At 44.2% G+C, this 110,245-nt stretch overlaps 1 protein-coding gene across 1 annotated transcript; it reads left to right on the top strand.

Moving 5' to 3' along the window:
* The first annotated feature begins 7,135 nt into the window (after positions 1-7,135).
* LOC122398211 (protein Tob1-like) lies at positions 7,136-103,946 on the top strand. Its single transcript, XM_043397900.1, has 4 exons — positions 7,136-7,615; positions 27,195-27,248; positions 93,567-94,490; positions 95,033-103,946. Exons 3-4 carry the CDS (start codon positions 93,760-93,762, stop codon positions 95,661-95,663), a joined length of 1,362 nt encoding a protein of 453 aa, XP_043253835.1. The 5' UTR covers positions 7,136-7,615; positions 27,195-27,248; positions 93,567-93,759; the 3' UTR covers positions 95,664-103,946.
* Positions 103,947-110,245: the final 6,299 nt, after the last annotated feature.

Raw genomic sequence — 110,245 nt, forward strand, 5'->3', positions numbered from 1 at the left:
TGAGCAGGGTTACCGTGGATTAATCGAAGAAACTTTAAACCGTAGACATATATTATATCGTGGATCCGACCAAACTGGCTTTTAACGGTCGATGCCAAATTTCTAACCATGAAGAACGACCACAAAGCGATTCCTGGGAGGCGTTGTCGCGAAACGATTCGCGTAGCGTCGAACGATCGGAATTAATTTCGGAGCTAACGGAAATTGCTGGTGCTCGTGGGCGCGCTTGCTCGCAGGCTCAGGATTAATTGCCGCGACAGGGACTATGGAACCGTATGGAACCCGTTAATATGCCGTTATGAAATATCTCGTTAGTATATACGTGTGCACGATGCCTTGTGACGATATTACGCCCACGCCAACGAGCAGAAACTCCTTGGGCGCTTTTTCTGGCTCGGCATTCAACGTTGAACGTGACCGAAACACGAATATTTCCCGCGGAGAAAGTTATCGTGACCCAGCGACATTAATTTCTCCTCTTAATCCTTTCAAGATTATTAAAAATGTATGTTCATCGAATATCGAGTTCGAACAGTCTTTCGCGAAACTACGAATTCGTTTTATCGAGGGAAGAACGCGACGCTTTAACGAGGAGGCGTTGTAAAAATTCGATGTTTGTTTCCCGTTTCTCGCCAGATGGAAGAACGGACGAAGAATCGTGAAATCGGTCGCGAAAACAAGTTTTGGTTTCGTCGAAACGTGAAAAGTGAATTATTTCGAGCGGGGCGCGATTTGCATTTTCGGCCGTCGGCTTCCTGGAAATTTCGTTCGCCGGATGCCCCGGCCTTTCACCCGCGCTGACCCCGATTGTCGTGCGTGCAACGAGGGAGAACAGGAAATAAGAAAGAAGACAGAGAAGCATCCGCGTGAATCACGATCGAGCAGGAAACGGTTATCGATTCGAGCGCGGACGAGAGCCGGAACGATTCCACTTTCATTCCCGTTTCATCTCGCTGCTCTCCACGGCAGCTTTGTCCGTTTCGTTTCGTGAATTTCGATCAATGTCAAGTCACGAGGAAGGACATTGGAAGGGCGGAAAAGATGTCGCGAGCAAGGATCGATTAAATCTTCACGGGAACCGTAATCGAAAATATTTCTTTCTCCTAATATACTCGTTAATTTTTTATTGAAAGATAACAGGAACGATTTAAAATTCCTTATTGTTTTGTTATGGGTTATTTTAAATAAATAATTCAGGGCGAGTCGCGTGAGCTCTTAGAAGCTGTTGTCTTGGGAACCATTTTCTTTTAATATCGTAAGGGTCGGTGGGCCCTTTTACGCTACGCATGGGTTACTGGTCGAAGGGGAGACACGCCTTTCCCCCACCACAAAAATTAATACGAGATTTAAAAAGGAGGATGTACAATCAATTCCTGAAAGAAAACTTAACATATGATTTAATGTAATTTTTCAAACGTGTACTATTTCATTTTGTTTAAATTTGTTCGTACAATGGCCACGAAAAAGAATAGATTTGTTTTAAGAATTGTAACGTGTCGGACATGTTCTTGTGCAGCAAGGGATTAATATACTTTCACGAAGAGGATCCAAAGCATGGAAACGTCGATGTTACAAAATTCTCGATTATAAAAAGGGATTTTAAAAATGTCTAAATCGAAGATGATCGAACGAGAATGGAAAGTTAACCAAAAAGTTGGCAAGCGGTTACGCCCGGTGAAAACGTTTATTTTCCATCTGGTGACCGGGCCCGCATAATCCCGAATGAATTTTATCGATTCCAGTTTGACGGTAGAGGTGGTAGACGGAGGGGGAGGTCAGGTCAGATGGCTGCATCGTCGAACGCCAATACGATTGCTCTCGAATGTGCACTCGTCGCCATGACGGGTACGAGTTTCGAAACTCCGCGGCTGGAGACCGCTTATCGGGACCAGTAAAGGAGTCCTGGTGAATCCTAACAGCGTAGGAAACAACGAGGTAGGAAATCGAGCCGGGATGAGTCCTGGCTCCGGAAGCGACCGACTCCGGCCGCTCGGAGGGAGGAACTTATATCTTCCTGCGAAGATCGCGCGCCAGGATGCTCGAGTATGTAAACGTATGTACAACTGTGCATACAAATTTCGCGGAGTCGTAGCGAGAAGCCATTAAGAGAGATAAATAATACGTTTGTTTGCACGTCGAAAAGATTCTTTCGCCCGTGAAACTGATTTCAAAACTATCGGGCTCGAGATATGCTGGTAAAATATTGACCGGAAAGATAAGCACTCTCGAGACGAAAATCACGGGTACGTTATCGTCCAATTTCCGATGACCTCAGACGTCAAGGAACGGTTCCGTCGGACGACTTTCCGGTTTCAAAATTTTTTGAATAATTCACGAGCCCGTTTCAAATAATGGAACTTCTTTGTTGGTGTTACGCGGGCGAAACGATCGCCGATAGAGATTTTTCTTTCGCGCGAAATAGAGAAATGCGATGGCGGTCATCCATGGGGGTCTATTACCGCCACGAAGGCGAATAATTGCGTTAGGAGACGTCCGGCATGCTGGAATCCGTGTCACCGCGTATCGATCAAATCCTCCAAAGGGGGGAAATTTCGGGAATTAACTCGGACCCTGTACGAGCGAGCGATTTATGCGCCGTGTACCCGGCAGATGAGAATTAAATACACGCTCCCGCGATAAGGAGTTTATTCACCGCGGCGATTAATATTCAACGAACGTCGGAGCAGTCTGCGACGAGCTGTAAGCGGCACGCGGATCGGTTTATTCAATACCGTCTTAATCGCCACGTGCTGGTTACGATAAAAATAGAAAACAAATGGAACTTTGGGAAACCAAGCTGTCCATCAACTCGGATGATTTTTCTTCACGGTAGGGTGAGAAGGCCGTTAGAAACCAAGTCATTCTAAACAGTATCCAAAGGAGAATTACGCAAGAAGGCGCCTCTACCTTACTGTGATAAGCTACAACACCCTCGAACACATATTGCTCTCTTGTACAGAATACGAAACCTCTCGAATCCAGGCAAAACTTTCAAATTCGCTAAAAGAAGCTCTTAATAAAAAAATTCATCCATACCAACAAACCACTCTACTTTAACTCAAACAAAGTTTCTCACGAAATAGATGGTAAATACTCCAAGCAAGCTTATCTTTTTTCTTAATTTTTCGCTTATGTGTTTTGTTTTATCATTTTAAAGAAATAAATTACAAAAAAGATTTACATTTAGGATGGAAATTGGTATTTCGTGCAACAGTTTTATCGCCTCGTGTATCGCGAAACGAGGGGCACGATAAATCGCAGACACCTGTTCAGCATACGATTAACGAAGTACATCGTGAATTTTCACGGGCGTTAGTCCTCTTATTGCTCACGCGAGATCATGCAGGTTTACGTAACTCGTATGCACACGAGCCAAGCGTGTTTCAATTAAATTGCGCGTTCCATTGGCGACGCTCTCGGCGTGTCCGTGAACGAGCGCCGCGACGATCACGTGAGCGTCGTACGCACCTGCCGCACGATCCTGCCGGAACTGTAAACGAGACACCGGAAACCACCTAAGACGTTCCATTCGAGCCATTCGGTAACCTAAGCGTTCCTCGAGTGGCCTGAACGTTGATATCCTGGAGGTTAACGTATCCTCGTTACGAGCTCGCTTTCGACGCGAAATTTATCGGGACAAACCTGGAAACATCTTAATAATACAATTCGTGACCTGGGAATCCTCTTCTCACGTGATCTGTCACATCTTTGCTTGGAGAATGGGTACAGTAGATGTCGAAACGATTCTATCATTTAAATATTCTTTACTTGGCATCTCCTTGTAATTATTCACAGTCAGTCTCGTACTTCATATCATTAAATTTTGTATTTCGACATAATAAATACTGAACTCGAGGACTATACTAGAATTAACCCCTCAACGTCAGACTCAGTTATCGTATCGCAACTGCGAAAAGCTACAATTTTATTACCAGTTCTATTTTTTGAGTCGATCAGCTGACAGAGTAACACGAGCACGAGAAACTTAAATCAACAGTAAACGTCACACACGGTGCGTCATGAGACACCTGCTGAAGGCAGTTGTACGTCAACAATTATTCAGAAGCACGTGGTTCATACGTGAAAACATTTAACACTGTCGACATGTATGGTTCCATAAAATTTTGCCTGGAAACTATTTTGAACTTCTCGATCATTCATATTTAGAGAAACGCGTTTTCCTTTCATACCGTATTTCTATATAGAGGCATTCGCATTTGAATATCGTAGCTTCAAAGATGCATATATGCATGACGTGTTAACAGTGTCAAGTATCGATTCCGTGTTCGAAAGAAAACGAAAATTGTATAACAATGGTATAATAGAAAAACATATTTCGATCTAATAAACTCAAGCTTATTTGTAAAAGAATTCCGTCCGTATTGAACAAATACCTCATACCAAAAGCAACAGAGTAATTATCATCTGCTGGTAAACAAGTCTAAAGTTGTCACGATCGTTACGACATTATCTGCGTGCAGTCCACAAAGGGGCTCGCGCGTGTTTGCCCGCAATATTTTAAATGTTTGAACCAACAAACCACCGCCTCTAATCGTTCAACTCCTAACGAGATGTCCTCCTTGCGCGAACGAGAGATCGATTTTCCTTGTTCCTGCGTTCGCTGGCGATTCGTCCAGGAATCGCTTCGACGAAATCTGGGACCACCCATCTTCGTTAACCCCGATCGATCGTACAAAAACCGATCGGGTAACCCTCGAGCAACAAAAATCTGATCATCGTCGAGGCTCCACTCCGGAGAACAAGTGGGTGTCCTACATTCGCGCAATCCCTAATTAAACCGTGCCTAATTATAGAATTATAGACACCGGCTGGATGCTCGTTGTCGATACACGGAAGCCAGGAATCAATCCTATTCGGCTCGAAACTGTTCCACGTCGATCGGAGAAACGCATCCAAGGACAGTGTCCAAACCTTGACCCACGATTTCGAAATTTATTAGTGTCGAGGCAAATTATGCCAGTCGAAACGTCGCTTGTGGGTGTTGTTGAGCTTTTGTGTGATTTAGGATCGGCGATTGACATTTCTCTAGAAAGAGGAAAATCGAAAATAAAGCCAGATAGGAATTTCGAAATCGGGATTTCGAGGGAGGACCCGGAACGTTTCAAGCTTTGGCTCGTTCCATATAATTCCGAAATGTCAAAGTTCGCTACAACGCGAATCGATATTCCGGGCGGTCTCGCAGGATGCGATTTCTGGCCGCGACCGCGGACGATCGTTTGACCTTCGACGAGGATCCTCCAGGTTTCCTCGAGGCGAACACTGATTTCTCGCCACGCCCAGCACGCGTGGGCCGTTCCGACCTCTCCGGCGAAATGGTAAAGGGCGCGTGCAGAATGGAGAACCATCCGGCAACGGGAGGAAATCAATTACGTGCCTTTAAATCCCACGTCGAGCAACTTCCTATCGATCTTGTTCCCCCCTCCGCGACAGAAATGTCTCCGTACGGGGGATTCGCTTATGGAAATCCTGATGCATTTTACCGTGGAATAGGATATATCCGCCACTCAGCGCGGAGTAATTTTTTATTTCAAACAGCGTTTTCCTCCCTTCCTTTTCACCGATAGCACCGTGCACGGTGAAACTCAATAAGAGGTATCGGTTTTATCGATTTCGCCTTGGAATTAATTTAATTCCAGAGTCGCGTTTATTCTTAATAACAAAAGAAACAGAGCTCGGAGAACGCAGACTTTGAACTAGCCTACGGTATAAATAGTTCCAACGCAAGGCGTGTCAAACTCATTTTGGCACGAGGGCCAATTTACACTTTACTACCATGTCACGGTCCACGGATGCATAATTGTTCCTGCAGTCGGAAATAAAACCTATTCTTCTGTTAAAACTGAAAATACTGTTGGAATTATTTGTATCAAATCGCTCGTGGATGGGGTTCGAGGTATAAATGAATTATTTACAGGTGTTTTTTAAAACAGTAACGTTTATTATATGACAAAAACTTCACCCAAACACACGGTAAATTCTCATACGATTCTCTCTCTTTCTCCCTCACAAAATCCACGAAAATTCTCTCACTACTCGCTCAATACGGTGTATAGTAGTATTAATGTTAAAATACAAATATATTAAAAGTAAAATGAATTAATTTCTACAGATGTCATTGAATAAAGTCATCCCTTGGCGGCGTAATTCTGCCGTCGCCGGGAAATCTAATCGACAAGGAAAACCCGCGATCGTCAAAGGGTCTTTCACAGGTTTTGAAGAGGGGACATCCGTTCGCCGTGAAGCTATTTTATCTCTTGCGGAACGATCTCGTAAATCCGCGGTCCAAGTGAACTAAGCTACAAAGCCGGTTGCCGTGGTAGGAGGACCGGCAAAGGGTCAACGCATTCCGTCCTTTGGAGGCGTGCCGTTTCAAAGAAAACCACGCAGCCGAGGTTGAGCGGCGCGCGAGGGAACGTAACGGCCCCGATCTTGGCTGGCTGACAAGGACGAGGTCGCGAGCGCGGCCTAATCGCTACGGCGATGTTCTCGTAGCCGGCGCGGGTCTCTGCAAAAGGGGGTTGCATGCAGCTGCAGAGTGCAGGCGCACCCCCGGGCCGCGGGTTATATAGAACACGCGAGGCAGGAAGCGGGACGGGGCGATCGGACGAGGAGAGAGAATGCACGCGACGGGAAGTAGAAGGAGGCGAGCGGAGAAACGGAAAGAAAGAGAAGGAACGGGGAACGACGGAGAGAGAGTGTAAAAGAGTGGGTGGTTACTGGTGCCGGGTCGCGAAACGGGCCGCGGAGAGGGTCGGAGTGTAGCGAGGATTCGCTTCCGTGTCCCAGTAGCACTAATGACCGCCATCCCCTCCCCTCCTTTCGTTCATTCGCCCCACCATCGCGCCCTTGCGATCTCCCCTCCAGCTGGTACGCCCCCACCCGCTCGAACTCTTCCCCTTCTTCTCCCCTCCAAGCACGGCCGTACATCCAGGATGACTCGAGTTACGTCACAGCGCCTAGAGCGTGTTGCCCCCTCTCTCCTGATCGTTCCACGCTATCCTGCCCTCCTCCTTCGCCCGCGATCGCTGTCCTTCTCGCTCTCGTTCCCCCTCCACGGTGGCCCGTTGTATCCAGGAGCGGTGTATACACACGTTACGAGCGTTCTATATATCTTTCCACTATACCGGCCAGCACTCGGCGAGACCGAGGGGAACCCGGCAGTCTCCGCTGGTACACCAAGCTGCGTGTTACCCGTTCCTCGCTCGCTATCACGTTCTCGACCGTAATCAGCGTCGACGCGCGTCTCCGATCTGACAGACCGAGTCGCGGCGGCACGTCGTCGTCGAACAACACGCCCGCGCACCCTGGACGCTGGTCACCACACACCCACCACCGTCCACGCTGCCTCTGTACACGCATACACGATCACGCTATCACACCGGGACGGACACGCGTAACACGTAACACGTAACACGTAACACAGGGACACGGGATTTTGGATAAGAGAAAAGGGGACGGTGCGGGGGTGTCTCGTCGCGAGCAGTGAATCCGCGATCGCGGGTCGCCCGAGTGAGAAGGAATCGGGACGGGACGCGTGTTTCCAGGTGCAACGGTCTCCGTTTCGTCCCACCGCATCCAGGAGTAACACGTGCAGGTGTGTATCCGAACGCGCGCACGTGCACGGTGCGCGCCCACGCGCGTCGCCTACGTTTCCCGTGTATGTGTGTGCTCGATTCAGGATCGATTCGGAGGATCGTACCCGGGTTAGGTAGACAGCAGGTTAGTGTTCACCGGTGCATAATTCGGAGTTGGATAAAACGGAGTGCGTCCTCTTTAAAGTCGAGCGAGTCACGCGACTGTCGAGATGCTCGTTGCGTAAGCGCTGGGCGTGCAACATAGTGACGAGTTTTGGTGACCGGGGCTGCTGGAATATCGAGGGTCGCTCGACGAGGACCCAGTGAAAGTTGGAGTGATACATTGGCGAGTATGTTCGCCGGGAGTTAGTTCTGGAGCGGGTCCAGGTCCCGATCGGTCCGGACGTCACGCGTCACGAACATGTGGCGTAAGTCACGGACGACGGGATCGAGAGAGGGACGAGTTCCTCGTGGCGGACACTCAGGACGGTATTCTCTGCGTTAATTGTGGTTTGTTGCGACGCGTGTGATACCGGGCCTTCTAAGGTGTCCCCGTTCCTTCTTTGTTTATTGATGCAACATGGTTACGCGCAGATTTGGGATTAATTGGGTTAACTGGCGGGTCACGAGTCTTGGGGACCTCGTGATTTCTTTCTTCCTCCGTTCCACATATCATAGAATGATCTTGAGTTGATTTTGCATGGATCGGAATTCCTAGGGAATGTCTCGTTGTTGGTCAAGTTCTTGTGCCACGTAAAGATTAATAGCGTCGTTGCCACGAACACGCGTTTTACGATCGAAAAGACGGATTACTTTGACACTTTGACTGCCACGTCACCCATACATGGGTGACAGAACTTTTAACAGTGAAAGTAAATTAATTCTCAAGTTGAAATGTTAAAGAAAATAAATTTTAATAGGCTTCGTAAATTTTATCAAAGTTGTGAAAGTAACTATTACGAGTTTTATGTAGTTTACAATTGTCTAGAATCGAAGTTTTTTTCTCGTAAACAATTTCACGGGTTTAGACTGGCAGTCAACGTGTTAATACTGTAAACATTACTCAGGGGGCAGAAAATATATGAACTCCGTCTCCAAGCCTTGAAATACAAGCCTGCGAAAGACTTTTTGCGATACTTGCTGTTTTTAGGCGAGAACAAAAGATAGTTAAGTCCGTGGAAATGGATGTTCTTGGTATAATTATGGTTGACTCATAGGATACATTGTCGCGTCCCTGGCCCTTATAACTCGATCGACGATAACTGCAGCGCGTTTGTAGTGGTATGGACAAGTTTGTTCGGAGCTAGTGCACGCGTGAGATTCCTCCTGCGAGAAGTTCCGAAGTAGGCGACGATAAGGAAACGCGAATGTTCGAAAGCGGAGAGGTACACGGCGATACCTGAAATATTCACGATAAGGCGCTTTGTATATGATACCGGGCGATGTATCGACAGAGTTTGGAGGCGTAGCTGATAACACCGTCGCTTACTTGCACCTTGGATTAACGCGTGCATGTTGGGAACACGATAAACGTTCGACGATTCGATTGATTTTAAGACACCCTAAAAACTTGAAAATATGCAAATATGTGGCAATAGTGTCTTCCGAAATATTCAAGACTTTCAAATCTATTTACGAAGACAATTCTGAAACGGCTTGAGTACTAAAACATTTGCAAACACGACCAAGTTCCCTCATTGACAATGAGATTAACTGATTAGAGATCGTACCCAACAGTTTCTGATTCAGGTCGAATAAACATCGTTCTGAAGTGTAACCGATAGATTTCACGAGAAATCCAATTTAGTTTGTCCCTTACCACTTGTCTCTGTTTATACAATTATTAGAGCACTAAAGTTTACACCGTTTACCCGATAAACGTCTCTTATCGACACCATAAATTGTCTCGTTTCTCCCGCGAACGCGACGCAGTCGGCAAAAGTATAAAATATCGCAAGATTTACAGCGTCCCAGGGTTGTTTATCCGCGTAAGGTTGGACATTTTTCGTCCGACAGGATTTTTAGCGAGACGCGTGCACTTTGCCCTTTCGCGTTAAACGCCTCGTAAATATTGACTTACGGTCGAGTAGGCGCGAAGATCGAATCGTCACTTGTGCTTTACGAGCGCGTCCGTTGACAGCTGTAATTTGTATCGCGAACAGTTTACATTGTTCGCGAGCAAACCGTTCCTGGGTGTCTGCATAACCGCGCGGCTCTAAATCAATGCGCGTCGCGTAACTTTATCGATAAAAGGGCATATGTATCACGTCGCACAATAGTTTCATCTGCACGATTGTGCCGCGTCCATATTTTCTATTATTCCCCGAGCATCGGGTGTCAAAGCGTCGAAAGCTCGCGCCAGGCTTCGAATTGTCAAGACTCCGGTTCCAATGATATCTAATTTAATCGCGATCTTCGAAACTCTTAGATCACTGTACGATCCGTTGATTACTTCTCTCGTAAGATCAAATGCGTTTCGGTGTAGAGTTTGAGTGATCTTCGATATCAAATTATAATATTCTAAAAGGTTATCACGTAAAATAGAATCCAAGCGTTTCAGTTTCTGACATTTCACTAAAATCAACGGCGGACGTAGCCAGAATATTTTGTAATTTTGAAACACTATGCTATTTTGAAAACTTGTCAACACTGCGGATTGCAAGCTTCGAATAGTATTCTGTTCCAAAAGTCGCGAGACAGAGACCGATTTTTTGCAGTCTTGCCGTCGAGGGGAAACGTCATCGTTGGCGCCAACGGTTTCGCTCGCGCGAACGAAATTTGGCATTCGTCGCGGCGAACGATTCTGCGCCGAAGGTTCCCCAGGTCGGGCCGTTCGTCGACAGGTGTTGTAACTGGCCCAGATTCCGGTTCGTTTACCAATAGACGGTCTCGCTTAAATATATCGCGCGCGCTCTCGACAGCTGCGCGCCGATTTCGCAAACGGTGGAACCGCGGAATCCTTGCGAATCGATATCGTCGGATCGGTTCGCGATCGAACCCGTCGATAGCCGAAACTAGCCCCCGTTACGAAACGAAAGGAAAGTCGATCTTTGTTTACGCGCGATCCTACAATGCAATCTCGATATCTGATCCGCCGCTGATCGACAATTAAGTTTGCAAAACGCTCGCGAACGTTGCACCGTCGACTTCTGTCTTTCGTCCATAAATCCTAGTACGAGTATTGAGTTGTAACGTACGAAACGTCGATGCAAATACGCCTCGACTTTCAGACACTCGTCCATAGGATGATACAATATTGGGTAATTTTTATAATCGAGTAATATAAAAATTTCAAACCACTGCGTTCGATTTACAAACGGGTTTCGAAGTTCGCGATTAATTGGAACGCGTGAATTATCGCGCGGAGTATGAGTTCGAGCTGTTTTAATTCGTCGCGTTTTTCCGCGCTGGTTCCCGTGCGTTTAGCGCTCTTTTGCCGGATTCGGCATACCAAAAGCCGCGGAATGTCGCCCGGCGCGCGAAGAATGAACGTTTGAACCCGCCTCGTCCAATTATGCGCCCAGCGTCGCGCGCTCTCTTTTTCCAAACGCGAATCGCGACGTCTTCTGTGAAAATATTTTTTGTTTATGCCACTCCGTGCGCCAGGAATTCTGAAAGCTGTCTACCGAAATCCCCGGAGACTAATACACGTCGGTTTCAATTTATTTACTGGTCTTTGATAGAATTTTTCGACAGAAGAAAAAAGTGTTTTAATATTAACAGTTTTTTTACATAATTATCGTAACATCGTATCGTATTTGTTTGCATCACAATAGTATTGTTTCTTTCGAGGATAACGCGTGTTCCGCGTCCAAGTGTAATAGTCACTTTTATCGTTGTTATGATTGCGAGCGAGCAGGATTATGCAATGTAAGATTCACTGCTGATACATTATCGTAATTATTGCGTTGTTCGTAATCCTCCCAGGTAGTAAACTGAATACCGTCTGCGTCATGTAATAATACTGTAACACGCTTCTCTTCTGCTGCTGTAATTACGAGTAACCCGATAATCAACTAGAAAGTTGTTATTTACTATCCGTTCTGCGTTACTAATTACGTGACATTTTATGCCGCTTACTCTGCTTATTTCTTCACGGCTCGACATTACCACTTTTAATCAACGGCGTAATTGTTATTGCTACAATTAATTTCAGTTTCGCTCGGCGGTTTGCCCGATTTAAAATTACACGTGGAGGTTTTAATATTCAGAGAATTACCTGCGTGCCCAACCTACATTTTTCTGTAATATAATTCTGACGATCGATGCGATAAAATTACCAAAAGCGGTATAGACACTCGCGAAAAAAATATTCTGCGACGATCGTGCGTGAGGTAACTGCCGATTGTAGGAAACGAAGCATGAAAGAAAGTGGAAAATGTTTCGAAAAGTCCATACTCGCATAATCGGACAAGTTCTATCGCTGTACGTAGAAAGTGGGATATATGAGCAACGCCGACACGTTTGTTTAAATATGCTAATAGACAGTAATTGAATATAGATACTTCGAAGAAAATGTCAGATTAAATCTCTCGTCTCTGGGGGAGCAGTTCAGGTTTTGAGTTGACATCTGACTTCGCAGGATATTTTCTATTAAATGCCTCCATCGATTCCACGCGCGTTTAAACACTTTTCTACGCTCGAGAAGTAAATAAATCACGTTACCATGTAAGACAAACCACATTCTAATCGAAACGCAGCTCTATGGAAATTCTTTTCTTCCACCGTACGAGGAAGCTTACGAAATTCGTAAGGTCCCGATTAATAGTCAGTAACGATAGAGAAGTGAAACGTACGTAATCGAAAACGTTTCCCGAGACGTCAGGCGTCGGATTATTCGACTTGGTTAAATTTGACGTACGCGTTTCTTCCGTGTACGATGACCACGGTGAGGAACAACGAGGAGGAACCGAGCGTCTCGTCGGAGAGGCTGTTTCCTCAATTACGTGACTGTTCCTTTTTACGATCGCGAGAGGATCGGATCACGTAACCGAGCGCTTCCATCATTATCGTCCCTGTAAACGGCGTAAGTTGTACCACGTAGCGCGATTAACTCGTCCCCGGTTGAAATTTGCATGCGTTTCTGTAACGTTTTTCCCTTATACCTCGGATAATAACGGCCATTAGCGGCGTTAATTATCAGCCTTATCGTGAAATTTATCTCTTCAAGGTAGCCCGCGCCACGGTGTCCATTACCAGGGGATATTACCGTGACCATCATACGCGAGGCATTATTCCACCCGGCTCGCTCGTTTATGAATTAGGGTTGCAAAGGGTTTGCTCCAAGGTGGCGCGGACAAGCTGCTCGGAGGAATTATTTCGTCGAGTATTTATTATATCGTTCTTAAAAAATCCCAGAGCCGCGAAATCCATCGTCGAAGCCAGAAAGTCGAGTTTCTCGTTTCTTGGCAATTCCTCGTCGCGTAATTTAATTTAGCGAACTCGACTAAACGCAAGGTCCCGAACGGAGCGAGTCATAGTTTTTGGACCCCGTTCAATCAGAGTTCAGTTTCGCCCGGCGATAAAGTGCATCGTGTACGAAATTATTCCTATCGAATGTCAACAACGATCCAGGAACCCGGTAAATTGGTTTCTTTGACGCTTGTTGCGCGCTCGGTGTTCCTCTTCCCCCTTTCTTCCGCCATTGACAATGCGGGCTTCACTTTTGACGCGAGTAACGGCATCGACAGCCGGAACGGCTCGCATTATGTAATCGCGTTTTAAAAGCCATTCGAGTAGGCAATTAAGCAATGTTTGTCGTGCAATTATACGAAACGAGCTGTTTTCGATCCATTGGCGTGTGACTCGAATGCGCGAACGAATATAACGTTATCGGGCGAACGAAGCATTAAGGATTCATGGCGAAAATGGAAACGGATAGCCGTGACAGGGTGGAAATAAAATTTTCGAGATATACGAGAGACGTCGTTATTCGGGATTAACGGTGGACGCTTTGTTAAATAAACGTCGATTGGTACGGAATAATTTGGATACTGCGGTTTTCAGAAGAATTATCTGCATGATGCGCTCTCGTCGAGCACACTGTTTCTTACTCAAACAAATTACCACGATCGTTTCTCTTTGCGTTACATCGAATTTCCAGAATAATAGTACATTGGCTGGCATGAAATATCGTATTCGTTCGTTTGTGTTTAAAACGAGTTGGTCCTGCAATTAAAAAGCCATTCGTCGTACAATTATGACCAGCAAGTCTATAGATCACGATAATTGTAATAGTTTGTAAAATAGGATAGTATTCAAAATTGTAAAATATCACTTCTCGTGTTACCATTTTACACGAGTCTCCTGCCTTAAGAAAAAGGAATTATTTCTGTGGAGGAATTCGTAGAAAAATGGCGGCCAGGTGTACGGTAAAAATGCACGACGAGGGGTAACAAAGTCGAAGGAATCACGGGCATCGAAAGTGGAGCAATAGTCGAGGGTTTTCGGGGACGAGACGAGAGCGCTCTGTGCGACAATCGATCGGCGACCTAATCGATTCGATACTCCCACGCCCGTTCCAATCAGTGGCCGCACGAGTTACACAAGAACCCCGCGATTGGTCGATGCTCGGTCGTGCGCTTCGTTTTCGTTTCGGCATCATCTATCGCATTTTCCGGCAAGCTATAATTTTCGAGCACGTTTAGAGCCCCGGGTACGCCGATACCTGCGCGAATTTATGGCCCGATACTTCGCGTCGACCGCACGAAACTCTCCGCGGTCTTCCATGCTTGTTAATTTCAGAGGCTGTAAATTAATAGAACCTACGCGGGGATACAGAGAGATCCCCGATATTAAAGATTCAGAGATTCATGCACCTTGCATAATCCTGGAAGATAGAGGTCACAGTTAACTGAACGTGATGAAAAAAAATTTTCTACGCGTCTCAAAGGTCGATCTGTTCGAAAAAGATTTTCTGACAGCAACAGTGTAACTCCATGCTTGTCCAATTAATCGATTAGCAATTTTTCTGTCCCCGAGAGGCGGCTGAGGCATCGCCACGTCGTAAACTCGGTCTTTGAAGGTTTCAATGGGCCCCGTCCGAGGGGAAAATTAATTAAATTCTAACCGCTGAACCCCGTCGCCCCGGAAATTTCACCGGAAAGAAAACGACGACGGCAGGCGTTTCAAGATCCTCGAAACGCGATATTCGAAAGTCGATGGACGCGCGTGCGATTGACGCCTCGCTGAAAGACTCGACGCGGACTTGGTACGCGGAATGAACAGTCCGCCATAATGGGACAGGTCGACGCTAATAGCCGCGATGGGTATTATTGGTCAATGCCGGGTAGAAGTTAACGGGGACCTGTGACGCCGGTGACAGACGCAGCTGCCGCGATAGGAGGCTGCGATTATTAATTACACACGGTATCGGGGCGATACGAATTTTCGCGGTCGGTCGATACTTTAACGGGACGCGGCGAGGTCGAGTCTCGGGACCAAGAATACCGCCAGCAGCCACCAAACAGGACCAAAGATATTCTCGAACGCGAAAAATAGCGCCCCGTCCTAGTGTGCCCAATATTTTTTCAATGTGACATATGACTTAGTTTAAAATACTAAAAAAACTTTTTTATTAACACGTTGATCGTTGGAATTTGACAACTGCGGAAGTGCAGTTATTTATTAACATTTTAGAGTAGCAAAACAATTTGTACTATATTCCTGTAACTAGTTTTCTGCGCATTTTGAATTGTGATTTATTGGAACTCGCATTGACATGTATATTTACTACTCGACAGCTTTACATTAAGATTCCATTAATCAGTGATTATTAATATTCCGTTACAAAATGCCGGATGTTCTTTCCGATGGAAGGCCGACTGTCCGTCGTCCAAGGGTTAAACTACGATTTTACAAGAATCACTCTTTACGTGCCATCCAAAGATTAGCACACTAAACATATTAAAATTTATCCATATACCAATAATGAAACGCATTTACATCTACTAAGTCTTCTGTAATTTTGTCATTTTTGTGAATTTTACTTTTATATTTTAGTAATATTTCACAGTTCCCCCCTTAACTTGCCTGTCGAAGTAGTGTATTTTAAGAACAACCTCGCAGTTATAATTGGGATTAGACGAGAATAGACCTGTTCGGGGCCTATTATAGTTTGGTAAGAAAAATCGCGATTTGCCAGCAATCAGTAGAGCTTCGATCGACGGGAGGAATCTCGATCACGCTACGGCGGAAAGGCCGACAACCGATCGATGAACGAAATTAAACCGAGAACGAAGTTCGCCTTTCAACCGCGTCATCGATCTCTTCGCGGCGCGGCGCCGTTATTGAAGCCGTACCTCTCCGCAGCGCCTCATGCTAATGAGGTTAGTATATCATAACGTCTGAAGAACGAGTGCAGGCCGGAGATAAGTCCTTTATTTATACAAGGAGTTAGCATGGCCTCGGTGCACGCGCGTACACTTGCCATGGAGAATGCGCTATTATTCAATGGAGGTACACGTATACAGGTCGCAATAAATTCTGGACGGTAATGCGTATACTTCGCCGTCGGAAGTAAATCTTCGAGAGGGTACGCCCCCTCTCGCCTGCATCGAACTGCGTTCTCGAAACGGGGTGGTTTTTGAACCGACGGGGAACGAAGAAGTTTAACAACCCTTCGCTCCGGAGAGCCAATTTATTTCCAAAGTCGCAGGTGACTGCATAATTTTTTCTATATGCGAAACAACCCTTCGCGAAGTCTCAATTTTTAAATTAAAATTGTTAAACTTCAGGGAAGCAAGTTATATAATTTCACTTCCAAGAGACTGATCGCTAATTTTGATTACAAGTTGCATTGAAAATCCCGTGAAAGAGTGCAAGTTACCGAAACAATGAATCATCAATGGGGGAACGTTCAATACGGCTCGTTATCGAAAAATAATTAACCAATCTTGTTGCAGCGAAATTACACACTCGAGGAATGCGTAACGAGAGTTTCAAACTTCCTGTCGCGATTACTTAGCTCCAAGTTTTCAACAATTTTTCAAGGATGAATACAAGTATCGCTCGACTCATTTACGAGGTTCTTTTCCCTTTCTGTCGATTCAAACTTCTTTTTTTAAATTTTGTTTTAAATGTGGCACAGAAATTTGCCAACTAGAATAGCAGAGTATCGTCAGAATCTAAATATTCCCTGTCGACAGAATCAGACTTTCCCGTTCGAATGAAAATAGAATCGCTGTTTTTCTTTTCGTTGCAACAACACGCATGCCTGGCGGCATCAGCGCTCATTAGAAATACAATAAGGTCGACTCTATCGTCGACCTCGAACTCTACAACAATGCTAGAGTCAGTGGTTCGAAAAAAATTCAGGAAAGACGACCCGTAGGGTTTCGTCGACGACGGCGAGTTGCGATTTCGATACGAAATATAAAAAGAAGTCCTTCGCGAACCTTCGCGGTTGAAATAGGTCGAGTGTCGGGAGCGAGAAAAAAATAGGAATATCGATATATCGAGCCGGCAAAAAGAAAGACGGGAAAAAGTGGTCGTACATGTTTTCATCTTGTCGAGCGTTTTATTTTTTTTTTTCTTTTTCTTGCCCGTTCCTTGGAGCGTTTCACGCTTGTTTTTCCTCGACCGGAACGAGTTTCGAGAGATTGGTACGTTCGCAGCGTGTTCGTGGCACCGTCGAGTGCGTATGAATGAACGGACGCAGTATGTGTGTCGGCCGTAGCTTTCAATTCGTGCAAGTGAACTTGGTAGTACGCGCTGTCTGACCGTGGCTGTCGTAATCTACTTAGCTTGTATTATTCTCCGCTCTGAAAGCTTCGTGTTATCCGTACGATCGGGAAGTCTACTAGAGAAGTTCGCGTTGATTCTTTTTTCCCCCCCCGTAAATGTATAAACTGGTCAAACTTGTTTTAGGCTGAATGAAACGTAAACTGAATCAACGCCCGAGGAATTTATGAATCACGAACGATACAATTTGAAATTGCATATTACCTCTGAATGAGTCCAACGTGAATTATTAATTCTCACGTGTCCAGAGTAAATATATATTTAACATTTTTTTGATGAAATGTTCGAGGTATGAAGATACTCGAACTGTTTTACAGACTGCAGGGTTTTCGAGCGATAGCCATCAACGTGTCCCATTATGATTAATCAAAGCGATACGTCGCTAATCGACGCGATCATAAATCATTAATGCTGTAATTAAAAGGTGAACCTGCCTTTCCATCCATCGTGTTCAGCACGCTAATGAGCGATGTCTTCGTATATCATTAATTCGCTATGCATTTGCATCGTGCTGTACGAAACGTATGGTATCCGTTTTGTATATATTTTCAGCGTCGCTTTGCCAGTATTTGTATTGCAAATTGCGATCATGGAAAAATAGCAACAGCAAAGTATTCGATTTAATCACTATGAGATATTTACGATCGAGAATAATTTTACTCGTTATTTTAAGTATCCGTCCAGTTAGAAATTTTGTTCACGAGATTGACACTTTAACGAGAGTAAAAGGAATAGTGGACGAGGACAAATCGGGGGAAATTTTTCAATGGGCGTAACCGCGTATTTGGAAAACGAATGTCGTGGAAGACAAATAATCCGTTGTCGAGAGAAACTGACGGAAAATATGCGGTAGAGGGGAAACCTAGCGAGTGTACTAATCTACCGCACGCGGAATTAATGTTACCTCCACTGTAATAGTAATCCTCGACGGAGGCTTCCCCTGTAACACATATGTTACCGTGACGTACACTTGGAGCGTTCCTTGTGTAAATAAGTAGCTGGAACACGTTGGCCCATTACGTGATACGTGTATATACAGAAAGGTCTATCGTTGCAAGTTTCGCGGTGAACTTTGCCCCTTCAGACACCGCGGGAAACGAGGTCAGTATTTGGAGCGGCGCTACGACGACGAAATTGATCGCGACGGAAAGGAAACATTAACGAACGAATAAAACGAGTAAAACAATTATCCGTTGGTCACTTTTTCACCGCTGAAAGTGGAAAGCTCTTTTCCATTTATTTTACGATAAAATATCGAAGCAAACTTTTCGCTACTTTTACTGTCGTTAAATATTTAGAAAATGGAATGGGAATTGCATTCTTTAGACTGCTTTAAACGTTCCGATACGTGTAAATGTTGGATGAACAATACTCTGAATCTTTGATATTTAGTAGAGTCTCTTAATTACTATGCTTCTTCTGTGCTCGAATGCAATCCACAGTCGGTTTTACCGTCGGGTCCAGAGCTCGGTTGAAATTATTACTCGTCTGATCAAACACTTACTCGTACCACTTGTCGGAGACGCCAGACGAGGAAATCCAATCCACTTTCACCATTTTTAAACCGCATCGAATGTTTAATCCTCCATACTCCCGGTGTGACTTTGAGCAAATCTATATTTTCAAAGTGTAATTTCACATTTCCATCGCTGTAAATAAAATTCACCCTTATTAATATTTTTTCCAAAAGTCAGAGATCATTGTGGTCACATATTCCTAATTAACGGCGAATGATCTTCCCATAGTCGATTCTCAAGAACATCTTTGATTCGTTGGGAATGAAAAAAGAGGGTTTAAAACTTTGTTCTCCGGGTATAATCCTCGCGCAGGAAAGGAGCTCCGCTCCTGGCGCCGGTTCTCGAGTTTTCCTATGTTTATCAATGCCCCGAAGCTGCAGTAATAAACTAAATTTGAGACGGAAAACGTTTCACGAGCAATTTCCACCCTCGAGGACCCTTTGGCTATTTTTACCGGGGAACGTTCGCCGAGACGTCCACGGGCGTCGTGATCTCCTGGCTGTTCAAGGGAGCTTGGAATAAGGAAGATTACGTAAAACGAATGGGAATTCCCTCCCGTGGGAATTAAAAGCGTCCCAGGAACTTTGGCTGAAAATTCAGTAAATTGCTCCAGCCGCGTGCGAACGGGGGAGACTCGGAGAAGGTCGCCGACGGAATTAAGACGCTTGAAACGCGCCGGATTACACGCTGCCAGGATGACGAAAATTCCGCTGCTACTTTTCAGCCTAACGTTCGCGGGTGTGTGTCTGCGTCAGTGATTCTCAACCACCGTGAAGCGAGCGTGCCTTTAATAATCCGAGCAATTCTTATTTTGTCACGTGAGATGTCACGAGATTCCAGGAAACGAATTTTTGATAACAAAGTCAGTGGAAATATTTTCTGTAAATTTATCTCGAGCATTTGCACGTTCAATGCACGATTTAAAATGTGTTTTGCAGTTGGACGAATAGATGTTTAGGTACGTGGATGTTGTGATTGTTCGAATTCGGTTTTATTTAAATTGTTGAATTAAAAAGGTTAAAAAACCGGGGTTTACGTGCACGCGTCTGCAGGGTCTTTCGGATGGCGCCACCAGCTGCGAGCTACGGGCGGGTCCACACTAGGTCACGGGTCGATTTTCACGACGTAACGTTCCAATTCGCGCCTGATATTGATCTGAGCTTTTCCGCCCACGTTACAAACCGCCTTCCGACCTGGCTTGGTCCGCGTCTTTGCGGGGAAGGGTTGAAAACGATGCTCCAAAGGCTCCCGTGGAATTCGGGGAGGGTTAGAAATCGAAATCTGGCAGGATTTCAGGATACGCTGATTGCTTCGCGGTTTCGTGTATTCCCGGTGACGCGAAAAGAACCACGAAACGATTCTCCAGTTCGCCTCCACCGGTGTGCTACTTTTTAAAATCTCGCGACGGTTTTTCATTGCCAAATCCAGCCATTTTGAGTTTCTGCGCGCACGGTGAACTGATAAATAATTCATGCTCGTCCGTAATATATTACCGTTTCGAAAGGAATTAGAAATTCCCATTGGTATTATTTTTGTCGTCTTCGTTGCAACGCGGTAAAACGGAAGTAGAATTCACGCTACTAAAGTATTAATATTAATGAAGTTGTGGACTAACAAGCCTGCCGCGTAGAGGCGTGCTCAGTGTTTCCATTAGAGTGTTCGGGTTGTGTTTGCGGAGAAATGGTGAATTACGCGAAAAATAAATAACGCCGCTATCCCGCGGAAAATCCGGGGGAAGAATTATTGCACTCGTGGAACAAGGCTCAACAAATACGGAAACAAGGAGCACTAATTTGTCGAAACTCGAGCTTTCTCGTTTCGAGACCGGGCGAGATAACATTTCCGTGCGTTAATAAGTAAGCAGGGGCGATAAATTTATTTATCCGGAATATTTTCGCTATTTCTAAACGGTGCCACGTTGTTTACAAAGCTCGTACGATGTCAAAGGGCACACTATGTGGTAGTGATCGACCGATATAATATCAGCGATATAGATCGGTGGTAGTTTCTTTACGAGTTATAGGGGTGATTTCAGGGTCACCTAATAAAAGCTGTTACGTTGTTCATAAATTCATCGATAGAAAAATCGCCTGCTGAGATCGTCATTGGGGAAAACAAAGAAACTTTACGACGATGTTAAAATTCTCCCGATACACAAGTTTCTAAACATACAGTGGCTTTTCGCAACGATTCCTCCCGCTCGTGAGAATCCATTTTTACGTTCTACTAAACATCACAAAGTATGGTCGACGCCAAATATACTGTTTCGATACAGAGCCATCGTTACGATTGCCTTTATTTTAACTCCGAAGCGGAAATTCCAGCACAATAAACGAATTAAATAGTTTTCCCACCAATTTCCACGGTATATACCGGCAGCTTTGTAATTCGTAGGGCAGTTGAATATGCTTTGAAGCTCCCATTTGCGCCGCATTCTAGCGGGCACTTTGTACAACCCTATTTAACCTTTCTGTACGGCTGTCCTTGTTTATTCACCGCGGTATTACTGTTCCTTTTGAGGCTAACTACTGGCTACCAGTACCGACGATACGACTATTCTTGTACAATGTACGAAAAATCAGACGCTAATGCACGCAAAGCTTATAACTAGCTCAAGACCCTCTTACGGAGAATTAGTCCTTTGATACAAAACGCTGACATCTTCCTCGCCCGAAGAACTTAAACTGCAAGTCACTCTTCGTTATCCGCGACTTGTTTTCGTACTTTAAGCACCCTTTATAGTCCCAACTCGCGGACAGCTTCGATCCACTCCCCGCCACGAATCGTCGGTGCAATTAATCAAAACCACTGACGCTACTTTGCCAGTCACTTCGCAAGTTTCGAAACGATCCTCGCGCCTTTCAGACGAATCTTCGCCAAAGTCTCCAGCTAATCCCCAGATAACGATACATCCGGGGGATTATCGGTTATCGTGCCCCCACTTTCGAGCTACAGTTCTTCGATTCCCGCCAGCCACCCTCCCCGCCCGGAAATTGCAAACGAACCGTGGAATAAACGGCGTTATCGCGGGCAGATTACGCCCTGGATGCGAAATACTTGGGAAGTTTAACCGGCTGAAATTTCGCGCGGCCTCCGACTCTCGGCGAAGATAAATCCTCGGGATGTATGCGTGCACCTACATGCACGTAAGTGACGCGTACCACCCCCGTCCGCCTTGTCTCTCTCTCTCTCTCTCTTCAGTCGGTCGATCAATTGCGCGCGAAGTAGAAGTTCGCCCGACTCCGGTGGTTAAAGTTACCTACCCTCCTCAGTCACGCCCAGGGTTCGACGACCTCGCGTGTGCCGCGATCCAAAATTACTGACGATGGAAAGCGCAGCCGTGGCGGCGGCGCACGAAATATTTCTCTGCCGTACGCCGTTGCGACAAGCGTTAAATTCGTGTCGATCGATCATCCAGGGTCGGCCCGCGTTAAAATAGCACGCCACCTCTTTTTCGCCTACGTCACCGACGGTGTCCTTGAGATACAAACCAGCCACCCTCACGGAGCGTCGCGCCACCCCGAGCGCGGCGATCCTTACGCGCGCCGCCCGATTTCTCGATCGTCGACGGAGGTGGGACGCGATAAAGATCCGCCAGCGACTCGGCTCGAGCTTAAAATGGCGTCACGAAACGCGAACGGAGCACTGCTCCTCGGTCCACGGCGGGTTGAAAGCGTCGGAGACGTGGTCGAAATTCAAGATTTCGTCGGATCTTTCTAAAATTTGTTGATCCAGGGTCTTTGAGGTTGCTGATATCGAATTTGAAATCAAAAATTGCAAATTCAAAGTTGCGATATCAGGGAAGCATTTTGATGGGAGATTCTGGAGGCCAAAATAAGTTGAAAATCCAGAATACTAATTTGTTGATGTAGTTCTCACCACAGACGAGGTATACGAATAGGTCGTACACCTTATGAACTTTCGTGGCCCAAAGAAATCGAAAATCGACAGGGCGTAGATGCTGAAATTTTTCGGCAAAATTAAAAAATTACGAATCGTTTTAAAAAAATTATTTTTAGCTGGGGGACTCAATTCCAATCACTTTTTATCATTATACATACCCCCGAATTCCTACGCACTTTCGAGAAAAAAATTAATGACTGAAAATATGATGTCTGACCATACCGTTGATATACTTCACTGAAATTTCATGCAAATCTTTAAAACGCTATAACTTCTGAACGGATTGGAGGATTTTAATGTTTCAAACGGCAAACGACGCGTATTTTGGTGAAGAATATGTAGAAATTTTAAAAATATTCGAAAAGTTGATCCTTAACCCCGTAAAGTAAGGAAAACCCCATAAAAGTGGTCCAATTTTCAAACGGCCATAACTCCTATAATAGTGAATATATTTCAATGTAATTTTTTTCTGAAGTAGAGCTCATGGTTACCTACCAAAAAGTACTAGACAAAATTTCCGTAGCGTGTCAAACAAATTTATTAAAAATGAGAAGCGAATTCTTAAGAAAAATCGTTCGGCGAAAAAAAAAAATTTTTAATCGTTCTGGAAAAATTATTTTCGGTTGCGAGGGTCCATTACAGTCAGTTTTGGTGAATAGACACACCCTCGAAATCCTACCCACTTCCGAGAAAAAAATTCGATAAAGTGCGAAATTTTTCGACAAAATTAAAAAATTTCAAATCGTTTCGGAAAAATTATATTCGGTTGCGGGGGTCAATTATAATCATTTTTGGGGAATACATATACCCTCGAAATCTTACGCAGTTTCGAGAAAAAAAATTTTTCCCGAAAATATAATCTGAGATTAGTAAGTACATTTGTTTTACATAACATAACGTAACATATTTCTTTAACATTTCTATAAAATTCTTGTATAGTCGTACAAAAGTCATATAAAACATACAAAAATGCAAAAGTACAAAAACATGCTGTGTATACTGTTACATGGAAGTCAGTAAGACGTATGTCTCAATTTATTACGCAAAATAAAATCCGTCGTTGTGATTAGGAGTAACAGGCGAGAACACCGAGGAGAAGATCGCAAAATATGGCGTTGTCACGAGGCAAAAAAGCAAAGAGATATCTTGTGTCTTCTGGACACGTGTAATTGTATCTCGTTATCCTCGTTACGCAGGTATTTTCCAGGGACGAGATAATTCGACTTCCCCGTTTAACGAGATAGCCACCCTCGTCCCCAACACTTTTTTCCCCCCCGTTTTCCCCCCCTCGCGGAAGCATGCATGCAAAAATCGCGACACGTTACTCGCCCGTTTTTTTCTCGTTCGCTTCTCCCCGTTCCTCTTCTGCGGAAAAAAGTCGGTCGTCGAGAGCGAATGTTTTCGGCGATCAATACTACCCTCTCGGTTTCTTTCTCGCCCCACCCCCCCCCCCGGCGGTCACGCGCTCCCTCTTAACGTTCGAAAGAATCCGGCGAACAGAGGCGCGCCTCTCGTCGTCGAACTGTGAAAATGGGCCTTAATTCGGACCACTCGACCGGCCACAGCCTGGAAACGCTTCGTAGGCGCTCCCTTGAAACTTTCGAAACTGTTCGCGCCATTAGGCGAAATTAGGGGCACTTGAAGACGACCCTCGAATTGGACTGTCTTAATAAATCTTTAAAGTCTTAAGATTCTTAAGGAACGCTTCGAGGCGTCAAAACTTGCACGATTGCTCGAACAAGCGTCCAAAATTACGCGGACGTTGTAACTTCTTGCTCCCGTAAGGATTTAAAGCAGAAATACTGACGGTATTAAAATTAAAAAAAAAACACTTATTAATCGAAATTAGCTTTTAAGATGGTAAGAGCAAGCACATGAAATTTTAATATAACTCTTCCGTAATAATTTCTAGGAATAAGTATTTTAAACGTGGAAATAGACAAATATGATTTCATACTTCGTAGTTCTTAATATTAGATTATTTCGCAATTCTTTGTGTATTTAACTATGCGAATTTTCGGACTAACGTAAGCATACATAAATATAGTCGTACTTATAGCCGCTGTTTTATAGTCAGATTTCCACCAATCGTCGACTTCGAACGATACAGTGAATATTTTTCATTTCACATTTAATTAGATAGCTCTGCTTTTTGTTTGTCAAACTTACAAATTTTTCTATTCGCGAGGACGTTCGAAATAATTTTCGCAAGCCCCTGTATCGTCGTGTTTCTTTCATCCTAGTTCCGAGTATTGTTCTCTGCAGGTCGTAACGCAACGTCGAACAGTTTAGGAATTTTACGTGCAATAAGGCTGGCCCCTGTATCGAGAATCTCATTTTCCTAGGCGGGTGCTTTGCGCGAGTATTAAACCGAGGCTCCGGCAAACACGTATTGACAGCCGCGTCACAATTTCAAACAATGCTCAGACGCGACGAGCGGAACGAGAATTTTCATGGTTTATTGGAAATTAGAGCGAGGTCTTCCGCTTTCTCGGAAATGTTCATTTTTATACGGGAGAAGGTCATTCGGTTCTGACAAAGGAAGACGATTTTTCCCATCTATTCTTCGCCCTGACATTTTTCGCTCCAAATTTCACCTATCGAGCAGCGTCTAATTTTCTCTATCGATATTTAAATTTATTTATACATAAGATTCATGATTCCATTGCAAATTCCCTTGCATCAGTTCTATCGCCGATAAAAAAACATTTGAAACGCGAATCGAAATCGGATCTACTTTGTCGCAAGGTAGCAATTATTCACAGGAAACAGCCGCGTGGAAACGCGCTTGAGAGCGTCGAGCTTTGCATCGGGAATCATCTTTCTCTCGTTAAAATCTTAAAAGCCTCGGTTGCTCGTATCTCGATCCGGTCGAGAATGGACGGGCGTACGAATTCGCGTCCATTAATCTGCGGCGGGGCGTTCGCGTGTCGCGATTCCGCGTAACACGATCCCGTCCAGCAATTACTCCCAATATTTCGGTCCGCGGCATTGCGTCCCATACGTGGCTCCGTAATTGGTGACAGCCGACGAGTCCGTCTTCCGAGAACTTTTATTACCGGCCGCGCGCGGCTATTTCTGATCCAGCGCATCGCCGCGTCGCGATTGCGTTTCGACGTCGATGCGCGTCCGCGGCCGTTTCGCTTTTTTCCTGCACGGTTACGGAACGGGTCGGTTTAAAAATTGAATCGGGACGGGTTGAGTCACGCGCGAAACTCGAACGAACCGCGAACCTCGCTGTTTACGGACCTCGCGGTAACCGAGAACTTCCGGTCCCCGAATTGCGAAGCCCATTTACACGAGAAAAGAGACTTTACGGTATTTTCAGTATTGATAAATATTTGATATAGGCTCTGAACGATGGAAAATATATATTTTCTGCTTGAGAGTATAGAAAATTTTAAAAAGTTATTATAAGTTTAAATAATTCTAAGCTTTAGAGTGTTGAGGAACGTTGAGAATAATTTAGTCGTGACGAAACGCGGAAGCGCGCTGGGAAAATATTCTTGACTACCTGGCTGTCCAACGGGGTCAATCGTTCCACGGCCACCCGACATAAACATTCATGACCGACATACGCGAAACTCGCGAGTAATCGTTCGAACTTTGACCCGTGAACTTCGCTAATAACACGTAGCGGTCGGGCTCCATTAGTTCAGGGTCGGCGTCGCTCGCATATTTCCGTCATTTTTTTTACCCGATGCTACGCGAATCGACGCTAAACGGTGCTCGGAACCGTTCGTTAAAACGATCACGCTGCGATAAACTGTAATTGAAATCGCTTAAGACCTTTATCGCGGACAGTACTGTTACGCGAACTCGAACGAATCGAAGAAGAAATCTTTCTAATCGATTAGAGGAAGCCGCTGGTTATCGCGAATTTTACGTTTCCGTTCTCCAGGCTAACAATATTAATTGGAAAATATTTATTCTACAATTTTCGTTTCTCAAATGTGGTTCTTTGCTTCCGGTAAAGTCGTGGCTCGTGTCTGTCGCAGGTTGCCTCGTGAAAGTGAAGCAATCGTAGTAAAAAGCCGCTGTGGTTTCACGCTAATTATTATTTATTCGACGATCCACGACAGCCGCGACGAATAAATTTCGCGCTCCTCTGAATCGCCATCGATGTCAACCGTTTTGTGAAAGTTTTCTACTTTCTCTGGGAATTTTAATATTTCCAAAACGCACGAGGCATCCATCAATCCAATCTCCTATATTGTTTCCAATATAAACGATTCGTCTCGGAAATAAAAATGGCGCGCGATAATGTATTCTCGATCGGGCGTGCCGCGATCCGATTCCCAGTTACGTCAACGATTTCAATATTAATGCTCGCTTATGCAACTCGGCTCGCGTAAGAAAAGGACTTAATCGCGATTCGCGCGCCGCGAAATATGTACGCACGGAGACTAACGAAGAACATTTTTCTCTCTGTTTTCAGAACGGACATCGAGCAACGCGACGCCGGCGATCAACCACGGCGAGACCACGCAAGGTAACGTTGCTTTCGCCTTGTTTTTGCGACACTTGTTCGTATAATCGCGGATTTTTTACAGCCGCGTATACCGTGGGTCGACGTTTCGTTGAATAATTTAACGACGCGATAAATCGGCGTCGTTAAAGGAGATTCATAACAGTAGGACGTCCGGAGGATCCGCGACACAAAGGCCGAAACAAGTTTCGGTTCGCCCTGTTACATCATAATTCCGCGACGTAATACGCGCGTAACGCTGACTCACTTCCGGTCGTTTTAGCTTAATATTCCGCTTCTGGCGCGCGCCTTTCGTCCACTCGGCCGCGTCGTACATTTATAATGCGCTCCGTAAATATTCGGGGACCACGTTTGGGTTGAAAGAAACTATCGATTCGACAAGAAGAATATTTTTATTTTCCCTCAGAATTCATTTTCCCTGATTTAATAAACCGTCGACGACTCGAAATCGATCTTATCGACGCGCATCTCGAGTAACGTGTTCGCGCGATACGCGCGATAAATCACGCGTATAATTAACGAAACGTTTTCTAGCGTCGATAAAGCGATGACCAGTAGTAGTTAATAATCGTCCCTTGCTTTCGCGTACACGATCAACCAAGACGTATGCCCCTTTGGAATGATAAATCAAACCGCCTCTGCATTTCTTCCGATGACAAATGCGAATGTTGTTCTCGCCATTACGCAGGAAATATTGAGCAACAAATAAAACTTTTACCGGCTGCGTGGTAAAGGTCGACCGTTAATCAACGGACGAAGGTTCACTGACGAAATTTCTCGTAATAACGTGTGGAAATTGAAATCCAAGCGTGAAATCGAATTCACGTCGTATAATTAAATTAAGACGCATAGACATTGAAAAGTGTAATGTATAGTTAAAGATTCAGGTGGATGGAATTTAAAGCTTTACATAGATAAATTGTTTTCGTAGCGTGTACTGTTTAAAATGCTTTCAAGTTGCTTGTATACAGGGTGAGGCATTTTAAACAGGTCACCTGAATAACTCGCTTGTTTTTGAAGATAGGAGAAAATGCATTAGACCAAACTTATTTGGTATCGGGGGGCTCATAATCTGGTATTACCAATTTTTTTGTAGGTGGAGGCGTCAAGGAGATATGAAGGTCAACTTTGTTTTTTTAAATGGAACAGTATATTTTATTACTTACATTCTGATAGAGTGTTTCAAGGCGAATACAATGACCTATTATTAAGGTCATTCAAGGTCACCCAAAGTCAACTGCAATAGAAAATAAATTGTGTCAAAGCACTCTTCGAACACTTGGATACTTTGATACTGCTATTACAAGTGTTCAAAATGGCGACCTTGAACATGGATACATAGTCTAAATCGTTGCAATACTGATGACACTGCCTGGCAAATTTCATTTGTATCTATTACAGAGCAAGCTCTTCTTATACGTTCTTGCATGTCAAGTTTGGTAGTTGGTTTTTCGCGGTACACTTCTGCCTTTAATTTTCCCCACAAATAAAAATCGAGAGGTGTCAGGTCTGGGGATCGTGCCGGCCATTTGTTACTTCCTGATCGACCTACCCAAGAATCTCCAAATTTTCTATTTAGAAATTCTGTAACATTGCGTGCTGAATGAGCAGGGCATCCGTCTTGCTGGAACCACATGGATTGTCGTATGTCCAGTGAAGTGTCTTCTAACAATTCTGGCAAAACGTCTTCTAAGATTCTCAGGTACTTACTACTATTTAGCGTGCCATCAATAAAATATGGACCAATTATTTTATTATGAAGAAGACCGCACCAGACGTTTACAGACCAAGGTCTCTGTTTGTCGACTTCTCTCAACCATCGTGGATTATCTACCGACCAGTAGTGCATGTTGTGACGGTTAATTGCTCCATGGTTTGTAAATGTGGCCTCATCGGTAAATAACAATTTACTCAAGAACATTTCATCGTCTTGTAGTTTTTGTAAGCCCCATTCACAAAATTGTAAACGTTTTGTATAATCATTTTCAGTTAATTGTTGATGAAGTGATATGTGGAACGGATGAAATTTGTTAATGTGTAATATTCGTAAAATACTTCGTTGACTGATGCCACTTTCGCGTTCCAGTTGTCTTGTACTAACATGTGGATCTTGTATTACAGCTGCTACAATATTTATCGAGTTTCCATCATCAGTTGCTCGTTTGGCAAGATTACGTGTTTTGTTATCCACAGTTCCAGTTTCTTGGAACTTTTTTATAATGTTTGTAAAGACAGAAAGTGAAGGTCTATTATTACGATCGGGAAATCTTTCACTATACACACGTACCGCTTCCCTCATAATTCTATGACATTCACCATAAATAAGAACCATTTCTACTTTCTCTGCTATCGTGTAACGCATTTTAGAAAACTAAACACTTAGACTGAATAAATGTTACGAAGCTGTGCTCTAGTCGGTAGTAAAATTACCAATAATGTTTGAGGATACGGATAAGCGTACAATGTGATTGAATGTTTGTTTATCTTTTGTGACCCGTGTCACGCAATACACACACGTGATACACAAGTATTCGAAATGTACTCTGACACAATTTATTTTCTATTGCAGTTGACTTTGGGTGACCTTGAATGACCTTAATAATAGGTCATTGTATTCGCCTTGAAACACTCTATCAGAATGTAAGTAATAAAATATACTGTTCCATTTAAAAAAACAAAGTTGACCTTCATATCTCCTTGACGCCTCCACCTACAAAAAAATTGGTAATACCAGATTATGAGCCCCCCGATACCAAATAAGTTTGGTCTAATGCATTTTCTCCTATCTTCAAAAACAAGCGAGTTATTCAGGTGACCTGTTTAAAATGCCTCACCCTGTATAATACATAGGTGAGAAGAGTAAAAATGATCGATATGGGGCAGATGTCAGTTGTTTGTTTTTATAAGCTGGTTGATTTTAAATAAATTATTTATCTAATGTCATTGATTTTAAACGTGAATCGAATTATATTTTGTGGATTATTACCAGAAATTTAGTGAACCTACATTTCGAAAACAGAAAACTTTCGATCGAGAATAAGTAACTTCCATAAACATAACGTGTAACGATGCGTAATAAATACACACGCGTTATGAATTTTGCTCGAAGCAGTAACTGGCTAAATAATAATTACAGAAGGCAGTGCGTGTATCTTAATTTGCATTTTCCAAATCAGGCAAGCAAGTGCCCGATGACTTATGGTCGGCAGTTAGCACGCTGGAAGTAGATGTGCTTGTAAGTGATTGGTAGAGTCTGCATTCACGTGAGTCTGACAAGCGGAGCGATGTGGCGGCGTATAACCAACTAATAACGTGTGACTGGTTCGACTGGGAATACTAAATCATGACACCTTGTGTACATAATATAGCATAAGAAGACGACTGAATCTCAACAGATTGAAATTTACAAGCGCCGAGGAGTTATATATAGTCGAACGCTCTACGAGTAGTCTCCGGTTTGCAAATCTCTTTTTGTAGATTTTCTTTCGATCCTTTCAGAATATTATTATTATTATTGGCCTGTAACGTGCATCTAAATTATTTACGTGGAGAAAGATTCAGCGTAATCTGGATTAGGCCATTGGCATCTGCAGGGTACATCGCTTCTCGAGATCTCTGATTTTCGTGTTTGCGTTTATTGTTCTGAGATTGTTGGAAAACAGCCCGCTCTAAATGTTGGGATCACCCGTGTCGGGATTAGCCGCGTGACACACACAACTGTCTACGAGTTCCAATTTATGATTCTCGCAGGTGTAGAAATATCATATAGGATCACTCTAAATACCGAGGCTTTGTCTCTGACCTGACGTTACAAAAAATTCAATCTTGAAACGGGGACTATATTTTACGACACAAATTCGTGGTTGCGTATCTTGCTATTTGATATCTGTTAACACATTACGATACCAGAAAAATTAATTCTCAAGTTAAGACGTCGAGGAAAATAAATAAACTGAAAGAAACTGTAGGTTACATAGCTTATAATGTTCCAAAATAAAAATTTTACTTTTGCAGTAATTTAGTTCATTTGAGTAATTTCTATATAAATATTCCGTTCAGTGAAATTGACAAATCTATTATTGGAGATTTGTATTTGGACGGAAATTTTCGGTTTTATCCGGTGTTGGGGCATTTGGCTAAGTAACGTTCGTTCGAATCTAAATCGATTCGATTCCGCAGGGGCGTCTCTCGCCCGTATTTCGCGACGTTCCGCAATTTATCTAGCCACAATTTTCTTGGTCGAGTCGCGTCTTCCGGACGGGCAGCCCGAGAATTTTCCAATTTCCTCGGTCGCGCAATAAAGGGTAACGCGTGCCAGCTCCTCCGCTGGCATCGCGAGCGCCGCGAGGCTGATTTATCGTCGCATCGCGAGGACGTTAAGGGTCCGTTCGCGGCGTTGTTAAAATTTAAATCAACAGAGCGTGTGTCGTAACGACGACCAGCGCGAGCATTCATGGGTACATCGAGAAGAACGGCCTTGCTACATTATTAGATACGACATTAAGCGTGCAACAAAGCGGCGCGCGTACCGGTCGATCGCTTTCGAAGCGCGCGATCGCGAACGCGCTGCCAGATGTTGCTTTATTTGCGTCTTCGGGGATCGATCGATCGCCCTCAACGACCAAAACAACTCCGTTCTTACAACGCTTTCATCGTCGTTTTGCAAAATGGAAAACGCAACCCCCGGAGAACGTTATAAATAGAAACGCGAGAATACATATTTCTTACAAAAAATTTTTTCTACGCAATTTCTCCACTGAAACATTCACGAATTATACTTCTTTGGTTTTGAAGCAAAAGATATGTACTTAATGTCTCGATCTCGGTACTGAATCTTCGACAAAGCAATCTTACCAAAGAAGACTCGAATTAAGAATCAAACCGTACACTAAATACTTGTATTATGAATTTAGAAAACTTTTTAATTTGATAAAATTGTTTCGAGGGTCCAGTGGAGTTGTAACATTTGACCGCGTCTGAATCGTAGCGTTCTGTACCGCCAGATTCGCGTCGGAATATACGCCATCCGAACATTTTTGCTCCACGGGCTTTAGATGGAAGTGAAAAATACGGTCTGGAGCCAGGCCAATGCGACTATTCCCAGAGCAAGTGGCATAAATAGCGTTGTTGTGGTGAACGGGTGCTGGGTCGTCCTCTTCGCGAAACAGGAGGACGATTTCCGCGGAAAGAAAAACACGCGATACGCTCGTCGCGTTGCCAGACGGGTTTTCCTGGACATTCGATCCGACTTCGTCGAAAATATCGAATGGTTACGCGATTAAAATCGCTTGTATCGCGTGGACGCGTTCGATATCGGACAGGAAACATTCGACAGCTGGAAAATAGGGCTGACAATTCTTGCAATAATCGAGGTAACCGAGAGGGAACCTATTTACCTTTGTCAGATAATTATCGACGATCTATGGTGAATTCGAATTTAACTTCACTGGGAGTTTCTGAGACTATCAAGATTGTTAAATATTCGAGGGTACGGAGATACTAAAAGTAGCTTCATTAAACCTCGTTAGTGAAATAAATTTCCGAAACGCGAAAAGACCCCCTTTCAGGTGACATACGTATTTACAAGCTTCTCGATACTAAACGAAGGACAGTCGACAACCTGTTCTCCCCCGATTTTAACCTACTTTAGCAGAAGGGTAGATTATAGATCTCCGTTCCTACGTGTAAAATATTAGGTATACTGTCTCGATAACGTATGAGATATAGGTAATTAAAGTAACATGTTCTTGTGAATATCAACATCTGTCATCGGAGTAGTGCAGATGGTACAAATCGGCTCCTCTATCACTGATAAACACTTATTTTTTCGTGTACATTAATTAATGATTCATATTGAGAGTCTATGCAGCCCTCGACCGTAAATGTTCAAACACTATTACAGTATTGTTGCTATATAATATGCTGAACATTTCGAAACGAAAATACCGCCTGGCTATTTGCTTTCGAAACATCCTCAAAATATTGATATTTGGGGCAAACAGTGAAATACAACTCGTACAAACATATGTTCCAGTTGAATTATACCCATTATCGTCAATAATTCTTTCAAAAAATTTACACTTACTCGTAAATTAAAAAGTCAATTTTACATAATTTTTCGAGTAGTCACCTGTACGATTTTGTTCATCAGACGTGTGTTATACGTACAATGGTGCAACATATTTTTATAATTAATTCGTAGAAGGTTCTGCACACATATAATAATACTAATGAGACAGCTTATAAGGAGTCGTCCAAGCGAACGAGGGGGCAGATATAATGGCTAGTTTGCGAACGAATCTGAAATTTGTGTTGGTAGTTCGCGATGCACGATTTGTTTGTGCGGATGAAGGCCCATTCACACCGAGGCGGCCGGTCACTCGGTCGGCCGTGGTATTCCTGGGGTGACACACGACGCGCACCTTCGCTCCGATGGAGATGAGGCCTTTCTATTTATAAATGTGGGTCGACGTGGCTGCGCAGCCGGCTTGTTTGGTCGTTATTACGAGTCCGCGCGGAAACGGGAGTCCTCGGGTTAGCTGCACCGCGGGAGGGTGACAGATTAATTGAGATCTCTGGATCGGTAATTGGCCCGACGCCTGAAATAGGTCGATCGTCCCGCTCGGAGATTGTATCGCCCCTGCCTCTTTCCTGTTTTCGTCTCCTCGACAAGATTCGCGTCCATGGAATCGAGTTTTCAGCCTCGAAACTTCTAAAACGAAACCTCCTCCTACGAAACAGGATAGAGCATCGGTTGGAAGAAACGCAATTGGGAACGCTCGTTTTTAGATACCCCGGGGGTGAGGAGGAAGCCATTTTCTCAGACAAATTAGAAACTTTCAAAACTTCGTATGTTCACTTTGTCACGACTCAAATAAATGTAGATTGTTAGATTTTAAATTGCACATTAGGGTGCACGGTACAGGTTGTTCTAAATCGATTAGAACTAATATTTTCGTAAATTGAGCCAAATTCTATCTGGATCAGACAAAGATAGGAGCTCTAGGAAAATCACAAACACACTTTGAATTTCATATTAATAATCGTTGTGGAGATCCTCGAGCACAAAACTTTCAAATTCGCTAAAAGATGCTTCTAATAATACCGAAAATCTGAAGAATATCTTCAAATTCATCCACAGCAACAAAACCACTGTACGAATCTATTTAATCACCGACAAATAATAATCTATATAATTCTATATAAGAAATAACATCAACGAGTAGTGTCCTCCTTTTTATTCGAATATTATTCATCCCGAAAATGATATATCGCGAGCACATTAGCATCGAATTCGATCCCACGCTCGAGTCAACGTGATCGCGCCAGATAAACAGAGTCGGTTGGAGGGGATGGCCTAGTTTCATCTGTCCGGGGCGAAACGGTTCCCTTCGATCGAGACACACCGCGTAGAGTACGTGGAACAATTATTGGAACGAGCACCGTAACCGTACTCCAGACTTCGCGGTCCAAATTAAGCAGCGCCTGAAGGCCAGCGAGAAAAGCTTAGCGCCTGGCAAATCGTTTTACGACTGGCAACATTATTTAAAGAATCGTCCGCGGTCCGGCTTGCATAAGAACGTTTCCGTAAGCTGTTGAAGTGAGTCACGCGACGGAGATTCGTCGGATACGAGGAAAACGTACGGTCCTGCAGGAAAGCTGTGTGTTTTCGTGCCGGCGATGAGACGGCGCGGAACGGAATGCGTATTCGTGACATTTGAAGGGGTGTCTTAAATTAAAACGATGGCAGAGCGAGCTGGGCTGGCAGACCGAGCGAAAGAACGCGGCGATTGCCACATTGACTTTTTGGCAGTGGACGTTACCCCGGCGGTTTTCTCCCCTCCCTCTCCTCCTCCTCTCCATTTCTTTTCCACCTATACAATATGGCGCGATTAACCAATCGTCCATCGACGACTCGAGCACGGATTTCTTTCTGTGCCGGTATTTTCGGCCCCGGCGACCCACCGTGGACCAGAATCGGTCCGCGACGGGACCAAAATAATTGTCTGATTCCGGCAGGAACCGCTCCACCGATGCCTAAAGACGTTGCAAACTCTGATAATTCGTAAACGATAGTCAAAACATCGGAGATTAATACTGTCTTCGTGAACGAGTCTATTAACAAGTTGATAGGAGTATTATAATTAATCGAAAACACGAATCTTCAGAATAACCTCTGATTTTAATAACCACGAGTTTCGAGCTTGAAGGTTCGGAATAAAATTATTGTGGAAATTAAATGACGATTTATTATATCACACGACAAGTAATGACAGTAACTGTTACTCGTACCAGGTCAGACGTTTCTCATTCTACTTACATAGTATCATGTTTTATGTCTTCGTAGTATAATGAATTTTATGGGTGGAAGATTTTGTACTGCGACTGTTAGTGGTGTTTCGAATATAGCCGAGGGAGTTTCTGAAAAGCATGCGATCGATTTCGTCGTCCCGCGAATGAATTCCGGCCGATTGTTTGTCGGCGTCGCGACGACGATCGCCGATTCGGGACACGAAACCGTCGTCGGTCGTTCGTTCGAATTTTTACGAGCGCGTCGCGTCTCTTTTCGAGCATAAAAACTTGCACGCGTGCTTCTTATCTGCTGCACGAATTCACTTTAAGTGGCTCAAGGACCGCACGCTGGGAAAATTGTGCCTAACCGTTGTGTCAGTGTCAGTTACTTACGAACAAAATAATCGAGTTTCTCCATTAGCGTCGACTTTTCAATTTTTGCTTCGATAACTGTCGATGTAATGAGATATATTGTAAATAGAATTGGAATCAATTCTAGAGTTTGATATCGTTAATTTATTATTGTGACTGTTTCGAAAGACTCAACCTTCCATATTTAGGGAGTAAGGAAATCGAATCGATCAACGTAAATAGGAGATTTTGGTATAACTAAAATAAATGTGTTTGTAAATCGAGTGCGTTTATTACAGTAGGTAAATAAGGATAGTTCGACTAATTCTTCATCGGGCAGTCTGACTACAGCTGGTACTATTCCACTGCGTTTAGCGCCCCGTTATATCATCGGTTGCTCGGCAATATTTCAGCGAATCCAAAAGCGCAATAAGCACGAGAATCTCTGAAAATTTCAACATCGATGTTTTGGCAATTCTGTTATAAAAAATCTCGCGTTCGCTGTTTCGAACCTTCGCGGTCATGTTAAAGTGGTAGGGTCGATCTCAGTGAAATAACCGATGGAAATTTGTCGTTCCATTCGACCAGCCACTTCGCGTTACAAATGTACAAAATATTAATAAAACAGATTCCTAATTATATTTTTCTTGCATTCGAAAGAAGGAGTAATTTTATAGTGTACAAAAAGCATCAGTAAGAATTGCAATAAAAAGACTGCTGAGTCTCGTGCAGAAGCGATAGTTTGACTTATGCAGAGAGCGTTAATCAAATTTGAGCGTCGAGTCTGCGTTTGCAATTACCATTAAACGTGTACACTCTGTTCTGTAGACTCCATCTAACTTCTTCTGAATTTTTTCCATTCCCGGGAAGACCACACTGAAAGAAAGCAAATATACTGCTCCTGGAAATGGCCCAAAATCCAAGAGTAAAGACGCAAATGATAAAAATTGAATAAAAACCAACGAATTGAATATCGTTTGCGGGCGACTCTTTAGAATTTTCGAACACTGTGCGTCAGTTCATAGAGGAGACAGCTCGGAACGTAACATTGCAAATTATGCTGTCGTTACGTCGGCGATGATTACGCTGTTGCGTTAAATAATGGGCCTGTTGCTGCCACATTCCACTCCAAGGTCACTGAAATGCAAGTCCCCGGACCCTTCCGTAATTGAGGATCACCAAGCGGACTAATTCTGTGTCGCAGGTCACGGTGCCGTAAAACGCCATACTCGCGGCACCCGACGATCGATCGCGTCAGTTGATACTCGAATCGCGATCATTCTTGCGAGCCTCTTAACATTCTTTCGCCGCGATGCACAGACGAAGAATTTCAATCGTCTCCATTACCTCGAGTACAAGTTAATACGATAATCACGAGATAAACAATTTATTGAAAATTCAGTAGTCCGACAATTTCACTACGAAATCTATTTCTCGACATTTTCGGGAGAAAAATGTTAAAATTATAATTTTAATCATCAATCGTCGGAAAGTTGAAGTCTCGATAGTTTTGTTTTTACAGCGGACGCGGAGAGATTCATAAAAGCGAATGCACGATCAATGACACCGGCAGGTGCAAGAAGTCGCGAAAGTTTAATCTCGGCCGGGATGCGAAATAAATCGTTTTATCGCGAGGAGAACGGAATGGAAACGGTTCTGCCTCTCAATAAGAATTCGCTAATCAATTAAAGCAGGAATCGCTGACATTCGGGCGCGGCGCAGCGCGAAAAATCATATCCAATTAATTCCCGCGATCGTGCCTATCGGCTCGTTCTCGTTTATCGTTCATCGACAGTCGGGGATTGACTGGAGATTTCCACGAGCTGGAATATTCTCCCGATTTTCTCGGTTATTTTAGCGTATAGATTTCGATATCGAATGGATACCCCGAAGGGCAATATACGACTAAAAATACTTCATGATTCCACGTCTATGAAATAATTGCAAATATCAAACGACCGGGGATCGAAGTAGAATAATCCAGAATTCCGGAAACGTTCAGAGAATTGATCGAAATATATTTGCACAGCTTTCTGGATCCGATACTTTTGCAAAATATCGCTTCAAACGACGTTGATTGCTATCGATTCGATCGGCCAGAACATTCTCACCTAACTGACCCACTAATAAAGTGGCCTTGTGCGTTGCGCGCAATATTTTATCGCTCGAAGGCCGATCGATCGTTGATCGATCGCCGCCAGGGTTAGACAGGATATTACAGAAACGAGGAACGAGACAAACGCATCGTCGCGGTTCTAACAAATGCGCATAAAAATTTATGGTTTCTCCTCATTACCGCAGGAAACGAGCCGAACGATACTTCTGTCGTACCAGTTTCCTTTATTAGCCGTTTGGTTTTTGTCGGAGGTTTTAACGCGGTGGAAGTTGGCTTTGAATTTCCTGCAATATCTGTATAATTTGTCTTCCTGGAGCGTTCTATATGTATAAATTGTATCGTTGAAGAAATAAAACATTGACCATGTTTCGTCATGAAAAAACGTGTTCCAGGGTCTGCATGCCCATTAACGTTCTAAAAGTTTCTCTTCCTTAGAGAGAGATTATACAATGCACGAATTATTAAACGCGAGAACAAAATGGGTCAAACCATCCATTAATTTAAGCGTAGGATTCATCGAGGCAAACTTAAATTATTATTAAATAATTACTTGCATTATGAAAAACATTTCGAATTAAAATTATTTACGTGTCATCGTCGAGCATCGAAAGGTTTCCTCAATACTCATGTTCGATTTCTAGATAAACATAATTCATCATAGACACAAATTTTCCTTCTTAATGTTACGACCTGTTCTATAGATAGGATACTGGCAGCTAGAAGTATCTAATAATATCGGGACATTTAAATAGAATACAGAATAGAACAACAAACAACAGTGCTATAAGATTCTATAAATACCACCCTCGGTGCAAAATCAAACAAGAATAAAATAGAAATAGAACGAAATATTTCCGACTGGAAAAATCGTGTAAATTACACTCCGTGTGGGTCTCGGTTTCAAGGTTTCAGGTTTTAAATAAACGCTAGAAGACATCTCTAAACGTTTCTATTATACTCGTAGCGTCTGAATAACAACCATGGGCCTTGACCGCACAAAATTTCAAACTGCTTTCACCCAATACTGTCCCGACATGACATTTCGAATCGCTGAATATTCACGGGTTGCAACGTTGGATATTACGAACAACACCTAACAGTTAAATTTAGATTAAACGAGGGAATGTATGTGGTTACGACACGAGGATTTCGTTTTATTCGTTAACCACGAGATTCGACGAAAATACATCGATTAACGTCGCGGGCGAGACCGAGCGTCTCCAAGTTAAAGAATTATTCCGGTGAATTATTCAAAATCGTCGTGGACGTTACGTAAAGGATCGTGTAATAGGTTTCTCTGCGATCGTTGAACGAGAGCGCGGAGCGTGGATTGCTTTCTGATAAGTACGTGCGAATCGATAATCGTATTCCCGTTCCATTGTTCGATCGTGTGTACAACTGTTCATACCGCTCGGTGGCATTGAGAGCGACATAAATTCGAAAAATTAAATTTCACGCGAGATAAGCGTTTTAATATTTGCATGTTCAAACAACGGCGTATCGATCGTGATATTCGGTTCGATCAACCGTCGTCTAAAGCGTGAAGTTAATAAAAATAACGATACATCGTCTTACGCGTGTAATCTTTATTTCTGCAATAAAACGAACATCAATTCTACGATCCCAAGAAATGATCTACGCTTTTTGTTTCGATAGAATGTTAGATATGTAAATATTACGAGGACTTATGTAACCGAGCAACCAAAAGAAACTTAATTTTACAACCAAGATTGATCTTTCGTGTCAGCTTTTTTAAACACGTAATTCCTCGGTCGTTCCAAGCATCTTTGTACATCTGTGTACCGTTGACAAACTATTGCAGCGAAATCTCGCGCGTGTTTTCGATCGATTAAACTTTGCAACTGTGTTTACGAAGAAGCCACATTGTCGAGTACTCCGGTAATTAATCCGTCGATTGATCACTATCGCGAGGGAAGGCATCCTATTTCTCTTCACTCATTACCGAGTTCGAAGAATTAACAAAGACAATCAGGACTTCGAAAGCCACGGCTCGTTACGTAAACCAAATATTAAAATCAATAACGTCGATCGTGGTTCCGAGAAGCCATTTATCGTTTCTGTTCGAAGCTTACGATCGACAGTGGTCGTTTAAATAAAATTATACAAAAACAGCTGAAGTGGAATTCAATTTTAAATATATCACTAGTTTGGTAACTGTATGATTACGCCTATCGACGGGCAATTATAGCAATCACGCTACGCAGTGTGCAGTTAACGGTTTACACGTTTCAAGAAATCACGTGAAGGCACTCGGTTAGCGCGGAATTCCGTGGTCAGGGTTAACGAAACTGACGCAAACGTCGACGGCCATTACGAATTCAATTAGTGCTCGGCATTTCCACGCTAGCTGACGGAAATTTTCGATTCACTGGCCATTCACGTGTTTCTTCGCGATATTCACGACTCGAGCGCAGCCAAACGAGCGTTTCATTGCGGGCTCGCGATCGTTCCGTTGAGCAATCGCTGGAGTGGACCTAGCCGGTCATGATCGAGCTTCGTAAACCGTGGAACCTCTCGCGATCTTTGCCAAGGTCGCGGAGATCGATGCACCGGATCGATTTATAGCGCGTGCGCTCGATTTGTCGTCGAACCGTATTTTTGCAGTGAAAACCAACGACGACCACGAAAAGTATATTACAGCCAGACACGTGCTGTCTGTTGATAAATAGATGGCGTGAGAGAGTGGAGATTGACCTTTTGTCGGGATCATAATGATACTTGATTAATGCTCTAACGAAACAGAAACATGTCATTCTTGATAACTGCTGGTTGAATGTAACGCTGTAGCTACCACGTACGATTTTTCTTCGGTCGAATATTCGAGCGCTTCGATGATTTAAATATTTGGTGGATGGAAATTTTAAATAAAAATTCGAACGACGGTAGACAATTTCAAATTTCAGTCTTTATATTTTTCCTGTAATTGCGACACGCGATTACGCAGTTACCGAAATCAATTTCACGTGCCATCGTGGGCTTCCGTGTTGCATAAACTTGTTTGTTACTCGTTACGAAACACCACGTGTTTGTAAATACGCCGAAAGCGTTGATTTTTTTTCGTGCCCAGTAGCCTCGATCGAGAACAAACAAAGTTTTTCCATCGTTACGGCGAGGAATTTGTTTATTTATCCGTAGCCGCCTTTTATCCGATTTAAATGGGTCAGAGCGTTTCCCGAAGTAAACCGATTGGAAGATTTTGTATAATTCCCCTTGATAACCCTTATCAATACCAAATTATTGTAGCTTTTGCTGCTCTCGGTTAGACTTTATTTCGTAACTCGTCAAAACGATGCTCTTATCGTACGAGTGTAGCCGTAGAAATATTATGAAACTCTACTCGGAACTCTATGTATCGATTTCATAATAGAGTAGATTAAAATAATAAGCAATTGTAGGTTTGTTTGCTCGTTGATATCACGATCAAATTAATTCAAAAACTGATTTTTCAATTCGAAATATAATTTTTTCCTGCATGAATTTATTACCCTACATTGCATAAGCTACTTCCATCGATGTTAAAGAGCTATTTGCTCCGATTGGTCAACAGAAAATATTTGATTCAGTGTTTTGTATATATTTATTTCCATTTAGTATATCCGTAGTAATTACGTGATAACAGATGCATAACATGGATTTATGTTCCTTTTCTGTTTCCAGTTAGTTATTTATTTCGAGAAATATGATTGAAAAAATACACGAAACGTGTCTCGAATCGATCCATTTCCGTGGTACAAATAAAGAAATCATTATCAACGAGTTGGCCATAATTCTACATAGATAAGGAAGACATGTCTGAGATCACTAAAATTCCGACCCAAAAATAATCTTTCTTGAATCATCGCCCGAAACTAGACCCGATTATCGCGTTTATCGCGTAGGATGCCACGCGGCTGTCGAACGATAAATTCTTTGAGATTTAATGGACGAATTCGATCCGATTGTCGCGATACGCGCGACACGATCGCGAAACGATCTTAATTGACATTCGCCTCCGTAAAATTCACAATGTTGTTCAGAATGTGCCGAAGTATTAGCGATTCGTTACGCAACCGACATGCGACTGGAAGACAAAGGATGAAATTATATAACGCAATTAACGAAAGAGAAGCCGAATCGTGATCGAATGCGTCAACATCCGATGGACGGTGTAAACAATTGCAAAATGCGTCGCGACGATGATGTTTAACATGGGAAACACGTTTCCAGGCCGATTACGGCAAGGTATTTGTCGAAAGGTGTTCTACTCCGTATCGAAAGACTTCTGAAAATGAAATATACCTCGAAAAACTTTTCATCGAGGAAGAAAAATGACGAGCGTCTGAACAAACGTTAGATAGCCTATTTGCTCGACTTTATTTGGCAATATGAGCAATCTTTTTGGCCGTAGTTTTCTCAAGGTGTCTCTGATAAGAAGAAAAAATACTTGAAACACTTCCTTGATGAATCACAGAAACAATTACTAAAAAGAAAACCAAAGAAGACGGAATTCGAGAGGAATATAACAAGCAGGTTATAGTAGTAAATTCAAACAATGAAAAATGAATACAGAATGATCCAATACAGTGTTTTTCTAAATACGGAACACCCAATGCAAGTTGATATATTTTTCTTCCATCGATTTAAATTTGAAATTTTCCTTTTGGTTTTCCACAAAATTTCGAAACTACTGCTCTGTGGTCTCGACAGTTTATGAATGGCTGGACTGATTCCCGCCCGAGGCACGCCCAATACGCACGTGCGTGTGTCTCTTAGCGAGCCAAAGCTGTTATCGAAACTACGCGCGTCCACGGTGCAACGTCGACATTGCATTTAACATCATGGCATTGCGCTGTACTTGGCCGAGCCGCGCAATCGCTCTCTTGTGTAATCGCTACGGATGGCTCCGAGCGTATCGCAAATACCATAGAAACCAACGAAATTCGCGAAAAATAATCACATTAATTTTGGAAACTTTCGAAACGAGTTTCCTTTCCAAAGAAAATTTGTTCGAACTATATTCAATCGTGAATCAATAAATCATCAATTTTAAATTCTTTTTCACGTATTTAATGTAATACTACTTTAATACGTAAATCTAGAAATTCGTATCTAGGAGTGGACCACCCAAATGCAATCGTAGCGTCGAAATTTCATTGGTAAACACGCTTTTACCAAGTTTTTCCCCGTTTCGGTGGAGGACGCCTCCCCTTCTGGCGGCCATATTGATTGGAGTAACGTTGCGTGCAGAAACGGTTCCGTTGTTTCATCCAGCGACCAGGAAATCGCGTGTGCCACCGTAACACGAGCGCAGTCTGTAAATATCGCCGATTGTAGGTGGTAAACACGACCGTGAGGCCGCGGGAATGATACGCGGATTTTTTGCAACGAGCGCCGAACGCGTTACGAAAGGTTTTGATAAGACGCGCGGCGTGCATTTTGTGCAACGGGCACGGTGACATTTCGAGAAGTTCAAGATCGCGATTGTCGAAAAGAAAAAAAAGATATTCCCTTTCGATGTTACGATGAAATATTACACGTTGTTAGGTTGTGGATACATTATGCAAATTATGATTCTCTAACGAGTAGGAGGTTGCAAGAATTCGCGTTTTGCAACACCTTCGCATGTGAGATCGGGATACATAGCGCTACGAGTATCTGCGACGGCGCGTTTGAAATTCCATTCGCGTTTCAACCCACGTACTGGACTTTCCGTTTACGCCAGTCGATATTTTCACTATTAAAAGGCATGCATCGTTTGAGATATTCGTTGGAAAAATGATTAGATAAGGAAGAAGGATAATATATCGTCTTGTAAACGATTACTTTCCACGCTTAACCTTCTTTGGATTGATCAGAGTCTAATTGATCAGAGATAATAGAAGACAAACTAAACTTTTTGTTCATTTGTTTCTGTTCATTCTCTTGTTAGATAATGTTTTACGAGCAACGCTTACTGTGCACGAAATGTTAGAAACACGAAACGATACTTAATAATATCACGGTCGTAAATTAATTTTCATTGCGACCAGTTCCGCTGGCTGAATTAAAATTCAAACCGGGTTCGTTGGATCAATAATTCGGTCGGTAAGGACCGACTCTCTTCTACTTTTCCCCAACACAATGGGGAGTAATTGCAAATAGGGCGTTCGCGATATTCGCAACGATATAAACACCCCCTAATGCTTCGCCAAATTTATTTGGAATTGTTTCTTCGAATCGTATTAGACCTTGCGAATACAATTTTCAGATCCCTTTCGAGAAACGCAGGAATTTGTTGAAAATATCGACAACAGTTCACGCGAGTCGAGAATGTAATAACTTAACATAAATCACTGTTAGGAAAATGGAGCTTGAGACATTTTGCGTTTTTAAGTAAAATGTCTCGAAGCGTTTTAATTATCGGTTGCGAAACCTCTCGAGGGAATGTCGTACGAGCACAATTCGCGATTCGTCTCGCGAATTGACACGGTCGCGAGCATTTCTGCGTCGGAAAAATCGACCGATTGATGGCCGAACGCGGAAGCGGAGCCAACGAGGGAAACGTCGATCGTTTGGCGCATTTAAAGGCGACGTATTACGAAGTCGCCTAGCCGTAGGAAATATTAATGAGGAAGAAATACCGTTTCCTGTCGTAATTAGCAGCATAAAGGCGCTGCCGCGGCGCGCAGACGGAGAAACAAAACCGCAGAAAGAAACAGCGCGAGCTGTAGCGCGGGCGCGTGCGCGAGCTCGCTAATAGATTCGTTTATCGCAACTGTTTTCTAGAAAATTCGCCATTTGCAATTTAAACAGCCCGTCTAGCCCCGTTCGATCGACCCATTCGTTTCGATTGTCGCGGTCTCGACGTTTTTGTCCATCGATTTGCACAAACCGAGTCGCATGGGGCGTCGATCGTTTCCCGTTTAACATGAAAGACACGTTTTGAGGCCGATTACAGTTAGGTATTTGTTGCAAGATGTTTACTGGAAGACTAATTCTTCCAAGCTTCTTCGTAACGATATCAAACATTGCAATTTTTAGACGAATACAATGAGTTTTGTCCCCTCGAATATACACGGAGTATCGTTATCGTGGCGAAAAACAACTTCTTTTCTAAATGTGAATCATGGATCGTTTGTTTTTATCCAGCATCTTTCGCTATTAATCGTCCGGTTCCGCGGTAAAAGTTTGTAGTATTAAAGTATCGCTGTCGACGCGAACGAACTTATTACACAACGTAATACAATATGCTAAATAAAGATATTCCTTTCTTGTTAATATCTTCGAGTAAAACGGGTTCCAGAAAAAGGCGAGAAGAGGATATTTATTATGAGATTCGATTTTTTTTCCTATTTATACGAATATAGCAAATATATCATAGAATTTTTCCACGCTTTTTAGACGCGACGACCTGATTTTTTTCACGTTTTTCGACGTTACGAAGCGTAGGAATTTTCTAGAAGAATCGCGATTTGCAATTTAAATGTCCGCCCCTCTCTCGTTCGTTTCGTTCGTCACGACCTAGAACGTTTTTGTTCGTTCGAGATGCTTTTGCAAAAAGGCGTCGCAGAGGGCGACGATGGAGAACAATGGGCATTAGCGTCGCGGAATGTACCTACACGCGCGCGTGCAGCCTGCGTAAGAAGGTCTCGCGGTGACCGTGGCCGAGCGGAGCGAGCAACTCACGCAAGAAACACACGTGGCCATGTGTGTGCGTGCGTGTTCGCGCATTCGATCGACCTGGAAATTTTATGATCGACGTGTTACGTCAGAGGACACGTGACTGTACGCGCGAATAGAAATGCGTAAAACCGAGACGCGTGCAAACGAGGGGCTGTTTGCCCGAGGGATGGAAGAGCGATTCAGGGTCAGAAAATGAATGAACTTGTTCCGCGGGTCGAAAGAAGACAGAAATAATGATTAATATAGGATCACGCACCCTCCGTCCGCGATATACAGCTGTACACGTTTTATTTTAATTTACAATTTTTAGTTAATTTATGACAAGTAACGTCTACGAAATTTCCCGATGCTCATAGATTTAACCCCGTTTAGATAGGAAACGCGTGGGCAAGATGTTTCTTCGGCTTATTAAGGCGTACGGTTCGAGGTACGGCTGATTAAAACAGTACTTTTCCACTTCTGGTCTTCTGTTCGATAACGCGGCGCAGAAACCGCGTGGCTCGGCGAGGCCATTTTGAAACGTACAAGCTATGTTTAATATTGTCCATTGTACGTGGTACAACAAGCTCACGATGACAAATAACATTCGGCGTGACTGTTTATTAACGCGCACGATCATTTTCTGACGTATACTCCAAAACACCCTTAGTAATTATACTATTCGAAACGTGAATTGTTATTCCATCGCGGGAATCTTTGATATTATCAAACACGTAGGATAAAGACAAGGTACAATTTTTGTAATTGTTTTGCGAATCAATATGTACATATTATTGCTTCTGTTATGTAATAAACGAATATGTCAAAAAGCTTTTCCTTCAAATCAATTTGTTTAGTAGTTACAAGCATTTGTATCACCACAACCATGATGTGCCAATACTTGTGTCCAGCACTGTATAATCGTGGGCTGCTTTGAAAATCATTAAAATTGAAACGTAAAAACTAGGTTTCTTTATGGATCGAAATATTGAAAAAACCGCTTATTGAATATTTTCCGACGCGCAGTTTTCAGTGACATCAGACGCTTATTTTTGTCGCGCTGCGAATACGTCCCGACTACAGCGCGGAACAAAATGGATCGTAAGTTTGTGTGTACCGAAAATTGTTATTATGTAACGTCGTTCGGCTATTTCCAGTCACGCGCGTGCCGCTGAAAAAGCCGGACAGCGCGTAAAGTTAAATTATTCGAACGAGATAAATTATTTCCACGTCGTAGATCGCTTCCATCGAAAGCCGCGTCCGACACTGTCCATCCGCGTCGTTAAATTTCGTATTCGACGCCTCGAAACGGAGAAGCAAATTCCCTCTGGACCATATTCGATCGTTGGAAGGTGCGAAACAGCAAGAAACGGACGTTGCTCATCAAGGACTCTGTACTTGCACACCGCGGCGATGAAATACTTGCGGATTATTAATTCAGGGTCGCGCTCGGTGAGCGAACGAAGGGGAAGACCCACGTGCAATAAAACGTTATCCGTCGCAAAAAAAAGTAATTTTCTTGCGACGAAAATTATTCCTACGCTCGTAATTTATTTGCCGACGTCGCGCGATACGCGTCTTCCCGCTAAGAGCGAATAGACGCTCGTCGCCATTTTTTGATCGATTTATGCAAAGCATCGACGAAGAAACGCGCGCGCGGAGCAACGAAGAAAAACATGGATCGCGACGGGGAAAATTTCTTGCGAATTCCACGTGCCGCGCGGTGCCGTCGTAGCTCGCGTCTGTCAGCTCGCAGCGGCGTTCGCTGTGACAGCGTCGCGACGACGCCCGCGTTCCAGGGCGCATTCTTTCGCGCGTTTTTAGCTCGACCGGGCGTAGAAAGCGGAGAATAGGAAGTCCGCGAACAGTTTGCCTTTCTTGATCGATTTATATAATGTGACAGCTCGATCGCGCGGAAAAGTGCCTCGGAAACGCCTTGCGTAACAAGTAAAAATATCAAGTAAATATGACGCTCTTACAAGCCTTCGAATTTTATATGGAAATCTGAAGAATTTGGATTGTATCGATTAATTTCCACGGAAGAGTCGACGGTCAATGTTAACACGTGCTCGATCGGATACTTTCGAAGCAGAGCGTTGAGGTCGTTAGACGCCCACGCGTGGGTGTCGTGACGAGGATCGAGCAACCACAGAAATTCAAACGATACGGTAGAAAATCCAGGATTTATGTTCCCCCGCCTATCGCATACATCTTCCCTCGGTGTCTAATCGTTGCCAGCTTGTTCGTCGTTAATGCGTTAGATTATTCAAAACGGAAAACATTGTTGCACAGTTGCACGGGATCTCGTTCGAAGCGTCAACGGTGTGACGGACGATCGTGCCGTTTGTACAAGAAAATTTGGAACGGACACCGAGCAACTGTGAGACGATTCCTCAACGAGCAAGTCATCTTCGAGGACGAACTGACATTTTTCCATCGTACTAGAAAAACTAATAAATAATAGGGGAAGAAATATATGAATCTTTAAACAAGATTGTGCAATCTCCCACTTGGGAGACGACTCAATCCTCGTATTGTACGAACGATTCAAGAATCATTTTAAACGCTACTCTCAAGCATGCTTTACTTTCACCTTTTGTTCCAAACATTTCCTCTTATTTCTACCTTGCGTTTACAACTGTCTTTTACTTTTACAACATCGTATCGTAATATTAGAAAAATCATTTGATAGACGTTGGATAATTGTGCAAACTTCAATTATTATTAAATAATTAGTTACATTATGTTCGCGTTACATAAAGCAGGCAAACCATTTAAAGATCGAATTTATGTTTCGATTTGTTTGGAGTCGCGGAATTTCCCTCGATGCGGTGTGTGCGTTGTGTGTTTACATGCGCCATATACGCCTCACGGACAGGGAATGGGTTAAGGTCCGTCGCATAGTTGCACGCTCGACGCTGCCATTCACGAAGAAGTGGATCTGGTTTAAGGCGGATCCGCAGCGAACCGGAGCGACGGCGTACGTACGCGTGGTCGCCGAGTGAACCGGTTCACTCGATTTCATTCATTTGCCGGATAATCGTCGTGTTCCTGTTTGCGGCTCAGGGACGTACCGACGCTAATACGCGGCGCTCAAGGTCCCCGGTTCCGCGCTTTTCTCGCCGACGCGATCCGGGAGCTTTCCTCCCCTCCGTCTTCGACGCTTCTGCGATTCCGCGACGGAAACCGCTGGCGCGAAAGTCAGACACGATGCACGCCTTCTGACACGAGGTTCCGGCGTGCTAGGCCAGGGGCACTCAACCGTGGACCACTGGAAACTAGTCCTTTTTTAAAAATAATTACTATCCACGATATATGCGTGTATATTCAAAATATTCCCCAAAACGAAGAAGTTTTGCTTGCTTCGAGAGATACTTACTTCCGAAGTTGTGAGAATATGGGACAATAATTTATTTTACACACTGCATAAATGAAATTGTAATTTCGAGAACTGGAATCACCGTTTCAGAGCTGGTTTCGGATTCTCGATACACGCCTGCCCGGAATTAAAAGTCATTGCATCACCGTTGACTCTGAGATTTTTGGAACGCGTAATACATCGACGTTCAGGGACGCGATTGCGCGAGATATCGCAATGTACGAAACGATTCCTCGGAGTCGAACTTAAAAATGACCCACGAAAGCGGAACACAGAGGAACATTTCTCTGAATCCATAATACAAATCAAGCTAAAAGTATCGATATAGAATAAATATTTCTGCTGTTCCAAAAGCATAGAATAAATTGCGAAATTGCACTCCGAAATAGTGAAAGTAATGTGAAATTATATCTGGACGTTAACATTTTGGGCAGGTATTCAGAGAACGTGTTCTTTGGCCGAATATACAGATTCGTAATTGTAGGCAGACCTTTGAACTTTGAAAACGTATTCTTTGAATCCACGGTCGCGGACTGAGAGCTTTCATAATATGTTTACCTTTGTGGCACAAGGGAAACACAGAACCCTTCCTTTTGTCACTTTTTATTTTAGACAATCTAGTTGACTTTTGTTACAATAGTTTGCCTCGAAACTTGAAATATAAAGTCAAATTTTAATTTCTACGTACACTGTTGATTTCAAACGTAGCCACGTATTAAAATTTCACCGGAAACAGCGTGCAAGTGTTCGAAAGGAACAAAGTACAACGATGCGTATCATTTTCCTCGAAACGGCCACATCACGCATCCGATTCGTTCTTCCAGAGTGTTCCATAACATACATTGACACTTCTGCCTCGATTTCCATTCGTAACTGAAATCCCCACACTTATCGTGCGGTTCGAAGAGAACTGATAAACTTCTTTTCAGCGGGGCGAGACGATAAACGTATCGTGTCTATCGGTTGCGTAAGAAAACACCTGATCATTCTGCTACAAGAAGATTGCAAGGAAAATATTTACCGTGCACGGAAGTTGCCACGGTCTACGGTAGTATTTATCGAATTGTGGCCCTCGAAAGAGGACAAAAGCAACTTACGTAAGAGAGTAAAAGTACGTAGCTTGATACAGCGTCCAAGAAATAATTTCTTACGGATTTTCTTATTTCACCACTTTTGTCTTATTATTTCCCGTTGGACACGCTGGTTTGCATCGCGTCTGGTCGCGCAAACTTGCAAATAGATGTCCCATGTATCTCGAGCAGATAGACGACCATTACGTAAGAGTAGCCTTGAGTAGCCAATCAAGTTCAATCAGACTCCGACTACGAGCTTACTCTTGAATGAAAATCATAATCGTACAAATTGACAACTTATTAAAATTAGCGTTGAATTAATAATCGCTGCGTCGCGATACAATACGTTCTCGCGCGCATCCGCGTCGTTCGGTTTTTGATGGATCCAAGAACTGCGCAGATCGCGAAAGACTATTACCTCGACGATCTACCAAACTGATTTTGGATGCCACGTGTTCACGCTTCGATACACGTGCGCCCACGCATTCGTCCGTGCATTTTGCGATCGTCGTTCGTTTGTATGCCACCGATAAGACAGGCGCTATCGCGAGGCGTTTATCACTGCAAAAATAGCTCCAACGACCAACAAACGACTCTATTCCGAACAGTTTTCCTCGTTCGAGGGGCTCCTTTCGTCCCAAAGGCGAGTCTCTGTTTTCCATTTCTATAGTTATGTTCGCTTGCATCGAATATTCGGGTAAATATCGAGTAAACAGATACTGATAGAACAGTAAACGTGTTTGACTCGAAGATGATAAGGTGCCCAGAGCGAAGAAGTTGAAACTCGGTAGCTTTGACGTCAATTTCGTTCAACAACGAGTGGAAATTTTTGCTTTTGCGATAATATCAATTACAGTGTACAACGTTATATTAGAAAAATATCAGAAGTATCAGATACAACCTGTTATCGAAGAAATCAGGACTACCGAGAATAATTTCTGTTACAAGCATACGAGTTAAAATAACGGGAAACATTATCATTTGTTAAAGTATCAAATTATTATTGTTTACGAATAATTATTATCGTGCTTGTTAAAATTATCCACTCCACAAAGTAGAATCGATTACGACCAATAAAATTCATCGATTTTAATACTGGACAGCAGCGAAATAAATTTGAGTTTTCGATTTAAAAGATGTTTTATTCTCGACGCGCAGCGCCTTCGAAAATACGCGAAAAGTCGCGGAATTGAGATCGTTCTAGCTCGCGCCGGTTCCCCGTACAAATATTTGACTTTGCTCGATCGAGTCTCTCGTTGTTTCTTCATCCCTCTCCCGAAATTTTCGAGAATGTATTTTTATCACGAGCAACTCCAACAGACAGGGCAACGCGCGTTTCTGCGGATTCCGCGCGGATGAGCAAATCATTCGCGCGATTAACTCGCGCGTTCGACTCGATGGTAAAAACTGCGCGATACCGTGTGAAGAGGTTTCTTTTTTCTGAAAAAATACTACGGCGATATCGATCACGGTAAGAGATCCTATTATAGCAACCTTATCTGAATGCTCGACCATCCGATCTGCCGTTCGAACGTAAAGTGTATCTTTATACGGTGGAATATTCTTTCATAAAAATTTATATAAGAAGAGTATTTTCTTGCGGAGAAAATGGGGATTCCGAGTGTACAGATCTCGATGTTTGCAAAAGAGATCGTTTATGCAGACGAATTAATCTCCGGTGCTCTCGTTATCTGACTCACGTCTGGGCTCTGATATTTTTGTCGTATTGTTTTTTCGTTCCTGTTATATTTTTAGAACGATCGTGTTATTTTCTGCAACGCGATTAACGAAAGATTACTTTTCTGTTCCAGGTACGCATCTTTCGCGCCTTCTTGAGGAAACGCGTGGACCGGAATAGGTGACGTAACATAGCTTATTCTTTCCTCCATCGAGGGTACAATTTTGTAAAATATGATGCACATGATTGTGAGTCACGGCACAGGTCTGTGTGTTGCAGTATGACAGCATTTTGGACAATTACTCTAATGGAGTTAACCTTAGAAGGTAGCTGTCTTAATTTACAGAACCACTCTAATCAAACTCAACGCTCCGAGAGACTTGCAAAACAACTCTAATAATCCAGAGTACACATAATAAATTTTATTATTGGCTTTGTAAATAAGTGTAATTATATTAGAGCAATTGACCAAAGTGCTGTCATTTTCCAACCAGCTTTCAGGTTGTATTACGATTACTGGAACACCCTGTATAAGTAATTCGGCTAAAGGGACGAACGCCAAGCGAAACGAGCAAGGAATCGGCCCGTGCAACCGATCGTAAACGTCGGAATGCAAATCGGGAGGAACTATATACTATTATTCGTGAAATTTCGCGATATCTCGACGTTGAATTCCGCCCGCGCACGTGCCGCGAGGCCGCTCGTAAAATGTGGACGGTGGTTCGGCTCGTTACGCAAAATAACGACGGTCGAGCGAGACCGAGTACTAATACAAGTGCTTTCAGTCGGTTGGCCGTGACCACGAAGCACCGACGCTCGGGAAAATAGAAACGACGGAGCCGCGGCGCCTTCTGTAAAAGACAAACACGATTATCAGACCTGGTTATCAGCGACTGTTAATCAAGCCGCGATTTATCGGCGTTCCGGAACGCGCATAAATTTCGCGTAGACGGACACGCGCGACTCGCGATCGATAACTTATTTGCCGTAATCGTAATTACGCGGAAGTACCGTTCTTCCTGTTTTATTACGTCAGAAACAACCGACTTTGCGCTATTGTTGCTTCGTCTCTCAACTTTCGATCTCAAACGACAGGGTACAGCCTTCCGAATTTTTACTTATTCTTATAGTTGCTATATCGATGTTGAACGTTAAAGTATGATTTGCAAATATAAAAATACAAACTCGAAGGTTCGACGCTTCGACTGGCTAAAACGATTGGTTCTCAGGCTGAGAAATAGATAATTTTTGACACTCTAAATCCCACCCTTTACAAACCACGCGAAAGGATTTCGTTTCTCAATTTTCGATCTCAAACGATCGGGTACAGCCTTCTGGCTAATTTTTACAGTCGTGTCATAGACATCATAGTTGCTATATCGATGTTGAATATTAAAGTATGATTTGCAAATATAAAAGTACAAACTCGAAGGTTCAAGCTGAAAAATAAATTAAAATTGAATATTCTCGTTCGATTAGAAAAGTTTTAACGGTTAGAAAATGGAGGTCGGTGTCGCGGATGGCGCGAGGGAGGGATCGCGACCCCTCGAGCGGGCCTGTCGGTGATTCCAGCAGATCGAATCGTCTGGACGCAGGATCCTCCGATTGCTTCGATCGTTATATCCTATCTGCTAGCTTCCGTCCGGTTCCGTCCGATAACAACGACTTTCAAAGAACTATCCTCGTTAATCTGTCGCGGCGAGTGTCGCTGAAACGCGCTCGCCGTTTCCTGCTCGCGAGCGCGCATTATCGGATTATTGCATTCGTAGGCTGTACGTAAAAGTTCATACCGGTAATCCTTGGCATACTTAGCCGGACTCGTATACAGAGTCCCGAGGTGTACGTGCTCGCTCTTAATCTCGGTCGAAAAACCTGCTGGAACAATATGCGCGACACGTACGAGCGAGCCACGGTCGTGTGTGCGTGAAAGATAGCCATCCCGCAGCCCCTCGCCGCGGAGCACATTCTTATTCCAGTGCTTCTCTCACGTTCCTGCTTCCTGCGCCAGAAAAATTGGCTAACCTGTTTACTGATGCAACAAAGGAAAGGAAAACCGAGCGAAGGAGCGCGAACTAGCGAGGAGCCGCGGAGGAAACCGGAAGGGAGAGGCCGACGAGGAGCCAGCCGCGGGAAAATGTTATACTTAACTGGTGGAAAATGGTTCTTCGACGGAGGGAATACGACGTTGTCCGCATAAAACTGAGGAACGTTTAACCCTTTGACGTACTCAATATTCATCGAGTCTCATATATTAAAACAGAATTAAATAGTATTTTAAAAATTATTTTAAATTAAATCATACGTCAAGGGGTTAGAATAGGATTCTCGATAGTTGTTCCAGCATCGAATATAGAACTCTCTGACGGTCCCAACGAGCAACGAGAGAGATTGGTGGTTGGTTCGAACCCTTCGAAAACGAAAGAGAGAAGCGACTCGAAGACGCGTTACACGCGCGGATGGAAGGACAAACACGGCGAGTGGTTGCAAATAAAAAGGGAGTTGTATCGAGGAGTGGTGAACGAGGGGCGTGCAAATACCGCCGGAAAGGAGAGTCAACAGCGTCCGAGGGGGTGGAAATAAGTCCGAAGGAGACAAAACTGATAAGAGGGAAGGGACGATCGATGACGAAAGAAACTAAACTGAATTCAATGGACCACTGGCGCGAAGGGTGGGGACGGCGTGGAAAGAGCAAGGTTTTGAACGAGGGATGACGAGCTGAAGGGTAAGAAGCGTTACAAGATACCAGGAACCGCAGATAACGGCCACAATGGCCGACCCGGAGTCGTTAAACGCGCTGCAGACGCGAGTGGATGGCCATCGGGATGCGCCCTGGCCTTTATTTACCGTGCACGTGCTGCTTTCCATGGGACCTTTAAAAGGTACGCGTGAAAGGAAGAGTGACGACGCCGAAGGGATGAAGGGTGCGCGCCCGCGCGATGATGTTTCCTTCCTGCTGAACTTTCCGCATGCCCGAACCCCTGTGCCTCCCATCGGGGACGATCCTGACACACTTTACTCGATATCGTGAAAAACAAACAGGGAGTGTCTTAAAACGACATAGGCACGAGTTTTAACGCGCAATTAATTCCCAACCCCCACCGAGAATTTTTATACTGGATTCGGTCTCTACAAGACGTGGATGTCGATTGTTCTGATTGAATGGATGGTAATTTAATAATTTCCATTTCTCTGACTTGATATAAATGAATATTCGACCCTCTCAAATGCATCTTCCAAGTTATTCTTCTAGCTACTTTGAATATAAAATTCTATGTCATATGTTAGATATTCAGTGGAAATAAGTTGTGGTAAAAAATGATTCGTTCTGATCGTTTGCACGTTTATAGACAGAGAAAGTAATTGGTGATATAAAAATCGCTTGAACAACGGTCCTCGGTTGTCCTACCATAATCATTCTTCTTTGTGATTCTCAACACCATACGTATGAAATTTCTATTTAGATTCAACTAGTAATTAAAACATAGTTTCTCTCATGCATCTATAACGCGGTATCGGTGTAACCCTTTGACAGAAGTTCACCACAGAGAGTAGCTGTAATAGGTGGCCAGACTTTGAGGGCGTGTTCTACTCGACTAGAAAAAGAAAGTGTTTGAAACGTCTGCTTGCATATTAACAAAGTTGTGTGTTAAAAATGTTCGTATATTCAGAGCGAGAAATTTTTGTATCTATCGCGTTGAACAACAGGAAGCGTTTCTACGTCAGTGCATAATGATCTGTTTTCACTTAACAGGTAAATAGAATGCGCTCCTAAAAATAGTCCATCTATTTCGCAGAACATAAACACATAACGTTGTTTTCGCTTTGAAGGTATGTTTGTCCATTAAAATCTTCCCGTATTTTTATCTGGGTCGAGCAGGAAAGGTAAAACATTACGACCGTGTAATAATCCGTCGATGCCATTCGCCACGGCACGTTCTTTTCATTAAAATTTCCACTTACCTTTTTCATTATTATTCAACGTAATCGACGTATTTTTATTGCAAGTTTATGCAACTTTTTCGAGCCAATATGTACCACGATCCGTTACGCAACGTCTCGCGTAAATATTGTTACGATTCTCAACAATGCTCTCTGCTACTTAATTGCGTCGGTGATTACGAGACGCAGGTGCACAGAAACCGTTTTAAAAAATAATTTTATATTCGTATATTCGAGTATTGCACGTAACAAATCATACGATATTATTTTGTAACTTGAGCGCCCACAAATGCATCGGAATCCTCGAGTACCGGGGGGAAAAAACGATGATCAATGAAAACGCGTAAACGAGTAACAAAATACCCCGGCGCGGAATAAACTGAAAACACGCGAGGAATCGTTTGAAAATGAAAATCTGATCGAATAATTCCCGGCGTGCTGCCCGTATAGGAGGATATTAAATTATAAAAACGGCTCGCGTATCCGACAGAACGATTTATCGTTCATTCCCGTTGCAACGACCGACAAAAATCTTTCCTTCCGTTAGGTGGAAAACGAAAATTAATTCGTGCTTGAAACACGACCGACGCTTTATAATCGCGATTGCGTCTCGTCGGTCTTACCTCATCGCGGAAGTCGCGATACGAATCTGCCTTGCGATTTGTCGCGATCGTCTTTAGATAGCGGGTTTCCGGTACGTTCGGATGCCCGCTCGCGCTCGCGCCTAAGTAAATCAAGGTTGAGTTTATTTTTTTTACCGTTTATTCGACGCCTTTAGCACGCCGTGCCAGGTGCAACGGATCGTGAAAGTACGTAGAAAACGGGACAAAAATATTGCTGGTAACAATCTCGATTGTTGGTAGAAAATTGATGTCGTTCCAAGCATTTCCTTCGAATTTATTCGAAGCATTCGCAACCCTCTTCTAAGGGAGGAATAAACATCCCCCTAACGAGGCTCGAGAAAAAAAAATAGGAATAAATTACAGACACAAAGATAATAATGGTAAATAGTTGATTTATTTCTGCGTGTGTAGAACACTATAAATACATCTGTTATACCGTTGGAGACGTCACATAACAAGACGGTTCTTTGGCACAATAGACTCAATAGAAAAGTTGACAATAGTCCGTGTCACGGTAGTAAAGAAACCATCCTGAAAAAGAAAAAAAGGGAAATGTGTAATAATAATAAAAATACGTCCTCGTTGCATCAAGATTGTACGCAATAAGAAATGAAATATCGTAGATCAGTTTAGTCGTTAATAAATATTTGTATACCGAATACAAATACGAAAAAAAAATGTCTTTGAGACGCCCATGCGTCTGACGACTGCAGTTTCGGTGGCGGTACGTGTGGTTCAAACGGTGCAACTTTTTTCCACGGGCCAGAAGTTCCCTGGGCCCGCGAGAAGTGGGCTCGCGATAGCTTCCCTTATCAACGTGTCGTCGGTGGAAAGTAAGCGCGAGGAAATAAAAAAGTAGTACGTCGAGCGCTCGTGACACGTCGCGGTCTCGCGTCCTTGCCAATTACCCCACCACGGAGCACGGAGTGGGATCGTCCCCCACCACTCGGTTCTCCGCTTCCCCTACTTCGCCGTTCCCCTTCGCCTAGACTGGTATGTAAGAGCCCGCACATGTTTCCCCGCGTTCCAGTCGCGCAGTTGCACTCGCGAGTGACTGTTCGTGCGGATTTTCGCGTAACCGTTACGTGGAATATAAAACGTTCTCGCTCACCGAACGAAGGACGTTGCAGAGGCACGCGCGCGTGTGTATATATATATACGTATATATATATATAAACACGTATATATGTATAGGGGATATATACCACGATACATGTATACGCGTGTGCTTTAATACGCGCGCGCGCGCAAACGACGAGTTCTTTCCTCGCAGTGCCGCGCTCAAGAATCGACACGACACATCGCGACCGTCGTTGCAACGAGCAACACGAACAGTCGCGAGCCCCAGGAAAACGAAGTGCAACGAGGGGGAGGTGAAGCAGAAGAGTCGAGAACCGCTGGTCGTTTTTCTTTCTCGTCGACGCCCGCGTCCAATTCTTTTTTTACTTTTATACCGTAACGACGAGCGTTTTAGAGACAACGGGGAGAAACCGAGGCGACGCAATCCATTTCTACGTAACGCGATCACAGTGAGAATCGTTTTGCGCGAGTGACAGCTTGTTTCTCGCGTCCGGTAGCCAACGGTCGGTAAACAGTGCGAAAAATAGGAGAATTTAGTGGCGTACCTGGTGGGGAAGGAGGTTTGTGGATACGCCGCGGACGAGGATATCTCTGGGTTTGTTACGGAAACTAGTGATCTTCCAACTGACGTCACAACGTGCTTTCGTGCTAGGCTGGAGGGACGAGAATAGTGTTCGCTCGCGGCCGCAGAGACACACGTGAGTATCGAGCTTTGGCTCGAGGCCGCTCTAGATGCTTCGATCGCGGAATCTAGCCTGGTTCGTCGCGTACACACGCGCCTCTTAACTAATTTATGCTCGCGACGCATCGCGATACGAATTGTGTAGCACGTCACGCGACCAAGTGCAAACCAACTACATACGTACCGGTCCCCGTGTGCACTGGCGTCCATGACGTAACAACGCCGCGCGCGATCCATCGAATCGAACGGTTTAAATGCGATCGAAATTGCGGTGAAAAGACAAGTAAATCGTTTGGTTTTACAGACTCGACTATGTTTCGATAATGTTATACAAAAGTCTTGATATCTTGATCATAAATTACTGTTTATTTTCCCGATCTATAGGTTCGATTTTCATTAGCGTTTTAAAATGATATATGTGACGCGTTTGTCGAAGAATGCGATAGTTTAACGCGCGCGGAACAACTATGTCGCTGACAAGTTGCTATAAAACGGAGCTTCGAGGTGTATTTGCACGTGCAATTATCGATCGAGCCCGATATTCAAATTGAGGTTTCGCGGTAACTGGCGAGCGTCGCAGCGAAATGCTCGGAGTGCGTCGCGTCGGTCGATTCATCGATACGGTTCGCACAGCCGGAATGCAGCCTCGTTTTAAATCGGCAAATGAATGCCGACGATTTAATCTCGATTCGGAAACTATGCGCGTTTCTCGATGCGTTTTCCCTTTTCCCCGCAAGGACGTCTCCCCGTCGAGCGATCTGGAGCGGCCACGGTGACTCAGCCTCTCTGTGTTACATCAAATAAACATGCCTATTATGACAAATTACGTTAAGGTCGCAACACCGTCTGGGACGAGCTTTTCTTACCGCGGAAACGACGATCACGCGTTTAACGGATGAACAATTAGACGAGATAACGGATTGCTAATGGAAACGGGTAACGTCTCTGTTTGAATAGACATTTCGAACAAACGAACGAAAGATAAACAGTTGGCAAAAATATAGAATCGAATATTTATCAGCGTGCCGGATAAAAGTTTAACATATGTAAACTGCAAGATGCGATTGCGTGCGAATAATAAATAAATTAGTTCAAACTGTGTAAAACGATAATGTTAGCAGAAACAGGAAGTTATCATAATTGTTCGGAACATGGTACATATAGACGAGAAAAGAATATTCGCGATAATATTTAGAGGATCGCGTTTCCGTACACGGATCTGGTAAATGAACAAAATGTCAAGGGTAAAGGAAGTACTGTGCACTATTTTTACTCGGTTTACAAATCGTCTAACAGCTTAGACGTTTGGAAGCTTAAACAGCATCTGATACCTCGTACCGCGAGAACGAAATCATTTGTGCGGGACGATCCTCGATTATTTCTAGCGGCGTATTAAAGTAAAAAGGTTAAAAAGAGGAACGACTCAATCGAAAGAATACGTTTGAGGCATTAAAATTTATCGCTGAGGGTATTGTAGAGCCGTTAACATCATCGTTGATTATTTTATCGAGCAATGCAATTTCACGGTGTTCAATATTCCTGTCGAACGACCATGTTATTTGATTAAGTAATCCTCCAATTTTGAGCAGTCTGCATTAAATGTACAGTATTTCCGTACCTTGAGTTGCTCCGAAACGAGACCACCTAATCGATTCGAACGGATTTTTGTATCCCATAGAAACACTGTTAAATAATAAAAACGCGAGTCGATTAATCGACCTTCGTCTAATTAGATGAAAGAAGGGCAAATGCCAGCATATCATCCGACTCGGTTGCTAATTAAGATTATTGCAATTTTTATTTCTCTGCGAGTTTATAGCACCACGGCGTGTGCCTGTTTTTTTTACTAGGCAACTCAATTCATAAACAACTGAGAGCAAACAGTTTTGTCAGCGAACGCGTCCCCGTACCGTCTGAAACATGAAATTGTTCTCGACGATAACATCGCCGCTCGTAAATGTCTTTTTCTCTGCAATTTCAATTTTTTCGTTATTCGAGTCACGCGAGTCAAGGAAAAACGGAATTCAATAGTTCCATCGGTGACTGCCAGAGAGTGGGGGAGAGAGAGAGATAGAGAAAGAGCGAGAAAGAGAGCGTATTCATTCGTCCCGCTTCCTCAGAATTGAGTGGCACAAGGCAAACGAATTATCCAACTCGTGCAGGCCATCGAAATCGGATTATCGTCGATTCCTCTCCATCCCACCCACACCCACCCCGATGTATCGATTTTCGACGCTGTGTACCAGCAACTTATTTCCACCGTGCCGTAAACATTCGACTCTAAGCATTCGTCGCGCGGATTAATCACGGTTTAATTGGAAAACCTAGCTTGGTAAATAAAGCTTTCGAGGCTCGTGCAAACATGCATTTTGAGCCCCCGATTTCCTGCAATAATCGAGGACCTACCGCAATAGAAAAATCAAGGCGACGTGTTTTGATGGTTCGAGTCTTCAACTCATAATTAAGTTAAACAGGGAATGATTTCAAGTTACGAAACTAAGAAAATGTTCATTGCACTATTTAGTTTTATTTAGGAAAGGATCAGTTTCGTGGAAATATGGACCGTACAAAATATTATTAATATTCACCACTTTTACCACTTTATTGATTTAATAAGCTTTTGAAACTGTCGAACCGTTAGCTACAGACATTTCTTTCGAATTGCGTCTCGCACGAATACTTTAGCGAGCATAACCGTGTTCAAAAAAAATAAATGGCGCGACTGCATCGAGCAGAATCGGCGGGAAACGCGGGAAATAGCGCGGCAATTAACGAGGCGGCCGTTTTTCGCGTGTGTCTGCTCGCCTGCCGAAAATTAATGCGCCTCCATTGAAGGCCCGGAGAATTCGTCACGGCGATAAATTCCACCCCTTGACGTTTCTCCGCGACGAGAGCGAGATTAAACGTAGTCACCGTGGAAAAAAGGAGCCGCGGAAAGGGGTTGTCGAGGGGAGGGGGAGGGTAGACGACGGACCCGGGGTTTCAGTTGAGTATAAAATCAATCGTGCTCGGCACTCAACGGCGAACTCCGCGCCTGGTCGTAATTAGTGTCCTTTGCTAATTATCGCGCGACGATTCGCTCGCCGCGCGCGACACCTTTCCATTATCGTCGCGGCGCAACGCGTCGGGAAAAGCGATTATCGCGAGGGTTACTTCGAGAATTGTTTTTTCAAGCGACAAATAACTTTTCAAAATCTTTAGAGACATTTTTATTATTTTAATTTATCGTTCTTTAACGCGTTCGAACTACTATTTCAGTGCGACGCTAAGTCGCACGATGCGTGTTCAGAACGATTTAGAAATCATGTTTTGCGAATATGATAGTCGTAGCGTTTACCCATCGCGGGAGGCGGATATAGGAGAAAACAGATTAATATACAGAACCGTGAAATAGAGTGAAAGTAATTGCCTCCCGTTATAATGGCGTGCTCCTATCCAGGACAAAGCGATGCAGGGAAACAGTAGAAATTAAAAATGATGCTTCTACCGACGAGCGTGTTGTAATTAAATTCCGGGGAGTAATTGTTGCTCGATCGATCGCTAATTGACTTACTTCATGCCGTTATCAAAATCTGCGTCGCTGTAGCGCGGCGCTAATTCAATTTGTTCTGCTAATTCCTTGCCGGTCGTGTGCATTACGATTGAAACGTTTCCGTTCGACTTCGTTAAACGAATCTTCCCGGTTCGTCGTCGCTTTTTATCTTCTATGTACGATTTGGTAAAATGGTTTTATCAAAGTCACGAATACGTTTCCACGTTTGTACAGAAACGTACGCCGAGCGATCGAGATCGAGCAACCCCCGGGGAGTAATAAATATCTTATCAGCGTTCCGACGCGCGTTTGTCACGGGCACGGACGTTAATTAAAACCGTGTGGGCCGAAACTGTCCACCCGCGCTAATCCGCCGCATTCCCGCGTGTTTGCGGAAACCGAACAAAGAACAACAAACGGCCGAGCGGGCAAGAAAACAGAGGTACGCGCTCGCCGATGCCTTTGAAACGAAAGCTTTGGCGTCGCGACGCGGCTTACGGCGCCCGTTAATACCTAAACTTCCCCGTTTATTAATTCGCGACCGATTTTTCGCGCGGTTCTTCGATATCGAGGGAATGGATTGGCGCGAAGTTCGCCGGAAACGCGAGGATCACTTCGCACGTCACCGCGCGATCTATCAATTTCACAATTGCTGGCCAAGAATAACGCTGAAAGTCGAGTGCTAGCCACGCTCGATACGCCTGCATTGTTTCCGCTCCGCTCGCGCTCGTTGCAAATTCGACGCGCTCGCGAAACGCCTTTTCTCTATTTGCTTTGTACCGTAATTGCTCGCTGAATTTATCTCGCAATTAGCAAGATTAATTTTTATCTACCGGGATCGTGTATCAAACGTATCGCAGGGAGAACGAGGGATTGGTTTACCTTGATTTTTACCTGCATAGTATACCTTGAACGAAGAATAGTTTTTTACCCCCGGAAGAAGTCGAGGATCGAGATATTGTTAATGTGTAAAAGGTACTTTGAATCGCAACGATTTCTTCGTTGATCGTAGCTTCGATTTATCACGATTTACGTCAAATTTTGTTTGACTTAAAAATCGAACGTAAATGGAATATCGCGAAGATTATTATACGTTTACCTGCAACTTCTTGCGTTGCATTTAACCTACTCTGTAAAATGGAAATAGCCACTCGATTTACAATTGTAATCGATGCAAAGCGCTGGAAGGAAACATCTGTCAAACGTATTGGTACGAGATTACGCATTCATTTCTTTCCGTAGAGTTAATAGTGAAAGCATTGGCATTTGGTACGTCAGAAACGTCTTTTAATATTCATCATCCGTGACCTTGCGATTGTTTGACGTATGGCTTTCCTCCGGCTTCGTACGCGATTCTTAAAGCTTATAACAAATTGTCTTTGGCGAAATTTAAATTAAATTCTGAATGTTTTTGATCGCAGGATTCGCTCGAAACAAACCTTTGGTTGTTCTTTGTTTTGAGTTATTGAGAGAGTATTCTTGCAAAGTGGACTAAATAAATTTGCCCAAAAGTCTGGAATAACAAGTATAAAAATAGTCGTATTTATCCGTCATCTTTTCATCGATCCAATAACACAAGAACCTCGACTCTAGCTGTAACAGACGCTACATTTATTCCAGTAAAAGCATTATTCGATGGAGAAATTCTGCGATATCTAAAAAATTGTATACAATCGTTTAATTTACTTTTCCACCAAAGATTGTATATTAAATGTACCGTGGAAAGAAACAGCGATGCAGGAATTCCAAGTTATACTGTTTCAGTCGGCCCTCGAAAGGCTTACTAAGCAAACGTTAGTCGACGCTAACCACTTTAAACGGGAGACCTATTACGTTGACCGTGTAAGTCGTGGTCTCGCCGTACTTAAAATATTAAAACGTGGAAACAAATATGAGCAAACATCGCGGTGACATAACGGAGCAATGTAATCGCAAAAATTGGTAGATATCTCGGGTCAACCTCGCGTTTAATTTTTATTCATTTCGTGCAAACTAATCGAAGAATATTCAATCATCGTAAAAGCGACGAAAGCACCGACATAACCGCGACGTTTTGCAATTTAAAAGTAAAGAAGATTCTCCGGTTTCGTGCAGGAGCGTTTAAACGCGCGTTGCATCGGCGTTGCATTAGGATCAGCATGGTCGTGACGCAAGCGAGGTTTATTGATTCGCAGAATCCAATATAACGAAGCCAAGCACCGGAGGGGTATCTGCTGTGGTTTTATAGGCAGTTCGTATTGTTGGCAAAAATCGTCGTCTGAGCTCGCCTCGGCGACGATCGATTCCTAGAGACCCGTATTCCACGAGATCTCCAGTCTCCCGTCGACCTATTCTCAGACATTCGCGGACGAAATTAATTTCTGGGTGAAATGGAACTCGTCGGCTCGCCAACATTGTGTATAATCGATTATGAAACGAACAACCTAACTTCTCGATGCATAAATTCGATCTAAAGTTAGAATACACGCGGTTTTCTCCATCGCTAACACCCATCGTTTACTCGAACCTTCGCTTGCTTTGTGTTCGATCTTCTCTGGTTGAACGAAGTGCAAAATTGGGATCGAATCACTTCTAAATAATGATAGATGTTGTCGGTTCAATTTTAGTAGTTATTCTTTATACCAATCGAAGTAAAATATGAAAATGTCCTAGCAAATTATTTCGAACATTGCTGGTGTAACGCGATCGCGAGTACAGTGAAAAACGAGATTTCAAGGATGGTCGATCCGTGTTTATTGTAATAAATTCCCATGCGACGTTATTGCTTGTTTCAAGCTCGTTACCAAGTGTAACAGCTTTTATTTCACCTTGGGTCGAGGCAGTCAAGAGGGGTTGCATTTTTCGAGGGTGGCACGATGAAGAGGAAGGGACCCGGGCTCGTTAAGAGCTCTCGAGAAAATGACAGAGTTGCCAAACGAATCTCGAGTTGCCCTGTAGTTCGGCGTAATTTTAACCCTCGCCACCGTATGGGGATGTGTACGAATATACGCGCACGTATGCACGTACATCCGTACTCGGTGTGTTTGCTTTGACAATTTCGCCTTGTTTTATCGCCGCGCTTCGTCGCGTGCTCGATCCAAATTACAAAACGTGCTTGCTTTATGTTGCGAGCGAAATCGATTTGAATAAATGCAACATCGTGTTTTCGTGGATAATAAATTATTACCTGTTGAATATCGCCCGATAAAATGTCCAATTAAATATTCAAGAAGACTCGCGCTGATTTCAGGCTAATTTCGTTTAATTTTTGCGTCGTTCGTGCGACAGCGACGAGGCGGCGCGGCGTTTAGAGATTCATGGACGGGCGTCGATTTTTGCATAACGCGCTCTGTAAACCGGTAAATGGGATCATTATTATGAAACGAAACGTAGAATATTTACGGACGACGGTCAATTCACGGTTAAAAGCGGGTCTCCACGCAACCATTTTGCACGAACACGTAGCCTAAGCGCGGACAAAGCGTGTCAGCGTCAAAGTATCCAGCGGTTTACACGACGCCGCGTAAAAGTAAAAGTGGATCGGGTAAATCGAGGGAAATTCTCGGAAGAATACGTTAACGTGTATCGTGGAATGTAGCTTAGCAGCGTCGAGTGACCTACTACCCCGTTTTCCATGCGATTTACACGACCCTCCAAGTTCAAAGTGGTTGGAGCAAGTCGTGCATAAGCATTATCGGCTATAGCCAGCCAGGTGCTTCGTCGTCGAGTTTAAAACGAAGCCTTTCTCTGCCCTGGCCTCGTGACAGCCTCATACGACTCGCAAAGAAGGCCGTTTAAAGAGTTTCAATAATTATGGACTATATACGGCATAGCTCCAACGCGGCTCGCGTGAACTTCGCGATAATCGAAGACTATCTTCGGAATATTTTTATACAAGAAGAGAAATATACTTTAGAAATGAGTATCAAAAAATGATAATTTAGACTAATTCGATTCGGTTTCTATTTATCAATTTCTTGTTCGATGCCCTCAATTTTGCTACCGTTTGTTTGCTCGACGAAACAACGTTTGGCTTTCGTAACAGGTGCAATAAATCACTTTGATAATCCTCCTCTCGATATTATAAAGAAATAATAGCTACCACGGAAATCGTATTGCACGCGTTGCACAATGGTTGGGATTTTCTCTTTTACAAAAGATACGAATGCGTGTATTCTGCGAGGAAGAAAGACCTCCTATGCGAGTCGTGTTAGGTCAGACGTCATAGTCAGCCTTCGTAAGGTAATATTACATGGCGCTGCGCCGTCCACATTCTACTTAGGTACTCGTGTCGCGTTCCCCTTAATCCGGGACCGGCCTTTCTTTCTCCCTGAAATACACGATATGATCGATTCTTATTTTAGGCGAACGTAACCGGATCTTTTCTACACATTTTTCAAATACACCACCCCCTCTTCCAATGATCTTCTTTTGGGGGTGAATCTACTACGTCTGTCTCTGGTCTCTAAAAATTAAGACAATACAGGACTATTTACGAACTATTAAAAATTTCGCGTTGCACCGTCTAATGCATTGCATTCTACGTTTTCAACCGTTAATTATGGTTTCTATATCTCGCGGAGGGCAATTTGGAAAACGGTAGATTAAACTGTCGCGCAACGGAGAGTCGACAGCGCGCGTTTTTCAAGCGGGGGTGAAATCCAGGAACGATCGCGGGAAATATTCGTTGGCGCGCGTCGCTTTTCTCTCGGTTGGTTTATTTGTTCGCTTGATGACCATCGTTTGTCCCCGGCGCGCGGGTGGTTTCGCAAGCTCGACTGGAAAAGAGACAGCGAGCGGCGGTTCGAATTATGGCTCGCGTACGAGATTAAAAAGCGGCCGTAAAGAGCGAAACGCGCGGGCATTAAACGTTGAACGTTATCGACGACGGGGCCGCCGACTCTCAGGAACCGCGCCGAATTGCGACGCTGATAAATTTATTGAGAAATATCGTGCGAGGTTCGTTATCGTTTTGAATGTCGCGCGGAATAAATTCGCGACGCTTAAACGGGCACGGCGATGCAAATTTTTATTTTACTATAAACCGAGTCTATTCCCCTTAAATCGTTAACCCATCGAGTATTGGCCCTTCGAAAAATGAAGTAAATTATTTTTTTTGTGTTCTTATAGTATCCAACGAATTACCAATAAAAGCTCCCTCGAATATCGTCTAAGTGAAATATTGGCACTTAAGACGTTAAGTATGAATTTCCTTTCTTTATCTTGACGTTTGTTATCTGTAAAATCTTGGGTTGATCGAATATAATTTTAGTGCACGTAATAAATTTTGTTTAATGTCCTATAAATAGCCATTCGATACACGTTTTTTTAGTATCTGTTAAGAACGTGTAACGCGTGTTTCTGGTCAATAAAACTTTCCGTCGCGGTGCAAAACTTGCATCATTCGCTCGAGTTTTGTAGACAAATGTCACGTAATCGGCATAATTCTTGTGCAACGATGACAAATTACAAATTTTCGAGCAGAACCAGTCGGAAGGTAATATTCCATGTTGGTATTGTGAATTTCGTAAGCAGCCGTTCGTTGCTCTTATCTCGCGAAGAGCTCGAGTCACAGTAATCGTGAAGAATTATTAAGAAGATTGTGACGATCTCGCGCGATGATAATTAACCCTGAACTGATAAGGCCTTAAGAAACGACGAAAAACGCAAATTGTTCGATTAATTCAAACCGTCTTCTATTGAATTAGAAATTTTTTAAAAATTTATTTGTAGTCCTATTTAAAAAGCATAATCTTATAACACTATAGACAGGAGAATATATTATATCTGGGGTAAGTTATCGCAGTTACGTTTGTCAATATTTGGTCTAATTTTCTGCGAATAAATTTTAAATTTTCTTATTTCGACACGCTTAAAATTTTGCATTTCAATCGATTCGAAAATATTAATAAACGATATGTGCTGATCTCACGATCTCGTGATCTTAGACACATGCAAATTGATCGTGCGATCCTTTCGTTAAGTAATTCTAAGCTTTTGATTAATTCATAGCAGCAATGGAAAGTCTCGACCATAATAGATATATCGTATTAGTTTGCAAGTGAAACTAGTCTCAAAATTCCAATTTAGCTGAACATTTAAAAAATTAACGGAGACAGTTTCTTCGCCAATTTGCCCTCCTTTTCTACGTCTTCATATTTGATAAATCGATCAACATTGTTTTATTACCTAAATATAAAAATACAGCGTTTTTTGACAAGCATTAAAAACATAATTGATCGTTTCCTTCATTCGTACGATCAGTTTTGTATTTTATTGCGTTATCGTATATCGTTTAAGGTGTAATTTCTTAAAGAAGGCCACACAACCAAAATAAACTGTTACTGGAGATCAATAATTCTTCGAGTCGAAACATCGCGAATATAGTTGCTCGCAAGCATGACATTGTCATACGTGTTTCTAAAACATTCACAAGCCCCCATCCGATTGTATTAATATTCAATCCAACGTTTGTTTCGCCGATGAATAAATGAATCGGTGGTTCGATCACAGATACGAATCGTTTAAAAAAGAAACGGTATACATCCAGATGGGTGGACGGAAGGGGTTTTAAGCAAATCCGCGAGTCCGTAGTTACCGTTCGAAATCGACGATGGAAAATCCCCCAGGAAATATTTCGACGAACAATATTATTCGCGATCCCGTTGAAAATATCCTCGAAAATTCCCATCGAGGAGACGGTCATCGACGGCGTTGGAAATTATCCGCTCGAGCCGAAGTTTATCGCGGCGTTTTACGCGCGTGCACGCACCGCGTATATCGCGATATAACGGCTCTATCGCGATTAGCGTCGTTCGGGCGATATTACGTAGCCCAGAGAAGGACAACCGGATACTGATAACACGACGAGGAAGTGGGGGCCGATGAAACGTTATCAGAGACGGTATCGCGTGCCCACGATCCCAATTTCGTGATACCATCGATCCGTGAACCGCAACCCTTTAACCTGCCCGGGTTATCTCGCGCGACCGAATAACCAGTTCCTCTTTGATTTCTTCCAAACTTTGCTTCTTTCCACCTTCGTCGATTACCACGATAAATAATTTACCGCTTCTCTCGTTAATTTTTCTCGACGGATAACTTTGAAGAGCGTAGAACTCGAGTCTATCGCAGACGGGGGTAGAACTTCGTTGGATCGTAACCACAATTATTCGCTGATCTTTAACTAGGTTCTATCTACTTGTAGACTTCGAGTCGAGTAAAGGTTCGACTATGAGAGAATTCATCTGGACACGATGTTAGATAATTTTTCGCGCGTCCGGTTGTTGATCAACGCGCGCTACAAAATCGCGTTAAAAAACGTGGAATTGAATTAAAAAGGACACGGTAGAGGAGTCGCAGGTTATTAATTAAAGAGAACCGAGATTGTAGAATGGGCATCTGGGAATTACGTGGAATTACAGGCCGGTAAATAAAAATGTTACTTTTAATTGATACGCGGCCGCGGATTAATTGGAACGACCGGGTAAAAAGGCAACGGGAGAACGGAATAATTGTTGTTCCTGTCGGCGTCGTTATCGAGAGAACTCGCGTCATCATGGAAATTGACATCTGTCGCAACTTGTCTTTCCCCTGTTCGTTACGCGTTATCGCCAGCCCGTCTCTAACGTTATAGATCGCGCGATTTTTTAAAATCATTTTATTTAACTCTGCACGACGCGCGAACCGAACCTTGACTCCGGGCCGTATTTTCATTCGCGCCCGTTAATGGCACAAGTTTTCCTCGCAATCTCTTTCTGCTCTAATGCATCAGCCACGCAACATCTGTACAATTAAGATATTATCTAAATAATATATTAACGGAAGCAAATTAAATTAGCTGTCGCTTGTAAAATAAAAGAAACACGTGTCTCGTAGGCATTTAAGGCAGAACAGTGTCAGGAATTCGATCTTAAAGCCATTTACTCGAGAGCAAACAAAGCAATCAGCCTCGATCGTTCTTCTAAAATTTCAAGGTGTGTTTGAAATTGTCGCCAACAAAGGCGTTGCGCAATTCATAATTTGTTAAGAGTAATTGCTTACGAATGGCAGCGCGGACGTAATTGTTACATCAGGCATTTGCATACGAATAGACACGTGCCTCTGTTGTTTTGGAAACGTCGGTCCATCGACGATTGTCGTTCAAGGCGTCGAGACAAACGAGTTTTAGGACGCCCCGCGTTCAAGGAGTGCGATTCCCGTTATTTATCGTCTCTAATTAATTTGATAAAATTTTCTACAAGCGAGCAAACAATTGTTATCCTGCAACTTTTTCGCGGTAAAAATCGAACCGATAACGATCATTTTTGTCGCGTGACGCAACAACGACGCTTCGAAAAAAAAAAGAAAAAAGGATTTATCGACGTTGGGTAATGCTTCCAAGTAACGACGGTCTCGGTAGAAAACGCCTTTTCCTCGTCGTTATCGCGACACGACGAATTTTTATCTAACGCCTCGGAGATAACGAAACGCGTCTCCGGTAAAGTCACCGGTGTCTCGCAAAGACGATGATCGCGAAGCTTCTTGCAGCCAGGTTCCCCGTTAATTAACGATCAGCTGCCGCGTGGCTGTCGTTAAAAAGATTTAAACACGCTCGGGCGATTCGTCGAGTCGACCTTTGCGTCGACGCCCGCAAAAAGCTTGGCAGAAATTACGACCGGTCGTAAATTAACGTGTCCGTCGGGAAATAATTACTCCATCGACGTCTGTTCTGTTCGAGGGACGCGGTCTTGGGTCAGGTTGGCGGACGTTGAAGGATCGATTCGATCAATTATATCGCGGCGATGCGCTCCCAAGACGAGCTTTTCATCTTTTCATTGACTATACAGTCGTTGCACAATGCCGCGAACTCATTAAAAACTGATCAAAATTTGTTATCGTCGAATTCCTCGCGGGCGACCTTTGACTCCGAACTATTATTTTTCATAGCGGCTCGATAAAGATCAAACTTTCAATCGTAGAATATGTCACGAAGGAATAAAAATTCGAAAATTGCGGTTTTCTTAATAATTGTTGTATTAGTACGATTTATGCGATCCACGATCTTCGTTTGCCGATAGCCGACGGTTCAACGATCGCGTATCGATCGGAGATCCTTTCTCGTTTATTCTTCTTTGTTTGTCGCTCGGTTGGAAAATTCCTATGTTAGGTGTACGTATCGATCTATAGATCGTTGCAGGGAACGTTGAATTAACAAAAGTGTTCGAACCTCGTTGAAAATAGAAATTTATTTAAGCGTCATCTTGACTATCGTGAGTACTTAATAATCTCATTGCGAGCCAATTAACTTTCAAAGCTTCCGATCCTCTTCAGAAAATTCTTATATTTAATGCACGTCTTCCAATCGTTTTTAGAACGAAGATGCTTCGAATTCCGATGCGCTTATTTTCTGAAGAAGGTCGGAAACGTTTGGCTTGTAGCAACACTGTCGAACATTCGTGTCCTGACAAACGTCTACGATGACGCAAGAATATGTTAATAATAACTTGGGCTCGGTACATAGACCAATCAGTGTCAGAACTGTGTTTACGAATTCTTCTGACACGGTTAGTCTCCTCGAACCGTTGATTCATTTTCCGCCGAGGTCGATATCGCCGCGTAAAATGGCGACGTTCCGTTCAAGAGCGGTCGCTGAAAAAGCTGAGCGCCGGCCAAACGGAGTCACTGCCAAGTAAATCGCAATTATAGGGGAATAAAGAAACTGAGCTGACGGGAAGTGCAGCCAAATATCGTGCACGTCGATAGCGCGGCCACCGCCTTAGCTCTATATTAGGTAAACGTTCGCGAATTCTCTAAACATAGTCGCCCTCGACGAGAATAGATTCACGGTTTTACTATCTGTTAACAGTAACTCCCAGTCGCGAAATCTACCGCGTTTGCAATAATAACTGAAACCTTTGATCGTCTTATCCGCGAGAAATATTAATTCTTTTCGCTTAAAATTTTCTTTTACCATTTTTGTAATTGTTCCTTGTTTCGTGTGTTACAGGTAAGGGACATTCTATTTTCTTCCTCGAGAAATATCCGAGTGCCAAAAGCTCTGTAAAACCATAAGATTCCGAGTAAGTAAACTCAGTAATAGTCACCAAGGCTGTTCGCCTTGTATTGCTATTAGAAAATGTTAACCTCGTGTAAGTTTGACGAATAGTTCCATCAAATATAGGTCACGAATAAATTGCTGCGCGTTAGTCTCGGTTATCTATCGTTCGAATAAATGTTTCGCTATCTCCGTGTTATTATGTAGGCCAAAAAGCAATTTACGTAAATTCTGTATCCAGTAGTTTTAACTAGAAAGATTCGGGTCAGACGGACTTTCAGTCTTCCCAGGAATGCTTCTTGTACGAACACGGAAGATACGATTTATTGCCGCGGTTGATTAGCGTGCCAGAGGGATGCTATCGCGATCGAGATCCCTACTGATAAATTTTACAACACGTGGCGTCGTGAAAATGCTTCACCGCGGAGGCTAATCGACGTTCGCCTAAGATTGTGCAGCGTCGTTCGTCTACGACGCGGTGCACGCGCTGTTTTATGGCGTCGTGCACGGCACGTGTCGCCAGCTGTTTGCACATTCGATGCCCGACGCTTCCTTGTTGACGGATGAAACTAGAATTCAGCTCTTTCTCAAATGATATTATATTTTAATTTCCAACCCAAGGTATTAGATTTGAAAAGGAAGACTGATTTTTCGCAACCCGACCCCTGTTATTGTACCGTAATCGAATTAAGCCATCAATTGTGGGTTTAATTGTGTGCACCTATCGAACAAGAATCATAAGCACACATTGTACGTCAGACTCGTTGAAAAGGCACGTGTGTATACAATTCTGCCCGCTACGTATATAGGAATCGCTGACACATCGCATTACACGCATCGAACTCGCTCATAAATATTTCTGCATTAACTTGGCGCTTCCGAACGAACTCCCTCGATACGGTCGACAGTTTTCCGTGCGTTTGTTTTTCGCTGATAATCTCCGTTCTCGCGTGTACCGAGCACATATTGCGTCTTCGGTGTCGGCCGCTACCGGTTAAATTAATTTCAACTTATCGATACCGTTATCGTAAACGGCGGCTCTAATTGACAGGCCCCGGCCTACGGCACTTGGCAAGGTGCAGCTCGGTTGTTACGCATCCGAATGCAATTATTTACCGGCCCGAGAAAATAGAATGCTCGCGGCCCGGGCTATATATAATCCCGCGGGTGACAAATTCGAGCCAGAAACACGAATTCGATGTAGCAATTAATAATGACGAACGAGCCGGCCGGACTCTTTAGTCATCGTTCGGGTACGAGTTAATATCAACAAGAAACGAAATATCGAAGCGACAAGAATCGAGGGAGCTGTGAATTTTGGTTCTACAACCATAAGCGAGCAGAACCGACTTAAATTTTCCATATCGAAAAGGTTTTTACATCATCGAATGTTTTTTGTTTTGATACGTGACATGTGTAGCATTTAAAATTATATACTTATTTATACATTGCCACATCAGACGCGTCTTATTTAAATTGGGTCTCCTCCAAAGTTCACTTTACAATTCTGGGTCGCGGACGAAAGAACTTGGGAATCTCCATAGTAAAAATAATTAAGTAATTAGTAAGTGGACAGATGTCCAAGTTTATTTGGCCGGCGTGAGCAGTCTTCTTGGCTACGGTTCATAATGCTGGTCGTTAATTGTACATTAAATCCTTTATGACTAAACAAATTATCAATATACTATCTACGAAACCACATATTTCTCGATATATCCTACAATTATAATTTGCCCAAGGAATAACAATTGATTCGTTTAACCTCGCGAATCAAAACATCGTATCAACATTTAGAATTAGTAGAATTGTCTGTCGGGAGTCGTGCACCCCCGATTACTTTCCTTTTCTCGCGACGGAAATCCCCGAAAGCTCATTGTCGCGTTTCCTCCGCCGACAAAGCTTCCGAAGCTGTCCTCGCGGCGAACATTAATCCTGTCTCGACCGCCAAACTTTGCCACCCTTCTTTCGTTCCTCCGATCCAATTACAAAGGGGCGCTTAAAGCCGAAAGCGCAACGGGGAAACCATAGGAAACGCCAATTCGGCTGTTTCGCTGGTTTCCCGACCGCCGGGGACCGCGATATTCCGAACTTCCGGCCGAAATTCCAGCCCCCCCCCTCCCTCCCTCTGACTGACAAAATTTCTACCTGCTCGGCCGTACTTTGAATGGCGGATAATTCGAAACTGCGAACGATTGCTGCACAATGAACTCGAATAATACGTGTTTGGAACATCTGGGGGAGTAAAGACATCAAACTTTTAATCAATATGCAACCTTTTTCCTTATTCTATAATGCCAAACAAATTTATTAAAAATGAGACAAAAATTTTTAAGAAAAACCGACAGGGGGTAGGTACTGAAAATCGACGAAATTAAACAATGTTAAATCGCTATGAAAAAATTATTTTTAGTCGCAGGGGGTCAATTACAATCATTTTTGGTGGATAGACGTACCCCCGAAATCCTACGCACTTTCGAGAAAAAAATTCATTACGATGTAGCGTTAAATAGAAGATGAAAATTGATCGTATCCGGAAGAGTATAAAATAATGAAAAATATGGCGTAGTCTCGACCCGAGGGGCAGGCCCAGAAACGGGAATAAAGATTCGAAAGACGATCGGAGCTCGTCGAGGGCTCTTTCGACAGCTGATTAGCACTCGAACGGCTTTGAATCCGTCCCGAGTGCATCGAGGCGAGAAGAGCCCCGCGAAAAATGGGAAAAACGAACGCGGCGGGGGCGTATCTAGAGTTTTCCATCGAGGCACAGATGCGGGGAACTTTCCTTCTGACCTGGCGTGGGTTAATCGCGAACGCGACGTGGCGGCAGGGTTATTCGTGTTAGATGAAGCGCGGCGTTAACGCACGAAACGTAGGCCGAGGTAGCCGGTGGAGTCGATTGTTTGAGCTCCACTTGGCAATGGTGCCGGAGTTTTTGCTCCGAATATAAAATTAGGTCTGTTCGGGCCGCGTGCGGGCTGGGATTACAGAGAGCAGGGGACGTAAATAGATCACCGTTAGAATGCGGCACGTCTTATTCACACTTACGTAAACAGGTCCAAAGAACGCGACGCTCTAGGTGAGCGCTACGAAGCTAAGCTACCGCGGACCTCCTCCGAGGAAAGGGTTGTTCCGAGAACTCCATCTCACCCTGTTCTCCTTTTCATATTTATTTCTTTTTTGGGTCACGATCCTTGGACGATAGTTCTTCCAGAGATCGAGTCGTTTCAGAAAATTGTTCGCAAGGCGGTTGCGTTTACAGGAAGGTAACTGGAGACGAAGTAGAATTTCTCGATTTCACATTCATTTATTCGTCCAATATTTATACTCGAGGCTTTGATGTAGAATGGCTTCCAGAGATCGAGTGCTCGACCGTAGAAGTTGCTCCAAAGGGGTCGGAGATGGAGATGGAGGAGAATTTTCGACTACGTTTCATCTCGGATTGCTGTTCGATTTTCGATTTCATTTCTTCGATATTTGGTCCATTTAATACTTTGAAGTGGGATGTATCTTAGCAAGTAGTCGAGAAGTTGTTCGAAAGGGGTTGCTTTCTGGGGAAACGACTGAAAGTGATGTCTATCTCCGGATTGCTGGTCGATTTTGGTTCACTCGAGACTCTGCAAAAACTTTGATGCAAAATTTCTATCTGGCATCGAATACTCGAGTCTATAAATATTCCAAAATTTATCTCGGATTGGTGTTTTCTCTTAAATTTACTCTGTTTGATCGATGGAGAAATTATTGTTGCCAATCGGAGAGGGGCAGAAGACTTGCCAAAAAACGGTGTCGAGAGTGAAACGAGAACGTCGAAGGGTGCAAGAAGAAGAGGACCAACCGCATCCGGCGTTAATGGATTCGTGATTTGCTGAACGATCAAACATTTTTTACGACTACCGGAAGCGGCCGGTGTACACGATATCGACGGCGATATTCCGCAGACCCGGAAGCTTTTAAGGAACGACGCGTCGATGGGAAATTTCGATAAGGGAACATTGGTAGCGCGTGGAATACGGAAGAGGTCGAAAGTTGGTGTTCGTAGAGCTCGTTGCTGCGCCTTCCCGATGCGGGGGTGCGTCCGTTGCATGAGAAGAAAGTATCGATCGGTCCGTGTCTTGGAAACGTTTTATATTTTGCTTTTTTCCCCCCCTCATCCCCTTCTCCCGTCGACTCGAATTCACGGCGGTGGAGCACGGCTTGGGATTAATTCCGTGTCTGTTTTTTTATTCGAAATTATAACTCGCAAGCCTTCCGGACTTATTTCTCCGGGGTACAATTTCGCGGAGTAATTTCTCGTTAAAGCGGTCTAATATCGACACCGTGTTTTCGATCGAGAATATTTACGAAAAGACTTTGCGTTAGTTTGGAATATTTTTAGATATTTATTAGCAGTGCTACTTATTTACGACTGACAAGGAACCATCGCGAACGGTCCGGCTTCGATTTTGATGAAACTTTCTACACTTATAAAGCAGCCAAAAATAATCGACACGTATTTTTTTTTAGCTGCGGTAACTCGAGTTTAAGGGATGAAACCACCCCTTGAAGTTTTGGCTCGAAACGGCTATCTCGAAAACGGAAAGACATACAAAAAAATTGTTAATGGGCGAGGTTGATGGTTTCTTATGTACAATAACATGGTGTTGAAAAATTTAAAAAAATACAATTTGTTTATAACAAAAAAAAATTTATTAACTTAATTTTTCATTTTATTGAAATTTTCATAATGACAAAAAATGACGAGCATTTTATTCCAAATCCACTGGTATGCGATTTTTTAAAATTGCCTCCTACAGTTTTGCAGATTTTGATGATTTACATCTTGCGCGCACATCCATTATGGTAGTAGCCGTTCTAACTTTGATTTTAATGAAGCACTGTAGGCTTGCACTAAATTATACAGTAATAAGTAGCGAGTAATAATAACAGTAACAAGTTTCTTAACAGCAACGAAAGGATTAATTATTTTTATTGCCCACCTATGACATCGTAGCAAAAGTGGAGCGATTTATAAATTATAAATATATGCAGTGTGTATAACAATTATTCTATATAGTTCCGACAATAGTGGTACTCGTCGAAAAAATGTTTGAAACATAAAGATTTCTTACACCATGCGCATTTAATTATTGCCACGTCACCGCAAATATGACATGTTGGCTCATTTTCAACAGAATAGCAGTACTCAACAGGATTCTGGAATGCATTTGGCTTTTCATCTATATATCCGGATTTATACCAGGAGTATTTAATAAAATTTTGGAACCTTGGCGATGAAAATTGATTGTGGACCAGAGATTGAAGTTTAATTATATTATTCCTAGCGTGGAGATTAATGTCGTGATTTAAAACGAGAACTATATCGGAAAATCGGCGGACGAAATTTTTCAATATACCCATTTTATCATGTTTATTACAAAAACCGTCTCGATTTTAAAGAATGTTAATAACAACAGAGATACAGATGCACATACTAATCTCATTTGACACGTATTTTTATTATACAAATTACACAGAATGCTTTCACAACAGTGAAGATTTAGATAACGTGCGTAAACTGCATGATAGGCGAGCCGCAGAAATGACAATATTTATTTATTCAATTTGTATTTTAAAGCAAGTACATCATGAGAATAATAAGTGTATCTTTATCTCCTGGTATACACACTGTATGTATTTATAATTTATAAATCGCTCCCCCTTTGCCACAATGTCATAGGTGGGCATAAAAAAAAATCTTTTCATTGCTGTTAAGAAACTTGTTACTGTTATTGTTACTTGTTACTTATTACTGTATAATTTAGTGCAAGCCTACAGTGCTTCATTAAAATCAAAGTTAGAACGGCTACTACCATAATGGATGTGCGCGCAAGATGTAAATCATCAAAATCTGCAAAACTGTAAGAGGCAATTTTAAAAAATCGCATACCAATGGATTTGGAATAAAATGCTCGTCATTTTTTGTCATTATGAAAATTTCAATAAAATGAAAAATTAAGTTAATAAATTTTTTTTTGTTATAAACAAATTGTATTTTTTTAAATTTTTTAACACCATGTTATTGTACATAAGAAACCATTAACCTCGCCCATTAACAATTTTTTTGTATGTCTTTCCGTTTTCGAGATAGCCGTTTCGAGCCAAAACTTCAAGGGGTGGTTTCACCCCTTAAACTCGAGTTACCGCAGCTAAAAAAAAATACGTGTCGATTATTTTTGGCTGCTTTATAAGTGTAGAAAGTTTCATCAAAATCGAAGCCGGACCGTTCGCGATGGTTCCTTGTGAGAGAAAATATTTGTAGAAGCTCGGAGTTATTTATTATTTTACACTGTACGCTGTGCGTGTCTCAACACTTCTAGGCGCCAGTGTTCTATTTGTAGCGTACACCGTAACATCAAAAAATTGTTAAACGTATAAAAAATGAAACTATGGTACTTAATGGGTTCGTAAGACCTAAGACAGCGAATCTGTCGGATTTTTCAGGATCTCTTCGTTCCTTCGAATCTACGCGATGAATTCTCGTGTCAAATATTTCTACGAGTGTAATCGGGGTTAGCGCAGCCTGGTATCGAAGTTATTGCGTCGTGCTCGCCACAAATCTCGATTTACGAGCTCAGGATCTGGATATCGGTGGGATATCGGCCACGTCGATATCCTTCTTCTTTTCTCGTTACTTTTCGTTCCCGCTTTAACGACTATCTACCGTTGTCGATAACTCTTCGCTCCCTTGAGAAAAGGAGAGAAAGATTTGATAGTTACATAAAAGGGAATGCCCACATCTAACGCGAATAAAAATTCACAGATGAAAGTATACTCGTGATAATAAATTCTAATTACAGAATCGACTATTACAAACGAAACGTCCGTGAGTATTCGAACAAACGTCGCTCGAAGCGACATTCTCCCCCTGTGCGAGCGTTCCTCGAGCCAAAGACTCCCCCTCACGCTTTCTCAAAAATCACAATCGCAATTTCGAGCTCGCCAATCGCGGCGCGGGTATCGATTTCCGAACCGTAATAAAGCTGTTTCGACGAGCGCGTTCCGCGGAAAGAATCATCCCCCGAAGACGATTTAAAATTCCCCGAAGCTCTCCACGCAGAAAACCCAGCCTTTCCCATTCGCAAATTACTTTTCGTCTCTATTCTAGCCCCGTCGAAAATTCGTCCCGGGGAATCCTTTTTGGGGGCTGAAAATCACCCCCAAATTAGCGATCACGTTTATTCGGGATCTGTTTATTCCTCCATAGAACCTCGAGAACGTTCAAAATAGAATAATATATCCGTAGAAAGATTGTGAAAGTAATTACAAAATAAAGTCTGAAATTTTGTAACGTAATATTCTCCAAAATTTTCTTCCCCCGAAATACGTACGTGAGAGTTGTTTTCTTGGGAAAGGGGGAATGGGAAATTGTTAAAAAATGGTGGGAATTCTCGAGACGTGTTTCTGGAGCGGTATCGCAAGCCCAGGCGTTCTTCAGTCGCCCGCGGGCGCGGCTTCCGATCGATCACCCCGCCCACGTCCTTTTCCTTCCGCTTTTCGCAATGGAAATCGCGGTCAGCCAGGCTTTGCGGCCCTCCAGAACCTCTTTTTATCGAATACACCCTCAAAGGAGTCGGTTTTCGCGGAGCGCGTCGAAAACTGGCCAGGCCCTCGTCCCCTAACCCTTTGCCGGAACGGGTCCGCCTTTCAGGCCAGCCCCTCGTTAAGGGTGGGTTTCTTTTATGCAGTCCGTGTCAGCTACTTGAGAGTAGCTGCCGCTCTGCGGCTCCCTTTAACGCGGTAATTGAAATTACGCTCGATGGTTCTTTTTTTTTTCTTTTTCTTTTTTGTTTTTTTCGTTGGGTCGTTTCTCCATTGTTCCCTTCAACGTTTGCGCTTCGGGGAGGGAACGAACTTTTCTCGCGGGGAATAAATTGCGGGAAGTTGGAGCCCCGTGGACTTTTTGAATCGTGTGGAAATTGCATTAACGTTATCTGTAGTGTCGATAGTGGTCAATGTACACGGTGCTTGAATTTCTTTTGTGCAAACGGTCCCCAACGACGCCATTCGCTGAAACAGGGTGTTTCCTCAGCTCTCACGGTGATTCATGAATTCACGAATATTTTGTGTTTTCTAAGTCGCTGAAAAATTCACTCGATATTGAACATTCCAAACATTTCGACTGAGACGTATTCTGTCTTTCGTAAATATTAAAATATTATCGTAATATACTGTTTCGCCGGCGAGCCGTGAAAATTAAGAGGATTCGTACAACGGATAAATATTTTATTTGCCAATGAATATTTTAATATTTTACTTTTGTTCCCTGGCAAATATTTTAATATTTAGTGTCTATTTAATCATTAAAATTTATCGCCGTTTATCCGTTTAATTCTACCAAGAATCCAAACAAACGATTTCGAGGAGAATATTTACTGGTAACGTGTCTCCACATACAAAAGTTTGGTAGCATAATCGCGCTGGGAATAAATTATACCGTTCGTTCTTGGATTTAGAACTTGAAAATAAGAGACGTGCAAAAATATATTTACATTTTGTCCAAGTTTTTCTGACGGACTCGTCCGCAAGGCTGACCCAGCAAACCTTGCCTTTCGATTTCAATATTTATCGTCGGACTGCGGATGTTCATGCAAATGGATATTTTTATAGAAAACAGATAAATGAAGACTTGGATCAAAATTCACTTCGTCGTTAGAAGATTTGTAAAACGTATCAGTCGTTTTGCATATTTTGCATAATGCATATGTTTTGCATATGACATGTGCACGAATGTATCGCGTGTTCGCAAATGGTTCGCAAATCGCGAGCTTTTTAAACGATAATGTGAAATTAAAATTAACAGATAAACATTGAGAATCGATTCTTTCGAATTTAAACAAAATTACGTGTTGCTTAATACGTTGCGAGTTACAATGTATTTGTTAACTATCGATGAACCTAAATTATGCGAAATTGTACGAAACACTTTGAAAAGTTTATCAAAATGTTACAACGTTTCAAGTGATGTTCTACACGATACATCGTGCATATTATTTGCATATTTTTTGCAGGCACTTATGTGCATATATTACACGCATAAACGTCATATGTTCTTTGTATATCTGGCGTGCATAAACATCTTCGGTATGGCTATCGATCATTAATAAAATTAAATATGAATTGTACATGGTTAGCATTTTATTACGGTTAATTTTTTTCAACTTTAGGATCAGTTATTTCCCTTTCGTGCACCCCTAAATATTCCATGTCTTCGACTCGAGAAATCTATTCACCGTTGAGAGTTGTCAACAGACAGGTTTCCTTCCACACAGTAAATGTCACATGCGATGATTTCATCTCGTTCGTTCTGATTCGCCATTTTCTGAGGCAGCATTGCACTTCACGTGGATTTCTCCGGACATGTGTGGAGGCTATTATTGGATCTGAACGGGATGCCATAACTGTACGATCGGCAAAGGTTACTATTCTCTTTGATGTGGAAAAATCTATGCACAAAAGATTCTAATAGAAAGAGTATATCTCTTCATCGAAGAACTCCCAATTTTATCGAGATTTTTCCATTTAACAATACAAGTCTGAAATTTAAACAAACGCGAGACAAACTGTACGAAAGGTGACACAGCTGAAAGTATAAAATCACAGTGACTGCATAGCGCTGTAGCCTGACCCAGTTGCTAAAACCATCCTGTGCAGACATCAGTCTTCCGCCGCTTTAATATTTCATATTTCCTCGTCATATTCCGATCATCTCCGAAGAAACTGACGATGACTCGTCGTTATTCCGGCTCAGAAAACACACGGAATCGCACCGCAAACTTCGTGGCAATGTCGCGAATCTTATTTATCACGGTGTTTGAATGGTTTAAATCGGCGCTGTCCGACATAAGCCCCGGGAGCTTAGGGAGATTCCCCCACCATGGCTCCTTCACCATATTACAGAGACGCCGAGGCGGTGTTAGTGGGGTGGTGGGAGACAAAGCAACGCTTTAAATCATTCACGAAGAATTATAGTGCATGAGTTGCAAGATAGTGCGAGTAATTACGAAACCTTTTCGCGCTGCTATAATATTACGAATGTAGGTCAAGTTTGAGCAGCCTCCGTGCTTTCGTGAATCATGCCAATAATATTTCGAGCCGCTTCGAGTTTCGTGTTACCATCCATACTAGTTTTCTCATATTTTTACGATATACAGATATTCGATAATTCAATCGCGTCTCTAATGACTTTAAATAATGATTTAATTCTGCATCGATAAATCGTGTTCTCAGAGAAGTTTCGTACGGAATACTCGAGCGTCGCGGAAACGTTCGCAGTTTCACACGGCTGCGATTTAAACTTATCGACGTGGGCGTTGAGCCGAATCCACGGCGTTACAGCGGAACGTAAATTTTCGCGGGACTCTCGAGCCGCGAAAGGGAAGCGGTTCCCCGTCCCGTAGAACAAAGAAATTCTTCGTTCATCCGTGCGGAAACCGCGCTCGCGGAAATCCTATCTGTGTTTGCTCTTCCGTATCGCGGTTTCGGATACGGCCGCCGGTACCAGCCGTTTCGGCGATCTTTTCGAGCCTACGCGAGTCGCCGTGATAAGTGCACCGGCCCATTTGCAATTTCTTCCCAAACAACCACGGTGGTCGAACGGAAACGAAACGAACCAAACCACCGGGGAAACAAATTTGGTAACAGTTTTCCTGTGTTCCAAATTATATGACGCCAATTTTAGAATCGAGGAAGTAGCATTCGACCGCAGTTTCCGGCGCCTGGACGCAGGGTTTAAACGACTCTATTTATTCAATGGATTCTGTTGTAATTTATATCCAAGCTTGATTCAAGTTTCATTTATGATAACGCAAATTGAGTTTAGCAAATATAGGAATAAAATTTGCATTATAGGTATTTATACGTTTCTGCGAGAGAAAGAATATTTTTTTATTTTCAATATTAATAAAGACGCTCGAATGAAATGTTGCCGTGGATTAAATTAGACGTAAGCCAAGTTTCCGGGAATCGATGGTCCCGGATCGGTCCGTGACTAATTGAGAATTAATGGAGATAAAACGCTTACACCGCTAACGATCAACGGGGATTAATAAATATTCTGTTGACGCAAGCAACGGGATCGTATTCGAAGAGGGGAGAGTCGTTTTCAATTATTTATCGTCGGCTTCCAAGATGCCCGGACGGCCCAGCTTGCGATGGTTTTTACTTCTATGAAAATCAATTGTTTCGCGCCGGCTTCGAGCGTTATCTGGCAATTATCGAGCGAACGGTGCCGTTTCTCAACTACTTCCTGCAATAACTAGGAACGATAAGGTGAAGTAATTCTCGCCGGGATTTCCCAAGTGTCCTGTCTCCGCTGTTCTCCCGATTGCGGCCGCTCTGTTCCTCATTTCGCGGAGCAGTTTCAAAGGACGATAATGCCTGCCGGCGCAATTGATAATATTTTCTAACGTTGCGTCGCGACGCTGGGAAAAAACATTCCCCGGAGAAAGAATTCTTAACGATACTCTGATCAACGGAGTATCCGTTAAAAATACGATGATAGTGGTTTACGCGAAACAAATGGAAAATATTTTCAAACTTCTTTGCTCGGTTCTTATAATTACTGGAACAATTAAAGAGCAGAAATAAAAGATGTCCGGTCGTTACGAGCAAGTAGATTAAAACCAATAATTCACATTTCACGCTCTAATTGCTATCCTCCTTAATAATTGGGGTTCATTAAACGAACAGACCTACTATAAATAGAATTCGCGCAAACGAAATTGTGCCAGCTTTGCTTTAACCTAAATCCCGTTAAAATATATTCTGCTGTTAAATTAATAAAATATAAATTTAATCGGAGCTCAGAATTATTCAAATTTTGCATACGACCGGAAGTGAGAATTTCCGTTCTTTTTCACGAATACTATTAACCGTGATTTCTACGATTATACCGGAAATCATTCTACGTCGCAATATTTACCCTCCGCAGAGAAAACAATTTTCGTCCGGCCAGATTTATCATTCGCTGGGAAAACAGTCGATCGCGGAGAGGCTGAAAATCACGGAGCAACGATAGATTAATGCACCGAAGCGGCGGCTAGCGATCGTCGTACGTCATCGAGCGACGATTTATAAAGTCGCGGAGTCGATGGTACGAAACCAGCTACGCGGATTCACCTCGTCGCGTTGGCCACGAAATAACCTAGCGGATCTTGGACCGTCTGGAGCGGGCTCTGAGGATGACAACCGGCCGTATTTTCCCGGATAATGGTCTTGGCTTTCTTCTTCCCTCCTTTGTCCCCGGTCGGAGACCGATACTCTCTTTTTAGCTATTACGTTCGCAGCCGCCGATTCAAACGTTCGCTGCAGACGACGAAATTATCGAACGGTCGCAGACCTCGTTTCCGCGACCGTCAGTGTCGCTTGATGATCTTTCAGATACAGTTCTGTTTCTTCCGAGACTCTTCGCGGCACAGAGCCCCTTTACCGGTTCAATCTTGACCCGATAACATCGGGACGATCCTCATTGTTCTCCAACCGCGTCGTCTTTGATGGATCGTCCCCGGTCCGCTTGGAACTTTCAGCAGGTTGGACACTCCGGTAAAAAAATGTCTTAATAAAAATCCGGTAAAAATCTTGTAATTTAATTTCACATTTGTTGGGCGTGGAAGAATTCAATTTGTATTATTTACGACGCATTGTAGGAGTCGTTCGATCGAACGTATATCGCAGCTTGGACTCGAGAATGAACTTTGAACACAGGAAACCCGAATCGCCGAAAACGTCGGGACAAAAGCGGTAGACGGCTTACGATCGGGCAAAAAGAACAAAAAATTCCACACGTCTGATTCAGCGGCTGACGCAAGAGGAAATCTACCGGCTTAGAGTTATCAGAAATTTTTGATACGATGCAGGAAAACCGAAAACCGAAATAAATCAATCAAAACGTCCACGGCAAACAAAGAGAGAACCGTCAGTGAATTGTGACTGAAATTTACAGTTCGAGATTAACCTTTACGCCGGTATTGCCGGAATACTGCCTCCGCGGCGGTCGGGCTTAATTATTTTGAAATTTACAACTCGCGTTCCCGGCTGTTTGCCCGCTGAAATGTTATTTTTGCGACGAAGGACGCAAACAAGTGTATTTTGAAAGTGCGTCCCGTTGCATTCGTCGGCGAATCTACGACAGAATATGAAACTTTCCATTCGAACGCCTTATTTGCTCGCTGCGTCCGGGCAGATTTACTATTCCATTGCTTGCGTCACGTCTGACGTATCGGGCATCGCGCGAAAACACCGTTAAAACTTTCCGCGAGACACCTACGCGCGTTCCGAACGATCCATTCTTCCGTCGTCATGCCTTGGGATCATCGATAAAACCTGATTATTTAATGAAACTGTAATACTATCGTGAAGACGAAGCTCTTTAGGACCTCGATGAAAATCATCGTTTGCATTTGCAATGCTTGTGAATAAGCTACAACGGAGTACATCTGAGTTTTGTGAGAATTCTAATTTTATTTCTTGTTGGTATTTATCTGATATCGAGAAGGCAGTGAATCGTACAGAATATAAATGAAGAACGTAAAGGAAGGAATCGACGTGTATTATGAAAGTGATTGGCTCAGTGGTTGCAGCGATGTGCATTTTATTCGTTCGAAGTCCTCTATGCACAGAATCATTGTAGTATTTTGTAAAATGGTGATCTAGCTTTCGATAAGTTTCCATTTTCTTCTGATCATCCCCCGAACTAACGAAACGAGAAACCAAAGGGCAAAATTTGACACTGTCTCGGTTTTCAGAGATACGATTTTTGTAGCAAATTTCACCCCTCGAATTTCTTGCAGTGTCCAGCGGTTCCGGGAGGGAATAAAAAGTAAAGGGGAAGGATCGCGTAGCGTCGATCATCACGGATCGCTGGTTTACGATCCGTCGAAGCCGGGCGTGCGAAATCCGGCCGCCGCGCCGGTGTAATTTCCAGAGAGGCTTAAAGCCGAACGGATTGACCCAGGTCGCGAATTCGCCGGGCCTTCGTTTCGACGACTTTTTACCGCCCTTCGTTCCTCCCCTGGCCCCGTCGGCGCGGGGGAGGGCGTCCCTCCCCGTTCGGATTTAGGGCGCTATTTAAATAGAGGCTTATGGGGCAGGTCCGTGTCGCTTTCTCTCTCTTTATCCCTCGCGTTGTTATCTGGAGCAGCGGCGCCCGTGTCTAGCGGAGGCTGTGTCGTATTGATCTGTTGGCTCGCTTGCCAGCACACGCCGAAGAAAGAGAGGGAAAAGTAGGGAGTCGGTAATTTATCGCGACCCACACCACGATGTTCGACCGGGAATCGCGCGACGCCTACGAACGAGCCCGATCGAAGACGCGACGCTTCGAACTAACGATTCGATCCGCACCACAGATCACCCCCAATTAATTATCACCCAAAATACCGCCCAATAGGTATCACTCAAAGATTTTTTGGTCACTTGGAACGAGATTCTCAAATTCATATTTTTATTAATAGAATTAATTAAATGGAAGCTCTGTAGTCGGGTTATCTCAACCCTTAAATATAATAATTCTATTAGAAGATTTTTGTATCTCACTTGGGTAAAATATTTTCACCTTCGCGAACGATTTTCGATTCCATGCCCATCGCGTCGCACGGATTTCGCAAGAGTTCCACGCGACGGGCGGTCACGAGCATAAATAATCGAATTCACGACACGATCGGAGACTTTACAAATTCATCGAAAGGCTTGCAACACTACCGTTTCCATACGCCTTGCGCAACGATTACAACAACTGGCCCTTGAATCGTCGCACGATCCAAACAAGGCCAGTGAACTGTTTCGAATCGAATCGATCGTTCGGATAAAATTATCCGATGACGTGTCTGGAATTCTGGCTCGAAGACGAGTTTAGCTTGCTTTTGATAATACGGCCCGTTGAAAGCCCCGTCCCATAAATGTCGCTTCTTCTCGCGCGGAAGTCTTGTTTATACGCGTATGTGCAAACTTCCAACGTGTCGTTGGAAAGGTTCTTTTCTCGGTCTAAATGGAGTACTCCTTTACGAGGAAAAAGATACACACGTAAAACACGTTGACTGCCATGGTGGTACTCGAACCCTATTGTAGAGTTTTAAATAACTGTCAATAAGAGAAGATTATAGAATTTTGGTGCATTATTGAGGCGATCGTGCCGGTTTCTAGTTGAAATATTTGCCGATTTTTGTCCAGGTGCGTTCTCTTGGGCGCTCGAAGCTGCCATCTGTGCAAACCGAACGATCACGTGTCCCCGCGACGAGCCACGCGTGCAAAAATTATTAATTACGCGGCACGTTTAGGCTCGGTCGAACGAGTTCTCGGTTTCTGCGAGGCTTTGGGGAAACGAGATCGGTGCGATGACACGCTGCTCGCTCAGCACGTGTTTCGGGCTAATGTCAAGGTCTGAAGATGTATCGGTTTCATTCAACGACACGAAACTCGATATCAAACTACCAGGAAAAAATTATTACTCCTTCCTGGTGGCATTCTGTCAATGGATCGAGTCCTTCGTTCTTCAAATCAGTCAATGTGTATCAAAATGTAGATATAAAGACCTGGAGGGTGAGATCAACCCTCCTAGCAAGTATTGTAATGTTTACTACAACTTTTTATTTTTTCTTTTAATACACAAAGGTTGCTTTTAACTCTTCCTTCTAATACACGTTGCTCTCGTTACTTTAATAAAAAATCATCCCCATAGACCGTCGATCGTCGGTCCAGAAAGTCGTGCCGTCAGATTTCTCGAAGAATGACTCGTGACATAGCAAGGGAAGGAGTAATAATAACCGATGGGGCTACCGGTATCGGAGAAGAATCCATCCTAAAAACCGCGCGATCGTTCGACGAAACGATATTTTCTCCGGAAGCGTTCGTCCATTGTTCCAATGGGCGCAGCCGTGGGATTAATTTTTCACATCGAAGGAGGCAGCCTCGCCTGGAAGACCCGCGGGGCGATCGATCGATCCGTCTCGAAATCGTGTGCCGCAACGTGGCCCGATGCGCCAAAATGGAGGCCTCGAAGGACGGTAGTCGGTACGGAAACCCGCGAATCGATACGTTTCGCGTACATATGGGTTTGTTTATGCGACGACCTTTAAAACGTCGCCATGATGGGCAGCGTAGCGCACGTGAACGCGCCGATTTGTTGTGTAACCGGTCGTTACGTAACGCGATTCCACACGGTTTCCTCCCGTCCGTCGTCTATTCATTGTCAGAATAGAGTAATCAGAGAGTTGCCAGCTGCAGGCGAGAGAACGCCGTTCGCTAATTCGCCGATAAGTTCGATGATGCTTCCCAAACTCATCCCGAAACGGGGTGGAAGCCTTGATTTTCATCGAAGGGAAGGACAATCGTCTGGAGAAACTTGGAAACTAACGCGGGGCTTGGCGAGGGGTTGTCGAAACCGAATACTAACGAGGAACTACCACGACATCGTCTGGTTCGCGGAGAACGGAGAAGGAATTGTTCATACTTATAGTCATCGCCGTGGGGTCACTTTGTGCAATCAAGAGTTAGATCAACGGTTTACCAACTTTTCGGAACACGATGTTAATATACATAAACGGGGAACGTAATAATAGTTTACTTAGAAACTTGGTACCCGTGTTACTGGTCGTCGTCGTGTTGTTGGTAGTCGAACACGAGAATACGCGATTCTGTGTCCATGCAATTTCTAAGCGCCTTGGCAGGAAAACGCGATTAAAAAATATCGTAACTGGTAATTCTTAAAAATGACGTCAATGTTTTGTCGCTTGCTGCACAAATAGCGTGAGTACGTGCACTGAATAAATGCAGCTGTCGGAGCTCAATTGTAAAGATTAGTTGATGTGATCGTCATTTTATTTATTTGGGGGTTTGGGAATGGGACTGTCCATTTTAAAGAATTAAAGGATCATTTTGGTAACTTCGTGGGTGTAGTTGTTATTTATGCATCGTTTTTTAACGATCTCTTTTCGTTTTCCTGGAAGTCCGTGCGATCCACGGAGACACAAGGATTTTTAATAGAAACAAATGGTCTCGTGGTTGACGAGGAAGCGCAGCTAGCGAAGCACTCCGATTTAAACACCTTTCCACTCGAGTAATGGAAGGCAGGGGCGACTAGGTCGGGTCGAGCACCCGTGTCTTGACCCTATTTAGGTCGAGTCGTAATTACATCCACTTTCCGACGCTTCCTGGCTGCATACTTCTGTCTTCATTTCGCCAACTCGCTCCCGGAATCCGCCTCCTCTCATCGTTTGCGCTTACAAAAATTTACGAACGTATTATCAACGACACGGGTTCGTTACTTGTTTAACCGCGTTCGTGCACTCTTGGCACAGTTATGACCCGGGAACTTTTCCTATTAAGTTTGCCCTACGTTACATGTTAATTTCATCCTCTTCGGTTAACGAATACTCGTCGCTTCTACACACAGATTTCCACGTTAAAATTGCCCTCTGACCTCGTCTTGCGTCGCATCGGAACGAAACGAATCGATCTTTCGCACTGCATATTTGATGGCGACGAGTGGGGGCTAAAATTACTCGGTATTTAGTATTCGAATATTTCAGTACTTGAGTTGTATAGTATTTTAAATATATAACAGTATAAATAATTTTTATGTTCCGTAAGCTCGGAGCTTGTAAAAAATGTATTGTCAAAACATTTGGAAATAATTCGTAAATCCCGATAGAAATTATACAAGAGAGAATATTATTATAAAAGTTGAGGACAGTTTTAGACATCTCAGGGATCGTTCGGTTATATTTTTGGTCGCGGAAAGTTTGAATAAAATCTGAATCCGATAAATCTACATCGAAAGGATTATTCCGAGAAGAATCCCTTGGAATAACGCCCAACGGTGGTCCCCGAGTCTAGTCGAGGAACCCAATAGACGACAAGCTCGCCTTCGAGAATCGATCCGTTCGTCAGCTTGCTCCACGTGGACGGGTCTGCACGATTCCCCCCATGCACGGATGCGCAATTATGCGTCGTCAATCGAAACGACGCCATCCCCGTCGCGGTCGATCGTAGGGAGCCACTTGATACACGGAATAGCAACGGAGAGCATAATTATCGTCAGACTTCCTCGCCCCCATCGATTCGTCGCGACGGAGCGACGAGGCCGCCGTTCGCGGAAACCGCCCCGACGCGTCTACGTTGAAAACACCTCGCGTCGGGGGGATTGGAGGCACCCTAAAAAGGACGGAGTTTTCCCGTAGTCCCGTGCTCCATTGACTTGGTTCGCTGAAGGACACTTGTCTGGCCCACATTCAGTCCCCCTTCCGTCGCGTGGCCCTCCATTCAGCGGTCGGTAAAGGGCGTACTCGTAGGTCTTTACGAGCACCTGCAGCCAACCCCTGCGTTCTCACTTCCGAGGTTTTACGGAAAGACTGTCCCTTGAATCGCGTTCAGCCCTTCACCGTCCGTTCTCGTATCCGTTTTGCTCGTCGGGAGCCCACGGAACAGCGTCGATCGCGTCTCGAGTGCGGAGAGAAGTTTCGAGGGATTAATGGGCGAGAGAGTTCTTCGTCGGTGTCTTCTTCTTTCCGTTCGGCGGCGTCGGCGTGCCCTGCGTCTATCGATCAGACGACGCGTCTCGTTGGAAAAAGGTACGCTCGCGAACCTAGTTTCCAGAGCGTCGTTTCGCCCCCGCCATTGGTTCGCGTTAAGCTTTTCGGTCCGCTCGAAACCTACTTTCGGCTCGACCCGCTTTTGGGCCAGCTTTCAGCCAAGTTTAAACCCAACACGATTCCAGTTTCGACCGTCCCGTGTCCGCAACAGACCTACTTTCGACGTACTCCGTAAGGTCGTTCGACCGTAGGGTTGCTTGGTATTTAGAACCATATTTTTAAGACAATTTTTAGTCCACCATTTTCCAGCACCCACAAGACTTTTTGGCGCCTAACCGGGCATGTAAGGAACGTTCCAGGTTTCCACACCCACGGCAAGCGAGCAGAAAAACTCGAGGAACGGTGAAAGATTCCCAGCAGTTTCTTCTCGTGCTCGGCATCCCGGGTTCAATTCGTTTTTAATTATACCCGAGAAGAGGTTGCCTCTGCTCGCGGCGTCTCGCAGCGTTCCTTAATTAATAGTTACACCGGGGCCGCTGTCGTTTAATAGTCGTTCAGGCTGCGTCGCCAGGCACTCGAAAGAACAGGCCCGCTGAACTTGGTCTTTCGAGGCGGCGCATCCGCGATAATTATCGAGCCACCGTTAATCGTTCCTCGCCGTCCCCCGCAGCCAGGCTGCTCCCACGACGGTTGGATCCTCGTCCGGGTAGAGAACGAGGAGACGACGACAAGGCGGTTTTTCCCAGTTACTCGACTCGCAAGGCCGTGTATTTTTAACTTGAGAACCTTCCGGCAACCCTGGCCGGGATCAATACCTCGGGCAACCCCGTCGTCGTTTACTACCGCTGGAAGCAGAAAGGGTGCAGCGGGGGTTAACCTACATATCCAGCTCCGAGCCTTCGCCGCGCAAAGGAAAACATTTTTCTTTCGGCTGGGAAAACTCTCGGCGGCGGAAGGAGGATCGTTCCGGCGAAACGCTATCCCGTACAAGGGAAAATGAGGGGAAAGTTTTCGCGCTGGTTGGACTTCCGCTTCTATTTCTTGCGGTATCGAATCCGGCGGTCCCGCGTTCCTCCGTCTCGAAAGTTTGGCTTGCGTTAAATTATAGCGGTCGGATGATTTTGTTTGTTTACCCGTAAGCTACACCGGGTAATCTCTTTAGCTTTTATCGGGCCAAGTTTCAACGGTAGAAATTATTACGCGAAATAGGATTTACATATTCCGACGACCGAAGGGAAATCGAGAATTTTTCCAATAAACTTGCGTATTCTTTTTATTTCGAGAATAGGAGATGAAATAAGATTTAATTGAATCGACGCTCGCGGCGGGTCCCAGTACAGATTTCCGGAGCTTTTCCCCCAGGGGGATTGTCTGGAATTCAAATATCAGCCACTATTTATTCCCCGACGAAGCAACAAGGTACTGGAAATATTTTCTCGCGGCGAAACCGCAGCGACGGGGGCGCGAACGAGCCACGGAACGGCCGCAAAGGGTGGGTTCGCAGTCGCGTAATTGAAAACTACCCGGCGACCGCGTTGTCTACTGCGATATTCGGGCAAAAAGGCAACGAGGTGAAACCGGTGGCCGGAAAAAAGGGCAGCGCCCGTACGTCCTCTCGTATCCAGTTACAAAATGGCTGCTGATCCGGAGGACTCCTTGGGAGCTTACGCTCCCTTTGCCGCCCTTCGTCTGGCCGTTTCTCGGAAGATCACGATTGGAAGAAAAAAAAAAGAAGGAGAAACAGGACCGCGACGGAATTGAGTTCCGGAGACGGGCATACCCGGAGAGCCTCGACGGTCGTCTAGGAATCCTCGATGCTGGAAAAGGAGAAAGAACGCGGACGGTATTGGCGGCGGAGTGTGACGGATGAAAGGAAGCCCTGAAAGAAGGTGGAGTTTAAGAGCATGGAAAAGAAAATGGCGAGAGACAGTGGAAAAAGGAGAAACAAGGGGTTTGGTGGAAAGAGCCGCGGAGAGAGGACGGATCGAAGGAGGAAAAGTAAAGAAAAGCCTTTCCCTCTCGATGTCATTCGGGTTCAGAGAGCAACTTCCGCAATTGCGACGGGATGCCTCTGTATAAGATGGCCACTCGACGGCACTAAGGGCCAATCCCTTTTATTGCCGTTCGTTTCACGGTAATCGCGTGAGTAGCTGAATATTCGTTGCCCGATTCGCGACCGTGGATTCAGTGAAACGCGTTTTGAATTGGCCCAGAAGCTCGAGGACCGTTTTATCCTTCGACGAGGCTTTCAAGAGACTTTTTATCCACTTGCTCGGTCGGAAATAAGGATCTTACGAAAGTTACAGCCAACGGGCGCCCGAGTGGATCTGTTCCGATCAAGTGGTTCTCTTTCATCGAGACACGCGTGCAGGTTCCACGATGTTCGAACAATTTATTAATATTCGAATGCTTCCTGGCGGCGCGACATTAATAACGAAGGATGTCAGGAATGGTTGCAGGCGTATGGTAGGATTCAATGATTCGAACACTTTAAATTTAACGATATAAACTATTTTATTTAATATTGCGATAAATTATTTGATACAAAGTACATGAAAGACCAAAGTTCGATGCAGAGTGTCTCACTGAGGTCGAAGTCCAACCCTCTCGACTCGTATCTACACCTCCTTCGTTCATCGATACCCATTTGATCTTTGCCTCAACACTTCCATCGTCGACACCAACGATAACGTTTCCTTCTCGTGTCAACGTCCCTTGGCTAAAACGTATACACTAATATAAGTTTCTTTCAATTAGTAAATTCAATATTTATTTTTCACAATTTTGTATATTCACATTCGTGTTTCTCGAACTTTAAATTGACGAAACTATGATCGAGATAAACAGACGACAATCTGTACTTGTGTTGCGCGTAATCGATCTCCAAATGACCAACGAAATAAACCACGGAGGACCCCGAGGGTTCGGATAAGAGCTCTTTGTCGAAGAGCGCTGGAAGCCCGAGGGAGCATTATACCGTGCGAATACGTCGAAAACGATTGGCTCTCGTTCGACTTCTTCGGGAGGGGCGGGTGAAACCCGAAGGCGACACCCCGAGTAACCGGAAGCGGCGTTCCGTTTCAATGCGCGATCGTGAAAAGAGCCGATAACACGGGCTCCGAGTAAAAGCAAATGCCTTTCGAAGATACTGGGAGTCTTTTAATGTGATTTTGCACTTGCAGAAAGCCTCGGCTCAATAACGATAGGGCTTCTTTGTGGGAGACTCGCATACGTTTATCCGTGGCTGCTTTCCCTCGTGCGGCATTTCGGTTTCGGAATCTTCTACGAACCGTATCTCCGACTATACTTTGAATATTATTGGTATCCAGGATCTAACGAGGGTCGCGTCGCTTCTTGTTGCAGATTCACAAATTCGAGCAAGCGTCAGCGTGAGTCCCTGGCGAACGTTTCCAGTTACTGTCGGCCCCAAGTAGCCGTATCCTCGAGAACCAGCCGGCGTTCGTAGCAAGACGGCCAATCGTGCGAACGTCCTCGGTAATATTCCGCGGCTGCCACGACCAGCAACAGCCCGAAGATTCTCCCAGCAAAGGCCAAAATGCACATCGAGGTGCAGGTGGCGCTCAACTTCGTGATATCGTACCTTTACAACAAGCTGCCTCGCAGGCGGGTGAACATCTTCGGCGAGGAGCTCGAGAAAGCGCTCAAGGACAAGTTCAAGGGTCACTGGTACCCTGAGAAACCGTTCAAGGGATCGGCGTTCAGATACTTGAAGACCGGGGACCCCGTGGACCCGGTGTTGGAGCGTGCCGCGAAGGAGAGCGGCGTACCCATCCAGGACGTCCTGGAGAACCTTCCATCCGAGCTCGCCGTCTGGGTGGACCCTGGCGAGGTCAGCTACCGCATCGGCGAGATGAACGCCGTGAAGATCCTCTACTCTGAGAGCGGCGATCCCCACGACGAGAGCTCCGCCGACCGCGAGGTGACCAAGACCTTCAACCCCGAGGCTCAGTGCTTCAGGCCCATCGAGGCCGTGGGCACATCGCTGGGCGGTCTCAGCCTCAGCCCCAAGTCCACGTCCCCGTTCCCCAGCTCGCTGGGCAGCAACGCGAGCAACGGCTCCTCGAACAACCAGCAGAGCGGCCATGGATCCGGTTCCTCGTCGGCGCCATCGCCGACGCCCATCAGCAACTCGTTCAAGCGTTCGCCTAGTCCTGTCACAGTCTTCATACCGCGCACCACTGCGCCGCTCACTTTTACCACCGCCACCTTCGCTCAGACCAAGTTCGGCAGCACCAAGCTGAAGACCAGCAGCAAACGCGCCAACAGGTTCGTAATAGAGATACGCGGTTGCGTAAGGTCCTCCGTAAGGGTATCGTGCGCTCGAGCAACGGGTTACCAGCACACCGGGCACGACGCACAGTGGCTCATTTAGCCGAAAACTTGGCCAAAATGCAATTTTTTAAGTATTAGCGACCTTGAAACAAATCTAAAGACGCCTTCATACTTTGGCCAGCTTCTCGACAAAATAAGCCATTGTGCGACGTTCGTAAATAATTGCTGGTCTACGTCGCATCGAGCAATCGTGGGTGTTTTTGCTCGCCAACGAGAATCGCGATTCAACGGGAAGGGATCGATTTACCTGACAGAACCTTTCGGTGGCTACGCGATAGGTCTGCTTTTGGGGACACCAAATATTGTTGAGTGTCAGGTTTCAAAGTGACACATTTCATTAAGTATCCCATGCGTGTCCATGTCACGGAAAAGGTATGTCAGGTAAATGCAACGCTTTGTCTTCTAACCGCCAACTACCCGAGAGCCAAAAGCTATCGAGCAGACAGATGAACCGCACGTAACCGTCTTGCTTTCAGAATGTCCCCCACCGAGTTCTCGAACTACATAAAGCAGCGCGCCATGCAGCAACAGATCCACCATCACCACCACCATCAGCAGCACCAGCAGCAGCAGCAGCAACAGCAACAGCAGCAACAGCAGCAGCAGGCGGCACCCGGCGGTTTGCCGGTATCGCGGAGTTCCCCGCGCAGTCGCAGCCAGTCGCCCGGAAGCATAGTCGCGGGCGCTGGTCAACAGCACACGGATCCCAGCGCGTATTTCTTCCAGCACGGGCCGGCAACCTATCATCCCCAGTTCCCACACCGCAACATCTTCGACTCGTCGAGCCACGGCGGCTACCTGTCCGCCGATCTCTACACGGGCGCGAACTTCCCGTCGTCGTATCTCGATCCAGCGACGGTCGCTGGCCACCAGTTCTACGGGGGCAGCGTGAACGGGAACAGCAACGCGGGAGCCAGCAACGGGAACTCCCACAGCGCCGGGAACCTCGGCCCGGTGGGTTCTGCCACGACGAACAGCAACGTGAACGGCACCGCTCAGCAACAAGACAAGACCGCGCTGGTCGACGGTCTGAACAACTTCGGCCTGGGCTCCGTGGCGTCGTACTCGGCCAGCCAGTACCAGCAGCATCTCCTCGTGGCCAACTAAATTGTGTCCGGCACGGGTCGAAGCCGAGCGAGGAGGAAACTTTGCTGAGAGGAGAGGAACAGGAGGAACAAGAGAGACGGAAAAACCGCCTTTCCGGTCTCTCCAACGTCGAGACGTCGTCCAAAGTCTAGGTTCCGTACCCTGACACACCCGATCCGCTTGCACCATCCGATGGCTTCTCGCCTAGAGGAGGCCGTCGTCGAACTCCTGCTCACCCTAGTTCCAGCTCTGTCTCTCTCCAGAGGATATCCAAACGGTGTAGCTCCAATCACACACACACATCCCCGCACGTTTGATAATCGACGTCATCTCGGCTAACGGCGACTCCTGATTTCTCGTTCGATCTGTCTCGTCGGGGGAGGATTCGCTCGGTGGGTCGCGCGGTCGCTGGGGGCAGGCTGCTGATCCAAACTGGAGAACCGGAAGATCGGGACGGTCGGCAACCTGCGGCCACGACGGTGAACGAAGAGATTCGCGAGAGAGGGAGTGAGAGAGAAAGAGAGAAAGAGTGAGAGCGTTAAGAACGCGTACACGGACTGTGTGCCGAACCGGAAGCGTGCGTGCAAGACGTTTTGACGAGATCAGAAGGAGGAGGAACTTGGACGCGACGGGGACTCGTGGGGAACGTGAACGCGCGATCGACTTAAACGTAGAGCTTCGCGTACAGTAACGTTCTTTGTATCAACCGTATAATAACGGACCCGATCGCGATACGCCGCCATGGCGTCCCGGTTCGAATGGCTGCTCCTGTGGCTACCCTTGGATCAGCCACTCGAGACGACCCGTATCTCGGGGTCATTCATGGTTTCGGTCCAGAAAGAATCGTACGACGCGCGCCCACGCCTGGGACAGCGAAAAGGCCAAGAGACACAAACACTCGGACACACACGACACGGACGCAGACACACGTACACGACATGGATTGACACGCAGAGACATTCACCGTATACCTGGCGACGAACACATATAATTATACGATACGTACACACACCCCTCGTGGGCCAACGATCATCGGGGACACCAGAGGGGACCGGAGGAGTGAAACACTTTCGCGCACGACTTCACCAACACGTACACAGATATTACCAACGTGTAATAATTTATTTTTTCACTGGTATAGTCGGAGAATTGATAATGAATATATCTGTAGAGCCTATGTATTATATTCAAGAATAATGCACTCACTTCACGGGTTCTCGCGAAACGGTAGGAACTACTTGTGAACCCGAGCTACAGAAGCGTCGACGAACCGACCATTCGTACTCTAGAGCGTTCGCGACGAGAGAGAAAGAGAGAGAGAGAGAGAGAGAGAGAGAGAGAGAGAGAGAGAGAGAGAGAGAGAGAGAGAGAGTGAGTGAAAGAGGCGACTCGTTCCCTTGGAACCATCAGCGAACAGACCAGGACCAGCGGAGACGAACGAACAACGTCTTTCTTGAACGATCGAGGGGGTTCCGAGAGTGGACGATACGCGGTCACAGCTTCTTCGAACCCCCGGGTGATTTCTTTGTCGATCGAATCGCAGACGATACACGCAGTTCCATACCGTTTGGAAAACTCGTCCTCGGTACGATTTTACATTTTATTTTTATAATAAATGCAGTAGAGCGTAGGGGAGAATACAAGGGGGAGGAGGGAGTAGAAAGGAAATGAGAATGGCGGCGTGTTCGTAGGAACGGGAACGGGCTGCGTTGCGGGGTCCTCCGAACCAGGGACGAGCAAAATTTCATCAAAAATTGCTGGGAATTGATACAACGCGGTCCCCGATTTCTAAAAAAAAATCGATGGCTCAGTTATCGACACGGTTTTTGACAATAGACCCTTCGAACGACAATAGAAAATTCCGTGCATTATTTTCTGCCCGCATTGTAACATTTTGTGGAAAACACTGTCATTCGCGTAATAAAAACAGTAGTTTGTTTTATAGTTGAAATTGTTAAGGAGTAAGCCACTAACGTACAAATTTCACAGTATAACGATAAACGTAAGGACTGCTTTTTTATACATTTACCTGCAAAATTAATGTCCAAAGTTTACGATGTTGCCAACGATCCTTTACCGAAAGGACCTTTACAATTGCTGATGTAAAATGTCGATGACTGGGTAGGCGTCGAGATCAGGATGAGATTCATCTTCCGTTCGTCCGGATGAGAATTTTGCCCATCTTTGGCGGGGAGTTAATCTCTGGCTGGACGTTTCCTTTCGACGCTGGTCCACGTAGCGTCGCGACGACTCCCGAGTACACTAGCTATCGGACGACGCACCCTCGGCTCGTCCAAGTTCGCGACACCAGGCGAGGGTGGAAGTTGTCGAACTTTCCTAATTCCCGTGCTATCGAACGAGCTCTTCGGTTTCTTGCTGGTTCATCGATCCCTGGGCACGGTCGAGGCTGCATGTCCGAAGTTCAGAGTCGTTTCTTCCGCGCACACACAGACACACACACGAACACACACAGGATTGCCACGCGATCGTGGGAACCACGTTCACTGGCGAGTCGCGGAGAATGTCTCGGGCTATCGGAACCGTCGCAAAATCATTTCCCCGTCGTTCGCAACTCGATATCGCGCGAAGTAAGTTTCTGGAGCAAAATGACGGATTTCTCTCGCGCCGTGAACGTCGCTCAGGGGCATTCTTTGCGGCTCCGCGCGGTACAAAGGACGAGGAGCGTCGAAGAGAAACGGGGGCGTCACGGTTAGCCGCGAGGAGCCCACAACCAGCCGGTCTGCGTTCGCGAGTATAATTAGGTGATTACGTTATTAAAGACCGCCGTCACTGTCCTCGACGGCCAGAACACGACCGCGCCGCTGACCCAAAGACGTATCGAGATTGTTGCTCGAGAGGTCGATAGGACCAGATTTCCATGTGAACGGTCGTCGAGCTGTCTCCTGGTCGAGTGTTACTTTCAATTCTATTGGATTGCTTTCTCCGCGACAGTATGGGGCACGGGTCCCTTTTACTCGTGCGTTTAAATTTGATTTAACAAACACTCGGATCCATCAGTCTTTTCTCCAGTCTGACGGTAAACGGAACATTTATTCACGACGAGGACGTCCTCGTAATCGAAATTGCCTCTTACACGATTCTTTTACCCGAGAGTCTTTGTTCCCTGTTCTCAGAATTAAAAAAAACGCGGACGTAAAAGGGGCTGCCCCAGCCTCGATTTCCAGCTCGACGACCAGCAACGATCGTCCTGGGTCTCCGGCGAACGATCGAAAGATCGGGTGAGCTGTCCGTCAAGCGGAGGACGGGGGGCGGAGGTGCCGTGAGCCGCGGGCCGGGCACTAGGTGCTAAAAGTATTAACAAAAAAAAAAGTGTTTAATCTTGTCGTCGTGGGACAAACGTACGGAATGCGCGCGGCCTTGGAGACTGTCGACGAGCTCGCGCGTAGAAAAATAAAAAAAAATATAATGGCAGGGTTCCTTCGCGTCGCTCGATCCGCTCGATCCAAACGCGCGCGTCCACTCTCCTTAGAACTAGTTTCTAACCGTTAGCGTGACTTCGTATCGTGTAAGTGTTGTAGCATAATTTTAGGCGTGACCGTTAATCGTTCTTTCGTACGAATTTTTATATAGCCCGTTTTGTATATGATCGACGCCGCACACAGGGCAGCTTCCGTACTGCTGGGCCGCGATCGACCGATGCCGGGTCGCGGTCGTTCGCGCGACGGATCGAGGCACAAGGGATCGACGCGTCGTCCAGATCCTCGCGATCGAGGCTGACCTGGAAGGATCGTGTGTTCAATTCGATAACCACGGAGCCGCGCGCCGCTGGAAACCTCGATTCGGAGCAACCCGACGGGAGGGAACGACAAACGTTTCGTCGAAGGGTGTTTCCGATCCAGCGTCGCGGCCGGCTCTCGCCGTTTAGGATCTATCCGATCGGTACGCTGTTAGACAAATTATTAGGCGACAATTGACGAGCACCGTGAGCGCAGAAGCATCGAGACGGCGAGCGAGTCGGCAGGACGGGTCTCCAGTCGCGCGGGGGGTGCTAACACAAGTTTTTAACTGCGGAACTAATAAGGGTAGACAGGGGCGAGAGACACGGGAATTAGAGGCGCGAGGGGACGAGGCGGGAGGACAGTACCCTTTAGTAATATCTAAACTTAATTGTAACTATTAACGATACGTACGACTGTGGTAGCTATGCTAGTACCTGCTATTGTTAAAGAGAGAAAGAAAGAAGAGAGGCGAGAGGGGGATGAAGTCGATGAAGTGTGACGGTAATCGCGACTTTAAGGGGGTGGCATATACGATGTCCATCGGTGGGATCGGTAGGATGAATATTCGGCGGTGAATCGTGCTTACTATTCGTCGCGATTAGGGTCGTTTTCCCGCTGATAGACGGTGGACGCTCGACGGGGTTGAGGATATCGGATGAGAGAGAGAGAGAGAGAGAGAGAGATAGCTCCTGGTAACCGATTATTTTTCTAATCTTTGTAATCGAACGGAACGGGATCCCCGTATTCGACCGGAAGGGAGATCCCCGGAGACGATCTCTATCGACGTCGGCGTCCGCGTCGAACCGATGGACGTACAGAGGGACGACAGGGGAGGAGAGCAAGCGTTGCAATAAGTTGCGAATCAAACGGATCTCGGCTTGGGACGAGAAGCTCAGCTCAGCGAAGAATCAAACACACGATGTATACTCTTTTAAGAAAAACCAAAAAAAAAAATACGGGAGCGAGGGACGCGCGGTGAGGAAGGCACGCGACGTTGGGAGGGACGAGTCGTGAGGGCGGAGAAGGAAGGGCGCGATCCGGTCGGAGCTATACCGATAAGAGCATACATTGAGGTACACAAAAGATAAAAAAAAAAAACATATAGTATTATACGATTACAATACGATTGTAACGAACACTTTATAAGCGAAGAAACAAAAATGAAAAAAAACAAGAATTACGCATAGTTTTCCATAATCTGTAATGGATGTATTCGTTAAACAAAACTGACGAGGGGGAGTTTAAGGTTAAACGAGAAACAAAGATATAAGTCATACGATGCATACACACACGTATTACACACACACACACACACACACACACACCTTACGTACACAGAGAGATACATACGCCACGGCAGACACGTATACAAAAGTTCGAAGTAACACGGGTACACGACACAACAAGAAGTAAATGAAAAAGAACAAAAAAAAATGATGAATAAGTAAACGAAGTAACATGACGAAGTAAACAACGGTAATCTGTCTCTTTAAAGTATCATGTGTCTATAAACTATAGCGATCGATATTGTCTCTTTAACCGTAAATGGAGAAACAAGTAACCGTGGTAACGTAATAATGTCATAGCGATAACCGAACACTGCAATATTAGATATAATATATATTCATACATTTATAGAGGTGGAAGAGAGCTATGGGAAATAAAACGAAACGGGAAATGCGCGCAGCTCGAGTGCCGAAAAAATGACGGGGATACAAAAAATGAACAAATAAGAAAAAAACAGAAAAAAAAAAAAATAATGAAAAGAAACCGACACGTGGAACGATACGAGGGAAAAACGAACGTTTCAAAGCGACTCGGGCATCGTTTCGGCGTCGCTTTTTCGCTTTTCCCGCGGGGATACGATTGAAACGAACAAATAAACGCCTGGAAATGGAAAACGCGGGAAGCAGGCTGCGCGCATGCGTGTCGGATAGCGAAAGAGAACGAAATGAAACGCGCAAACGAAATAGAACCGGGCATGGTCTCCAGGTACACTTTTAAACGAAAAAAAGGCCGTTTCACGATAAAAGAAAAAAAATAGCAAAGGAAAAACAAAACGAAAACCGAATGGAAGAGAACAATATACGCGTTCTGTGTATCGGACACACACAAACACACACACATGCACACACATACCTGTCCACACTTACACGCACGCACACGACACGAAGCAACACAAAGAAAGACCCACCTATCGATTACTCTACCAAGTAATGAATTAACAAGAGGATGATAATTAGATTTGTAACTAATTACATATATATTTTTCAATACTTTAACTACTTGCTGAATGTAAACTATATACATACAATTATATATTATATATATTATATATATATTATATATACACACACGTACCGCTTAGAGCTGTACCTCGGTTGCAGCGCGACGGGGGTGTGGCTCGTCGACTTCCAACCCCCCTAGGGAGAATGAATCGCGACAAAGTAGGTTGAATCCAGCAGAAAACTTACACGAAAATCGCGGATTCGATGTCACCGCGGTCAGAGACGGACGAAATTTTATTCGAACGCTAAAAATCTTCGTACAGTGATTGATTCTCGACGATTCACTCGATCGAAGGCATGATTTAATTGTACAATTTAGATTGTCATTTTTATTGAACGAACGAACGAATCGAAAGTTCTTTCCATCTTTTGTTGCCGTGAAAATTTCGCCCGTTTCTGGTCGAGAGGGGGGGTCGTTGATCGACGAGTCCGATTCTCGATCGCGCGGCGGGGGGGCGGAGTGAACGGTGTCGCCCACCCGGGAGAGGGAGAGAAAGATCTACGCGAGAGAAAGAACCTTTTTGTACCCCACCCAAGTCACACTCTCGGTGTCGAAATGGTAAAAACAAAAACAAGCAACTATGTTACTCGTGTAAGTGCATCCTAAATGTAACTGTTACGAAAAATGCCCCTTCTCCGAAGCCCCACCCCAGGCCCCAGTCTTCATCGTTTCGTACGTAGATAGATGAGGGATGATGATGAAATAAAACGAAAGCGGCAGAGAAGCGTGAACGAGTGATCCGGGAATGCGTGATTTCACATCGGTCGAGAGATGAAAAAAAAAAAGAAACGAGAAAAAAAGGTCGGCGTGGATCGCGTTGCGTGGAAACGAAATTTCTCGGGGGCAAGATCCGCGCTAGTTCGATTCGTTTGTTCGCAAATGGGCTGGACGGGGCGCGAGCACCGCCCCTTTTCGCGATTTTCTTTCGTTCAGTTCGCCGACGATTTTCTGCTCGCCTACGTTTCGCATACCGTGTGTCGTTTTATGTCGTTGCGTGTAAACGCTTGGTGTGTGTCCGATGAAAGTGCGTGTGCGCGAATGATGAGCGAATCATTGAGAGAGAGAGAAAGAGAGAGACAGAAGATGCGCATCGGATGCGTGCGAGCGAGACAACAAAAAAGAAAAAAAAAACAGCGAGACACTGTACGCCTATATATGTATATCTGTATATAGGTCCTTTTTCACCCGCTACCGTTGTTTCCTTTATACTACTTCTTCTCCTTTTTTATCATTACTACTATTAACTGTTAGAGTATTGTAATCGAGATGTATTTTCTGTTGGCTTTAGATTTTGTTCCTTTATTTTTGTACGAGAACCGTTTTACCTAGAACCGTGTGCGTATACGCTAAGAATATATTTTTTTTTTTTTTATCTTACCGTCGATCCATGGATCCGATCGCGGATCCCGAAGATCTTTAGATGGCGCGGTCGACGCTGGTGGTCCGCGCGTCGAGACGCCACCGGACGACCGGCGACCACCGCCAGCCCCGTTAGCCTTAAGGTGACCCCATTTTAAATATTTTTTTTTTTCCTTTTGTTTTCTCTATCATTATTAATTTTTTTCTTTTTGATAGTTTGTTATTGTTGTTTTTTTTTGTATGATATTTGATTATATACCAGCGTGCATCGCGCCTCCAGATAATATAATATATACCGCTATATTATATATACATATACATATATATATATATTTTTGTTAATAATACAGTGGTTTGATGAACTACAGTGATTATCCTGTTGTAATGGATTTGTTTCTATCTCTTATGGCCCGCGAATGCGTAATTAAAGTATACATATATATAAATATATATAAAAAAAAAAGAAGGATAGAACACGTGCATATACAAATATGAATATATGTATAGACATTATACATACTTATATAAATATCGATTATATATATACATATATATGTATATATACACATATACATACACACTGCTACATTATATTTTGTTTAAAGAGGAGAAAAACAAAAAAAAAAAAAAAACAAAAAAGAAATTAAAAAAAGGACGATGGAATAGGAGGTTGCGAGGAAAGGTGTGCTCGTCGATGACGACGAAGAGCGGAGAGTGGAAAACGAGCGAGAGAGAGAGAGAGGGAGAGAGAGTAGAAAAAATATAAAAAGCGTTTCTTGAAATTTTTCGAGCGTCCGGGCCGTCCCCTCGACCCGTAAACACAAAATAAATTCGAGAGAAGAATAAAAATAACAATCGAATATATACCGAGTACGGGGAACGAAGCAAACGACGAAACAAAAAACAAAGTGTGACATGAAACTCGCGTGTAACATACTTATAATATCATTTTGTAAATTATTTTTTGTATTTTTATATATACATATATATATATATACATATATATATATCAATATCGAAGCATACGAGACAAAGCGGAACAGTGTTTGTGCGTACGAAACGGGAGAGAGAGGAGTGGAGAGCACAGAAAAAGAGAGTGAGAGAAAGAGAGGAAAACGCACGACGAAAAGTGTGAAAAGAGAATTTTTGATGCATAAATGATCAAGAAAAATCTGGCGCGACGGAAGAGTGTGAAAGACGTAGCGAGAGAGGGAAAGAAAAAGTATGCGTGCGAGAGAGAGAGAGAGAGAGAGAGAGAGAGAAAGAGAGAGAGAACACGATAATCTCGTGACGCATTGATAACACTGACGATACTTAAATCGATCGTTTATTAATTAAAATCGTCCTTTCGTTGATCGAGAGCGGCGCCAGGAAGATGCTGTTCGACCCTTAGAAAATTGAAAGAGAAACTAAACCGCGTGCGCAAAAATACGCTTGTATGCAGCCCGTTCGTGAAGGAAGCAAACATTTACACGTACACGGACACACGTACACACATACACGCCCACATATGTACGTAAACATATTGTGTTAATTCGACGCAACAGTCCCGAAATGAAATGGATTTTTGTTCCCTATTATTTGTACCTTTGTATTGTATTCTGCAGCTTGTCAGTGCTTTGTTTACTATTACTATTACTACTACTACTATTATTATTATTATTAATATTATTATCATTGCTATGAAATTTTTTAACTATTGTACTCTGCCGACCTTGTTTCGTACCACTCTATATCTTCTTTTTCGTTTTTTTTTTCCGTCTCGTTAGATTGTAACGCGTTATAGCAGCCATGTTAGCACGTAAATAACGTAGAACTCGATCGTCTCCAAAGAGTATACTCGGACGAAACCGAGCCGACTACGACAGTGGAAACCTCGCAAAAAAACGACAACCATTTTTAGTCGTATTTAGTAACCAGAAACCGTGTCGTTATTTTTAAAAATAAAATTGAATACAACGTTCGACGTTTGGTCTCTCCTCGAGGGGGTGGACAAAGCGTTTCGTAGTGACCCGTGATCCGCATCTTTTATAATTTTATAGAAAAAGAAAGACAGTCGATTCTGGGCTCGGTGCTTCAGAATCCTACACACAGTAAAAAAAAATCATTTTTTTAAAAAAACAATAGACCCGATGGTTCTTTGTTGAAAGCATTCATTCGCGGAGCAAACAGCGGTTTGGAGTTCGACCAGAAATCCAACCGACGATATTTCCGCTAGTGATGGGACTGATGCGATTAGGGTTGGTATCAATTCTCAATGGGAAACGTCTGATCCGTACGAAAACGAAACCACATACTGTGCGTGTAAATGCCATGGATCATTCCCATCACTAATTTCATAATCGGTGATCGTCACCTCCTCGACGACGGGGTCGATCGATCTAACGTGCACACGTGTCGCGTCGAAATAAGGCCCACGAGAGGGGCCTGCAGGGGGGTACATCGTCCTCAAAACCTGGGATCGGAAAGAAAGATCGAGGAAGACAGAGTATGGCTAATGGGGGAGGAAAGTGGGCCCAGAAAAGACTTTGTGCCCCCCTTGGAAATTCCTCTCAGAGGCCCTGCGTTGAAAGTAATTGAGCCCACGCGCCGTTCCGTTAGTGTTTCGCCTCCATCCTTGAGTCATGGCTTTTTTGGCTGCGGAGATCCGTCGAGAAGTTTCAAGAAAATTTCGTTTCGCGCGTAAAAGAAGCGAATGATACGGAGAGAAAGGGGGAATGATAGGCGACGAATAGAGAGAATGGACGTTTCCTGCTTGCTTGCGTGAAGTATGCGTGCGTCAGTCGGGAGGGAGCTTTTCGTTTTCTCGGTGAGGACGTTGTTTCTTATGGTTTTTCTCATGCAAGTACGGTGGGACGAGGGTGGCGCCGACCAATCTCGCTTCCTGGATCGAGTCCACGATCACGTCGTTCTTTCGATCGATCGATCGAACGTGGCTCGCGGTTCTCTCGCGACTTTGGGCAGAGTCCAATTCTCGAATTTGTCTCGCGTAAAGGGCGACGATTGTGGCGATCGAACGAAAGATCGTGACGCGATCATCGAATTTTTGTATTACATTTCAGAACGTAACGCGCGACGGAACGTTTCCAGCGTCGGTACCGAGTTCTTGAGACACTGTAATCAACGTCCATCGATCGCTTGCAGGTCGTGGCAGAATAACGTTTCTTCGATCGAAGTTTGTTTGTACGAAAATTGACCCTTTCTGTCCCGAGGATTCCATGTTGGATAAGTATACAGACGCGTTTAGAAGTATTTAGGCACGGGCGTGTGTTCCCAGTGAACTGTTTTCTGGTTCGAAGATGTTATGTACGTTGATTACTTTTAAGATCCTTTGTAGCCCCAAATTATGACAATTTAGTTGAAACGATACGCTTACCCGATCCTACATCGTATATATTCAGCTTGACGAAAATTCTAATATTCTTTTTAATTTGACATTGCATATACTGTATACTGTGGATGCCTAATACCGTTAAACGCCACTGTAACTTCCCAATGTCCCATTAAATATCATTAACGTTTGAAAATATGATAGATAACTTAAATTGTCTATATTTGTAGTGAGTCAGTAAATGCGTTACAGCGGTTGAAAACAGGATGTCGGTGAAACAATTTGCCTCGTATCACAGTGCATATATTATATAGAAAGCTAAGTCATGTATTGTATTTTTAGTTTCGAAGCGTATAAGAATGAAAAAGACAGTATATACAATTTTTAAAAGTTCTGAATTTCTTATGGTTCTCAAGTTCTCCCAAATATGTTATACGGATCGTATAATGTTTGTACTTTTTAATTACTTTTCAATAAATATTTTCCATGATCCTGCCGCACTAATATTTTTCCTTGTTGAAACGATTCGTTCGGGACAGAAATGGTTAATGCGCATACACGACAATTAAAGAACTAACTATTCGACCGATCCGCCGAAGCGGTGAATTCGAACACTGGTCGCAGAATTATTGTTTTACCCACGCTAGACAAAATTAGGCTAGACAAGCTACGAAATTTCGTGAACGATACTGGAGATGAGAAAATCGAGAACGAGTTCAGGCTCTGTCCCGGTGATCGATAGGCAATTTATAAACAAAAGGTTGGAGAGACCAACGCTGGGGCGACCACGGATTTCGAGCGATCGAGAGGATTGACAGCGACGATCGAAGGGGGAGGAGATCCAGGAGGCCGTCGGTGAGGTCAAGGGGAGGGCGCCTGGTATTAGTACACATTAGTTTCTTCGATAGGAGGCGCCCAATTAGTTGTTGGAATTCTGTAGTCTAGGCGATAATTCTCGATATAGTTCAATGTTGTCGAGTTTTTATTAGTTTAGCGAGCGAACGCGCGCGATCGTCGTCGGAAACCGGAAACGGGCAGCGAGGTGCACGGGAACGATGCTTCGAAGCGATCTCGGAGAACGATCCTCGATGGATTTAAAGCGAATTCTGTTCCATGGAGTTGTTGATACTTCTCGAGCGATAGATCGTCGTGATTGATGTAAGATGCTCGAAGATCGAAACGAAACAATCCCATTTCTCGATCTTGGTGCTCTTAATTTTTAAGTGGGAACGCTGGAGGACTTGCTAAACCATGAATTTGCTTTTTTTAAGTTCCCGTTTGGTCTATAAAGTAACTTGAATCGGAAGAAGCGTCTACTTAAGAGTTAAGAACTAAATCACTTGCACGCAAGGAAAGTGGCAGAAGAAGATATTAGAATTGTTATTAGGTCGTTTCGTGAGACTTTGGAACTTGTAGTCCAATCGATGCTTTGTTTATTACTCTAGTAGGAAAATTTCCCTTTGGTACACAATAAAAGCAGATGAAAGGAAGAAAATGTAGTCAATATTGAAATAAAAACAAATACAATTTACTCGAACTTACGGGAAGACTTATGAAACGACCGATACTTAACTAACCATTTGAAACATAGCAAATATTTTACAATTTACGTTTCCCGTTTAACTTTGCTATCTAACAGGACATTTCTGAACCGAATTTATAACATTTTCCCGGTTAATGTAACATATTTGCTACGCACGATTCCTCAATCGAATATTTCCAAGCTCTGACACCTTCCTCGCTGCAAGATATCTCGAATTTATGAGAAAATATCGGCGTTCATATTCTCGCGCGAAGTACCAAGAATGACAGGAACGTTTTCCCGATTATTTCTGGTAAACTGCATTCGAGTACCCGAACGGAGAACAGTTATCATCGAGACAGTGTAAATACTTGCTCGGGGAATCGATCGGAGCGAGTCCCGTGATCTCGTTTCGCCAGTTTTCCCAGAGAAACGACGCTCTCGCTGGATTTACATCAACCCGATAACGAATCCTCGCGAACCAACGCGCGAGTTCGCGATCATAACTCGCGCGCGTCCTTTTCTCGAGCGTCCCGACGCTTCGAGCAACGGGGCTCGATTCTGTTCAACGACCAGAAAATCGAACGACTGCCGATCCGGCAAAAGAATGATAAATGAACCGTGAAGGGAATCGTGGATCAAATGTAAATCGGTCGCCCTCGTTGGAAGCAGACTATCCTAACGTCGATGCGAGCAAAAATCTGCAAAAGATCGTGTCTATCGAGCGTATGGTCTCTCGTGCTAGTTGCAACCGAAGAAATTAATTTGTCGCTTGAAATCATTCGATTCTGTGTATATTCGATGTTTTGTTGAAGTCAACGATGCTCGAGAAAGTGTCGGAGACGAAGCGATCTAGTCTGCCAGCTAGGATCTCGTGAATTCCTCTTTAAATTCATTTGCGAAGCCTAAGCTTAATATTTAGATTTTTACATAACTTTGAAAGTAATAATTCTGTGTTGGAAATAATTTTATCGAAGAATTTATATACTGTTAGAGGCAAGTGAATAAAAAAACATTTGCAACTATCTCGAGGACGCTTCCTTCCAACGAGCAGCGAGGTTTTCGGTTCCAAGTCGACGCGAAATCGAATCGTTCCCCGACTTCCGGTTTCCCTCGAAACTCGGCGACTCGACTCCGCGAATCGATGTGTGGTTAAATAGTCGCGACGATATCGAGTTATTAGGTCCGTTCGGAGTGTCGGAGCGCGTCGAGACGGACTCTCGAAGCAGACACTTCCGGTGTAGCGTCTCGTTCGACACGCGACCGCCGATCGCCACCCGGCGATCCGGAGGAACTTCCGTCTCCTCCATCCCGAGCCTCTGCCCCCTCGATGATAGTCACTTCACGTTGAAAAAATAATAAAAATGTAACAAAAAAAAAGAAGAAAAAATATAAACGAGAGAAAATCGGGAAACGAAGGCGTCCAGGGTGTTTCGAGGGCCTTGGACGTTCGAGGAACGAATTCAGAGGGTCGCGGGGTGGCGATCGAAAGGGAGAGAGAGAGAGGGAGAGAGAGAGAGAGAGAAAGAGGCGCGTCTCTGTTGCACGGTCGCTATCCACGACGTGTGAACGTTAGATGAAACCTTTATCTATATATTTGCCACGATATTCAATACGTGAATGAGTATATCTATTAAATAATATTGATATAAATACATAGAGACAGAGAGAGAGAGCGTGTAAGGGAGAGTATGCGCGCGCGAACGACAGAGAGAGAGAGAAAGTATGGTAATATCATGAAATTATTATTCTTTGTTACTTCTTTATAATTAAAACAATAAAAAAGCTGCTGAATAAAAAGATGACGAACGTTTGTTATTTCAGGGCGCCAAAGGGGGGGCTGAATCGAGCAGTTAATTAACCCCCTGTTGCATAATGTGCTCGATCGGAAATCCTATACAAAACAATTCACGTAAAGTTCGCGGAGATAATTTCACGGAATTTGCACACGATGTTTTCTTTTTTACGAGGATGTCTAATTGTCCTGAAAGTTTAACCGTTGTTTAGTTCGTGCATTCGTTAATAATTTCTTTCTTACGTAACGAGTTAAATTCTTGACTTTATTTTGCACAGTAAATTCGTCGAAACGTGTTCCTGTTCGCTGCGAGGCCGAAACGAGCGGCAACGTTCCGATCAACGAGCGGAAAACGTATCGAGAAATTTATTTGCGTCCGGTTGAAACGCTCGCGACGATATCGCGCGTGTGTCGCATTAATTCAGCGGAGATCGACGCGCGATACGTCTGCGAATGATAGTTCGTTAGAGCGCGATCGTTTGGTCGCGATTCGTTCGCTGAAATATTTTCTGCCCGCTGTTTATATTCGCGGGGCCGTTTCGCCCGTCAGCGGAAACTGAATTATCA

The sequence above is a fragment of the Colletes gigas genome, unplaced genomic scaffold (assembly GCF_013123115.1).
Source record: "Colletes gigas isolate AHSC1104 unplaced genomic scaffold, ASM1312311v1 Colletes_gigas_Sc00011, whole genome shotgun sequence".
In the NCBI taxonomy this organism is placed as follows: Eukaryota; Metazoa; Arthropoda; class Insecta; order Hymenoptera; family Colletidae; genus Colletes; species Colletes gigas.

What these genes read in the sequence shown, in the direction of transcription:
- LOC122398211 (XM_043397900.1), top strand. Translation starts at nt 93,760, where the DNA reads ATGCACATCGAGGTGCAGGTGGCGCTCAACTTCGTGATATCGTACCTT. An exon ending in AGCAGCAAACGCGCCAACAG is followed by an intron (nt 94,491 to 95,032) that starts GTTCGTAATAGA and finishes TCTTGCTTTCAG; the next exon opens with AATGTCCCCCACCGAGTTCT.